Source organism: Martes martes (assembly GCF_963455335.1).
Source record: "Martes martes genome assembly, chromosome: 13".
Taxonomy (NCBI): domain Eukaryota; kingdom Metazoa; phylum Chordata; class Mammalia; order Carnivora; family Mustelidae; genus Martes; species Martes martes.
Genome location: NC_137901.1, coordinates 2511105 through 2652837, shown reverse-complemented (window position 1 = coordinate 2652837; position 141733 = coordinate 2511105). Strand labels below are relative to the sequence as shown.

Here is a 141733-nt window from a genome sequence, read left to right as displayed (position 1 = left end):
GTACTGCAGTGGACCAAGACGCACCGCCCACCCCATGTTAACGGTGGGCGGTTACCTCGGCCTCTGGGGGCTGCAGGATCCACTCACGCTCTCATTAGAGGTCTTGCTTGTGATGACGGCGATGATGAAACAACACGCACACGCACTGCCATGGCGACCCCGAGAAGCATGTGGCTCGGGGGCGTCACGTCCGCGCGGCCGCAGCCGTCACCGGCACCCATCTGCAGAGCTTTTTCATTACCCAAAACTGAAATTCTCGCTATCTCGTCGCATGAGTGATTTCTCGTCTTCGAGCGCACCCTGTGAAGCAGACGGCAGATCTCCTGAGAGCAGGACGGTGGGGGCCCGGGCCCCTGCACGTGTGTCATTTGCAGCGGGCGCTCCGGGGAACGCTGGTGACTGCGGTGCGCGTCTTCGTCCACGTCTGCTTAACCCTCGGCTCCCAGAGTCCCCGCGTGTTACACTCGGCCACCGCTCCCAGGATGCGGCTGACTGGGTCGGCCCTGGGCCCCTGACCAGCAAGGACCAGTCACGGTCGCTCTTCGAGGCCTTGATGTGGGACAGTCTGACTCGTTTCCGTGTGTGACGGGAAACGCGACGTTGCCCGGAGAAGCTGCGGAGTCCCTGAACCTGCAGGGAGAGGAGATCCGAGATGAGGCGGAAGAGAAAGCGTGTTCGTGTGAGAGAGTGTGTCGTGTGTGTGAGAATGTGAGAGTCTGTTTTCAAGTGTGTGTGAAATAAAGTGTGTGAGAGTGTGTAAAACAGAGTGCGTATGTGTAAGAGTGTGAGGGTGTGGGCATGTGTGAGACCTGTCTGTAAAATCGAACTGTGAGTGTGAGAGTAAGAAAACGCGTATGTGAGATAGTGTGTATCTGAGAGTACGTGTGGGCGGAAGTAAGAAAGTATCAGAAATGCATGTATGAGAGGGTGAGTGTGTGAGATAGTGTGGACTGTGCGTGTGACAGTGGTTGGGAGAATGTGTGAGAGAGTGTCTGTGAAACATCATCATGTGTTCACGGTGCGAGAATGAAAGTATGGACGTGGGAATGTTGTGAGAAGATGTGAGGTACCACCTGCGTGCGTGTGTGAGAATGAGTATGGAAGTGCCTGTGGTACTGTGTGAAATACGTTGTGCGTGTGTGCAGGGATCCATGAGAGCGCAGGAGAGAACTGTGAACAGCAGAGTGTGTGTGTGAGGGTGTGTGTGAGACTGGTTGTGAGAGTGTGCGTGCATTGTGAGTGTATGTTGGAAATATTTGGGAGGATGTGCGTGTGTGAAGGAGTGTGAGGATGTGTGAGAATGTTGTGTGCATGCAAGTGTGTGTGATTATGGAAGACAATGTGAAAGTGAAAATCTGTGAGAGCGTATTTGAGAGAGTGTTAGAGTGCATGTGAAAGTACAAGAATGTGTGTAAGAGCACGAGAGTGTGTGGGCAAGTGTGTGAGGGAGTGGTTGTAATTATGTGTGGGAGCAAGTGTGTGAGAGTTGTGAGAGAGGGCACGATAGTGTGTGTGAAAATACACGAGTGTGCAAGAGGATGCATGTGAAAGTTGTGTGTGAGGATGTGAAAGTCAGTGTGAGGGTGTGTTGAGAATGAGTGTGTGGGGGAGGGGGCTATGAGTGTGTGAGTGGCTGTGAGTGTGTTTGAATGTGAGATTGTGAGGGAGAACGCGTGTGAGTGAACATGTGTAGAATGTGTGTGAGTGTATATGAGAGTGAGTTCGGATGTGAACGAAGTGTGGCAATCGGCCATTTTTCGGCTACTTATCCCATTATTTCTTAATATCACCCCTTTCACAGTTACGTTTTGTTTTCCCCGCGGTTTTTGCTGCCACAGCGCACGTTCGGGAGACCTGCGGACACCAGGATGCTGGCGAGTCCGGACGCCTTGGCTCTGTCTCGCCCAACAGCCGTTGGCCTGGGAATCTAACTCCAGATGTGAGGGTTCCCCTCAGAGCTGGGACATTGGTCCATTTTTTGGCTTTGAGAAGTCCAGTGATTTCTGAACTTCGTAAGAGGGGCCTGTGTTCTTCCCTTTCTCTTTCCTCTGGGGAAGTCCCCGGGGCCGTCCTGAAGTCACGTGGTCAGGACCTGACACACGTGCACTCGTTGGGGGGGGATCTGCCGGGTTCTTCCGGTGTGGAACTTCATGTCCTTCATTTCGGGGCAGTTTCCTGGGGTTATCTTTTTTTTAGATGGTGCTTATTTCTTTGAGAGAGAGAAGCAATGAGAGAGCATGAGTGGGGGCAGGAGGAGAGGGACAAGCAGACTCCCCGCTGAGCAGGGAGCCCAACACTGGGCTCTGACCCAGGACCCTGGGATCGGGACCTGAGCTGAAGGCAGAGGCTTAACCCACTGAGCCACCCAGGCACCACTCCTGGGGTGGGTCTGTCCTTCTCTCTTTCTCTTTCTTTCTTTCTTTCTTTCTTTCTTTCTTTCTTTCTTTCTAAGATTTTATTTATTTGACACACAGACAGAGATCACAAGCAGGCAGAGAGGCAGGCAGAGAGAGAGGGGGAAACTGGCTCCCCGCTGAGCAGAGAGCCCGAAGCAGGGCTCGATCCCAGGACCCTGAGACTGTGACCTGAGCCAAAGGCAGAGGCTTAACGACTGAGCCCCCCAGGCGCCCCTCCAGGGGTTATTTCTTTTGTTATTTCCTCCTCCATGGTGTTGTGGCGTTTGTTTGTTCTTTAGCTTCTACTTATCAGCAGTGGGACACCTTGAATTTATCTTCTATCTTCTTTTTTTTTTTTTTATGTCTGTTTTCTCATCCTACTTTTTGGGAGATTTCTTCAGTTATATCCTTAATATTTCTATTGAGTTACGTTGTTTCTATTTTCTATTTTGATTTCGAAGAACTCTTATTCTCCCAAGTCCTGTTATGTAGCATCGTGCTCACCGGCGCGGATAAAATACCTTCTCCTACCTTTGTAAGGACATGAAGGACAGAAATATTTTTCAGGTTTTCTTTTGCTCCCTGCACTGTGCCATCCTCCCTTTTCTCTGGGTTCTTGCTCTGTTCTGTGTCCCCCGTGCCGGACTGTTTCCCAGATGGGTCGCAGCGGCTCGTGCGGTTGTGCCCGCGGACACGCGTTCGTCCGGGGCGGAGAGCGAGTTAAAGCCGCTGGAGACTCCGCGGGTGACTGGGTGCCGCTCGCTGGGGAGCAGCAGCCGGCCACGCTCTTCTGCAGAGGCGAAGGCCCCGGGGCCACAGAGCCTCTGCCGCCGCCGTCCCGGCTCTGCCGTGGCGCGGGGGCGCGGGAGAAGCCGCAGACAGCGCGAGAGCCGGAGGCGTCCGGCCGGGCCCCCGCGAAGCGTCGTGCACAGAAGCGAGCCGTGGCCGCGCTTGCCGGCTCCCGGCAGGGTGCCTCCCCCTTGTCCTCAGCTGTCCCCAGAGTCCTGGAGACCAGAGCCTCCCCGAGCCGGTGTCTCCAGTCCTCGGCGCGGGCGCGGGCGTGCGCGGCCGAGTCGTCGCCGGGACCCGAGCCGAGGGAGCAGCGTGTCCGCAGGTTCCCGGGCAGCCCTGCTCCCAGAGCCACGGCGCCTCCAGACCCGCGGGAAGCCAAGGCGGCCAAAGCCCCCTCCGGGCACGGAGTCGGGGCCCCAGCATCTGCCTCCACCTGCCCAGACGCGCCGCTGAGCGTCGGGCCTGTTCGCTCTCCTCTCGCGCGTGTCTAACTTTCTCCCCCTCTCGTGATTTTGCTTCGACCTCGGAGGAGGCCAGAATGCCGCGCGCGTCCACTGCCGTGTGTAAAGAACGTCCTCCTGGGCAGTCTCGACATGTTGGCAAAGGTCACGGGGAGAATGAGGTCGGGGAAGAAAAATCTAAAAAACAAAACGGGAAAGAGGATGAAGGCGGTAAGTCAAACCTTTGACTTGGGGTTTGTTTCCACGAACCACAGAGCAGTGAAACGTGAGGCCCCTCTTACTCGAGCCTTCGTTCTCTCGACGTCAAAAATAAGAACAATAATAGCCCAGAAGGAGTAGAATAATGAACATTAGGGAGAGGCCCATTTCACCTGAGAGACTAGAGCGGAAACAGAGACGGTTCTCCAAGTCCCCTTCTCCACGTTTGCGTTCAGAGGAAGCCAGAGAAATCGCACGAAACACGAACCAGGACTTCCAGGGACCATTACTCCCGACGACAGTGTTCTTTCTGACGACATTGCAGCCTTTTTTTCTTTCCGCAGGAAATTTCAAGGCAGGAGTCACACTGAGATCCCACGTAAAGTGATCATCGCTTCGGGACGACGTAGGTGTTGGGCTGTCGGTGCAGCCGTGTGGAGGGGCACGGGGCTGCTGTCTGAGAAGCTCCCGAATCGGGAGGTGATGTCACTGGGACTAATTTTATGCAGCTAATGTCCTGGGGCTCTCTCAGAATTAAATAATCGAGTCCTGAAGTGCTATTCTTTAGAGAAAGAGAGAAAAATAGTGATGTTCCCAAAACAAAAGCATCACATCACACCACACCACCTCCTTTCATCCATCACACGCACATGCAGGTATACACACACATGCATGCAGGCATACACACACAGTTATGCACACGCACATACATACACATAGGTGCACATATGCACACACACACACAGGTGCCCGCACACATGCATGCCAACACCCGCAGTTGCGCATGCACACACACACTTACACACGTGTGTACACACATGCACACGTGCACATGTGTACACATACACGCGCACAGGTGCACCCACCCACACACATGCATACACACACCCACAGGTGTGCGTGCACACACATACACATATACAGGGGCACACATGCACATTCATACACATAGGTGCACACATGCACACGCACATGCACACACACGCACACACAGGTGCATACACACATGCATGCACACAGCCACAGGTGTGCATGCACACACATGCACTTACACAGGGGCACGCAGGTGCACATGCATAGACATATACATACACACACAGGTGCACACACACGTACACATGCATACACAGGTGTACGCGCACATGTGCGCATGCATACATGTGCATGCACACCCGCAGATGCACATGCATACACGTACACACACACACATACAGACAGACAGACACCTGCAGGTGTACATGCACATACAGGCACACACACGCACACACAGACATGCATGCATACACACGCACATGCATGGACACGCACACACACGCAGGCATGCATGCATACACTTGCACACATGCATGCACACACAGACATAATCCTGCCTCGCTCCTGGCTGCAGAGTTTCCCCTGGTTTTCACAACGCCAGACCCTCTCTTCACTCACATGTCAGCTTCGCCATCTCCCTCCATTTCAGCTCGCCGGTGCTTTCCCCTGCGAAGCACACGTCTTGCTTACTTGTTGGTTGCTTGCTTCTGCTCCGTCTCCATCCACAGAATATGAGCTGCTCGTTGGTGGGGTCGTGGCTGCTTGTTTGCTAATTTCTCCTGGCATCTAGAGTCACGCTGGCACCGGCAGGTACTCAGCGATTGGCCGCGGGACAGCTGGCCAGGGAGCAGAGCTGAAATAGTGCCCTCTTCTGACTGGGCTGTCGTGCTCCCGACGCGTCGATGCTGCCGCGAGCCCTCTTCTCTTTCCGAGCTCTGAGCTTGGCAAACGTGGATTCACCTTCAAGCATGAAGTATCAGAAAATAGTGGAATTATTTTCATAGTTACGAATTCACGAAGGATACCACTTGTTTATTATGTTTATATTTCTTTACATTTTGTTCTAAATTGTGTGTTATCTGTCAACCAGTTGATGCTATTCTAACAGCCAAATAAAGTGAAATGTGTGTTTCGTCCTTCATCTCGTGTGTAATTCCTGTGGGATGATGAGCATCTCTATACCAGAGCATCTCTGCCCTCTATCCAAGGATGACACAGCACCAGCAGAGCCCCCTGCCCAGCAGGTCCCCCCTCCCCCCACACACGTTTCCACCCTCCTGGCAACCGCGTATCAAACAGCTACTCGCCAGTGGCACTGCTTTCGCCCTCAGACTCCCCACCAGCACAGTAAACGAGTCACGGAGGAGGAACATCATGCGGCTGCAGGCAACAACCACACAGGCCACCGGAGGGGCTGGGAGCGGGGACAGAGTGTGCCCGTGGTGGCCGAGACGGAAGGTTCCGGTGGGCGTGAACCTGGACCCGAATCTGCTAACACGAGGCAGAATATTCCAACAGCCCACGTGTTGGCACATGGTAGGGCCCAGATGCCCGGAGACCCACAGAAGCCAAAGCAGCGGGTGTTTATTCTGACCCCCAGAAGAGAAGCTGCGTCCAGGAGCCAGGGAGGGATCTTACAAATAAAGGAAGAGATGGGCAAGTGCCCGTGATCCCGCCGGGGAAGACGCAGCAGATCAGTGCCCATGAGGTCGGGAATGGCTGACTTCTGGTCCTCTCTGCTGCTGTTTAAACTCGCTTGGGAGAGAGGATGGAATATTGAAATACATCTGGAACCGGACAGATGCTGAAGCCCCCGGTGCCAGCCGCATCTGAGTTTTGGAGGGGCGGCAGACCGCCAAACCCCTCCGAGATGCCTGTAGTCAGTCGGAAAGGTCAGCGTGAGCCCTGATCAATCTGTTCAAGGGCAGGGCGTGACACACTGACTTTTGGGTCAAGTTCAGAGCCTCTTCCTTTCAGTGTGTTCCGGGGAGAGCATGTGGTCCGTGTGCCCCGGCCTGACTGTTCTCGTTTGTCGTACTTCTGGCGGGGTGGACTTGGAAGGTTCTGGAGAAGGGCTGCCCCTCGTTGTCTGCCACATACACCCCTGCCCTTGTCCTGCGTCCCGCACCGCAGAGCCCCTCCGGCGCCGCCGGCACCCGGGTGTCTGCCACGGAGACAGACTCTCACTCAGGGCTGGACCCGCATCGCTGCAGAAAACCGCTTTCTTTCCTCTTCTGTGCAGTGACTTGGTGGAAGTGAGAGGAGAGAGCGACTGGAGAGTGTGTCTGATGCGGTGGGGCGGGAGGGCCGGGCCCGGGGACGGCGGCAGGGCACACGGGCCCACCTCGCGCTTCCACACACAGCTTCGGTTTGGAATCTCTCCCCCCGGAAACACGCCCCGTTTCTACTTGAAAAACAACACGTTTTAACCAAATATCTCTTTAATAGGACATTATAAAGTGATTTGGAAAGAAATGAAAATTTCTGCCTCCCTCTTTTTAAAGGGATCACATGCTGGCCTCCGAAGAGGGGGAGATGTTTCTCACCGGCGGTTCCAAGCTTCCTTTCTCTCGTGTTCTGGCCTGTGCGTAATCTACCCGCCCCCTCCCGCGGTGGCTGGCGCCTGCCGCTGACTGTTAACGGAGACTGCAGGTCAGCCGCGTGGGGAAAGCCACCTTCGAGGTATCTCTCTGCACAAAGTCTGACTTCAGGAAGAAGAGTGACTCATCGATGCGGTTACTGTGCACAAACTGGTTTTCTCTGGACGCAACACTGGCACATTGTGCTCAGAGTCCAAGAGGAAATTGCTCGTGATATGGAATTGAAAATGCAGAACAGGCTTCCAAGCAGGACGTCGCAAAAGCTTGTGATGAATCTGAAACCGCACACAATAGAGCTCATTCACACTAGATGGCAACTGAAATGTCAAATAATCCGTAAAGCACAGTGTGTAGCTTGTTAATCCCTGCAGAAGTCCTTACGCTCTTTGTGCGGCGAAGACAGACTTGGCGCAGGGCGGGGTGAGAAGGGCACACTCGACCGGAGGCCCCAGCCTCCCGCGCGCGCCCCGGGCACCCAGAGCGAGCACTGGCCGCGCACTTCTGGAGCAGTGCCGAATGAGGGAAGGGGGGCCCAGCATCCCCACAGGTTAGAAATGCTCCAGCAAGTTCCCTGTCGGGATGACGGAGTTCGAATGGATTGCTGATTAATCGCTCAGCCACGTTCCTGGTGGTCAATCCGTAAAATACTCTCACAGACCAATAAGAAAAAGGCAGCTCAGTAACTCCACTCCGAAACAGAAACGTCACAGATCTGAACAAGTGTTCCCGAAAGCAGGTGCTGACAAGGCTGGCAAACAAATGGGAAATGCCCAGGCACAGGCGCCAAGGAAACGCAAAAACCAAAATACTGTAATACAGGCCCGTTTGGGCTCCGAAGATAGGAGGCTTTTCCTGCTGGGTGATAACGCCCAGGGACCTAGAAGGTCTGGGAGGCAGGCCGCCGTGGGGTGTGGGCGGGAGCAGGTGTGGGCCGCTGTCTGGAGTGGGTTCATGCTCGGGGCGCCGGTGCCCTGGGCTCCCACAGCATCGCGTCCGTGCTCGTGCTGCTTAACCCCCAGGAGGAGCGGCTGCAGCCCCATCACCCCGCTTTCCACAAGATGAGGACCGGGAGAGAACCCAAGTGTTGGGGCATCTGCCTTCTGCTCAGGTCATGATCAGGGGTCCTGGGATCGAATCCCACGGGCTCCCTGCTCAATGAGGAGGGTTTCTCCTCTACCCGCCACCCCCCGCCTGCTCCTGCTTACTCTCTCAAAAATAAATACAATCTTAAAAAAAAAAAAATAGAACCCAATTATTAGATGACAGGCTGGCCACGGAAGTGACTGGCCGTCCTCACTTCCCCCCTTCCTCCCAGGGTGATCGGACTTGGACATGTTTATTTGTTCTTACTGGATTCGTGTGCACCAAGTTGACATCACTGGAATCCGGGGTTCATGAAACATTGTTGCGGTCAGCCCCCGCGTGGGCGTTTTGATGGATTTGTGTGTCTGTAACCACACGATCCGCGCCTGTGAGCCCCGGCCAGCAGGAAAGCTAGAAGCTTGATAAGCCTCCGCTTATCACCTGGATAACCCCTCCGGAGGGGCCTGGCTTGTTCTCTCCGGTGTTTCTCTTGGCGTCACATCGTACCAGAGTACCTACGTGTGTGTATATTCCGGGAAGCGGGTTTCTAACCGGACGTCCACCTCGCGGGGACAGGCAGCGCGCTGCATGTCATCTGACACCTGTTTTGCATATTGGTGTCACTGCTCCATTTTGACCACCTCTGCTCTGTGACCATAATATGCTAATTCATGTTCCCATCTGTGATTGTGTGCAAAGTTTCCAGGTGTTCCCTCCTGAGAACAGGGCTGCCGTTCAAGAACGTGTGCGACAGTCCCATAGACGCCCACTGCTGTACGTTTGCGGTCTTCTCTGTGGTGTTGGTTTTCTGGGGCTGTCACAGTGCGGGGGGCGTCCAAACAGCAGGACCCGTTCTCTCAGCGTCCAGAGGCCAGAAGCCTGAAGTCAAGGCCGGGCTCTGCTCTCGGGGAGGGATCTTCCCTTGCCTCTCTCATTCTGGTGGTTCGTGGTGATCCGTGATCCCATTTATATTACGTTGGAGGTGAAAAAATTTTAGAAATGGGAAACAGATTAGTGGTTGTCAGGGTTAAAGCTGGAGGTCGGGAAGGTGGGTGGGCTCTAGCAGGGGTTGTCGACGTTCACAGCAGCAACGTCCACAAATAGCCAAACTGTGGAAAGAGCCCAGATATCCATCACCAGATGAATGGATAACGCAGATGTGATGGACACAACGGACTATTACTCAGCCGTCAAAAAGAACGAAATTTTGCCATTTGCAATGACGTGGCTGGAACTAGAGTGTATAATGCTAAGTGACACAAGTCAGCCAAAGAAGGACAAATATATTATTGCACTCATATGTGGAATTTAAAAAACAGATGCACACAGGGGAGGAAGGGGAAAATCGGAGAGGGGGACAAACCGTAAGAGACTCTCTAACTCTAGAGAACAAAGCAGGGAGGCAGGGGGCAGGGACATTAAGGAGGGCACTTGTGGTGAGCACCGCGTGTCATATGTAAGCAATAAGTCACTAAAGTCTACACCTGACGCCAAATTGACCATATATGTTAACTAACTAGAACTTAAATAAAAAACTGAAATTTAAAAAAGGCTGTCACGGAAGTCCCTTCAGTGTCCTGACTGTGGCTACACAAGCCATCAGGTGATGAAAGGGCAGAGAACTTAGCTCCCCGCCCCCCGAATGTAAGTGACACGGCGCACTGCATATTCCGGTTGTGGTAGGCCATCATTTTGCAAAGTGTCAGCATCTAGGATTAAAAAGTGAGTTTATTTACCCCGATGTTTGCGAGCATCTTTGTGGAAGAATTGTCTGCCCGAACCACTAAGCGAGCAGGGAAGGACGCCGTGCCGCAGCCACAGGGCAGTGCCGCCCAGACGTGCTCGTGAACAAGCAGCCGGAACAAATCTCGGTTCTCAGCCTGCGGAGCGTCTGCGGCCCTGACTCCTAACTGCGGGCTTGTTGTCACTGCCCCTGGCTTGTGCCTCTCTGCCCACAGCCCTTTAGCATGTGGCATTTCTCTCCGGAGGATCGGTGGCGTGTCTCTCAAATTTGGCTGCCCAGGACGACTGCTCGTGGAGATGATGACCCCCAGGGACCCCAAGTTCAACATGAGCCAAACACACTGGCCAGACTTGGCGACAACCTGTCTAAACACTGTTTTCCAATGCAGCATAAACAGACCTCAGCTTCCCCTTATTCACACAAATATTTGTGACGCGCCTCCACGTTACATCGGCATAGTGCTGCGGGGAGGTGCGAGGGGGTCTTCGGGCATGCCTGGTTCCCGCCCACTGGTGACTCAGGGACACGTGGGCTTCGAGCATGGTCTCGAACCGGGAGTGTGCCGGGCAGATGCTGCTCCGTGAGACGGAGCCCACGGTCTGCATCCTACGTGGCAGGCGCTATGAGCGCTCCCGTAGATGGTCCGAGACGCTCTCTTGACCGCACGGGTCCGCTATTAGCCCTCGGTCTCCAGCTGAAGAAGTAAAGTCTCTGAGTGGCCGTGCAGCTTGCCCACAATCACGCACAGCTAGTAAGCGGCTGAGCCCATGTACACGCACAAACCAGGTGTCCCGAACCCTGGGTCGGCGTTGGCAGCCTCTTCCCGGGGCTGCTTTCTGGAGCTCAGAGCAGCCTCAGCCCCAGAAGCATTGTGCTCCCCCTGGGAGGGTCCCCAGGGCTGCCCTTCCCGGCAGGCTTGTCTCCTCTCTCTGCAGTCGTGCTGTCGGGCCGCCTGTCCAGCTCCTTCTCTTTGGTGAGATCGCTGGGTGCGGGGAAGTAACGTCGCCCTGGGAGAGTGAGAAGCCTGGACGCTAGGCCGACGGCTGCCGGATGCCTGGGGCCCCGTTCTGTTGTTATTGGGGGACTTTATTTTTATTTCTGGGTTCGAAGTCGCGTTTCCGATGCCCGTCGTCAACAGAGGGAGAACATGCTGGGTCTATGTGAAGGCCAAGCTTTACTTGGTTTAAAAACCACCCGGAAATATTAGGGTGGGAATGGCTCCTTGGATTTTCTTTCCATCAGACGGGCGGGTGGTTTTGGGATGCATTTCATAATGCCCGTCAGAAGGTCCCCCGTCGGGGGCACGGTGGCCCCAACTGGGGAATACGTGTCCCTGGGCTTCCTTCCCGACTCGCGTCCTATACAGTCCCACCGCCAGACCTGGCACCCGCACAGAAGCCTGTGTTGCAGACTCTGCACTTGGCTGAACCAGGCTAAGACACCTGTCTCCCAAAACGCTCATTATACAGACGATGAGGGCGTGAGAGAAGGAATTCTTCTGTGGTTCGTGGACGGAGGGAAACAAATTCCGGCATTGTCTTTCCCAAGTCTTGTTTGGAGTTTCTACAACTATGAAACAGTGCGTCGCACCAGACTTTTTGGTGCTCTCCTTTTGCCTCCAGAGACACGGTCAGCGGCTGACGGGGCAGGTCGCGCGGAGAGTGGGGCAGGCGGCAGCCGGGAGCCCAGGGCTCCGGGACTCGGCGCGGCAGGTGACTCGGCGTTTCCACGGAGGGTCTGGAGGGCGTGACGATGGCCGCCTTGCCTGGAGGCTGTCATGCGGCCATAAATACTGTGTCCACCGCGGACAGCTCACGGCAGCCTCTGGGAAGACTCTCCTTGTTCCCCAGACAAGAGACGGGGCAGGGGTGAGTCTTCAGCCCTCGGCCTCCCCAGGGCCTGGAGCGGGCGGATCCGGCTCCCCAGGCTGGGCCTTTGGATGAAGCTTGGACTTGCGACGCTGACTGTCCCAGCATGACGGCCGCTGTCGCGTTTGAGACGGAAATTTCTACGGGAGGTTTTCCACTGGGTTTTGTGTGTCTTGTTTCCGTTGCTGAGTGTGGAGCTCAGCGCCACACGGTGTCCCGCAGGGAGTTGTCCCAGCGAGGTCAGTCGCGTCGGGGAGCTCCAGCCCCAACCTCGCTGCCCCTTTCAGGGCTCGACTGAGGCTGAGGTGAAGCTGTAGCTTCCTTCCTCCTGCCCCGCCCGCAGCCTCCCCTACGCAGCATTTCCTGTGTCTTCCAGGTAAGCGTCCAGAAGCCACGGAATCAAGAAAGTCTCAAGCTCGGGGCGCCTGGCTGGCTCAGTCGTGAAGCCTCTGCCTTCAGCTCAGGTCGTGATCGCTGGGTCCTGGGATCGAGTCCCGCATCGGGCTCCCTGCTCAGTGGGGAGCCTGCTTCCCCCTCTCCCTCTGCCTGCCCCTCTGCCTGCTTGTGCTCTCTCTCTCTCTCTGTTAAATAAATACATAAAATCTTAAGAAAAAAAAAGTGTCAGAGCTAGAGAGAACCTGAGCCGTTGCTTCCTTTAGATCTATCAGCTGAGCCTCAGGGAAGTTAAGAAACTTAACACGCAAGTAAATGATGAACGGCCATGAGAGCTCTGGCCTCCTGTCGGAAGGTTGCTTCTGTCTCCACGCTGTCCCCGTTCTGAGTATCTCCCGGAAAGGTCTGGTATACACAAGAAGTTCCATGGTGTTCGCTACTCATCAACTCAAGTTAAAACTCACCTGTGGCATAGGCGGCGCGGCTGACATGGCAGGAGCTACCGCTGAGAGCCGTGGTCACGGTTGGCTGCTGTTAGGGAGGGAAGGTTAGTGCTGTTCCCCCACCCCGGTTTATCTGTTGACCCCCCCAGCCCCGCCCAGGGTGATGGTAGTAGGAGCTGGGCCTTTGGGAGTGATTAGGTCATGAAGGTGGAGCCCTCAGGAGTGCTCCGAAAAGAGGCCCCTTTCACCAGTGAGGACTCGTGGTGAGAAGACAGCCGTCCGCAGCTCAGAGGGGTGCCCTCCCCAGAGCCTGACCACGCGGTCCCCTTGATCTTGGACGAACAGCCTCCAGACGGCGAGAGACCAGTTTCTGTTCTGTGTCAGGCACCCAGACTGGGGTCCTTTGTTACAGCAGCCTGAATAGGCTGAAACAGCTATCCAGAAATTTTTGAAATAAATAGAATGTAAATGTGCATGTGAGTGAGTTCCCAAGGCATATGGTGTTGGACCATATGTTGGTATGTGTCAAGCCTCAAGCATGGTGGGTCCCAGTAGCCCACCAGTTCTAAAATAGCGATGTCTAATCAAGTCTGTGAGAAGTGAGTTTCCACGACGCTCTTACAGTTACTTGCTTTAATTATATGAGCATGGAAGTGCGTCGCTCTTGTTGGTACTGGCTCTTTCCCCTCCATCCGAAGATTTAAGTAATATTTCCCAAAATGCTGGACGCATACCACAGACGGTGTAGGAGGTGATTTTAAGTGACATCCCAACAAGCATGTTTCTTTTACACATCTGTGCATTTATTTCATTTGTATTAAAATATATAGCAAAACACATAAAGCACTGGTACCCAAAATACACAAAGTTAAAACTCAACAACAAGCAAACAACTCAACTCAAAAATGGGCAAAGACCTGAACAAGCATCTCCCCACAGACACACAGATGGGAAACAAGCTGATGGGAAGATGCTCTCCACCATCTGTCAGCGGGGAGACGCGAACTAGAAACTGTGCTGAGACACCACTACAGACCCACCAGAAGGGCCAGACCTCTGCGGTTGTCCGCACGCTGAGGACACCACGCTCGGTGCCGGAGGAGGGGGGTGGCCCGCGGGAACTCACACTCCCTGCCCCAAGACAGCTCTCTGGGATTTTTACAAAAGCTAAACACTCACCGCACCATCCAGCAGTCCTACCGCTTGCTATTTACCCACAGGGTCTGAAGACGATGTCCACAAAAACACCCGCACACAGACCTTTACAGCAGGTTTCCGCATTATCGCCCAAGCCTGGAAGTGACCGAGCCGTCCTTCGCAGGTGATGGGTAAATAAACCGGGGTCCTTCCAGACCAGGGGATATTATTCAGTCCTAATAAGCAATGAGCCATCAAGCCGTGAGAATTCACGGAGGGACCCGGAGAGCGCATCGCGAAGTGAGAGCCGCCAGCCAGAAACGGCAGGAACCGTGTGAGTCCTGCTCTCTGACGTCCTGGGAGAAGCAGAGCCACGGAGACCTCGATCAGCCACTGCCCGGGGTTCAAGAGTGGGGGAGGGAGGAGGGGGATGGGCGACGCCCAGAGAAATCTGGGGGTTCCGCAGCTCTTCCCCGTGCCGGAGCGGTGGAGCGTGACCGGCGCGCGTCAAGACCCACAGGACCGGGAGTCAACCTCCTGCGTGCACACAAGGCACGCGATGTACTTACCACCAACGTGTCAGTATTGCTCACGCGTGAGGACCGGCTCGTCCTCGTGACAAACGGACCAACGGAAGCAAGACGCCATTAGCAGGAGAGACGGTACTGCACGAACCCTGCACCAGCCTTTCTTCCCGCTGTTACCGGAGCTGCCCCGTGACCGGCTCCTGGGGGCCTCGCCGCGGAGGACGTGGTGGCAGCACCTGCCACCAGATGGCGCGCCCGCCGCGCTCCCTCCTTCCTCCTCCTCCCTCGGTTTCTCCCCCTCTTCTTCATTTTCTCAATTCTGTTCCTGTCTCCCTTTCCCCATTTCTGTGTGTGAACTGTCGTCCCTGCATCTAGTGACAGGAAGGTGGAGCCCAGCCCTGCTCTTTTGGATGGGCAGCGGCCCCCGCCCGGGAGGGGGGCAGGGCACGCAGGAGGGGGACCGACTGGCATTAGCCCAGAGCAGCCCTTCTGCACCTTGTGGGGTCCTGGCACAGGGAGAGCCGCGGTGACTGCACAGCGTGCTCGGTGACCTTGTGAAGCCGCTCTGACTGGGGGCAGCTGGCCTGGGACCCACTCCCACAAAGTGAAGGGCGCACAGTCCCACCTGCGAGCTCTTAACTCCCCCGGGCCCCCTTCCCCACCAGCAGCCCCAGACCGCACCCCGCTGTCCGGTGGGTTTTCCCCGTCGCTCGCGGGGATGGATTCCCGTCCACACCCTGGCCCCTGGCTGTGGGACGAGCCAAGTGCGTCCCGACTCTCCCCCACGCTCCTCCCGAGGCCTGGTTTTGCTCTTGGCTTCCCAGCCCTGACGGGGCTTTCGCACCCTGACCGCCCACCCTTTCCCCCTCCCCGTGTGGCTCCTGAGTCTGAAGGGCCTGGTGCCTCCTACAGATCCCTCTGTCTGAACAAAGGGATTAAACTCCCAAAATCTGGTTGGGAAAAGCAGGCCCTCAGATCACCAAAGCGATGGTGGGGAGGAGTTTGGCTGCAGGACGGAGGACGCCTCACCCAGACCCGGTGGGGGGGGAAGCTGGGTCTGACGGAAGCACGGGCGGCCGTGAGCGTCACTGCTGTGTGGGACGCAGACGGCAGGGGACACGCAGCCTTGGGAAGCCAGGAAAGGCTCTTGAGGTGAATAAGAAAGGATCATGAACGTCATGATGGAAACATCTGAAATCTCCCTGGATTGGGGAAAAGGGCTGGTACATGAAATTACAACCAAATTAAAACTTGGATTTCGTGATTAAAATATTAGTATCTGTCTCATAAAATACCTGTATTTATCAATAAAATAATCTTATTCAGAATATACAAAGAGTTACAATAAATCGATGAAAATATATAAAACTGAATTTTTAAAATAGGCAAAAACAAAAACAAAAACAGACAAATCACTGAAGAGGAGAGGCAAACGAGAGGTTCAGCCTCACTGGAAATGAAGAAAACTCAAAACCTCACAGATCAGCAAAAAATGAGAAGCCTGGTAGTACTCCAAGGGACGGGGACAGAGAGCACCAGGGATTTTCAGACACTGCTGGTGAGAATGTAAATGCTTGAGCTCATGTTAGAAAATCACGTTAAACTGCAGCAACTCGACTCCTACAGCCCAGAACATTTATATCCACAGGGAGACATGTAGAGGGACGTTTGGAGCAATAATACTTGTAGTAGCAAAAAAAAAAAAAAAAAATTGAAAGTAGCCTAAATTTCATCAGCATAAGGGATTAAGAAAATTGCAACATAGTCATACAGTGGAACCGTTGTGGCCGTGAAGGTGAAGACAACGCGCGTATCATCATCGTACGGGACGAGGAAGCAAATGCCCAAGTGTATGGGGGTCGATGAGCTCCATGTCTGGGGGCGACTGCCCAGAGGGAGAGCCTGGGGGACAGGGAGCCCGTGCAGGGCTGCTCACACAGCTGGGAGGGTGCACGGCTCCACCCCTGGGCGTGTCCCCTGCAGTTGTGCCACATAGAGGCCCTGAGGACACAGGCCTCCTGCCTGGGATGCCTGGGCAGGTGCGGTGATGACTGTGCAGTGTTGGGAGCAGTATTTACACACTTCCGTGCGGTTTAGCATTGCATAATATATTCGAAAATCCAGAGTGCAGGGATTGGCAGCGCCTCAGAACAGTTTAGTTTAGGAGTAAAAAGGTCAGGTTTGAATTTCAGAATGCTCACCCGGCAGGCAGGTTGGGGGATGAAACTGAGAGGCGTGTTTGAAACGCAGGCTAACCGGGAGCCTAGCCTGAGCTCGGGACGATGCAGGGAAAGATGACGCGGGGGAAGCTCTGGCAGCCGGGCTGGGGACGGAGATGGGGCTGAGGTCAGCGGAACATGGTGCGGAGCTGCAAAGAATGCCCCAGACACCACTGCTGAGACAGCAGGGACGAGCACAGGAAAGCCAGCAAGCCACGTCCCGGGCGTCCAGATCCTTGACCGACACGCGAGCTTGGCGGGAGGAAGGCCGGTCCGGGTTGGGTGAGATGGCTTCAAAGCGATGCCGGCACGTGGCTGCGGGAAGACCAGGCAGGTGCTGGAGGGGCTCCACTCACAGGGAGGGACCGGCGGCACAGCCCGAGCAGCTCGAGAAGCGGAGTGTTGCAGACGGGTGCCGGCTGAGACACCAGCCGGACTGTGGGGAGCAGCCCAGGGCCAGGGGCAGCTGCGGGAGATGGGGGTGACTGAGCAGGTCACTGGCCGCCCAGCGACCAGGAGTCAGGGAGAACAGGGCAGCGGATGGAGAGAGCAGAGTCGTGGGGGCCTGACCTGGATGCTCTAAGGAGTTCTGGAGGACCAAAGGGAAGATGGGCTGAAAGTGGTTTGAGAAGGCCCCTCACAAGTTCTGCGGGGAAGGGAGCAGTAACGAGGAGCCGCGCTCCGCAAGTGTGAGCGGTGGGTGGGCGCTGAGGTCCTCGCGGAGACCAGGAGAGGGACAGGAAGGGTCAGCGGTGGCGGGGCTTTGGAACGTGCCCCTTTCCTCTATCACTCGGCCCCGGGGTCACCCTCCCGGGCAGTGGGCTGCCTGTGTTTAGGATTCTACAGGAATGGGGTAGGGTGTGGTCCCCTCTTTTGGTGTGGCTGCCTCTGTGCACTTGACCTCCCCAGAGACAGGTGCAGGCATCACGAGCTGCGGAAATGAAACTGGGGCTGCCGGTGACTTGTTGGCCCATATCTGTTCTTATTACAGCAAGCGTGACTCTCATCCCTGTGACCCACGGGCAGGCAGGGAGCCCTGCTGATGTACAAGTTCAGGACCGCCATCCACTGTCCCAACAGGCTCCTCCTAAAAAGAAATAGTATCCGAAGTTTTCAGGTTGAAGTGCAGAGCATGACGGGGCATTAAAACCACGAGAGCTGTGGGCTCAGCTTCTGCCACTTGAGACCTAGAAGGGGGACGTGGTCTTCCTGGGGTGGCACAGCCTGGCATCTGGAGCGAAAAGCTTACTGCCAGCAGCTGTGAGGACTCTGCAGGAGAAAACGTGCCGGATGTGTGGAGGCTTCGAAGAGCGCCGGCCACACAGTGTGGACCGTAGGCCGCTCCTGCGAGCTGAGTGTGTGCGAAGAGCCGGAGACCATGTGCACCTGCTCCACCTGCCGGGTAGGTGAGGCCGGGCTCGTGTGAGGGTCGTTGGCTGGGAGGAAGGTTCATGAGCCCGAGTGCCCGCTGGGGGACCACCTTCCTCCGGGGATCCACGGGCTGGTGGTCACTCGTGCGACACAGGTATTTCTGCAGGTGAGTGAAGGACAAACAATGACGTAAGGTGCCGAGGGCCACAGGGACGGGGCTGCGGTGGCGCAGATCGCAGGGACCGTGCTCGGCTGCTCTGCTGTTTCTCGCCATCAGCCCCAAGCGAGAGAGCTCCGTCAGCCCCGCGCCCCAGCTTCCTCGGGTGCCTCAAGCTGGACTACACGTATCAGGTGATAACACGGTCAAGTGGTTCACGAAAGGGCAAAAAGAAGTACCACCCGGGAAGACTGCGAGATCAGAACGCCCCCAGACTGAGTTTAAATGACCCATTCTCCCTACTATTTGGGCTATATGCAGATTTTCTTCAGAATTTTGATGTTTTGCCTATTCTTTCTGTAGCATTTCAGGACTGAATCTATGCATCCAGCTTTGGAGAGCAGACACGGTACCTCTGTAACAAGTCGTCTTTGGCGTAAAGAAACTAAAATCTGCATTCTCTTTCCAATGCCACTTTAACTTTCTGGTACACGAACCCCTTGCGTCCCCGTTTCTCCGCTCACTACTTTGGCAGATACAGGAGTGCAAGAGCTTGTCCTTCACATGTCCTTGAAGAGGGAGCCATGGCGCCCGGCGTGTAGCGAGCACCCAGCAGACGGCTGAGAAGGCAGATGACACATGTAAGGTAGGCACGTAAACCGAAGCCATCTCTTACGTGATCCCGTGCGGAACTTGTCGTCACTTACAGTTGTTCTGTCCGCTGGTGGTTTTTAGAGCCCGTCCCTGATGGCAGACTTGCTCTTCCCCATTCCACTCCATCACCGCTAGTGAGCATGTCCTGTGTCCTCATTAAGCCTCATTCTTTCCCTATTATTCAAGACATTCACACATCATTTGCTTTCTTATTTGAATGAACATCACTCCTTCTTTTCTATCAGCTGACCGTGCTTTCTAAAATGACGCTGGGGAGATCGTGCCCCCCCTTACCCCCCAGTCAGTTCTGCCAGTCCTCACACCCCCCTTCCATGCGGACTGTGCCCATTTTCTTGGGTTCCTGCATGCTTCTGAGAGAGTCACGAGTCGGAACCGTTTGGTATCACTACGAATTCCAGCTTGGACTCAGCTAATTCATCTATTCCTTGTATCTTAATATTATAGTGCTGTTGTTTCAATTATCATGTTATTTCCATTTTCTTTGGTGTCAAACTAAGTCAGTTTATTTCTGGAACTACTCCAGGCAGCTTCAACGGCAGGTGGACTTCAGAGTCTAGTTCAGTACACAACCTGTGCAGTGAGTGGCTGCAGAGGGAAGTTAAATTCGTACTCCCAGACCTTAGTTTCTCAGACTACGAGATGGACACTTCAATTTGCTCATCTGGTGTAGGAAAGAGGATACAGTTTCTGGAGACTTAGAGACGTGCTTTCCAATCTGAACTCCAGGACTGCCCATAACTGGGCAAGTTATTTAACCTCTTTTGATAAACTTGTAAAATGGGAGTATAATGCACTCTTCTAGTCCTGGGGTAACTAATAGAGATTAAACCTGTCAATGTGCCCGGCCGCAAATGATTAATGCCCAGCATTTTTGTTTTCTTCTTTATTACCCTTAACTTGAATCCTATTTCGGAAACTGAGAAACAGAACAAAACAGACTGGGGCGCCTGGGTGGCTCAGTTGGTTAAGTGTTGGCCTTTGGCTCAGGTCATGATCCCAGGGTCCTGGGACTGAGTCCTGCATTGGGTTCCCTGCTCAGCAGGGAGCCTGCTTCTCCCTCTGCCCCTCCCCCTGTTTGTGCGCGCGCGCGCTCTCTCTCTCTCACACACAATAAATAATAAAATCTTTAAAAAAACACAACCCATTAAAAAGGCCAAACATTGTTAAGACTTGGAAAGGACAGTGTGCTAATGCTAAACTCTTCCATCAAATTCAAGAGAAAGGAATGTCTCACAGTTCAATCTATGAGACTAGCAATGACCCAATACAAAGACCCGAAAAACACAGGAATAAGAAAACAACAAAAGAACTACAAACTGACATCCCTCATGAACATAGATGCAAACATCCGTAAGGAAACGTCAGCAAGTGTGATATTCATTCATGACAGAAACTCTCACTCTAGGAAAAGGAGGAAATGTCCTCAGTATGGTAAAGGGCAACCCCAGAAAACCTGTAGCTAATATCCCAGTTCATAGTGACAGTCGGATTCCCTTCCCTCTAGTACCAGGGAGGGAAAGACAGTTGCTGTTACTACGTCTGAGCATTAGTATTAGAACTAGTATCAGAAGTTATGGCCAATGCAAAGAAGCCAGAAAAAGGGAAAAAGCCAGTTCCGTATTAGAAACGAAGTGAAACAGTTTTTTCTCAGAAATCAGAATCATTTATTTAAAAAAACTTTTGGAATCCACAGAAAAAGCTACTATAACTTTTAAGTTTTTAGGATAAACAACCAATTTTTAAAAAGTAGAGCTATCAATTTGACACTAGATAAGCAATATCTTTAATATGACATAAAAAATATTAACTACCTTGGAAGGATATATTTGACAAAAGATGGGCAAGACCTGAGCACTGGAAACTACAAAACACAGAATGAGACACAAGAGAAGAGACTTGAGTGAACTGGGAGAGAGACCGTGGTCATAGACCAGGTAACTCCATACGGCGAAGGTGTGAATTTCTCCCAAATCAATTTATGGATTCGAAGCAATTCTTTTTTTTTTTTAATTAAATTTTTTATTTATTTTCAGCGTAACAGTATTCATTGTTTTTTCGCCACACCCAGTGCTCCATGCAATCTGTGTCCTCCCCAATACCCACCACCTGGTTCCCCCACCCTCCCACCCCCGCCCCTTCAAAACCCTCACGTTGTTTTTCAGAGTCCATAGTCTCTCATGGTTCACCTCCCCTTCCAATTTCCCTCAACTCCCTTCTCCTCTCCATCTACCCTTGTCCTCTATATTATTTGTTATGCTCCACAAATGAGTGAAACCATATACTTGACTCTCTCTGTTTGACTTATTTCACTCAGCATAATCTCTTCCAGTCCTGTCCATGTTGCTACAAAAGTTGGGTATTCGTCCTTTCTGATGGAGGCATCATACTCCATAGTGTATATGGACCACATCTTCCTTATCCATTCATCCGTCGAAGGGCATCTTGGTTCTTTCCACAGTTTGGCGACCGTGGCCATGGCTGCTATAAACATTGGGGTACAGATGGCCCTTCTTTTCACTACATCTGGATCTTTGGGGTAAATACCCAGCAGTGCAATTGCAGGGTCATAGGGAAGCTCTATTTTTAATTTCCTGAGGAATCTCCACACTGTTCTCCAAAGTGGCTGCACCAGTTTGCATTCCCACCAACAGTGTAAGAGGGTTCCCCTTTCTCCACATCCTCTCCAACACACGTTGTTTCCTGTCTTGCTAATTTTGGCCATTCTAACTGGTGTAAGGTGATATCTCAATGTGGTTTTGATTTGAATCTCCCTCTGCACAGCAAAAGAAACAGTCAACAAAACAAAGCGGCAACCCACGGAATGGGAGAAGATATTTACAAATGACAGTACAGACAAAAGGTTGATATCCAGGATCTATAAAGAACTCCTCAAACTCAACACACACAAAACAGATGATCATATTTAAAAATGGGCAGAAGATATGAACAGACGCTTCTCCAATGAAGACATACAAATGGCTACCAGACACATGAAAAAATGTTCATCATCACTAGCCATCAGGGAGATTCAAATCAAAACCACATTGAGATATCACCTTACACCAGTTAGAATGGCCAAATTTTTTTTTAAATTTGAACCAATTCTATTAAAAAATCTCAGCTGCCTTTAAAAAAAATTTTTTTTTTTTTTTTTTGGAGATTGACAAGCTGGTTTCAAAATTCGAGAAATGTGTGTGGCATTGGAGGTAAAAGAAACACAAAAGTAGAACAGAATAGACTCCAAAATAGGCCTGTGCATACATGATTAATTAATTTTAAACAATGTTGACCAGGCATTTCAACGGAGAAATAATCACCTTTTTATCAAGTCATGCTAGAGCTACTGGATATCGTGTTGAGAAAATGAAACTCAACCCTTACCTCAGACCAAATTTAAAATTAACCATAATGGAAAAAGACCAAAATCTAAGAGCTAAGACTTCCAAAAGTAAACACAGAAAATCTTAATGACTTTGGACTTGGAAAATTTCCTTGAAATGACACAAAAAGCGTGAAACAATTGATCATGTGAACTTTGATAAACCCCAAAACTCATGCCATTCAAAGGACAAAGTTATGAAACTGAAAACACCAGCCACCTACTAGGAGAAGTACTACAGAACCTATACCTGGCAAGAAACTGCATTTGAGGTATCAGATACCTCTGCATCTCACCGAGATGCCAAACAATCCAGTTACAAATGGGCAAAAGATTTGAACAGACACTACCTCAAGGACAATCCACAGATCGCAAATAAGCAGATGAAAAGACACTCAATTTCATTAGTTATTAGAGAAAGACAAATGCCACAGTGAGATATCATGACACATCTACTGGAAAGACTGAAATCCAAAAGGCTAACCACACCGAGTGCTGGAGGAAGCGGAGGGACCGGAATGCCCTACGTGGCTCGTATAAAGGTCAGACGGTCACAACTACTTTGGAAAGCAGTTTAGCAGCTTCTAAAAAAGTGAAAGGAGCAGCTACCCTTTGACCCCACCACTCCATCCTAGGTATTTACCCAGGAAAAACGAAGGCATGTGTCGTGTCCGTGTCCAGACTTGACGCACACGTTCCTAGCGGTGTCGTCTATGATCAGGGCCCGTGCGAGGGGAGGCACGTGCAACACATGTATGAACCTGAGAGTGAGCATGAGCTGCCTTGCTCTTTTGCCCTAGTCTGGGTCCTGTTTGAGAGAGCTGAAGACCGGAAACAACCCAAGGGTCCATCAGCAGGTGGGTGGGTAGAGAAACGGTGGTCTGTCCATAAAATGAAAGACCACTCAGTGCTTGCTTCGGCAGCACGTCTGATAAAATCAGAAGGATACAGAGAGAAGTAGCACACGTCCGTGCAAGCATGACACTCAAGTTGGTGAAGTATTCAGGTTTTTATAGAATAACTAAGTCCTGAAAAGGGAATGTGACCATAGTTAATAACACTGTACCGTGTATTTGAAAGCCGCAAAGAGAGTAGATCTTATCAACTTTCACCACAAGGAAAAAACTCGGTAACTCTGTGTGATGACTGATGTTAACTAGACTCATCAGGATTATCTTGCAATATATAGAGTTACATGTAATTGTGCTGCACACCTGAAACGAATGTTAAATGTACACTGTATCTCAGTAAAAAAAAAAGAAAATACTCCACAGTAAAATGGAATGAACTATTGATTACTACAACAACATGGGTAAATCTCAAAATAATTATTCACAGTGAAGGAAGTTAGGCAAAAAGGGTACGTATCATATGATTACATTTATATAAAGCTCTGGAAAATGCATTCTAATCTATAGCGACAAATAGATCAGGAGTTGCCTGGGAGTTGGGGATCAGGGAGAGGGGATGGGTGCACAGGGAAACAAGGAAGTGATTGGGTGACAGGGAATGTTCACGCCTTGATTCACACTTCACCCTTTAATATGTGCTTTGCTGTACATCAGTTATATTTCAGCAAAGCTGTTAAAAATAAAACGAGGCAGAGTAAGAATTGAAGACATGAGTCCTGGGGCGGTGGCTCAATCAGCAAAGCATCTGCCTTCGGCTCAGGTCATGATCCCAAGGTCCTGGGATCTAGTCCCGAATGGGGCTTCCTGCCCTGGGGGAGCCTGCTTCTCCCCCTCCCTCTGCTGCTCCCCCGCTTGTGCTCTCTCTCTCCCTCTCTCTCTGTCAAATAAATAAATAAAGTGTTGGGAAAAGAAGAGTCCTTTTTGGATCTTGATTGGTGAAATAAACTTGAGACAACTGGGAGTATTTTAATATAGACTAGATATTAAATATATTAGATTACTGGTATTTTTCTTAGCTACAGTAATATCATGGATATGTAAGGAAATACATATGCATGTATTCTTAAGAGAGCTATGCTGAAGTAGTTAGGGGTAATACGTTGTGATGTCTACAGCTCATTTCAAATAGCTTGGCAAAAACAGAATTACAAGAAAGGAAAACTGCACACACAGAAAAACAAAAGACAATAGAAAAATAAATAGATGGGGCGCCTGGGTGGCTCAGTGGGTCAAGCCTCTGCCTTCGGCTCAGGTCACGATCTCAGGGTCCTGGGATCGAGCCCCACATCGGGCTCTCTGCTCAGCGGGGAGCCTGCTTCCCCACCTCTCTCTGCCTGCCTCTCTGCCTACTTGTGATCTCTCTCTCTGTGTCAGATATGTGTCAGATAAATAAATAAAATCTTTTTTTTTTTTTTTTTTTTTTTTAAAGATTTTATTTATTTATTTGACAGACACAAGTAGGCAGAGAGGCAGGCAGAGAGAGAGAGGAGGAAGCAGGCTCCCTGCTGAGCAGAGAGCCCGATGCGGGGCTCGATCCCAGGACCCTGGGATCATGACCTGAGCCGAAGGCAGAGGCTTTAACCCACTGAGCCACCCAGGCGCCCCAATAAATAAAATCTTTTTAAGAAAGAAAAATAAATAGGTAAAGCAAATATGGCAAAGAATATTAAGCCTGTTGAATCTAAGTGTTCAGTATATAGGAGTTCATTATACTATTTTTTCAACTATTTTTATGCTTGATAATTTTGTCATTAAAAAGTTGGAAACGTTTACCATAGATTTGAAAAAGAATGAAATTATAAAAGATAAATAAAACATAATTGAATTATCAAACTCAATGGGTTGGTTTAACTTAGGTCATGGCAGAAGATAAAATTGGTGAACTGCAAAATAAATCTTTAAAAAATTATCCAAGATGCAGTACAGAGAAAATATGAAAGAAAAGTTAAGAAAAATGGAGTCTAAAATGAGCAGGTCTCTCATAAATCTGTCTGGAATTCCAAGAGAAAGAGAAAGAATGAGGCTAAAGCCGCCTTTGTAGCTACAACCCCTGAGAATCCTTACTGAACCCCTGAGCGTATAAATGGAAGAATCCACACCGGCACACCGTGACGGGTCTGCAAGTCACCGACGGCCAAGAGGTCCCAGAAGCTTCCAGTGAGGAAAAATGACCTGTGAAGGAAGAGACTGAGAACTGACTCGTCATCACTTGCAACAGAAACTAATCTAAAAGTGGAATATTTTCAGTGGATTGAAAGAAAACAAGTGTTAACCTAGAATTATTTAACCAGAAAAAGCATCTTTTAAGAATGAGGGCAAAATAAGGACATTTTCAGGTACACAAAAAATGACAGAATGTTTGCTGCTAGTCCTGTTCTCTCAGTGAAATTGTACAGAGTGTATGTGAGACAGAAAGAGAGATAGGAGGTGAAGTCTGAGGACATAAAGAGTGTAGAGGACAAGAAAAATCAGAATATAAGTATACTGGAATATATAAGTGTATTTACACAAATTAGACTAAATAAAGCAATAGTATCTTTGGCAGTTTAAAGTAGAATTAAAACACCAAACAATAGTTTATAAATTAGGAGAAGGGAAAAGATGTTAACCTTCGACTTTCCCAAGTATCATTTTGAAGTTTCTTCATTACCCTTCACGGAATGAGTACATCACTTTCAAACTAGCAAAGGGGAAAAAGGAGAATGGGGGTGGGGTGGGGGGAGTCAGTCCCAAAAAAGGGAAAGAAAGTGGAGAAAAGTAATCTTAGCTGACGTGGGACAAATTGAAAACAAAAAATAAGAAATATTTTTCATCCTGTATTTAAAAAAAAAAGAGCAATGAAAAAAGGCAAGAGCAACAAGCAGCACGTTCCTAAGAACAAACCAAAAAACCCCCAAAACAACTGGACATCCCAGAAGTCTGTCGACAATGGACCGGAGGCGCGTAGTCTCACCAGGAAATGCTCTACAACAGTAAAAATACACGGCCACGCGCACCAGCATCAGCGAGTATCACACACGCAGATGACGCAAAGAGGCAAGCCACGGAAGAACCCGGAAAACTCTGACAAAGCTGAAAACGGACCAAGACTTCACTTACTCAAAGACATCTAAAAAGCCTGCACAGCCGTAACAGCAAGGGGAGGACTGTCATGTCGTCAGAAGAGCAGATGCCTCGAGGAAGAGGAGGCCCTAAGGGAGACGCTCAAATGAGTCTTCGGGGGAGTTGGCCTGTCCCCTAGCTGTGCCTTGTGTGGTGGTTCTGGGGGGCCTATGTTTTCCCCCTTTTTATGTCTGCTTTAGGAATCAATTTAAAAAGGAGCTGGAAGGAAAGAGCAGCCCTCCATGGGGCCTCTAAGACACCCAGGAGCGTGAGTCCAGAAACGGATGTACCTGCAGGCTGCCGAGCCCGACTCATGAAGACAGAGAATTCGGACAGACCAACGAGGAAGGAGATTAAAACAGTAATAAAAAACCTCCCACCAAAGAAAAGACCAGTAGCAGGTGGTTTCGCCAGTAAGTTCTACTAAACTTTAAAGAATAACATGAATCCTTCTCAAACTCTTCTGAAAACCTGAGGAGGGGAAATCCTCTCGAAGTCATTCTATGAGGCCAGGAGTATCCTGATACCAAAGCCAGGTAAAGATACAAGAAAAACAAAAAAAACAAGACTACAGGTCAATATTCCTGATGAGTGAATATACGCAAACATTTTCAATAAAATACTAGCAAACCGGAGGCAACAGCACATTAAAATAATGTACACCATGATCAAGTGTAACTTATCCTTGGAAAGCAATGTACATCCATGTGGTACACCACATTAGTAGAACAAAAGATACATGTTCAATAGATGCAGAAAAAAACATTAGATAAAATTCAACATCCTTTCATGATAAAAGCTCCCAACAAATCGGGTACATAAAGAAGCCATCTTAACATAATAAAGGCCCCTATGATCAAAGCACAGTGAACATCATACTCAACGGTGAGGTGTTCAGAGCTTTCTAAGCTCAGGAAAGAGACAAGGGTGTCCGCCCTGACTGCTCCTCTTACTATTGTACTGGAAGTCCTAACCAGAGCAATTGGGCAGGAAACAGAAACAAAACGCATCCAAGTCATGACCGGAGAAGTAAAACCGTCTCTGTTTACAGATGATGTATGTATGGATAGTAAAAAAAAGAAACAATCTTACGAAACTACATAGGAATACAGCTGTTTTCTATGGACAAGTGAGAATCTTGTAACTAATCACATCGACTTCTACCCGGAATTTCCTGTTCACTTTTTCTTTTTCTAAACTACATAGGACTTCCTAGTTTAGGTACTTACTCCCTTGGATTTTCTAATTTCTTCCTTTATCCTGATTTCCTCATCTATGTTTTACTGATATAAATTACTTCAAATTATTTTCAGAACAGAATTGGGTACATTCATACGTATTATCATCCAAATTGACTTACAAAGGACCCAAGATTCTTACAATCTGAGTCCAATCTTTTTCTCAGCCTTATACCTATGCTAGACCTGATATGCATATGTAATAGTCATATTTTGTCTAAACGTATGTGTATTTGTTTTGATCCAACCGTGTACACGGATGAACAGGTAAGCACATATGGTTCGCACCCGGGACTTTCCTCGGGCTGTGCACCCTTCATCGAATTTAGCCCCTCTGAACCTCAGCACTACCCTCTGTAAAATGGCATCTTGTAGGATTATGTACAACACTGAAGTGTGAGTCGTTAAAAAGATGTTAGTATTTGCTATTCTTTGGCCGATGTCGGAGGTTTAGTGACCTCTCTGAGCTTATTTCTCTTCAAATAGGATTATCTGCCTGTTTTTTATTTTTTTGTTTATTTTTTTCAGGATTTGAACGAATACATGTAAACAAAAGTGAACCGATACAAAGCACCTGAGAAAATACCCTCCCTTACCCTGTTCCCTCTCCCGGGGAAGCCCTATTCTCACCATCTCTGTGCAGAATGCAGGCATTTACTACGTTTCAGTTAAGACTGTCCTATTTATTTTTCCAACCATAATTTACGTCGTCCTCAAATTTCTCCATCACATTTCTAGAATCTTTATCATTATTGGCTACTTTTGTCTTTCTTGTCCCATGGCTCCAAGATTTCCCCTTGTGGCGCCCGAAACGCCTGGCAGGCAGGGGGTCATCGCGGCGCGCGGCTTCCCTCTCCCGGGGGCCAGGACGGCCAGACTCCTCGGGCTCGCGGGGGCAGAGGATGGCTTCCCGCGCGGTCCCGCACCGGCTCGGCGTCCCCGAACTCGCGGTTCCGCAGAGGTCAGCGCGGGCACGGCGGAAAGCACAGACGCACACGTGCGAGTGGACACTGGAACGTGTTCCGTCAGACGACGGCTCGCCCTCCGCCCACGGCCCTGCCCAGAAGAGCGCGTGCGGCGGGGCCCGGGACGGCAGCGCCGCTGCCCGCTGCCCGCTGCCGTCACATGGACACCGTGAACACAGGCGGGCACACCCGAGGCCCGGGCACATCAGGGAGCCCGGCTCTGACCCTCCCCTCCCACCGGCAAGCTCCTCCTCACCACCTGTGCCGCTTGGAACGGCACCTCTTGCCTTCCTGACGGCTGTCCCAGCGGGTGACGTCGGCTGGACACACACTGGGACGGCTGCCCGGCTCAGCCCAGGGCCGAGGGGGACCGAAGGGGACCAGAGCACCCCCGCTCCCCACTCGTGCTGTCTGTCGGGACTAAGGGGTGACGTCGGGCCGCCCGCCCCACTCAGACCGGCCGTCGGGACCGAGGGGGACCCAGAGTGACCTCGGGCCGCCCGCCCTCTCGTGCCGGCCGTCGGCACTGAGGAGGGACCGCGAGGGACCTCGGCCGCCCACTCCCACAGGGACCGGGGGGGTCGCAGGGCGACCGCGGCCCTCCCGCCCCCCGCACGCCGGCCGTCGGGGACAGCGGCCGCCAGGTGACCGCGGCCCGCTCGCTCTCCGTCCACACCAGGCCCGAACGGCGGAACGCGCATGCGCACGGCGCCGCTCCCCGCCCCCACCCCGCGCCCGCGCCCGCGCCCAACGCCCCAACGCGGCCCGCCGGGCCATGGAACCCGCCGAAGTCGGCGCGGTTCTAGCTCTCCCGTTCGCTCGGCCGGGCGCCTTCCCCCCGTGAGGCCCGCGGGCGCTCAGACCCGGCTCAGCGGCCGCCCGCCCGGGCCGCTCCGCCCGCCTCCGCCGCTCGGCCGGGCGCGCGCCGCGCCCCCGCGGCCGGTCCCCGCGCGTGCGCGCTCCGCCGAGTGTATGTGTGTGAGTGTGTGTGCGGCCGAGGGGTGGTCCGCCGCCGCCGCCGACGATGCCGCGGGGCCGCCCCCCGAAGCCCAAGGAGAGCAAGGCGCGCGGCGACACCGGTAAGCGGCTCCGGCCCGGCCGGCCGCGCTGTGCCGCTCCGCGCGAATATAGTCCCCGGATGCGGCGCGGAGGGCGCCGGGAGCGGGCCGGGCCGGGGGCGGCGGGCCGGGGGCGGCCCGCGGGGCCCGGGCCGGGGCCGGGGTCGGGGCGGGGGCCGCCGCCGCCGCCGCCTCCGCCGCGCCCCGCCGCCGTCCCCGCCGCCGCCGCCCCCGCCGCCGCCGCCCGACTGGCGGCCGCAGGGCGCGGGCGGAATGATACCGGCGCGGCGCGGCGGCCCCTCCGCCGGGCTGGGCCTACTTTCCTGGGCCGGGCGGGCGGCGGCGGCGGGGCCGGGGGCGAGGTGCGCGCCGCCGCCGCCCTCCGCCCTCCGCCCTCCTCCCCGCCGCCCCCCTCCCTCGCCCTCCTCCGTCGGCCGCCCCCCTCCGTCCTGCGCCCGCCCGCCCGCGGGGAGCCGGCCTCCCTGGCCCGCCCGCCCGCCCGGCCCGGCCCGGCCCGGCCCGGCGCTCCCCGGCGGCCGGGGGCCTTCCTGAGGGAGGCGGCCTTCCTGAGAGAGGCGGCCTCCCCGGGGCGGGTCTCGGGCGGCCGGGCCGGGCCGGCGTCCCCGGGGCCCCGCGTGGCACGGGCGGGCGGGCGGGCGGGCGGCGGGGCCCTCCCCACAAGCGGGCCGCGGGAGAGGCGCCCGGCTCGGCCTGGTCGCCCCGGACTGCCGAGTGCGCGCTCGCGGCGCGGCCCCGCCGGGGAGGCCCGGGGAGGCCCGGGAAGGGTCCGGGGCGGGCCCGGGGCGCGCAGGCCGCCGGGGGCGGGGTCGGGGTCCCGGGGGCCGAGACCGGGGGGCGCGGCGGTGGCAGAAGCGGCTGCGTGGGGGCCGGGCCGGGGCGCGTGGACTCCCGGTCCTCGTCCCCTCGCCGGCCGGTTACGCAGCTCGGGGACCCCGGGCCCCCTTCCCGGGAGCGGTCAGTGGACTCACGGGCGCGGGCCTGCGGCCCCTGCGCGGCTCTTCGCGACGGAGAAGGGTCACTTGCGGGAGCGGCGGATCGGCGCGGGCGACGCCGCGTGCAGCAGGAGGGCGGCGCGGACGAGCGAGTGGCGTGGACTTGCCGGCGGACGGACCGGCCGGACCCCGTGCCCGCGGCCGTCGGAGTCGGCCGCGGAGCGGACACGCGGTCACGGAAGTGTCGGCATCTCACGGGAATTTCGGAGGACGCGGCGCCCTCGCCGGGCTGTGCGGGAGCCGGGGCGGCGGCGGGAGTGGTGCGGGCCCGCCGGGTCCTGCGGGACGGGAGCCCCGCGTCGGATGCGTGGCTGCGGCCCGCAGGCGGGTCCTGGGGGCCGCGCTCTGCTCTCGCTGGCCTCGTTCCGTTCAGTCCTTTATGGCCGAAAACAGCAGGTGCGGAGCGTCGCGGCGGCCCGCGGGGAAGGCGCCTCCACCCAAGGCCGGAGCACAGCCCCGTCCTTACCAGCTTCCCAAGAGGCCTCAGTGTCCACCTGGCTTTGTCCAGCCCTAAACGTACGAGTAGTCCCCGGCCTAGTTCTCCAGACCGTTCACAGCGACTTTGCAGCTTCTGCCTCGAAGCCGCGTTTCCTGAGGCCTCCCCTTTCGGGGTCTGCAGGTGGACTTGCGGGAGCCTCGCCCTGCCCTAGGCCATCAGCCTGGGGTGGGGTGGGGGGCTCTTTAAGGTGTAGATGAAATGGCCACACCCTGATTAAACCTCTTCAAAGGCTTTCTCATTCCTTAAGGTAAAATCCACATTCCTGCGGGATCCTAATTGATCCGGCCCAGGGTCCTGCTCTCGGGGCTCCCGGTGGAGGCCTGTGCCCTGACCTTCCCGAGAGTCCACCTGCCCTTGCTCGGCCTTAGGCCTGGTGCTCCAGCTCCCAGCAGAGGCCTCCCGCAGACCTGTCCGAGAGGAAGGTCGCACACCAGCCCTCCTTGTCCCAGAGGAAGGTCGCTCGCCAGCCGTCCTCGGCCATCGTGGTTCTCACGGGTGGTTCCTGGAGGCACTCGGAGGGCTGTGCCCGCCACACATTTTCAGAGCGATACTGTCCGGTTATTTCACTCGGTTAACATGTGCGCTGATGGTGCGTGCGAGAGCTGTTGGCTACAGTTGCTCACGCCTCTGCTCGAATGCAGGCCGCCGTGGCCCCGGACTGTGGGAAGCTGTGGTGTTTTCATGCATTTTACTCGAAAACAACATGCTGAATATATTCCAAGTAAAATTTGCAGGAAAATAAAACACAACATAGTGCAACAGAGGGAATGCAGAGGCAGACAGGAGGACTCCAGACATTAACAAGATTTGTAAAAGAGAAAACTCTTCTTAATCGCTTTTTTGGAATATTTTTTCATAAAAGTGTGTATATAATAGGGTTGTTTTTAAGTGAATAAATATTTTAAAAAGCGCTCAGTTTTAATTTTAATTTCCAATAGGGCAAATGACGATATAATGTGTATAAATTTAGGGTCTTTGGGGTCCTCAATAATATTTAAAAATGTACAAATAATCCTGAGATCAAAATGTTTGAGGACTCTTGCTCTGTCAATTAACTGTCTTAATAATGTTTCTCATTATCTGAAATGCTTTTGTTTTCTGTTCCCATTATGGATTTTATTCTTAAGAGAAACCTGGAAGGCTGGTGGGGCTTTTTCCAGATGGGGAACAGAGCTCAGAGAGGCTGAGTGGAGTGGAAGGTGCACTCAGCCAGTGTCAGAGTTGGGATTTGACCCTGAAGTGTGTGTTCCATTATTTTTCCTTGTTGAGTATAAGCCCTACACTGGGTCAATAAATTTCTTCAACAAATAATGCGAAAGCACTTCCTGTGATGGGCAGGCCCTGCTCGGGGCTGGGTGGCAGAGCTCAGCTCCTGAGAGCAGGGTCCCTGCCTCTGTTCTTGAGGGCCATGTGTGTCCTGTGATGGTGGGAGCACTGTTGGTGGCGGCAGAGAGCAGACACTCGAGGTCTAGAGTTCCCAGAGGGAAGGATGGCGGAATGGAAACCTCAAGAAGACGTTAGGAGTAGGCCCACTGAACATTTCTTGGAGTATTAATTAGCTTAGGGCATACGTGCAGTAGTCCCCCCATACCTGTGGTTTCCGTTCCCTGCGGTTAGAAGCAGCTGGTTCTCTTCTGACAGGTAACCAGAAGGTCGTGGTAGCCTAACGCTGTGTCAGGGTGCCTCGCTTGATGTCCCAAGAAGAAGGGTGAGTGCCCCCCGGTAAGAGATGTAGAGGGAGAGAGAGCACATTCACTCGGCTTTTACAGCAAACCGTTAGAGGAGCCTGTTTTGTTACTGTTTTTAATCTCTTACTGTGCCTGATTTCCGAGTTAGACTCAGTGAGAGGTACGTCTGCGTAGGAGAAAACGGTACAGCTAGGGTTCAGTACCCTGTGGTTTCAGGCACCTGCTGGGGGTCTGGCAGTATACATCACCCGTGGGGGGGTGGGGGGACGGTCCTGGAGGGAGGGAAGCCTCCTGTGGGAGTCAGTGAGGGTCGTGTTTATTGAATGAGCATTTGCTTGGTGCCCAGCACTGTCCTGGGGATATAAAGATGAGTGAGATTGGACTTTTCTCTTTATGGTACTTAGTTTAGTCTATGTTAAGTCATGGTGTGACCCTGACGGTCTTGTATGGCTTCCGTTTGTTTTTCCTATAGCAGCGCTACAACGTTTTCTCCCAAGTTTGCCTTTAGTTTGCCCTGCTCAGTTGTTGTTTTCTGTTGGAGGAATATTGGTAATGCTTCATTTCTAGAGAGCTGAGATACACACACCTTGCATCAAATGAATAAACAAGTCCTCTCATGCTCAGATGATCAGTTTGGGCCATTTTGGCTCTGGATGACTTCAGGAATTCTGCTTTTCTCGCCAAGGGGACTAGACGACTAGGATGAGCTAAGAGCAGTGGAATTCAGCACACACGCGGCAGCAGACGCCGTTGGGTTTAAAGGGGATTTGGCGTTCAGCAGGCAGAACTACCGGCAGGCCCAAGGCGAGGACAGTATCTGCTTAAAATAATGACTTCCTGACAGTATCGGGTATCCAGGGATGGAAAGACGTCTTCATAAAGGAGCACCCTTCATTCTCCATCGTTGAACTTTTTAGGTAGGCAGAGACTGAGACTTTGTAGTATTTTGAGGAAAGTGTGTTAGGTAATACATCAAATTTAAAGCTTTTATGATCCTGGAATCAAGTAGTGAGTTAACAGGAGTTCAAAATCTTGGTCTTTCCCACAATAAAGGAAAAATATTTCATTATAAGGATTTATTTTAAAAAATTGGTCTTTGACACAAGTACAGCCTGGGAAAACCATACGAAACCGTAATTCTTTGTGAGATGAAGTCAATTCAGCAGTTTCAAAAATAATACTTACCCTATATCAGGGTCTTTGTATTTTCTCTGTGTACAGACCATGTCTCTGTGCTCAAGCCATTAATGTTTTTCACATTACTTTTTAGCCTTAGACCTTATTACGGGAAATAACACGGCAAGGTCTCAAGTGGTGGTTTTCACTCTTGGCAAAACATGGAGTGACCTGGGGGAGCTTTTGGGGACCCCGACGAGCAGGCCTTGAGTCCAGTCATGCCTGAGCCCGTGAGGTAGGACCCCGGCGTCGCTGATCTGCAGGCCCCCCGGGGCCGCCGTGTGCTCAGGGCCCGACACCCGGGTCCACGGCAACGCAGGTGTGGTGGCAGGCGGGAGACGGAGGGGTTCGGAGGCAGGCGCCCCCCCCGTGCCTCCCCGCACATGTCAGCGGAGTTGGAAGCTCTGCTTTATGGGTTACAGTGAACCCTTGACGCCGTAAGCAGCGTGAGCGGATGGGGTGCTCTTGCCGCACAATGAAAACCCTCACGTTTGCGGGTCAGACGGCGCCCGCGGACGCGCGCGTCGGGGAGAGGCGGTAGGGACAGGTGGTGGCCGGGTCCGGACCCGGGAGAACCGCCGAGCTCTGCTTTGGTCCACAGGGGCGCGCCCCGGCTCGGCTCCCTCCCACCGCGGCCAGGGCTTCGGGGCTTTCGAGAGGCGCCAGGCGTGTGCGTTTCTGGAAGCCTGTATTATTGCATCTTGGTCATTAGGTTGACGCGCCACAGCATCGGCAGGGAAAGCGCCCAGACTTCAGTGCGCTTTGTGAGCGGCCGCACGCAGCCCGCGCCCGGGGCCCCGCGGCTCCGCACGTCCCTTCCGTCCCGCCCGGCGGCTGCCTCCCGCCCCGCGCCGCTGTGCGCCTCGGGCTCCGGGCGCCGGGCCTGCTCCGAGCTCCGAGCCGCGCGGACGTGGCGCGGCGACACCCGGCTCTGGGCCCTGCGCTCGCTGTGTGCGGCCGCGGGGCCGCCGCCGTCCTCGCTCGGCAGAGACCGGCCGGCGCCGGGGCCGCGTGTTGCTCCGTGATACGACGCGCTGTCGCTGGGTCCCTCGGCCGGCGGCCGCGCGCCTCGTGTCCGGCCGGGGCTGGGGCGCGGGGCTGGGGCGCGGGGCTGGGGCGCGCCGCTGCGCCTCTGCGCGTCCGGGCGCGGCGGACGGTCGGGGCTGTCCCGTGGCCAGCGGCGTCGGGCGCCTCGCTCTGGCCGTGGGCCGCCGCGCCTCCGGCCTGCGCCGTGGTCCTTCGGGTTGTCGCGCGCGGCTCTGTGCTCCTAAAGGCCCTGCTGTTCCCGGGCCGCTGGTTCTCGCGCGTGAGGCTGTCATTTAGGTCTTTTCCGACTTTCCCCCGGGTTGAGTTCATAGACTTTCCGGCCCGCAGCCGGGTTAAGCTCGCGCAGAATCGAGCAGGCGGCACCCGTCCCCACGCGTCCTGCGCGCGCCTCGTCCTCCCCCTCAGGCTGTGCCCTGGTATTAGCATCTGGTGTCAGTGTGACGCCCGTGTAACAAGTCGTGAACCAATTCTGACGCATCACTAGTGGATAAAGTCAGTAGTTCACACGAGGGGTCGTGGTCGCCGTGGCTCTCCTTGCTCACATGTCGCCCGGTTGGACTCATGGAGGACGCGGCCCCTGTAGACCGTGAGCTTTGAAGGTTCTTCACGTCTCCTCATGGCCCCCCGGCGGTTCTTTTAGAGCTGAACGATGCTCCGCTGTCTGGATGCTCCGGCGTTTGTTTGTTTACGTTTTGAAGGCTGTCTTGGTTGCTTCCAGTTCTGGGCAGTTATAACCTGTTGTACACATTTGTGTGCAGGTTTTCAGCTCCTTTGGGTCCATGTAGAGGACCATTGTGCTGGATGGTCCGGTGAGACTGTGTTTGGCTTTGCAGGAGGTTACCAGACTCCCCCAAAGTGCTTGGGCCATTTTGTATTCTGCATTTTGCATTCATTTTGCATTTTGCAAATGCATTGCATTTGCACCAGTAATGAATGAGAGGTCCCGTTGCTCCACATCCGTTTCTGCTTTTGGTATTATTTTTACTATTTTTTAATTTGAGTCTTTCTAACAGGCTTGTAGTGGTGTCTCATTGTGTGAGTTGCAGCTCCCTTATGAGATCGAATGCGAAGCCTCTGTTCGTATGCTTCCTTGTCATCTGTATATCTTCGGTGAGGAGCTCCGTCCTAGGAGTTCGTTATATATACTGTGTATGAGTTCTTTGTACTTTCCTGTTCACTCTTTTAAGGATATCTTTTCATGAAAGAAGTTCCTAATCTTAATATTGCCTAATTTATCAGTCCTTTCATGTTTAGTACTTTTGGGACCTATGTAAGGAATGTTTGACAATTGTAAGATTATGAAGACCTTTTCCTGTATTTTCACCCAGAAGCTTTATTGTTCTACTTCTCGCCTTTAGAGTGCTAATTCATCCTCTGCTGTCAAAGGGCATTTGCAATGCTGTTGTCAATGATGCTTCTGTGAGCATTTTTTTAAACATGTGTGTTTGGTCCATCTGTGCACACATTTCTGTGGGATGTTCCTAGGAGCGGAATTGCGGGGTTGGCAGGGTCTGTGTGTGTTCAGCTTTGGTCAGTGCTGCCAAATGGTTTTTGAGCACCTGTGACGATTTTCACTCTCTCTAGTGGGATGTGAGGTTTCCGGTTGCTCCACATCCTCATCTGTCCTTGTTTTTTCCTGTCTTTTAAATTTTAGGCCTCCTAGTAGATGTGCAGTTTACTTTTCTAAAAGAGTATTTTTTGTTTCCTGTTTATCATACCTTGGATTTCTCACAACAACCCCGTAAGTACACAGGATGGAGATCAGCCTCCCCTTTGGCTGAAGAACCGAGCTGAGCAGCAGATACCTGCTTTGCAGAGACCTTACCGAGCACTCAGCAGGACTGACATTCCTAACGCTTATGACTCCCAGCCGTGCTTCCATCACCATCTCCCTAATCTGTGACCAGTAACTCTATTTTAATCTATAGATACCCATTTTTTAAGATATGTACATTAAAAATAGTATGTACCGTGCATGCATACTTCATTGGAAATTAGGACAGAATCTTTGGACTGGGCTCTCCACAATTTTCTGTGGCGTCCTTTAGCTCTACTTGATTGTCGCAGTGCTAACATATGTGGTACGTTTGTGGCACTGAGAAGCAGCATAATGGCAGCAAATACATCCGTAAGTAGTTACTCTATTGTATACGGAAAATCAGTTTTTTGCATTGTCTAAGGGAAGCATTATTCTCAGCAGTACACTCCCAGATCATTCTCAAAAAGGCCCTGTGACTTTTAGACCTTGGTCCTTGAATTGTTTTAGCTAGATGGGGAGGCTATAGGCACTGGAGGTATTATTTTGTTGTAATCTGAACACACCATCGTTTTGCTAAGTTGGGATAATGCGTGTGGTGTCTAAGTGTACACCCACCAGAGTCTAAAGTCTTCTTTAGAAATAAAAATGTACAGGTACTAAAAGCAAATATTTGGAAGAGGATTGATACTCCTTTTAAAAATAGAGACAGTGTCATAATATGAGGCTTGAAAAGGAAAGTCCACACAGATACAAGAACTGACAAAGTGGGCATATGGAGGGCACATCTGGGTAAAGGGGAGCTTTGCTGTGGGAATGCGAGCGACCTGAGCCTGGCAGGGACCGTTTAGTGAGTCTCTGACCAGGTATTTCTCCTTAACTCTGTGTCAGGTAATATTTCATATCATTTATCATGAAGCCGGCATCAGTGTTTCAGACTCTAATTGTCTCACTGACACCACTCATGGTTTAGACAAGCAGGGTACTTCGACCTGACTCCCAGTTGTGACTGTATTTTATACTGAAAGACTAAACAGAGTTAGGCTTACAGTTGACATAAAATACTGTTGGTAAAACCCACGTTCACTTGCTGTTTTTACAGTAGGCACAAGGTTGAGATTGGGGTCTCGTCTCAGAAATCATGACTTTGAGAGGCATGGGAGCCTGCCTGATTAATAAGGAGAGAGTCTTAAGCCGTGAGTTCAAGATTATTTCCAGTTCTGCCCCGGCTAATTGTGTGATTTTGACCAAGTGGCTGAGTTTTTCTGGGGTCTTAGTTTCCTTAGCTCTGCAACCAGGGGACAGGGTGTAGACCTCACCTTTCCCCTCCAGTAAGTTTTCTTCCTTCTTAACCTAACCTCTTTTGAATAGGTAATACATTATAATGCTTCAGAATTTAAAAACCATGGAACACGTGCCAGGCTTTGTGCAAGGCTTTGGAGATACAGGGACCGAGGAGAAAGACGTCAGGGGCCCAAGCACTGCAGAGTTTTATCTGAAAAAGTCTAGTTGTTCTCAGACCTGAATGACCAGTATGGGACGAACAGGAGAAAACAGGAGGAAGGAGAAAAGAAAAAACTAGAAAAGACACACACACGCGTGCGCACACACACACACGCGTGCGCGCAGACGCACGCGTGCACGCACATACACGAAAGTAAGGAGGAGAAGGTGTGGTAGCTGAAGGGCGGCCCGACTGGAAGTAGGGGCGACAGGTGTCAGACTTCTCGGAGGCGTGCTTGTTGACCTCAGAAAGCATCCTGATGTCAGAATGAAAAGCTGAGAAAATGCCTCCATGGTTAACTGGGCTCTTGGGGACAAGATGTTGGAAGAGAGGGGCGCCTGGGTGGCTCAGTGGGTTAAGGTCAGCCTTCGGCTCAGGTCATGATCCCTGGGTCCTGGGGTCCAGTTCCTTATCAGGCTCCCTGCTCAGTGGGGAGTCTGCTTCTCCCTTTGCCCTTCCCCCTCCCCCTGCTCATGCTTATGGGCTCTCTTTCTCTCAAATTTAAATAAATAAATAAACTCTTTAGACGGGCCTGTTGAGAGAAGTAGAGATTTCAACTACTTTTTGGAAGATTTTTATTCAAAACAAAAATAAAAATAGATGCAAAGTTTGGGAGTTAGTTTATAAACTGAAACTGGTGTATCCCATTTTAATATTAAAAATGCCGCCGCAGGATTTACGGATGGGCGAGATCTTCAGTGCATAGTGCTTAAGGGTTTAAGTCGGGAGATGCAAATCGGGGTTAAATCAGTGGAATGCTGTAAATGCAGTTTGCTGAACCATCACGTTATCACGGAGAGGCATTTAGTGTAAGGGATCCACTGGGCAGGGCGCCTGGCTGGCCGTCCGTGGAGCAGGCGACTCTTGATCTTGGGGTTGTGAGTTCGAGCCCCACATCGGGTGTAGCGATCACTTAGAATCTTAAAAAAAAAAAAAAAAGATCAACTTAGCTCTTTGGATCGGAGAGAAGGACAGACCTTTGCCAGGAAGGTTTAGCTGACTGGGCTGAGTGCTGTGTCCGGTCTTGGGAGGAGACGGTTTGTGGACCTGTGCGGGCCGCATCCCGGGCCAGGCCCGGATGAGGCTGTGCGGGAGCGGGCCGTGGGGGGCCGGCGAGGCCCCGGGGGCGGGGGAGAGCCCGGAGCGGGCGGCCGCGCCCCCCAGCCGCTCGCGGGCTCCTGCGGCCCAAGCGCCCGGAGACGTTCTCGTGGTCACCCTGCGAACCCGGGCCGGCCTTGTTCCCGGCCGGCTGGTGAGTGGTTCTTCTGGGACACTGTGGAGAAGGTCCGCGCCCGAGCTGCGGGGTGTGGGAGCGGGTCGCCACGGGTTTCCAGCGAAGCGGCCGCCCGGACGGTGTGCGTTTTGCCGTCGGTGCGCGCTGACGTGTGGTTTGAGCTTGAGTCCTGGCTCGGAAGGGTGAGGGTGAGAGTGTGGTCGCGCGTGTGCGTGCGCGTGTGCGCGTGCCCGGCGGCTGTCGGCGTGCACCAGCGGGAATCCCCCGGGCGCCCCGCCCGCCTGAGACCCCCGGGGACCCGCGGGGGCGCAATCCTGTTCCCGGCGCGCGCTTGGATTTGAGCGCGCGGGATGCGCGTGGCTCGGCGCTTCTGTGGCGTGGGGGGCGCCGGCGGCCCTGCGCTCATTTGGGGGACACGAGGAACACGTGGGGCCCGAGTCCCACGGGAGGCGCGTCCGCCGGCGGCCTGCGGGGGGCTGGCCGCTCAGACGCTGCCCTTCGTGCGGCCGGGCCTTCCCGCCGTCCCTGGGCCCGCGGGCGTCCGGTGGCCTCTGCGGCTGCGGAGTTTTCACGCCGCCCCGGCCGCCCCCGCGGTGGGCGGACGCGTGGACGGACGCGTGCACGGGGAGTGTTTGCGTGAGGTTTTCACAGGGCTCGTGGGCCTCCCGAAGCGCGTCCTCGGGATGGTCAACTTCCTAGACCTCCTTCTGGAAGACGCGTAGTCTGCGGACCAGAAATTTGAATGAGCTTGAAGAGGTGATAGGCGGAGGGGTCAGGGCCTGGGGCACCACCCAGCGGGGCGGCGAAGTGTGCACGAGGGAGCCCGCCCCCCCGGAGAGAGCACGCGCTTCCCCCTGCGGGCCGCGGCGGGGGGCGGAGGGGGTTCCCGCTGTGCGGGTCCGGAGATGCCGTGGATTTTAGAGTTACGCTCAGTGTGGAAACTAAAGCTTGCTTTCCCTCCAGTTGTGCCTTAATTGGAATTAGCATTGTTTTGAGTGTGTCTTTGAACCAAATTAATATTGTATTATCGCTGGGGGAGGGGACTTGGTGAAAATGGGATTTTATTATGTTTTGAGCTTTGTTATAGAGGGAAATCTTGCTTCTTAAAATAAAAATTTTCCCTGGAAAAATCTTAATTCATAAAGCAAAACAATGTTGTTTTCGGTTTTAAATGTGTAGTTTCTTATCTCTTAGGGTTTTATCTACCAGTTGTAGTTAATTACATCCTTTCCCATTTCGTGGTAACTTTAAGCAGTTTCAACATAAGAGACTGTGAACATTGTTTCATTCTACTTCCTGAAATAGCCTTTTAATTTTGCTTTTTTTTTTTGTAAAGATTTTATTTACTTATTAGATCACAAGAAGGCAGAGATGTAGGCAGAGAGAGAGAGGGGGAAGCAGACTTCCCCCTGAGCAGAGAGCCCGATGTGGGGACTCTATCCCAGGACCCCAAGATCATGACCTGAGTCAGAGGCAGAGGCTTAACCCACTGAGCCACCCAGGTGCCCCTTAATTTTGCTTTCTTGTGAGGAGCTCTCTCCTGACTTCATTCAACCATTAAGTGGAAACACTCACTAGAGTTTTAAAACACAATTTTCAACACATATTTTACTTGAACATTCCCTACGTCTAAACTACTTCTTTCCATAGTATAAACTTTCCCAAAGGGAATAATATATCAATTGACGTGGTCCCAACAATCATTTTATTTGGGCCCAGAGAGTGTAAACCATTTTGTTACTAATTGAACTAAAGTAGAAATTTTGAACATAATGTGGATATGGTGATGAGTAAATACAACAGGAGTTCCGTGGTGGCCCAGTCTGTTTCTGGATGAAGTTGTTCCGTTGAATTATATTAGTGTTTCTCGAAACTGTAATCTGCTCATCTATAATCTGCTTTACTCAAGGGTCTGCTGGAAGAGTTTCTGAAGGTGTCGCCCGCCTTCTCCATGGCGCTCTCTACCCCCACCTCCTCTGTGGCCTCCGCCACCTCCCATCTGGAGGCTTCCTCAGTTCTTGTGCAGATGCCAGTGTAGGGGTGGGGACTTCTGGCCCAAGCTGGGCTGCAGGTGGTTTTCTCAAAGGAGGGACGTAAAGGTCTGTTGAGAATCGCCGGTGGCGGCCGCACGGGCTTTTGAGAAACAGGAGAGCCTGGAGCTTACTTCAGTCTTAAAGTCAACCCTGCTTTACTCCCAGATTTCCAGATTTAAATACTTTTGAGTCAGATTTGATACAAAGAATCGTATGTAATGCATTTCAAGTTTTTGTATCATTATTATGTGTTATATATATTTGTGCCTAAATTGTAAGACTTGGAGTATACTATTTTAAAGAATTGTAGAGGTTTAGGACATCTTTATTTTCTGAGATTCCTGAAAAATTTTTGTGAGCAGTACATATTTTTATTTGAAAATACTTTTGTGTTTATAGCTGTTGACCTGCGTGGGTCCGTAGAAGCACGTCATGAAGACTAGGGATTGTCCAAAGCGCTGTGGACAAAGGCGTTCCTAAACCCTAGCCATGTGGCAGAACAGAAGTTTTTCCTCTCTGACTTAATCTCGCTCTGCAGCAGTTTTCAGAGGTAGATTGAATTAGTGAATTAGCTTTTATGCTTCTACTCGAGTTTTGTTTGCTGAGCGACTGGAGATGATCAGTGTGGGCTACGGGTGGACTTAGAGACGGAAGGCCTCTGGGATTTCCAGCGACTTTGAAGCCGTTAAGCACGAAGGCAAGGATAAGAGACGTCATGGCTTTTGCGTGTCTTTGGGTGGATGTCAACTTAGCAGTTTAGTTTCAGGTTTCTAACGACCCTACCAGCAGAGGCTTACAATCCCGCTGTCCTGTGCCTTAGTCTTCCCAGCATTTCTTGCGTCTGCCCTAAAATCATGTCCTTTCGAAAAACCGAAGACACCATTAATTGCTTCAAAATTCTCCCGTAAATTTCTGACGTAGTTTGGTTTCTAAACAATGACCACGTAATTTAGTTTTATTTATGTGATGAGAATAACAACTGGTATTTATTGTCTATACTTATGCAATTTTATAGATGGAGTTTTAACATTGAACGCGGAGAACACTAATTATGCCTATCAAGTTCCAAACTTCCATAAGTGTGAAATCTGTCTGCTATCTTTTCCAAAAGAGTCCCAGTTTCAACGCCACATGAGGGATCACGAGCGAAATGACAAGGTATGTATTCTCAAGAGGGTTGTCAGAAATGTGAGCGTTGAAACTGGAGGTATTTTAACAATTGGAAGGCCAAACACAAATTTTTCTTGTAACTTAGATCCCTAAATTATGGGGCATTTTGTTTTAACGGACACCTACCTTGACGTTTCGTGCTTAGTTGTAGTTGTATTCCTAAGCCTTTACCTGGTTGGTGAGATGACGTGAGAGGTGGTCTAGCGAATCTGTGTGTCAGAGTTCTGAGTCCGTGGACAGAGAAGTCATCTCAAAGCAGGACTTGGAGTGGGTCCGTTCCCAAGTGACTGTGCAGAACCGGTGTATCTTGATGTGTTTTTCTCCAGCAGGGAGTGTTATCTCCAAGTGGGCTTGCCTTTACAGTGGTTTTCCTGGGATTTTCCATTGCATTTCCACAGGGAGTAACACTTAGGAGACTGGAATCCTTTTTTGCAGGGGCCCTTGTGGACTCGGTTAAGAGTATTCGTTTCTTAATGGAATGATGTGCCTGCCAGATAGAAAATGGCAGTTAAAATGACCATTAAAAAATAACCGTTGATTTCCCCTAGGTTTGGAGCACGTAGGTCAGGACAGTGCCAGGGACATCTTCTGTAGGGAACAGGACATGACTAACTGGCTTTGTTTTCAGTGTGACTGTGAACTAGAATATATGATAACACATAGTGTTGCTAGTACCGGTGTCAGCTGTATTACGCTCCTGAGTTGAAAACCTGAAACTACCGACTCTCTTATGCCTTGATAGTCAGAGAGCAATACCAGTGATTATCCTTCTACAAGGAAGTGGCGGAATGCCTTTCATTTGGGGAAAATTTTAGACTGTGATAAGCAACTGTCTTAAAATCTAGGAAAGGTTTTTATGATTACTGATTGTACTTGAAGTGACTCTATTTAGAGCAGTGGAGTTGGTCAGAAAAGAAGGGAAAAACCCAGCCCCGGGAGCGAAGTCCCTCACATTCACGTTCGTAGAGATCGTACCCGGTACATTTACATGCAGCGCGTTTTACTCAAGGTGTGTTCTGTTCCGCATGGATGAGTTGTTGTCCTTATAATCCTTTGAGAAACTCTGTAAGGAGCTTTGCTGTGTCCATTTTGGATTTACCGACTTAGGTGCGGGACAGACCAGAAGTTCTTAGATCGCCTGTAGATTGTGGTACTTGTTGATATTTGAATGGCTTTTATTGTGGAAAGATTGTATTTCAGTGGCTTCTTGACTTTTCTCTCCAAATAGCCACATCGATGTGACCAGTGCCCCCAAACATTTAATGTTGAATTCAACCTGACACTTCACAAATGCACCCACAATGGGGAAGAGCCTACCTGTCCTGTGTGTAACAAGAAATTCTCCAGAGTGGCTAGTCTCAAAGCGCATATTATGCTCCATGAAAAGGAAGAGGTAATTATTTTGGCCTATACTTTGTTCATGGATTTTTAAATGCATCTAATCCTTAGGGGGATGGTAGGTATCAACTGGTTTAAAAAGCGTTTCGTGTGGATTTCAAGGAGTTCGTTATCATTCAGCCTTGCCTGACTCTCGATGCCACTGACAGGACCGCTTGTTTTCTGGCCTGTCAGTCCCTTAGGGCAGACACCTCAGCGTGTCCTGTGTCTGGAAGTCCCAGACAGGCCCACGTAGGATTCCGCAGTGGTCCAGAGAACACGTTCTGTCTCTGAAGACGGAAGCATCTCCTTGCGTGGCTTCTGGATCCACTGACGTGTGGGGATTTGGGAAAAGAGGACATATTCATGATGACCCAGAGCCGTTTACACAGCTAAGTGAGCCCTTCTGAAAGGCCCACAGCCGCCGTTGTGAGATGACAGGGCTACGTGGCTGGTGCGTGAGTGGGGGCCTCCCGCTGCTGGGGTGGGCGGGCCTGACTTGGAGTACAAATGGCTGTTGCTTTCAAAATATTAAGCCCCCATGTCCCTGATTATCATTGTGTGAAATTAGGAAAATGCAAACAGTAAGAAGAAAGTAAGTTACCTTTATTTCTACTGTCCCGGGATGGGTTGTAGAAAACTGTTTGGTGTACTTTCCTCCTGAGACAGAAAAACAAATGTGGCACTTAAATTGCATATATAAAAATAAAGTTCATACTTTCTATATACGCTCATCTCTTCTTTTTGTACATCTTTACTTTCTAATATAAACTATTTTTATCTTTGTAAAAGTTATTGTATAAATGTGTGTTTATTTTGGAAAAAAATTAGAAACTAAAGATTAACAAGAGCAATGTTAGTAGAAGAACCAAGAATCACAAAATCGGGAGAGAATGCATGTGTGGTTTTTCAGACTTTTTTTTCTTTTTTGCTATATATGCTTTCCATAACTATTTAAGAATAGCTTTCTTTTTTTTTTTTTTAAGATTTTATTTATTTACTTGACAGAGAGAAACACAGAGAGAGGGAACACAAGCAGGAGGAGTGGGAGAGGGGGAAGCAGGACTCCCTCTAAGCAGGGAGCCCGATGCGGGGCTGGATCCCAGGACCCCAGGATCACGACCTGAGCTGAAGGCAGATGCTGAATGACTGAGCCACCCAGGCGCCCCTGAAGAATAGTTTTTTAATTCAAAAATGTTTATGCTGCTGCTTTTTAACCTGCCCTTTTTCCCTAATATATTTGCAGACGTGTCTCCCCCATTTTCACTGGCTGTAGGATGAAGGTTTCCCCATGTCAGTATTTTAAACTACTTTCTTAGTCTCTTGCGTCCGGATATATCACAATGATATGCAATCATTTCTTCTGTTATTTAACATTTATTTATACTTTTAAAATACTCTACATAGTGCATCTTCTTATGTATCTTTAATTATTTCATTAGGATAGATTCCTGTAGTTGGATTTCCTGGATTAATACTACTTTTTCACCTTCTTTGTAGAATGCCACATGATGTTCTAGAAAGCCTATGCTGCTCTGCACCTTCCCCTGCCGAGTGCAGCTATGCCTCGTCTCACTCATCGCTTCTTTGTTTTTGCTTTTGTTTTTTTTTGAAAAGCAGAGAGCGCCCACGTTAAATGGTGTATTAAAGTCCTCTGGACTGAGTTCTGCGTGCGCGTAGTGGGAGCCGTGAGTAGACCAGGGCGCCGAGCGTGACTTCCTGTTCTTCTGGAAGTAGCTTCCGTGTCCTTCCCCAGGCATCCTGGGCGCATGCGGATCTCCTCTGCAGCCCCGTTAACACGGGCCATCCATTCTGTGCCTTTTGTCTTCTGCGGACTGTGCCTCCGCTCTTGGGACACTTCTGTGCACGGGGGGGGGGGGGGGGAGCGTCTCGTTCTTTTCATCAGCACATGGCATTCCGTGTGGACACACATATCGTGACCAGCAGGTCGCCCCGGCAGACTCGTAGGTGGTTTTCAGCCTCGTGTCTGTACAAACAGGCGAGTGGTCTGTTCGTTTTCAGAATCTGGTTCTTGCACTTGCTTAGACGTACTTCCCAAATCTGAAATGATTTCCTAAAACCCCACCACATCTCACAGCGCTGGTGCACGTGGGGCACAGCGCACACGTGCCTTGTACAGCCCGGGGGTTCACACCGATCCTTCCACCTCCAGTCTCCCCTTCCAGGACTCCCACAAGCCTCCCTCCCGTCCTCCGCCGTGGGGACCCGGGCTCCAGCGCTGGCACACTCGTTCACGCCTTTGCTCTGTCCTGTCGTGGCCTCTGAAACAGTTTCGCAGTAGCCTGGCTCAGCCCCTGTCAGTCAACCCACGGAACGTCGTGTAGGATCTGAAGGACGTCCGGGGCTCGTGGGTTCAGTCTGTGTCGTGTTTGAGGCCCGTCCCTTCCCAAGTGCACTAACTGCCCTTGACGTGGGTGCAGTTGGTGTGACCACAAAGAGAGTCCAAAGCAGAGTAGGAGTTGAGGGTGGTGGTGGTGGGGCAGTTTCAATATCTGGAGAGTAACTTACTCTTACAAGTCAAAGTGGCAGGAACAAGGAGCATCAGAAGAACCGTGGCCTCCTGTACCCTCTGCCCGGTCCTCCCAGGGCTCCCGGGCACCACCACCGCCTTGTGTTTCAGCGTTGTCTTTGCTCTGTCTCAGTGTCATGATAAGCAAATGTTCGTGTGCCTCGTGTTTTCCTTTTCTGGTTTATTATTAATATGAACATTAGAATTTTGCCTCTTTTAAAAATCAGTTGGTATTTTCACTTTGAATTAAATTCTTAGATTGTTACAGGGGAAGTTGTGTATGTTTACAGTACGGAATCTTCATGGTTGAAACACCTCCATAGCCGTCCCCCCTTTCCCACATGATAGGTAGATGGCAAACACCTGACTGGATGACGGGCGCAGGGAGGGTTAATCAGATCGAACCCCAGACTTAGAAGCTCTCGTTGGCGATGCTCTCAGGTCCCTCCCTCCTCGGGAGCTTGTATCACTTTACTGTTGGTCAATAAACCTTGCTTTGCTGCCACCAAAAAACCCCCCCAAAACAAAAAAATCTTAGTACTGTTTTGTTCTTGTGGATTCTGTATGTTATTTAAGTTCTAAACGGTTCTAGGATTTTTATTGATGCCATTTCAGGGGCCTTTCTTTTTTTTTTTTTTTTTTTTTTTTTTTTTTTTTTTTCAGGGGCCTTTCTGTTGGGTGTTTGTCATTTGTCTACAGGAGAGGAGTGTTTTTATGTTAGATTTGTCGCCTGCCGTCCTGCCAGATTCTCTTTGGGCTTTCAGCTGTGTGGCCCTGTCTACAAGTAGTAATAAGAATTTTTGTTTTCGCTAGCATGTGTGTGGGGGAGTTCTAAAATAAAACAGCTGCTTTTCATTATAAGTCATCGCCGTATGTAGTGATGGCATATCCCCCTTCTTGTTTCGAGAAATTTTGCTCTTGAAAAGTCAGTGCAGTGAATACTCGGGAACGGTGAATCCTTTACCTGGATTGAGTTACAAACGTCGCCAGACACCACCCCTGCCGTCCCTGCCACACACCCTGCCGCGCACCCTCCCGTGCTCCGTGACCTTCGAACCCTCCCGATCACAGAGCCCTCTCAGACCCCAGAACGGCCCTCGCTGCGGTGGGTCGTGCTCAGAGGCCCGAGGGGCTCCCACTGGGCGGTGGCGGGTCCGCGCCGGGTCAGGAGCTTTCCTACTCCGGCCCAGCCTGAGGGTGGTTTTTGTTCGTGTTCAGACCTCTGGGCCCCGCAGCCCAGCAGGTCCTTGTCTGACTCACTTAGCAGCCCTGTGAGAAGCTGCCCCACGTGGATCGGGCCCGTACAGCCTCTACGCCCGGGGTGCCCCAGTGCATGTGGAGGGTCGCTACGCCCTGCCTTCCCCGTGGTGACCCCCAAACCCGCCCTCACAGAGGTTCTCAGGCTCACATCTCCCCTGAGGGGGCCGGCGCCCCCGGCTCCGCGGTGTGTCTGTCCTGCTGCGGCCTCGGCCGTCGCTGGGCAGTGGAGACGCTGGGTGAAGACAGCGGGCGCTGGAGCTGGGAGCGGCCGCCTGCGGGGGGACGGGAGCAGAATCTGATCGGAGCAGGGGACACGGGCCGCCAGCTCGGCGTGTGTGCAGCTCGTGTGATGGCGTGAGGAAGGCGTCAGGACAGTGGGGACGTGGGGTCTGCGCTGGGAGCACAACGAGGTGAACCCGGGGTGCGGGTGTGGGGCTGCTCTCTTGGGCCCCCTGGCGGGTGTGGTGGCTGTCCCCTCGTGGCACCCTGCCACTCACTGCGCTGCCACTTTGGAGCTGCCTTCTAAATCCGCCGTGACTGTCCACGTGGCGGGGCAGGGGAATAGCGGGAATTCATCATTTCCAGCAGTTCTTACTTTCTTGGACGTTCGTTTTAGAATCTTCCCTCCATTATATTTTCTCGTCCACACACTTCGCCCGTCTTCTTTCCCATGTTGATCCTCCAGCCGGAGCTCACCGTCCGTCCTTCCCTCTGATGATGGTCCTTTGCTGGTGTCCAGTTTCTGTGGTTTGAAGCTGTGCTATGACGTCATCTAGTGTCACCTGACCCTCAGTGTCATCGCTGACACCCCCGCTGTCTTTGCCTTTCACTGTCACGGGTGTGAGGACATCAATGTTCCATCCTGACTCTTTTTTTTCCTAAAAAGATCTTTGAGGAGCAGTATTTCCGGAGATGTAGACGTCGCGCTTCTATCAGTCTTGCTATCCTGTCTTCTCTTTCTTCTCTTTGAGTCTGAAAGACTCTGATCTCTCAGACCCTGGGTGATCATGGGACAGTAGGTGGCGAACAGAGGGCTTCAGTGGAGCCAGGGTCCGCAGCAGGTGGTGGGAGGAGTGTGGATGCCCTGTCTTGGCCACGGCATCTGCTGCCAGGAGAAGTTTCTGGAGGCTGGGGAGAGATACTCAGTCCCCTGATTCCATCACCCCACGCCGGGCAGGAGTTCCTGACAGGGGTTTTCCAGGGCCAGAAGCAAAATGGCTTTGCTCTTTCAGATGTGAAAATACATTGGCCTGGTGTGAAAATTAGAGCGCTCTTTTCTGAAAGGGTCGTGTTAGGGCCCAGGTTCAGAGTTTGCCTCTGTCTCCTGTGTGGCCTCGTTTAGTTCTTTGCTGGTAAGGCCGCTATGCCCTCTCAGGCTGCCCGGGACCCCACCTGCCCTCCTCTCTCTCTGAATCGCCCCTTTGTCCTGTGGCTCAATGAAAAGGAGGAGGGAGAGGCCACGCTTCTGCGAGGCCTGGTCCGCACGCGGGAGCACACAGTCCTCACACTGGGTGGTGGGCGGTAGTGTTTTGAGTCGGAGAGCTGTGTGCTCCACGAGGAGATGTGTTCCCGGGTAAGAAAAAAGTAGATATTGGAACACGATTATCAGTCTTCCCCACGTTTGTTAAAACAATACAGTTTTGGCTACCTTTCTCTGTTTGGCATGTTTTATTTCTCAGCGACTTGGTCTGAATATGGTGTTAGTAATACAGGAAGATCCCTGAGCTCCGGTCACATGCAGAACTGACCTGGAAGAGCCCAGCCGACACAGAGGCCCCCCCGCCCCGCCCCACTCCGCCGCCAGTGAGAGCATAACCCGCTGATGGAGGGCTGGGGGAGGCGGGAAGAGGGCCGGCCCAGGAGCGGTGCGGCCCTCGGTTAACTGGGGTTCTTTCCCTCGCGCACACCCGTTGCTGGAGAAACCTGTAGCCTTCTGCCAACAGGCACAGACGTAAAAATGCTTCGAGGAAAGCTGCTTCCCCTTAGCCAAAACTGGCCAAAGAGTGGTTTGCAACGGAAAATCCTTTTTTTTTTTTTAAATATTTTATTTATTTATTTGACAGAGATCACAAGTAGGCAGAGAGGCAGGTGGGGGTGGGGGTGAAGCAGGCTCCCTGCTGAGCAGAGAGCACGACGCGGGGCTCGATCCCAGGACCCCGAGATCATGACCTGAGCCGAAGGCAGAGGCTTAACCCACTGAGCCACCCAGGGGCCCCCAGAAAATCTTTTTGACAATGCCCACCCTCCCTCAGCCACATACCAGCTGGAAAACTGCTCAGCAGGGCTGCGAGTGACCCTCCGTCCCCTCCTGCCCCCAGTCCTCAGAAACGGATGGCCCTCTGATCCCGTGCCCGCGGGGTAAGTGCGGAGCTCGTCTTGCATCCGTCTCCGGGCAGAAGGAGGTGGCACCCAGGCTCCCCTGCCTGATGGTGTCAGCAGAGCGAGGTGGGAAGCTGCCCTCTCACGCTGTGTCCGGAAGCAGGCAGCGCTCGGACTCTGCCGGCCCCGGCGGGGAGCTGAGCCTCAGGGCACCTGACGGCAGGGAGAGTTAACTGGACGGCGCAGGACGGGCGGGTGCGCCCGGTGCGTTCTGCGCCAGGGCCGCGGGACCTGCAGTGGGCCTCCCCCCGACGAGGTCCCCGGCTGCATCTGGGCGGAGGGACTGCCGTCTGGTCTGGAGGCTCCCAGGGTAGCACTCCAAGCGCTCAGGGTCCGGCTGAAGATCACTCAGCAGACCGAGAACCACGGTAGTTCCAACGGCATCGAGAAAAGATGGCAGATTCCCACACTGAAGGGACCCCGATGTTGGAATTAGTTGGCAAAGATTTTAAAGCAGTCACCATAAAATTGCTCTGTGAATTGTTTTGAAACAAACAAAAAAATGAACCTGAAGCGAGAAGAACCAAATGGAAATTACAGTGGAAAAAGGTACTGAACTTAACTCAGTTGAGGGCTTGGCCGTGGCACGGGGAACCCAGAGGCTCCTGAGGAGGCCCGGAGGGGATGTTCGCTGCTACGTGTGGACGGTGCAGCTGAGGGTCTCAGAGATGGGGCCGCTGGGAAGGTCACGCGGTGGCCCCCGTGGGGAGCCAGAAGGACAGGTGTTACGGGGGGGCAGGCTCGCAGCCGTTAGTTTCTATTGTATTTTAAACTCTGACCTGTAGAAATGAGACCTTCAGCAAGATGGGGGCTGACCAGAATGCCGTGTATTCCCTTGACGAGTTCTGCTTGTCACTCGTCCGTGATGGAAATTATCCCACGGATCTGTTCTAGGGGAGGAGGCAGTCACTGCTTGTAGCCTTGAGGAGAGACGTCGCTCTGAGTATGGAGAACGCAGGACAGGGGCATGTCCTTTAGCTGTCGGCGAGGCAGCAAGGTGTGGGGCCCCTTGCTCGGCTCCCTCCAGGGTGGCCAGCTGCCGGAGCGGATGGGAGGCACGTCCGGGCTCCCGGGGCTCTCTGGGCGTGAAGCAGAGACAGAGACGACACTCTCCGCTCTCCACCACGAGCTGGTTTCCTTGTGTCCCCGGGGGCTTGCGCTTGCTTTTGCCAAGGGAGTGAGCTGTGCCCTGAGAAGGGACAAGTGTGGGTACCTCCTGAAATACTCTGATCCGATCATTGGGTAAAAAAGTAAGGAAAAAGGATGCACCAGGGCCAGAACAATAAAATAGTAAGGGGAGGACAGGACAGGTCGGGGGAACCAAGTTTTATTTTACAGTTACAAGAAGGGACACCCAGTGCAGTCCTGAGCAAAGATGAATATTTTACCATACAAATTTAGGAGTTCTTTTTTTTTTTAAAGAGAGGCAGCAAATTTTGTTAGGCATTTTTTTCTTTTTGACAGTTTCCTAAAAAGAATTTTCTTTGTTATCAACAAGATGCTGACAATTTAGTAGCTCATTATTTCCTTAAATTATTCTATAATAATACCAACAAAGTTATTTGCATTGAAATCATTGGATTGCTCAGAATACTCCCTTTAGCTCGTCTTTTTTTTTGCCAAGGATGCCTCTCATTATTGATGAATTACTCATTTTAATGGGGTTTACTAACATTTACAGGGCTGTTATGTGCAGGGATTGGAAGAAAGTCTGATGGAAGAAAAGCTCAATAACTTCAAATATGTGAATAATATTTTGGATATATTTTCCAAATAAAATATATTAACATAGAATTTATTTTATCTGTTTTGTTGTTATTTGGAAATGACAGTGTCTGCTCACTGACAGGTTACACTCATTTTTCCTCCGTTTGGACAGTCTGTCGGGGATGGTTTAAAAGCCCGTACGGCAGAGTCTGAGGCAGCCCCTGCAGTGCCGTCTTCCGCCAGCGGCTCCTCCCGCTGGGCCCTCTGTCCGGGCCCTGCTCTCTGTTGAGCGTCTTCCGTGTGCTGCTCTATGTGACTTTCTGGTGCCCTGTGGGGGCAGGTGCTGTGACTTCCCCATGGTGAGCACTCGGAGGCCGCAGCTCGTCCTGAACCGGCCCAACTCCAGGACACACGGACAGTTGTTACCTAATGGACAAAGGAGTCGTTGAAAATCTATAGTAGCCATATTAAGAAAGTAAAAAAAAAAAAAGATGAAATGAATTTTATTTTAATATATTTATTTTGAAACTGTATCGGAAATATTATTCACATATTAAAATTGAGCTGTTTTACGTTCTTTGCTTTTCGCAGTAAGTCTTTGCGGTCCCGTGTGTGTTCTGTGCTTTTTCCACGGCGCGTTTGGGCCGCGCCGGTGTCCAGCGCGGGGCAGACCGTGTCCGGGCGGGGGCCCTGGCCTCCCTGGGAGGCGTCTGTGAAACAGGCCGCGACCGTGATAGTGTTTCCGTTCAGAGGTTTATTGGCTGGGGTTTTATGTCACGGTAGTCTCCAGACTCGTCCTAATCTGAGCTCTGTCCGGACCCTTCTGTGGCGTCGTCCCTCTGCTTCTCGCACGTTCCGTCCGCACAGGTGCGCACCATGCCCGTGCGTGCCCCATGGCGGCCGGCTCTCGCAGCCGCTTGCTTCCCTGGGCTGCTCTCTCTTCCGGTCAGGATGGTTTTCCCAGAAGCATATTTGGACACGGTGACGCTTTCTTGGAGAGTGAGAGGAGCGCGTGTTCCAGAGGAGAGTGCCATCCGGGTACCGGCTGCTTGCGCACCTGTTCTTTGAGGACGTCCCCGTTTCGAAGCGTTCCCTCCGCTCAGGGCTGGGCTTGTCTTTTGCAGAGTCTCATCTGCTCTGAGTGCGGGGATGAGTTCGCCCTGCAGAGCCAGCTGGCCACGCACATGGAGGAGCACCGGCAGGAGCTGGCCGGCGGCCGGCCGCACGCCTGCAAGGCCTGCGGGAAGGACTTCGAGACGCCCTCCCAGCTGAAGGAGCACGCGAAGACTCACTACAAGATCAGGTGCGAGCCTCTGCTTGGGCTTGGGAAGAGAAGTCTGTGCCCTGTGTTAACGGCGGGTGCACTTGCCTGGGGTGGCTTCAGTATGCCATCTGCTCCAAAAATAGCGGCGCATGGGCACCTGGGTGGCTCAGTGGGTTAAACCCTCTGCCTTCGGCTCAGGTCATGATCTCAGGATCCTGGGATCGAGCCCCACGTCGGGCTCTCTGCTCAGCGGGGAGCCTGCTTCCCCCTCTCTCTGCCTGCCTCTCTGCCTACTTGTGACCTCTCTCTCTCTGTCAAATAAATAAATAATCTTTAAAAAAAAAGATAGGATAGAGTTACCATATGCCGCACATTAAAAAAATAAAAAAAGAAAGAAATAGCAGCGCAGCGGCGGCTGATCTGGCGTGGTGTTGGGACAGCTGTTCGGACGCGCCGGCCTGGGAGCGGACGAAGAGCGGCTCAGGCTTCGAAAGCATCAGGCTGCGGGGGTAGAACTCTCTAGCAGTCGCGCAGTGTTCAAGGTTGTAGGACAGGGTGCTGGCCGAACGTTTCCCCAGGTAGGTCTTGAGCTGTGAGAAGCAGGTCCACAGGGGCCGGGGCAGCCCGTTTAACAAACTGGTGTGTCTCCACTCCCTGTTCAGAAGCTCTGCGTTCCCGACGCTGCGCTTAGTGTGTCCGTGAATGTGTGTGAGGAAAATGTGGTCACTGCAGGCAGCGCTGTCAGACCAGGAGACTTTGTGTCCCCACTTTGTGGGTGGAAAGCTCTAGGTACAGGACCGAGTCACTTTCCCACAGTTTTACAGCTCGGAGGTTTCAAGCTTCAGGATTTAGACCCGAATTGCCTGGTTTTCGAGCTCATGATTTGAACAAGTGTGACCATATTTGAATACATACATGCACTTATTTCTAGTAGAACTTAACGTGTCTTCCTGAGTTTCGTATTTGGTTTATTCCTGATGATATATTTTTATCAAAACTTCATTTTCTTAGTGAAACAAAAGGCAAAGTGCCTTCTGGCCCCAGGTGCGCCCGTGAGCGGACAGTGTGTCTGCTGTCGCTCGTGGACGAGCCTGCGAGTCGTGCGCTCCCGAGCAGCGGCCACAAGCACGGCAGCAGTTTCCACACCAGCTAATGCCACGCACAGACCCGGGAAGGCTCTGTAGGATTCATTTACCCTGTTAGGCGCTTGTGAGCGGCGTGGACTGCGCCCCCCGCGGGGCCAGCCTGCCTCCCCACCCCCCCACTTTGCCCACCCTCGGCTAGCGGTGCCCAGACCACGCTGCGAGTGCTCCCGCACACTGGGTTCCTACCTGGGTGGAGTTTGAGCACAGCAGGTTGGGTGTGTGTCCGAGGGTTTTGGAGAGATGATGAATGGCATCCAGGTGGTCAGCATGCAGCCGGCCCCGCTGGCTTATGGCCCTTCTGGGCCGGAGGGATGGGCCAGACACATAGCCTCGTCCTCATGTCCTGCTGGTTTCTCAGAGAGATAAGTCAGTGGGAAGGTTTCAGGGAGTGCTCGTGCGGAGAGGGACGCAGAACTGGATTGCCCTGGGGCAGTGCCAGGAGGGCGGGCAGGCTGGTGAGCGGGCTGTGTTAGGCGCTGAGGGGGGTGTCCGAAAGGAGGAGGGCCCTGCGGGAGGAAGGGGGTTGCGGCAGAGGCAGAGGCCTTGGCACAGCCCCCTGCCGTGCGTTTTCTCTGCGTTTGAAAGCAGAAAGGAGGCTGGCGCTGGGGAGCCCGCTGCGGGGGAGCCGGCGCCGCGTGTGAAGAAGGCAGGGCCCCGGGGCTGAGGGCTGATCCCAAGGCTAGTGGGAAGCCTGTCCCAGCTTCCCCTGTGGCGTGGCTGCTGGGGGGCGGCACTGGGGCAGGGAGGCCCGTGAACCATCACAGCAGGCGGGGCCAGTCTGAAGATTGGAGAGCGGGAGAGGCCGGAGTGTCTCCGGCGGTATTTTGAGTGGAATCAGTAACTTTTGAAGATGGACTTGACGCCAGGGGTGAGAGAGAGAGAGAATCTGGGCGACTCCTGAGGTTTAAGCCCGACTGGGGGTGCTGTTTTCCGCTCCGGGAGGGCAGCAGGTCGGGGGAGAACAGAGCCCTATTCGGTTCCCATGAGCTCGCAGCCCCCAGGGAGCAGAGTGCAGAGCCGTCAGGCCGGGGGGGGGGGGTGTTGCGGCGAGGGGGGGATGCGTAGGGCTGGTGTCAGGGTTGCCAGAGGGAGGACTTTGAGATCGTCAGCCTGCAGGTGGTGTTGAGAGCAGGGAGGCCGGAGGAGGACGCGGGGCGCGGCAGGTGGGCTCGCACGCACACACGTCTTTACGTCCGAGGACCACAGGTGGAGCTGTGTCCAGAAGGGACGGTCTCACCTCTCCCCTGCAAGAAAACAAAGTTTCTCGCCCCGTAGTTGGGGAAACATGAATTTTATGGTACCGAACACACAGAGCAGCTGCACGTCTGTGTCTGCGGAGACGCACGCTCCTGTGGGGCGGATGTCTCCTAGCCTGTGTTCTCACCGCCAATCAGCCGCACGTGCTGACTGCATTTTAATTCTGAGCGTGTGACACAGAGGAGACACCTTCATGAACGTTTTCCTCCCGTGTCACACCAGGGTATCGAGTACACGGTCTTACAATCGGAACGTGGACAGGAGTGGATTCACGTATTCATGCCCACACTGTGGAAAGACGTTTCAAAAGCCCAGTCAGTTAACTCGGCACGTTAGGATACACACAGGTATGAAGCACGCTCGCTCGGGGGCCGTGTACGATATGGCTCAGAGGAGAGAACATGTGCCTCTGAGCTGGCGAGACCTGGGAGGCCATACTCTGTCCTTTGCTTGGTGACGCTGGAGTGGGCAGTCGCATGCGGGAGTCTGAGCCTGGGTGGCGCTCTGTCTGGACAGGTGGGTTTGGGGTCTTGGGTTTGGGGGAGATCTATGTCTCTTTTAATCCGTCAGGTGTTCACACATGTGGAAATATATTTTGATGGTGTCTCTCCCTCTCCAGGTGAAAGGCCGTTTAAATGTAGCGAATGTGGGAAGGCTTTTAACCAGAAGGGGGCCCTGCAGACGCACATGATCAAGCATACAGGTGAAAAACCCCACGCCTGTGCCTTCTGTCCTGCTGCCTTTTCTCAGAAAGGGAATCTCCAGTCCCACGTGCAGAGAGTCCACTCTGAGGTAAACATCGCTCTCGGGTCTGTGGTGCTCCCGGGTGCGGTAGACGGCTCCGGGGTACATGCGGGAGCCCGAGGTTTTGAAATGCAGATTGACGGTTTGTGTCAAACAAGAAGCAGACACGTATCTCTCTCTAGACACCTTTTTGGTTTACCAGGGGGAGAACTACATGTTATCTCTTCATGGTCTTACGGATGCTGTTACGGCTTTGACAAATAAAGGTTTAGAAACGATCACGCTGCCCTTGTCATTTACCAGCCATCGGTCTGGTAACACCTCATCCCTTTAGCAGACTTGGAACACAGACACTATCAGGTCTGAGAAACTGAGACCAGAAATGAATTGAGGGAAAAAAAGTGTTTTTCCTCTTCCTGTTACTACTGCTAAACTCACCGATGGCCTCATATACGTCTTTTATCAGCCAGAGCGCCGCTCCGCGTACTTCCCTCGGCGCGAGCTACCGTGGTGAGACCGATGTTTGCCGTTCCTTGTTGTCTGCAGAACGTACTGATTTTTAGAACGTCTGCAAGTATTTCTCTTAGGCAGGTTAACTTTTGTTCTTTCCTGGTTTGGTGTTTTATTTATATTCTAATTGCAGGTTATACATTAACGTTGAAGCGACACAGACACTTTTATCACAGATCGTTTCATTTTATGTAACTGTTTTGCAGAATGAAGACTCATATTCTTAAAAGTAAATGCGTATCTTTTTATTTTTCCCTTAATGCCCTCAGTATCACTGAAATAAAAGAAACCCTGCACCCTTCACGCAGTTTGTAAACGTATTCAGCCTTCCGTACGCAGTGGGTTACTTTTCGTTTTATATTCTAAGAGCCAGACCCATGGGGAGACAGTGACAGTGTGGAGCACGGCTTCCTCTTGAGCTCAGGAGAGTAGACGTGGCCTCTGCCCGTTACTCTGGGGGAGCTGCCTCTGTGCGCAGACGATGGCTTCGGGATGGCCGTTTACTTGGGCGGCACCCAGAGAGACCTCCCTGGGCCCCCCGAGCCGCCCTGTGAGATGCCCGCCCGTGCTCCTGAGGCCAGGACACCCCTCCAGGAGGGGAGTGCTCGCCTGGCTCCCGGCCTGAGAGCCCCTGGGACCTGTAGTGGGTCAGACGGCCATGTTCCAGCAGTGACCTCTAAGGACTGGTTTGTAAATGTTGTCCAGTCCTGTGATGAACCTCAAGCCTTAAATTTGGTTCCTGACAAGGTGCTGGGAAAGGAACAGAACATCCCTGTTTGGAGAAGTCCGGTGTGTCATCGAGCCGGCCCGCGTCATTATAAGAACAACTAGCGCTGGCCGGAATCACCGCGGAGTCGTTCAGACGTTTTCTGTGTGCCTGGAGGCACCGCTTCATTTCCGTCCTCTCTAGGGTCCCTATTGGCTTCACCGTGGTTGTACAGCGCAGTTGCTGGTGCGGAGCACTGGAACCGCTGTGAGCGCTCACACGGCGGGCGGCCTGGCGCGGCTCGTAGCGCAGAGACTTAGACGGCTGCTCACCCCGGGTCACGCGGGCGCACCGCTGAGGAACTGGGAACCTGAGTTAGGCATCTTATCGTCACCAAATTACGACAGCTGGAAGCTGTGTCTTCTTACTTCCGAACCCGCTCTAATTTACAGAAAAGACTGAAATTTCCATTGATTTCACACTGGCAAGGCGCGTGAGGACTTGGGTCATGATTTTGGAGGCGTCCGGTTTGAAAGAAGAAGTAATGTTACATGGTTACATTGTTTCTGCTGCTTATAATGGACAGTAACTGAGGATTGGCTCTAATTTAAATATTTTTATCTAAAGGTTAATTGTAAAACATGGTTTTTTTCTCTTTTGTTCTTTAAGGTCAAGAATGGCCCCACGTATAACTGTACAGAGTGCAGTTGTGTGTTTAAAAGCCTCGGGAGCTTGAACACCCACATCAGCAAGATGCACATGGGCGGAGCGCAGAACCCCGCGGGCCCTGCGGAGACGGCTCACGTGCTAACGGTGCGTCCGGCGAGCGCCGCACGGGGCACCTGCAGCCACATCGGTCATCTTGGTCGTGACCTTACAGGGGGAAGATTCCTTAGAATATGTAGTACCACAGAGGTGCTGCGAGCATTCTCTTTAGGGTGAAAGGAAGAAGTAAGGGAGTTTCTTACTTTTTCAATGAGTGAAGGAGAATTGATCTTTTTAAACTGCAGAGTCGTATCAGCTGGTCCTGATGCTGGTCCTGATGCATGGGCTGTCATCGAGCCAGTGAAAATCACCCAAAACGCAGTGATTAATTTAGGAGACTATGATTCCTGCGGTGCTGTTGTTGATTCCTGTTGGATCATCGTCATCCCTATGGGATGACTTAAGAATCAGTTATCCTTTTAAAATAATATTTCTTAAAAAAATAATATTTTTCCATGTCTGAGGGAACAGTAGGAATGTTTTCCTGAGGCTGTGCCCTTTTGGGAAACTACACTGTGTAAAATTATGCGACACACACCGCCACGCTTGCGTTTGGGCTCTGGTGGGAGTCTCAAGCGCGGCCTCGTCTGTTCGCGCTCGGCCCCTCGCAGCTGGTGGGGAGGCCCGCGTCCTGGCGCGGAGAGTGGACCGCGCGTTAGCCCGCGCCTGTGAGCTGGCTGGCGGGTGGCTGGTGTCGTCGGCACTTGCTCCCGCCGCCGCGGAAGCTCGTGTTTAGTCTCAAGCATCACGTTCACGTTTACGGCTCGTGTTCTCCCTTCTCTTGACAGTGGCAGCTTCAGGTGGCTCCTCACCTTACTCCGGAGCAGGAGTCCCCGTGCCGTAGATCCGCCCCCGGGGGGTGGGTCCTGTGTCTACCTGCACGCGTCACACCGTGCCAGCTCTGACTTCCACCATCTTTCCGTGTGGCGCTTCAGACCCGGAGTGTCTGGGTGGTCAGAGCGCGTCTCTCCTTGGATGCTCTTGGCTGTGGCTTTCCCGAGCATTTATGCTTCCAGGGTCTCTTTTTTCCAAGTTTCCTGAATTATGTTGGCCACAGTGGTTTCTCTCTTATTTTGTGACCCTTTTGTTTCTGTGTTTTACGGGACAGGTGGGAAGGTGAGGCCTGTGAGCTCACACCCCCACGTTGAGCGGATCATCTCTCTTATCACTCAGGAAAGCTTTGAGACGTGTAGTGGGACAGTTCATTCAATACGTTCCTTTAAGAACCCATATTGTGGGGCGCCTGGGGGGCTCAGTGGGTTAAGCCTCTGCCTTCGGCTCAGGTCATGGTCTCAGGGTCTGGGATCGAGCCCCACATCGGGCTCTCTGCTCAGCGGGGAGCCTGCTTCCCCCTCTCTGCCTGCCTCTCTGCCTACTTGTGATCTCTGTCAAATAAATAAAATCTTGTTAAGAACCCATATTGTGCTTTGTGTAAAAATCAGTGTGGCGTTTTATTTAAAATCTGTGTTTGGGATATTGTTGGGTTTTAATGCTCCTGAGGAAGATGAGCCTACTCCTTTCTTTCTGTTTTTGTTCTTTTAAATTGAAGTACAAATTAACGTACTTCTTACATTTTCAATGACCGTGTCGCTGCGTTTCAGGCCACGCTGTTTCAGACGTTACCTCTCCAGCAGACGGAAGTCCACGTGACGTCTGCGTCGAGCCAGCAGAACTCCCAGGCCGTGACCGACGTCATCCAGCAGCTGCTGGAGCTCTCAGAGCCGGGGCCCGCGGAGTCCAGCCAGCCCCCGCAGCCCGGCCAGCAGCTCAGCATCACCGTAGGCATCAACCAGGACATCCTGCAGGTGAGGCGCACCTTCCCGCTCTCGGTCCGTGCCCGAGCCTGGGTTTCGTTCCTGGAAAACGAATAGGCGGGGCTTGTCCAAGGAAGGGAATCATCCGTAAATACATGTCCCAGTCGAAAACGTTCTTTTCGAACAAAATATGCTCCTGGGCAGTGCAGAATTCTGAACAGTTAATCTATAAATTTAAAAAACAGTTTAAAACTTAATTTTCTCTCCAAGTGATTTAGTTGAAAAGAACAGGCCTTTCAGAACTCCCTTGTATCTCCTGTGTCCGCCTCTCTGAGCAGCGTGCGAACGGGCCGCATCCATGTGGGAGAGGAGGGGAAGGAGACGGGGCAGAGCGTGCTTTTCTGAGTTTGCTCTGCTGGCCCAGCTTTAGCCTCAGCTCTTTCGTTTGCAAGCAGAGCTGGTGTGCCTTCTCCTCCCTATTTAGTGACCAATTGTAAAAACTAACTGTCGCCTCCCTGTGCCTTTGGGGTAACAGGTTGGTGTAAGGAGTCTCGGGGTGCCTGAGAGCCGAGGACGTAAGGGTAGTTGAAGCCACTGTAATTTAACACGGTGATTCCAGATCAGTTTAGAGAGGTCTAAGGTCAGATTTCTAAATGTCAAATTAATTAATTCCAATGCCTTTTAGTTACCATACTGTATTTTGGGTGGAAGTGAGCTGTCAGTTTCCAGAAGGGACGTTTTGGCTTCAGAGAGTCGAAAGTCTAGCTTGTAAATGGTGGTTGGCCCGGCAGAGTTGTACAGCTCGTAGGGCGGAGTCAGAACCCCGGGCAGAGCCGTGTTGCGTCTTTGTAATTGATTTTGGCAGGCCGCACTGGGCCTCCCACCTGCTAACCTGTTAGTTCTGTTCTGTCTTAGCAAGCCTTAGAAAACAGTGGGCTGTCTTCAATTCCAGCTGCCGCGCACGCTCACGACCCCAGCCACGCCAGGACGCCCTCCACGCAGGTGCCAAGTCTGGACGCTCCTCACCCTCCGAGCGAGCAGACCCACCCCACAGATGCAGAGCAGGAAAAAGAACAAGAAAGCCCAGAGAAGTTGGATAAGAAAGAAAAGAAAATCATAAAGAAGAAATCACCGTTTCTACCTGGTAATGTGAATGTGCTTTAAGGGTTAGACATTAGGTGGGGGGTGTGTTGCTTATTTTTTCTTTCGAAGGTGATACGTTTGTTGACTGTTCTGATAGTATCGACATACTTGTTAGATATTTGAAAACCTCGGCAGTTGTAAACTTTGGGCTGCCTTTTTCCCCTGTGAGCGGCATCTCTTCCTGACAGTTCCCCAGGCTTATTACTGGGTCATCTTGGCCGCTCCTTCCCGCGGCTGCCTTCTGGCCACTTTTGTCCCCTGCTTCGCCACCGCACTGCCATCTCCTGACTTGTAAGCACGGCTCCTGGGCCGGACCCTCGGCCGTTTCCCCTCAACGCTCCCCTCTGGCTCTGTGGTGCCTGTGAGCTCTCGGTACCCTAGCCCGGGTACACGGCCAGGCCTGCCCTGGACTTCGGGGTGCAAGCTGACGTCACAGTGTGGCCGGGCTCCCGCGCTGTCCGGACAGGCGCACGCCTCCAGGGCCATCCTTCCCACAGGCTTTCTGTGCCGGGAGTGTCTTCCTCTCCTTCCTCCGGCTGTCTCGGAGAGCTCTGGTGGCCACTGAGGGCAACACTTAGAGGACACTCGGGCCTGCCCTTTCTCCTCTCAGCGCGCGCAGCACTCGCAGTGTTTCTGACCCTGCAGTCCCCTGCCTGGACCGCTGTCTGCCTGGATACATTCTCTTCGTCTCTGGCTCCCCCGTGGGCTGACGTGTGCGGCTCTCACACGAGGCCGGGCCTCACTACATCTTCCCTGAATGCGATCGGTTTCTTCTTTTGGGCAACAGTGTCCTCTGGAAGTGTTTTCTCAGCGACTCTGACCGTTCTGCTTCTCCCAGGTCTTGGGGAGCGAGTGCCGTCTCGCTGCGAGGCCTGGAATGACCAACGCTGTCATCGCCGCGGACACTCCTGAGCGTGTCTCCTCTCAGTGTTGACGTGGTTGTGAGACCCTTGTTTCCACCCATAGGCCATGCCGGTTCTGCTCCCCTTTCCCTCGATCTGCCCCTCGTCCCAGGGCAAGCACGGGGTGATGGGATTGAAGCGGTTTACCCTCTGGTTGTTCCTGGTGTCCAGGGAGGAAGGAGGAGGACGGGCGCCCCTCCCACATGTGTCTGTTCACTCTCTGAAGCCTTCTGGCCGAGAACGTACCTCGCGATGGTTTTGAATACCTGCTTCACGTGCGCCCGGGAAGTGGGTGGGAGTTCCCAGCCGGGGGAGCGCTGGCCGCGTCCCTAGTCACTGGGCTGGAACCCTCGAAGGTGCTCCAAAGGGGCTGTCGGCGGCTCAGGCTTCTCCAGGCGGGAGGGAGGCCGGCCCTGACTTCCGTGGAATCCCTAGCAGCAGTGGCTCCCGCATGGAGGACGGCGCGCTCCGTCCTGAGCGTTAGGTGTGGGGTTCAGAGTGGGGTTACCGTCCACGGATGCGGGGTTTGCCTGGGGCGCGCTCTGCCTGCAGAGTGTGTAGAGGTCACGGCCATTCGTTTCGGAGCCGCCTGAGTCCGTGAAACACACGCACGCGCCACTGAGCTCGTTTATGCAGCTCTGCCGGATTCCAGATCCGGTGCGGTCTCCAGGATGAGTTCGGAGCCAGCATTTTCTCTCCGGGATCCCTCATGTGAGAGTTCCTGGGGCCGCATTTCTATAGAAAGAGGTTTCTTCTGATGAAAACTTCTCAGGGAGTTGGACACATTTATGTAGGGACCGTTTCTAGAACTCACGGTGCAAGGGGGGCTGAGGGCTGTCGGGTACCCCGAGGAGACCGTGAGCACAGCCTCTTCGGAGCGGCTTCTGATTCCCCTTGATTGCGTGTCCCCACTTGTGCACCCCGTGCCGCTGGCGCCGTCACTACTTGGGTGACGTAGTTCAGTGAAAGGGAGGTTTTTTAGTAGAATTTGGTTTCTTATTTCAAGAGGTATTTTCTGTATGCATTCAAAATTTAACAAATGCTTTTATATTTTCCATATAACTTAGGACATATAGATCATCTTTAAAACTAAACAAAGTTCAAAATTTATTATGGTAAAATATCGGCTCTTTGAAATCACAGAGGAAGGTGTTTCGGAAAGCTGGTGACTCCTCCTTTAAGGATGACGATGGTATAGCTGTTCTGTGTGGAAATCTTTCTTCAGACCACAGAGATTTTACCTTCTTAGACCAGACTGTGATCGGGAAAACGTAGCCCAAACATGGCTCCCGTCCTGCCGTGAGGGGCCGGCATCCTCGCGGCCTGCTGCGGCGCGTGGGCCTTCCGGTCGGTGGCCTTGGAAGCGGTGCTCACTGCTCCTGAGTGTTGGCTCCAGGTCCCTGTACCTGCCCTGCTCCTGCTTCCTGACTTCGCTGTGGGTGACCTGGACGTTTCTGGGGCTCTGGTCAGTCATGACCTTAATCACTGCCAGAGAATTAAGTATAAAGTCATTCTTGGTAAAACCTTAGCAAACATTGTACTTTTTCTAAAACTAACACGCATGAACATGCTGGGATTTTTAGGTCTACTTTGGATAATTCAGGAGACTGATACTTTCTTTTCAGTCCTGCTTTCTTCCTCTTTGGAGGATCTGTGTTATGAATAAAGAGTTTCTGTATTCATAGTTCAGCTGAATTACTTGTTATTTTGTATTATGCTTTTGTATAATACAGTATAGAAAACTTTAAAAAGATTCATTCATTTGAGTGTAGTTGGATTAAGTTTGAAAATTCCATTATTTATCTCATTTGTGTATAATTCTTTGATAGTAAAATATTCAGAGCTTATGAGATTCTCTTTAGGTTTTGTTTTGAATTATTTGTCATTTATAATTAAATATACATATTATTTTTACTTAAGACCTTTAATTTTTTTTAATGGTAATGTGGCTTGGAGCTGAGTCCCCATTCGTACCAAATACAACGCAGTGCGGGTATCAAGTGCTAGGAAGACAGCCAGCTCTGAGGTGCTGGTGGTCCGCACCCGGGCAAGGTGCAGCAGAGACAGCAGTGACCGGACACAGAGGCCTATTGTTAGTTGAAGATGAGCCCTGAGTTTCGAGGTAGGAGAGATCCATGGTTCACAGTGAGAAAGTAAGAGCTCTGCTGAGTTGGAAGGGGGAGAGCCTGGTACTCCTGGAAATGGAGAGAAGCACACGAGTGTTCAGTGAGAGACGCGCGGCGGAGAGTGTTCCGCTCCAAGGACTGTTGTGACAGTTTCATTTTGTGTGTTTTTCTGTATTAACAATTGTTTTACACACTCCTAGTATTAAATACGGTTGATATATATCTAACATTTTCTGCAAATGGAACGATAAGGGTGCATTTGGTTGTAGTCACACACATACAGAACTCCACTGCGCAGGGCCTGAGAGCACAACCGAGGGGCTCCTGTCACCTGTCTGAGCCTTTAGGAGGGTCCTGGAGAGTCATGTACTGTCTCCACAGAGATCCTGTCTTTTCTTGACTGATGGGCCGAACTTCTGTATACAGTCTGGATCTTCTTTGTTAATTTATGTGTTTCAAATACCTTTTCCAGAAGTAGCTTCTCTTTTCACTCTCGTTAAAGATGTCTTTTGAAGGTTAGACGAATAGAGATTTTTACTTCAATGCAGTTGTCTTGATGGTATAACTGTTTTGTGTGAAAATCTTTCTAAAGGTCAGGAGGATTTTATCTTCTTAGACTAGAGCATGATCTTTGTAACTTAGCCTTTTCTTGGTGATTCGGAATCATAATTTCATGATTGTGCAGTGCTCTGGCTGCCCTTCTGTCCTCCTCCTTCAGTCCCTCTCCTTATAGTTCGTGTGTTCTGTGTTTCGTGGAAGAAATTTTTCCTTTACCCACATTGAATTCTCCCCTATTTGTTTTTTTTAAGTAAGTGATGGAACTTGAACTCACGGCCCTGAGATCAAGAGTCAGATGCTTAAGCGACTGAGCCCCCCTGGTGCTCCTGAATTCTCTCTGAATTCTCTTTTACCTTATCTTTTTGTCTCTGTAAACTCCTTGTATGTTGCAGGTTTTGTTTGCTGTAGGTATATAGGAAGATAATTGGCTTCATAGATTGATCATGAATCCAGCAACCAATGAATTTCTGTTGTTAATTGTAGCCGTCTGTCTGGAGATTACATTGGCTTTTCCACGTACGTACTAGATTGTGTATGAATAATGACATTTTTCTCTTCTTGGCACATTGGTGTGGACCTCGCCTGTACTGTGGAGAGTGGTCCGCTGCCGTCCCGACTCTGGGGACGGTTCTAAAGTTTCACAGTGGAAACACGTTGCTCTTGGCTTTTCACAGAAGCTCTCGGATTTGGGAGGCTGCCTTCCGTTGCTGGTTTACTTAGGCTTTTGGTTTTCTTCCTCTTGTTGAATATTATCAAATGCCTTTTCTTTCTCTTTTGCTACGATCATTTGTTTTTGTCTTTTAACCTCTGAGGGGATAAATCACGGTGATTGAAGGATTAGTGGCGAGCACACCGCGTCTTCCGTCCGGGTCTCCACGCTGCTCTGCTTTTCTCTCTTCCCCTTCCCTCTCCTCTCTTTTTCCCTTTATTTCTTCTTTATGACACATTTTTTTAATTTGCTTGGCCGATATTCTTTTTTCAATTTCACTTAATAAAATACACCTTTTTATTGAAAAATGAATAATACCAGTACTTACTTTTAAATCAGTTAAATTATAAAACCGTTCTCTTTTATACAATGTGCACAGGTGTTAAAACGTGAAATGCTATCTAGAAAACATTACTTTTGGTTACTGTACTCCCCTCACATTTGTATAGCATTGTTCTGTGTAATGATTTGAATTGGCGTGTAAGCGACTTCTCTTGCTGTCACTATATTTAGGGAGAAACACACCTGTTTTACAGAAAAGTCATCCTGCATATCCTGCAGGAAGCTCAAAGCAGTGTTAAAAAGCTGGGTGTGAATGGCACAGAAAAATTCCTTGTTTATCAGTCATTAACTGAGCTCCTTGGGCACGGAGAGAGCAGCCGGGACGGCTTAGCTCTCTGGAGGGACACCTTTGAGTCATTTTTAAGAACTTCAGCGTCAGGCTTCTGGAGTGCTCTCCAGCTACCTGGGAGGTGTTCTTGTTGAAGACCCAACACGTTGGGCTCCCTTCCAGGCTGGCTGCACCCGCGGGTGAAGCCCGCACGGCGTGCGTCTGTCCGGTCAGAGGCGCGTTCTGCAGGTGCTGGGAGCCACGCGGACCCACATCAGCGGACCCCACCGGTCCATCTTCGCCTCGCGGGAGCTGTACCGGCTTCCACAGGGTGAGAGAGCGTGTCCTCTGCGCAGCAGGGTCTGGATACTGGACCGTTCCTTGGTAACGTGTTCTGCGCCTTGCTTGCTCCGACGGGGCTTCTTCCACCGCTGCGGGAAGGCGGAGTGACTCCTCCCCGAAGCCGCAGACGGGCCGTGTCTTCCCAGAGCAGCGCTTCCGGAATCGCATGAAGCAGAGGCGTGAGCGCACGTGGTGTAAACAAGGAGTCCTGTGTCTGTCTTTGCCCGTAATCTGTGGATGGGTAAAAGGCATGATCTCCTGGAAGTCCTCCGCGTTGGTCTTGGAGCGAGTGCTCGGAAGTGTTTGCGGCCCAAAGAACGTCTTCCTCCAGGCAAGTGATCACGGGATGGAGGAAGGTGGGAGCTCCCCTCTGCGTCCCTTCGGAGGGACAGCGAGAACCGACACGAGTGTCCGCGAGCAGCCCGGGTAGCCTTCGGAACCGGCGCGTTGTTCTCACCCTGCTGTGGGAAGCTCTGCGGGCCCCACCGGCCCATCCGGGAGCCCGCCTCCCGCCTGCCGGAGACGCGCGCCTTCTTCCTCTCGCGCCATCGCGGGTTTTCCGAGGAATTTGAAGCTTCTCCGTGAGCCGCAGTTAGGCGATGGCGCCCCGAAGGCTGGCTGGCTTTCTGCTGGGTGAGCCCCGGCAGCAGCGGCGTTCCGGCTCTCTCCCAAGCACGGGAGCGGTTGTAGCTGCTTCGTGGGGACCGGTCCCCGCGCTCGGGTGCTCAGCGCTCTGATGAATCCCGTATTCCATTCAGAATATCCTCAGGGAGAAGGTTCCTCTGTTTGTCGGGAGGTTCGACGAGTCTAGGAAGCAGGTAAGCGGTTCTGCTTGTACGTTTGCACCGGAGGCCCCCGACGCCGGTGACGCAGCTCAGCTGTCGGCACGCGAGGGTGTGCCGGGCTCCACAGTGAAGCCTCCGTATCTAGCCACGGTTTCGAAGAACTCGGTCTTGGCCGAGCGGCCCTAACCCGCCCCTACCGAGCGCCCGTCCTGAGCGCAGAGCGCGGGCTGGGGAAGCGCCGATGCCGGGAGAGGTCTGGCCGCCGGAGGAGAGGTTTATGCCGCCCGACTTCCGCCCCTGTCCCCGCTTTCGGCTCAGCCGCAGACCGCGCGGGCGCTGGGGAGGCCGACCGTGCCCGGCACTGGCGCCGGCTGTCGCCCCCAGACGTGGCTTCATCTCCAGCCTCGTCTCCAGGCTCCGTGTTCTGCGTCGCAGTCGGCGCTGTGGCCTCTGTGTCAGCGTCTGCCACCCTGAGCGCCGTGGGCAGCTTCAGCATGTGAAGAGACCCTAGGAAACTCGGTTGGGTTGGAGGAGATGCCGTCGGTGTCATGAGTCGGAGCCTCGGCCTGGTACCAGCCCCCTCTCCCCACGCCTCATGGAGTCCAGCCTGTCCCGGCCACCCCCTCCCGGGTCCGGCCAAAAGTCTAGCCGGGGGGTCAGTGGCAGCCCCCGATCGGTGCTGAGAGGCCAGGCGACTGTCCAGTCGGTGCTGAGAGGCCCGGCGACTGTGGGAGCGACTGTCCACGAGGCTCATTTTGTCCACAGTCTTCTTGTTTGTGAGCCATGTCAAGGACGTGGCCGCACGGCTCTTCCTGGGCCCGTCTGCTGGCCAGTGGCCCACGAAGTCTGTCGCTGGCCACGCGAGGGACCTTCGCCCGCCCACCCGAGGGCGCTGACATGTCACTGCTGAGCGCGCCCTGACGCGTTTGTAAGACACGGCGGCTCAACGCCACCAGTGCGCGGGGTCCCACGGCGAGCCGGTTCGAGCATTCCGCGGCCTCCCCTGCGTGTGCGTCGGGACCCAGCCGCTGAGGACTCGGCCACGTCGTGGAGTACTCGGTGACTAGGAGTGAGGAGTGAGGGAGATGTGGTTGCTTCACTGCACTCACAGGCGGGCTCGGGAGCTCCGGCGTCTGCACCTGCCCCCAGGATGCGCGCGTCCCCCCGGTGGCTGCCGCTGAACAGCAGTTCGGTCTGAGGACGGGCATCTAACTTGGTGTTTCGCTGCTTGAAAGCAGAGCGACGTTCTGGGCCTGTCGTCTGTCCCAGGGCGGGAGCTTCCGCACGCACCTGCGGCTCCTGGGGCAATCCAGTTGCTGGGGAGCAGCCGGGACCCTGTGTCTGGTGTCTGAGCCAGCACGTGACGCGGTCCCAGGAGAGCCCGTCCGTCCATCCCCACCGCTGACCTCGGAGTTCTCTGGGTGCGGGGGTGCCCTCTGGTCCCACGGACCCCTCAGCAGGCATCTTCCTGTCACTCAGTCCCGCCTCCCGCCTGTAAGGCGGGCTCCCTCTCCCCTCGTCCACCTCGTTTTCCACCACGGCCACCGCGGACGCCAAAGACGGAACCGGCTGCGTTCCCAGGAGCTGCGCTTGCGCGGAGTTCACTGAAGACTGAGGAGGACGCGCCCCGGGTCCTCCTCGAACTTCATTATTTCTATCACTCACGTGCTTGGCAACAAAGGGAAAAAAATCTGTGCGTATTTGAAGAGTTGTGGTCAGTATCTTCGTTCTCCTCTGGTGGCACAAGCTCTCATGGCACGAAGGTTCTCCGGCGTCTCACCCCATCTGTCTCCAGCCCCGGCTCGTGCCAGTCCCCACCTGCCGTCTCACACTCTGGCCACCGTGAACTTGAAGTTCCCGGAACGTCATACCTGGCTTTTGCTTCTTTGCCTGGTAAAAGTACTTCCATCCAGGTCCTGCTGTCTTTCCAGTGCAGACTGTTTTTGGGTTAAGATTTATTTATTTATGTACTTTTTATGTAATCTTTTGACCTGCCGTGGCGCTCAGACCCAGCCCTAAGAGGAGGAGGCGCACGCTCTTCCCACCCAGCTAGGCAGGCGCCCCTCGAAGGCAGGCGTTCTCGCGTGTTCCTACCCCCTGGGACGCATCTGCATGGTCTCTGCCCTGTCCACGAGCGCAGGTCCTGGCCCCTGCACAGGTGGAGCTCTGTGTCCTCAGTCTCTGCAGGGGCAGGAGCAGGCCCGCAGTGGCACCTGGTGCGCAGTGCGTGCTCTCTTTGGAGTGGGGCCGGAGGGCAGGGTTTCTGAGAAAACAGTTCTCAGACTCTGGAACTGGAGACTTCCGTATGTGTCTTGACTTTTCCACTGACTGGCACCTGACCTTGGGCAAGTCAGCTGACCTTGACAATGTCAGCTTTGGGGGCACTTGGTGGGCTCAGGCAGTGAAACCTGTGACTCTTGACCTTGGGATTATGAGTTTGAGCCCCACTTTGGGTATAGAGAGGACTTAAAAAAAATACTTTAACAAAATAAAATGTCAGCTTTGTCGTCTTTAAAATGGAGCAATGACCGGATAAGTGGGAGAGAACCGAGTGGGAGAAGCCGTGTAGACCAGCTCCTGACGCGTGGTAACCCACTGCTTGAAGGAAGACAGACACCTTAAAATTACTGTTTTCAATGGATGAGACTGGCTCATGTCACATAATTCAAAAGATCTTAAACTGTACAGTGAGCGACCCCCTGTTTGTCCTCGTCCTCCACGTGCCCCTCTCCAGGGCCTGGGTGGCCACGGGGCCGTCTGTGTTTGTTAAACGAGCGAGGGCAATTATATTATGTATTACATTGGGTTTTAGCAGGGTGGGGGCATACTCTGTATGTATATCTTTTTTGCAGTTTACTTTTTTTTTCCACGTGACACCTTATTTTACTAAATGTCTATGGATTGTTCCCTTTCATGGATAAGTAATTATTTAGGTTGTTTGCAGGCTTTGCTAATACAAATGATAATAAACTGATATAAACCCTTCGACTCTACGAACTTCAGTATGCCACGCTGTCCGGTGCTCACGGGACAGTCACCAACAGGACGGCGATAAAACCGATCCAGCCCACGGGACTTATTCGGACTTCATTGTTTGTGTCACTCAAGTGCCTGATAACAAAGGAAAAGAAATCTGTGCGTATTTGAAAAATTGTGGTCGATATTGCTGATTTTCCTTCAGCGCAACTGTGTCTGTTTGTTTTCCGGACAACAGTAGGGCAGGGGGAGGGTACCTCTTTGCTCGTAGCCTTTTGAACGGGTTGTTACCCAGACCTGGAGGTCCTGTCTCCGCGTCGGTAGGTTCAGGGTGGCTTCTTACTGTGGTTTTAATTCCATTTCTCCTCTGAGGAGTCAAAGCTTGAGCGGCTTTTCACGTTAATAGTCCCCTGCGCTTTCTGCTAGCCGGCCGACTCCAGGCTTTGATTTGCTGTAACGTATTAGGGACGCCAGGGTTTTGAGAGCATACATTCTCTTCGTATTTGTCGTTTTGAGTTAAAAGGGAGAAATGTTTTATTTTTCCATAGCCAAATTTGTCATGGATTTTGGACTCGTGTAATAGAGTTTGATGCTGATGTCATGGGAAATAACCTCTTTTATCCAGCACTTTCCTACCTTCGTATTTTAAACTAAATCTTTGACTCAGTTTTATTTTTTGTTCCCAGGCAGACACCTGCTGTCCACACACCATGACACCATGCTGTTCTCTACACCCGTAGCCCTGTGCGCGTCTTGTCTGCGCTGTGTTCTGGGCACAGATCTGTCTGTATGCACGTGTTCTGGTACCTCTGTAGTGTGCCCTCGTAGCTAGCACGCCTCGTCGTCCCCAGTTACGCCGTTTTCAAAGTGTAGTTTTGACGATTTTCACATGCTTACTTTTTCATGCGTACTTTAGAATTGCCTTCCAAAGTTCCAGAACTCTAGTTTTTAAAAAAATTCCTATTGGTATTTGTATATGTGATTTAACCAGTGAAAATTGATGTCTATAACTTTTCATCTTTGTACCAAAGAATGGACTGTGTATTTCCATTTATTCAGTTCTTTTCTTTGTATTTTTTTCATATTTTAGTAGTAATTTAAAATTTTCTTTTGGATTTTGTTGGCTAGGAATGATGTTGATTTCCGAGTATTAAAATGTGGGCCTATTTCTTAGTTTCAGGTTTTTTAAGGCATATAATTGTATCATTTGTAAACAATGATTTTACCTTTTTCTTATAGTTTATACTGCATATTTCCATATTTTACCTAATTTCATTGGCGTGTATCACTAGAACACAATAAATTCATGGCAGGGAAAGTGGACTTTTTTGGGCTATAACAGAGTTCACTTTCCTGTTTTCCTACTAAGTCAGATGTACTGAGAAACGTTTATTTAGCTCCTCCTGTTTGTAGACAGTTTTTTAAAAGTTAAGTCCAGATGTTAAATTTTAGGGGCGCCTGGGTGGCTCCGTGGGTTAAGCCTCTGCCTTCGGCTCAGGTCATGATCTCAGGGTCCTGGGATCGAGCCCCGCATCGGGCTCTCTGCTCGGAGGGGAGCCTGCTTCCTCCTCTCTCTTTGCCTGCCTCTCTGCCTACTTGTGATCTCTCTTAAATAAATAAATAAAATCTTTAAAAAATTTTTAGCAATTGCCTTTTCATCTTGAAGATGATTTTAATATATGTTTTTCCTTTTAAATTCACTAATATGTTGGAAGAGGAAGGCAGTTGCCCAACACCAGAGAAAGTTGTCTTGCGGGAATGCAGATCTGGTTTTCCAGATCTTTCAATTTGTCAAAGGGTCGACTAGGATTTAATTTTTTTTTCCTAATAGTGTGTGGGCCAAACAAAGCATATGCGGGCCACATTTGGAGACATCTGCAGAGCTGCTAGTCTGTAATTTCTGTTCCAGTCCATTCCCAAAAATAATTAGAACCCAGTGGCATTTTTATGTTATGTCATTGTAGGTAATTAAAGACAAAGTTTTCATTTTTGTCCAGAGAAAACCTGATGGGGTGGGGATTTCCCAAGTTTGGCTGATACTGTAGTTCTCCCACCTTTTTATACCTTGCTTTTCTGATTTGTCATAAGACCATGAGATAATTATTGTACTTTTATGACTTATGATTTAATACCAATAGATAAAATTTATTAAGTTTCAGACTTCTGTAATATAAACAATATCACCATAAAATACTGTCTTTGTCTCCTTCTTAGAGCCACTTTCCTTATTTCTTACCCTTTTCCCTGTGATTTGTCCTGGTTTCCATTGTGTCACTATTTTTATGCTCTTTCTTATTCTTTTACCTAACCTATGTTAGGCTTGAAAAGAGCATTATATTCCAGAAAATACATTTTCTTTCCTTATAGATTCACTTAACATAAGGAGAATTCCTTGCATTTACTACTAACAAAGAGAACCAAACAAGAGATTTCCCCCCCTAATAAAGCTCTGTCTGTACAGACATAGTTAAAAAGACAGTTAATATTTTCTGATGAATTTCATTACCTTGGCCAAAATCTGTGTAATTTCAGGTGGCTTCTTTACCTCATTGTAGATGTCTGTTTAACTTCAGATGAGATGAGTAAATCTAATAAAAAATTATGAAAGATAAAAAGTGATCCTGCTGAATTTTGTTTTAAAAATTTTTATAATTTAGAAATCATTTATTATGTTTCCTTAAGTTCTGCTTGTGATTTTTCTTCTGCTAGGGATAGTTTTACTTTTTATTTGTATTTGTTTTTTTTTTTTTTTTGCTAGGAATAGTTTTAAACCTGATTGAAAGTTGAATAATAATACTTAAAGTTAGGGGCGCCTGGGTGGCTCAGTGGGTCAAGCATCTGCCTTCGGCTCAGGTCATGATCTCAGGGTCCTCGGATCGAGCCCCGCATCGGGCTCTCTGCTTGGCAGGGAGCCTGCTTCTCTTCCTCTCTCTCTGCCTGTCTCTCTGCCTACTTGTGATCTCTCTCTGTCAAATAAATAATAAATAAAATCTTAAAAAGAATAATACTTAAAGTTACAAGAGTCTTTTATATTTGATCATGAACTCATATGTGTCGTACATACTGTTTCTTTGTCATACCTAGTTGCAGGTACCTTTTTGCACCATGAAAATTCCCCATCTCCTATTTCTTTCTTTCTTTATTTGACAGACAGAGATGACATCTAGGCAGAGAGAGAGAGGGTGGGGGAGAAGCAGGCTCCCCGCTGAGCAGAGAGCCCGATGCGGGGCTCGATCCCAGGACTCTGGGATCATGACTGGAGCCAAAAGCAGAGGATTAACGCACCGAGCCACCCAGGCGCCCCACCATCTCCTAATTACTCGCATGTGTGTTGCATTTTGCTCAGGACACCGGATCTGTTGCGACAATGCTTACTCCGGCTTCTCCCTTCGCTCCGTGCTCTTGGGGCTGGTCGCGGAGTCCTCTGCTCGCGTCTGCTTTTCCTCCCGTCCCCGGCGGGCGGCGTTGGTGCCGCGGCTGGTTTCTGTTCCCGTGCGGTTAGCGCTCTGACCTCTCACAGGCTGTGATTAGTGTTCTCATGGAGCTGGTCAGATTTTCTGAAGATTAAATCACAGTCTTCAGTAATCCCAGTGATCGTGGAAGTTTCAAGCTTTGTCATAACTGATCATCCATCCTCTGCGGTGGCCAGAAGCCTGTCGCCCCTCATAGGGACGATGTGTCGTCCGACCCTAACCCTGCAGGGACATTCGGGTGCCTTCGTGTCTGGTATCAGCGCTGGGCTGTGTGTGATTTTCCCTTGGCTGCAGGTTCCATCCGCGAGGAGAATGGCGTTCGGTGGCACGTGTGTCCCTACTGTACCAAGGAGTTCCGGAAGCCGAGCGACCTGGTGCGCCACATCCGCATTCACACCCACGAGAAGCCCTTCAAGTGTCCCCAGTGTTTCCGGGCCTTCGCCGTGAAGAGCACCCTCACTGCTCACATCAAAACGCACACGGGCATCAAGGCGTTCAAGTGCCAGTACTGCATGAAGAGCTTCTCCACATCGGGGAGCCTCAAAGTGCACATCCGTCTGCACACAGGTGTGGGGCGGTCGGGGGTGCGGGCTCACGGGGTCTGTGGACCGTGGCGGTGGCTGCGAGGGCTCGTGGTCCCGCGTGCGGGTTTGCCCTTCCCTTCCGGAGGCCGGGCTCGCCGCGTGTCCCGCACGGGGAGCCAGGAGCAGCACCACGCGGGGAGGAGCGTGCGGGCCAGGAGAGGGCTGGCTGCTTGGGGAGCTTGTGGGCCACCTCGGTGCACGTGCAGGAGCTGGGCGTCTCTGTGGAAGGGACGCCGCGGGAGGCGCTGGTGCGGAGGCCTTGGGCGCCGAGGGAAAACCTGATACCTGCTCTACCGTTCGGATATTTTGTCATTGGTATTGAGGTCTGAAAACGTTCATATTTAGGCGGTAATTTTGTAATAGTTTTATTGAGGTGTAATTCGCAAATCACAAACTTTACTCTTCAAGTCAATTCAGAATTCACTTTACTCAGAAATGGCGCGACCCACCCAGCACCCAGCCGTCTGTTTTCAATCTTTTTATCCCCCTTCCCTCCTGCAAGGAGCCCCAGGCCCACCAGCAGTCACTTCCCCTTACGGCCCGGGGTTCCTGGGCCGAGCTGACCTTGGGGTAAAGATTTGAATGTTTTGTTTCGTTTGAGTTTTGTCCTGTGCCCTTCTTAGGAATCTCCAGTTTCATTTACCAGTGAAACTGTAAGGGAAGGAGAGAGCACTGATAATGGAGCCTTGTTCAGAGGAGCCCATTTCTGTCGTTGTCAGCGGCGGCAGCTTTATTCCCGATGAGCAACAACCTGCCGTTGGCCGCTCGTCTGCTGAGCGCTCAGAGCTGCTAGTGCTGTCCAGACCCGGGTGTGTTGGACCCCGGCGGCCTGTCTGGCGCGGACGCTGTCGTTCCAGTTTACAGACGACGGCTTGAGAGAGCGCCGTCGCACACACTCCAGTATTCTTAGGGACCGAATATTTGAGTATCTTAAGGTTTAAATATTTTACGATGGAAAGTTAAAATGTTTTTATGACATCTAAGTATGCAAACAAGGGAAGGTAACTCTCATGGATAACGTCCCTGAAATTATAAGCGTGAAATGATGAATATTCAAATCAGTATCAAAATACTAGATTTTTATGTTGGCATTAATTGTTAAGATGTGTTTTCTTTAAATAATTCTGTGGTGTACTTTCATATTTATTAGGGGTCAGACCTTTTGCTTGTCCTCACTGTGACAAAAAGTTTCGAACCTCAGGCCATAGGAAGACTCACATCGCTTCTCACTTCAAACACACGGAGTTAAGAAAGATGAGACACCAGCGTAAACCTGCAAAGGTTCGAGTCGGCAAGGCCAGCGTTCCAGTCCCCGACATTCCTTTGCAAGAGCCGATTCTCATAACTGACGTAGGTAAGATTCTCTCCCCCATCATACCATGCAAGGATCATATAAATATTACGGTCTACATAGTTTTAAGCACGGTGTTAATGAAGTTTTTGTTCGGCATTTTTGCTTTATGGCATAGTATGTTCCACGATCAAAATGAAAATCTTAGTTCTGTCTGAAGTTGCTCAAATCGTGTGCTTGGTTAAGGAAGAAATGATGGGTACAAGTGAAGGTATTAGCATGTCAGTTCTCATTGAAGAAAAATTCTGCTTCAGTAGAACTATCAGCGTGGACAAGTGCTCTTTATGTGAAATACATGGTGCCTTCTGTTATTTTTATATTAAAATCCCTACGTAGTATGGAACCGATTATTATTGTATGGCTGCTTTAATCTTTGAACTGAAAAGAAAAAATTTCCAGCTTTTAAAGCTTTTTTAGTCTCAGTTATTATAATCAAGGTAAAGTACAATTTTGTTAACTGAAAAAGAAAATACTTGTTTCTAAAAAGAAAACACTGCTTATGAGAATCTTCTGAAAAATGATTTTTGTAAGTGCTAAACAAAATTAAAGAAATTTCATTGAATTCTGTGCTAAAACTTTCCTTTTTGTGAAGTTCCTGTATTTCATTATGTCCCAGGCAAGATAGTTCATAGTCTATGAACAAAATTAACATCAAAGTATAACTGAATATAAAGGCTAAATGGTATAAAGGGAGATATTTTATTTTATTTTATTTTATTTTTTTTTTTCTGGAAAGGGAGATATTTTAGATGAATATAAATTATAATCTGCTAATAAGATGATCAACAATCATGATCTTTATTTAGGAGCATAACATCAAGTATATAAACTGAGAAAAATTAGAAGAAAAGAGAAATATTCAAATTCTAAAGTATCGTGAAAGATCCTCTGATCAATTAATGGAACAGTGAGACTAGAGAGACTTTGAAGTTCACATATGAAAAGGGTTATTTTATAGCTTTTACTTTATAATACATACTCTTTTAAATATACGTGAAATAGAAAGTTGATCAAATATTAGGATAGAAAAAATTAAAATTTTCAAAAGTAGATATTGTACAGGACACAATCTTTGATTACAGTTCAGGGAAAGCATACTGGGACATACTAGATGTAGTGGCTGTAGTTCAGTTAGCTAACACATTTGAAGATTTAGATGAAGTGGACCTTTTCTAGAATAATGTACTTAAAATTGACTGTAGAAGAAGTGGAACACTCCAAAACAGATAACAAGTTGAAGGTCATCCTCCCCAAAGTATTATTTTCTGATGATTTTATGTCTGAGGTCCTCTCAGCTTCTGAGGAAATGTGATTCTTAGCATATTAGTTATTCAAACCCTAGAAGCTGATTAAAGCTCCCACGGGAGGTTAGAATACTTTGATGTCCTTGTCCACTTTTGGTAGTTCGCAAAGCAAAGCAACAGACACATTTTACTTAATGTGTATTTAATCTTTACTCTAATCTGTAGGTTCTCACTGGTTTGTGCTATACCTGAAATGTGGAAAAATCTCTGAAAGTCAGAACAAATTCAATGTTTATTTAGCGGCCCGAGAATTAGCCTTCGTGTTTGAGGGTTACCTTCAAGTTACCAGTTTTTTTCAGATTTCCATTTATCAAATCAAACACCTATGGGTTTCTTGACTTGAAGTCTGTAAACCCTTGTTGAGTTAAACTGCAGTCCTAATACCTCAGATGTTTTCCACGGGTAAAATGGAGTACATTTCACTTGTTGGACTCACAGATGCTTGTGAATCAAAACTTGGACCTAATTAGTGGAAGCAGAATTCTCCTTTAGTCTAGACTGAATGAGATACATGAGGGAAATGATTCATAGGGTGGCTTCACATTGTGAAGTGTAAAATATTGTAAGCATTTATTTTCATGCTTAACTTCATTATTATTTGTATTTGTGTCTGTCTCTTCTTTCAGACTCTGAGCTTCTTGGGGCTCTATAGAAAGGTCATGATTTTAATAACCTTTGGGGGGCAGATTTTGATAAAACTGTGACTAGTGGGTTTTAGCATAGATAGTTAACAATTATTTGACTTCATTGGGAGATGAACTGTTCTAGTTCAGCCTAGTTACTTAAAACACATCATGTCATTTAGAATAAGACTGCCACTTAGGAAAGTATTAGAATGCATTAAAACAATAGTACCAAGTCATTTAGTCTGCATATTAAGGGAACACTGTTGGTGGTGTAGTACCATATGGCCATAAAAACTTCCAGAGCTGTATAGGAATGTAAAAATAGTCATTCCAAAACCTCTCTGTGTTCCTCATTTGTACAGATGTAAAAACTAATTATAATATTGTTTTTAGTTTATATAACTAGTTTGTACTCAAGGTAGAACAACAATCTGGACCTTCTGACTTCTAGACCAGAGTTGTGTTCAGTAAAATTCACTTCCTCTGCACACCCATTACCACTGCACGACCAGGCACAGACGTGTGGAAGAGCACACCATGACTTTCAAGTAGCCATTGTGTCTTGGTACCAAGCACCAGTAATTATTTTCCTCAAGCACCAGTAATTTTTACTGAATATGCATAATGTGAAATTTATTGTATGTTATGAATTGTATTTCACTAGACATGCTGTCTTATACTCTAAATGTTTTTTCTTCTAACTCAAGAGCTAAATTTTAAATACAGTTATGTGCAGACTGGGGAGGTATTGGAGTCAAGGTGATCATAATATTCAGAGGGAGTTCATTATTACCATCATAAAAAGCTGAGAGAGTTCATTACCACCAGATCTTTTTACAAGAAACACTAAATGGATTTCTTCAAGTGGAAGTAAAAGAATAATAATTAACACCATAAAAACAGAGAAAGTAGCATAAATCTCATCGGTAGTGGCAAATATGCAATCATAGTTAGATTCTGCAATATGGTAATAGTGGTGCACTTTACTTACAACTCTCATTTAAAAGTTTAAAAAAAGAGAAGATAGTAAAAATAACCATACGTAATCTGTTATTACATAATACAAAAAACATAAATTATAACAGCAATAACCTAAAATGTGAGGGGGAGAAGTAAAAACGTAAAATTTATGAATTCTATTGAAGTTATTATCCATTTAAAATAGGATGTTATAAGTTTAAGGTAATCTGTGTAAGCCTCATGGTTACCGTAAGGGGAAATCATATAATAATTACACAAAAGAGCATGATAAAGAAATTAAAACATACTGATACCAAAAGGCATCAAAGCACAAAAAAGACAACAGAATAAGAAACAAGGAACATTGGATCCAGAAAACAATTCACAAAATGACATTAGTAAGGTCTTACCTGTCAATAATTACTTTAAATGTAAATGGATTAAATCCTCAAATTAAAGGACACAGAGTGGTTGAGAGGATAGCAAAACAAGACCTAGTGATATGCTGCCTACAAGAGGCTCATTTTAGCTTTGAAAAGATGCACATAGTCTGAGAGTGAAGGGATAGAAAAAGGCATTTCAAGCAGATGGTAACAAAAAAAGGGGAAGCTATACTTGCATCAGACAAAATAGACTTTATTTATTTATTTATTTATTTACTTATTTATTGTTTATTTTTTTTAGACAGAATAGATCTTGAAGTAGAAAACGTGAAAAAAAAAAAAAGACAAAGGAGGTCATTATATAATGATAATGGGGTCAGTATATCAGGAAGATATAGCGGTTGTAAATATCTGTGCATCCATCATGGGAGTCCCTAAATATGTAAAGCAGAAACTATGAGCCAAAAGGAGAAATAAAGAGTAACACAGTAGTCATTGAGGACTCGGATACTCTATTGTCAACAATGAACAGACCATTCAGGTGGAGAATCAATAAGAAACAGCAGATTTGAACAGCACTGTTAACCAAACGGATCCAGCAGGCATATACAGAACATTCTAACTAAAAACAGCAGAATACACATTCTTCTCAAGCATACATCAGACATTTTCTTGATTAGACCATATGTTAGCCCACAAAACAAAGTCTTAGCAAATTCATAATAATCAAAAGTCTCCCAACATAGAAAAGCCCAGGACCAGATGTGTTCACTAGTGAATTTTACCAAACATTAAAGAAGAATTAACATAAACTTTCTCAAACGCTTCCAAGAAAATTCAAGGAGGAAGGAACATTCCCAAACTCATTTTACTAGACCAGCATTATCATCATACCAAAACCAGAAAAGGACACTACTAGAAAAGAAAACTATAGGTCAATATCCCTGATGAGCATAAATGTAAAAATTCTCTATAAAAAACTGCTAAACCAAATTCAGCAGCACATGAAAAGGATCATTCACCATGATTAGGTGGGATTTGTCACAGGGATGCAAGGATGGTTCAACATACGCAAATCAATCAATGTGATATGTTACATTAACAGAATAATGGAAAAAAAAACATATGATCCCAATAGATGCAGAGAAAACATCTGACAAATTTCTACATCTATTCATGATAAAAAATGTTAACAAATTAGGCAAAGAAGGAAATATCTCAACATAATAAAGGCCGTGTATGACAAGACTACTGCTGACAATATACTTGATGGTGAAAGGGTAAAGGCTTTTCTTCTAAGATCAAAACAAGACAAGGGTGCCCATTCTCACCACTCCTATTCAACATAGTGCTGGAAGTCCTTTTTTTTTTTTTTTAAGATTTTATTTATTTATTTGACAGAGAGAGAGATCACAAGTAGGCAGAGAGGCAGGCAGAGAGAGAGTGGGAAGCAGGCTCCCTGCTGAGCAGAGAGCCCGATGTGGGGCTCAATCCCAGGACCCTGGGATCATGACCTGAGCCGAAGGCAGAGGCTTTAACCCACTGAGTCTCCCAGGCACTCCAGTGCTAGAAGTCTTAATTAGAGCAATAGTATCAAAAACAGTAAAATACTTAGGAATAAAGTTACCAAGGAGGTAAAAAATCTGTACCTGAAAACTAAAAGACACTGATGAAAGAAGTTGAAGAAGACACAAGTAAGTGGAAAAGTAGCCCATGTTCATGGACTGGAAGAATTAACATTGTCACAATGTCAATACTGTCAAAGCCATCCTATCGAGATTCCATTGTTTTTTTTACAGAAGTAGAACAATCACTCCTAAAATTGATATGGAACCATAAAGAACCTGAATAGCCATGGAAATTAGGAGAAAGAAGAACAAAGCAGGAGACGTTATGTTTCTTGATTTCAAGCTATACCGTAAAGCTGTCTTCATTGATAGTCTGTGTTACTGGCATAAAAACAAACTGGAATACATTTGAAAGCCCAGGCATAAACCAGGCATATATGGTTAACTAGTCTTTGAGAAGGGAGCCAAGAACTCTCAGTGGCGAGAAGACAGTCTCTTCAGCAGATAGTGCTGATTATTCACACACAGAAGAATGGAACTAGACCCTTGCCTTACATGACTTACAAAGAGTAACTCAAAATGGATTAAAGACTTAAATGTAAGACTTGAAACCATAAAAGTTGTAGAAGAAAACATAGGAACAAAGCTCCTTGACCTGGGTCTTGTTAATGATGTTTTTGATAGGACACCTGAAGCACAAGCAACAAAATAAAAAACAAGCGGGACTACGTCAGACTAAAAAGTTGGCACACAGTAACACAAACCATCAGTAAAGTGGGAAGACAGCCTGCGGAGTGGGAATCATTTGCAGTCAAGGTACCTGACAAAGTGTTAATATCCAAAGTACATGAATGACTCATACAACTCAATGGCAAAAAAGAAAAAATAAATAAATACATTAATTTAAAAAAATTAAAAAGTGGATTAACTACCTGAATAGACTTTTCTCCAGAGAAGATTGTCAAAAGGCTGACAGGTACATGAAAAGATGCTTAACACCTCTGGTCTGTAGGGAATGCAAATTAGAACCACAGTGAGGTGTCACCTCACAGCTTTTCTCATCAAAAAGATGAGAGATGACACATGTTGTTGTACATGTGGAGAGAAAGCAGACCTTGTGCACTGTTGGTGGGATTGTTAATAGGCGTAGCTGCAATGGGAAACATGTAGAGGTTGCTCAGAAAATTAAAACTTGAACTACCGTGTGATCCACTTGTGCAACTATATCCAAAGGAAACGAAAACGCTGACTCCGAAAGGTAACCACACCGCTGTGTTCATAGCAGAATTATTTATAGTAGCCAAGAGATAAAAACAACCTAAGTGTCTATCGGTGGTTGAATAGGTAAAGAAATTTTGGAATATTATTTGCCCATTAAAAAAAAAAACCAAAACGAAATCCTATCATTTGCAGCAACATGGATGGACCTTGACGGCGTTACTGCTGGTGCAGCAAGTCAGGCAGAAAGACAGATACTGTATGATCTCCCTTCTATCCGGCATCTCAAAAGAAGAAACAAAAAGAAATTCCTAGAACCAGAAGTCAAATTTGTGGTTGCCAGAAGGGGGGGGAGGAGGGGGATTTGGAGGGGGGTCAGCCGGGGCTGGGGGTGCGCCGTGCTGAGCTGTGTGACGCACGTGAGGGTTGAGAAGAGACTGAATCCTGAGGCTTCCCATCACAAGGAGAATGTGTTCTTCTTTCTTCTTTCTTTTCCTGTAATTGTGTCCTTCTGGGAGGACGGGTATTAGCTGAGTCCACTGTGGGAACCGCGCCGGCGGACGTAAGCCGGAGCTCGCTGCTGCCCGCCTTCAGCTTCCGCAGCGCTGCTGCCGCCGGTGCCTCAGGAGAACTGGGGGGGCCAGACCTGAGGGAAAGAGATTCTGATACGGAGTCGCTCCTCAGTTTCCAAGTCACAGACTGACACGGATCTATTCTTAGAAGTCGCTGTTTGCCCCCGTAGATGACTGTGTGTGTGTGTGTGTGTGTGTGGTGTCCCTGTTTTTTCATTTTGTGAAGCACAGATATTTGAAATACCTTTTCTCTGAAAGTGAGCCAGAAACCAAGGAAGTGTTATTTTAAACCTCAGGGGTGTCACGATTGATCTTCCGAGTTTATATTCATGTTTTAATTATATTGATATTAGAGCATTTATCTTGCTTTTTTAAAGCACATTTGTCTAACCTCATTATTTATTTTACATGTTATACGTGATATAGAATGTGTTGTTTGTCATCATTTTCTTATTTTGTTCTATTTGCATTTTCTTACTATTGATAAATATGAAAGCTCTTCTAAGATTTAAATATATTTTCCCCAAATGATGTAACAAGATAAAGCTTTTTCCTCTCTCATAGGAGGAATTTAGAAAGATTCTTTTTTTTATGATTTTATGTATGTCTGTATGTACGTGTGTATTTAGAGAGCAGGGGGCGGAGAGGCAGAGGGGAAGAGAGAGAATCTCAAGCAGATTTCATGCTGAGCGCAGAGCCTGACGCAGGGCTTGATCTCCACCCCGAGATCATGGACCTGAGCCAAAACCGGGAGTCAGAATTGACCAACTGAGCTACCCAGGTGTCCCGGAATTTTAGGAAGTTTTAAGGACATTTCCAGTTTGTTTTTGAAACACAAGATTAATCAACTGGAATTTATTCGTGCCTTTCTTTGAGAGTAGTAGTTTCCTTATATATATAGACTGATGGTCTAGTAAGAATGACATGTTACTACTGAGACTGTAGGACATTTATTCATGTTTAGTTCACCCTTTGTTTTTTTTTTTTTTTCTTCAATGGTTGAGACCTGGTAATTAGTCTAACTGTGTAACAGAACTTTATATTTGTAAAATCACTGGAAGTGACAAAGCATCTGAAAAATGAGGTCTGTCATTTCACTGCCCTACTAGCTCCAAGTAGGGGACCCCCACCCCGCTTGTGAAGGGCTCAGGACCGTTTAGGGTCCTGTTTCTAAATATATCTGCCCGGACAGCGCCCTAGAGCTAGTGTCCCCTGGCTCAGGGGATCACCAAGGTAAGCAGCTGCGTAGACCCGCTGTGTACCGCAGCGCGGTGGCGGAGCACAGCTCCGCATAGTGAGCTGGACACACCGGTCCAGGGGAGCTCCTTGCAGAGGTCGGAAGGATGATGAACATGGGGTCCCGTGTACTGACTGGGGAGGGCCGTAGACGTGTATCCGCACACGGTCTGGCCAGAACAGTGTGTGTGCTCGATTGCACCTGTGTTTGTCCAGAACAAGCTCTTTTGTTCGCATGCACGCAACTGGTAGTGGCGATCACCTCCGAGAGCAGCTTCTCCGGGGTTTCTTCTTATGCCTCCTAAGTGTTTGAGACGGCGCCGGAGCGCTCACGGGCTGCGTGCGAGTGGGCCCCGGGGCCCCGGCTGCTGTTGCTGCGGGCGGGATTGGGAAGGAAGTGACGGCAGATCGGGAGACCCAAGCCGGGCTCGGGCGCAAGGCTGGGACTGCTCACCTCCGAGCAGAACAGTTGCCGGAAGGGAGAGTTCCAGGGACTCGGTGTTGACCTGGACTCCCTGATACGGAAAAGAAACGATGAACTAGACATTCTGTGAAGCGGTTTATGATGGGGACGTGGGCTCCAGAAGGCACAGGAGGAGGAGTTGTGTGCTCGGGAGGTTGCCGCAGAGGGAGGCGGCTGGGGGGGCCCCTGTGCGGAGCAGACGTGTCCCGCAGACGGGCCTCCGGGGGGCCGGGGCGGACAGCCGGCGTGAGGGCCTGCGGTCAGACTCCGGCGTCCGGCTGCTCAGCAAAGGCCGATGTTGTGGGCCGGCGGTGCGGGGCCGTCTGTCCGGTGCAGCGGGATCGGGGCCAGGCCTGACGGCTCCCGTGAAACCGCAGGCTTGCCGGCAAGTGGGCTTCGTATCCGCCGTGCGGGGCTCTGGAGGACGTCCGCCTCGAGCCCCGGCTTCGTGAGCTGATTTCGGGTCTGACTCGCTGGCAAGCTTGGGAGCAGCCTCTCCGGGCCCCTGCTTGTGAGGCCTGGTCTTTTTTGGTGGGCAAAATGGCAAAAGCACTAGTTTGTTTTCCTACTTGTGAAGTGTCTTTTTCCCAATAAAATAGACACACGACAACCACCGGAGAACCTTGACTTTTTCAAAATTACTTTGAATTTCGTTTACTTGACCTGTTTCTAGAAATTTAATGGCATTTATAGAACTAGTTGCTTAAAATTATTTCACTTTCCTTTATTTTTCTCTCTCATTGCTTTTTAATGTATGTATTATCTAAAAAAGTACAGGAAATTAGTTTCTCAAATTTGTATATTTGTACAGTTCATTTTAGTTGTGGGCTGAGTTTAAAAAAATTTTTTATTGGTTTTTTTCATAGGAACCACTCACTTCAGGGGCGCCTGGGTGGCTTGGTTGGTTGAGCATCTGGTCTGGAGGTCAGGGTCTTGAGGCCTGGGTGGCTTGGTTGGTTGAGCATCTGGTCTGGAGGTCAGGGTCTGGAGGTCAGGGCCCTGGGGTCGAGCCCCAGAGTGGACTCCACACTCTGTGCAGTCTGCTTGGGAAAAAAATCTTTAAAAAAGAAAACGAAGCCATTCTCTTGAGTTCAACAAGGAGCGAAAACATGGATTATCAGCTACTGTTGGTTTGGAGTTTATGATTGTAATTAAGTGGTGCTTAGATGCTAATAGTTACTGAACCTGTTTGCATGAGATCCCAAATCACTGGGCCTGCGGGTCGCTGTTGAGCTTTTCCCAAGGGACCTCCTGTGTGAGCGTCTGAGCGTCGCGGCTTCCCCAGCGGACCCAGACCTGACACGTCCCTCTTCTCGGTTGCCCTTTGGGAGAATATTCACGTGACCTTTCCGTTCTCTTCGCTGAATTTCCTGGGTCGTTTTACCTGTCCTCCTCGACAGGTGTCATTGGCTCAAGGCTGTGTCCCTGGGACAGGTCCCGTGCTCACACCACAGCCAGGGGAGTGGGGAAAGGAGTTGGGAGAAGGAGCAGTGACAAGTGCTGGGTCTGCTCAGAAGACAGCAAGAGTGTAGGGCCGAGAGGGACGCATGAAGGGTGGTGGGCGGACGCGGAGGGCGAGTCGGCGCTGGAGTGCCGGGCTCAGCAGTCTTGGGCATGAAGTACTTGGTAGGAAGCCGTTGAAGGCATGTGAGCCCGTTGCTTCCTTCAGCGACAGGGGAAGATTGAGCAGAACAGAGATTTGGAGGCTTGCCTTGTGGGGTTTGTCCCCGTAGATTCAGTATGTGGTCCTGGGAAAGGCGAGCGGGAGCCGACCGGCCAGGAAACAGCCGGGAGCACAGAACGGCGTTGGAGCTGCTGGAGAGAGCGTCTCCGAATGGCCCCGATTCGGCTCCATGGGTCCGGGACACTTGAGAAGCGGGAAAGGTCGTGGCAGCTTAAGGGCTCGTGCTGTGGGGGTTGAGCACAGATCACAAGGGAGGGTTCTGAGTTCTCCTTGAAAACTGGATGGGCTTCAGACGCAAGCATGAGGACGGAAGTCTGGCTGAGGAGTGATGGGGCTTAGCTGAGCCGCTGAGTTCTCTCCGGCTTTGGTATTTTTTTCTGCATGGTTTGAGATTCGGGGCAGTGGAATAGAAATGGAGAAACGGGTTTACAAGGCATTGGAGAAGTAGGATCCCCAGGACTGACCGGTGACTTAACCAGACAGGGAAGGGAGTTCTCAGAAATTCTGAAATACCTGACCCGTATGACCAGGGGGAGGGGTGCCTCTCATGTACAAGGAGTTGGGCAGGTGTCTGCCGAGAAGCCTCGCACGGAGTTACCAGCACAGTGCAGGGAGCAGGGAGTTGGGGGCCGGGCCCAGGTCCTGGCGGGCAGCTGTGCCATCCTGGGGGAAGGAGGAGCAGCCCAGGGGTAGCTGACCGTGAAAGTCCTCCTCTTCATGTTCCAGGGCATGCGAGGTGATCCCGAGGGCTCAGGTGTGTGTTTGTCCGGAATTGCATGTTTAACTCGAGCTTGATGAAGACGCGTTATTACGTGGCCAACCCGAAGGGTTCTTCCTTTACTGAAAGTATGTCAAGCCTGAAATACTTAAGTTAGCAGTTTTGCTATCCACAGATAACCCTTTAATAACATTTCTATGAAAATGCTGACTTGTTTTTAGAACAAAAGATCATGTTAGAGTCGTGTGTTTTGAGTTTGCTGCAGTAGTTAGGGTGCAGTCTCCACGCTGAACAACAAGGGCTTGAGTGTCCCGATTAACCTACATTTGGGACATACTTTTTTAGGTTCCATGCCAACAGATGTAGGAATCCATTAAGAATTGGTTCTAGAGCCAAAGGAAATAACTGTGATGCACAGATCGTCCTTATGTTGGAAAATATTTGTCTTCCATTAACCTTGTGTTTCCCAATGGGCTTTTTCCTAACACAGTTAAGATAGCTTTTAGTGGCAACGCTGGACTTTATACTTGAACTCCTCAAAATTTTCGTCTTCTGGGGAAAGCAGATGCTTTTTGACGTTTAACTCTTTTAGTGGCATTAACAGTGAATTATTCCTGATTTTCTTTTGGTTTGTAGGTCTTATCCAGCCCATTCCAAGAAACCAGTTTTTTCAAAGTTATTTTAATAATAATTTTGTAAACGAAGCAGATAGACCGTACAAGTGTTTTTACTGTCATCGTGCATATAAAAAATCTTGCCACCTTAAACAACACATCAGGTAAGGTAACAGATTCGGAAATGGAAATGTAGAGGAAATGCAGTGATGTCGGGACCCGGTGATGCGGAGAGGTAGTGAGGAGGGTAGTGTCAGCTTTGGGTATTTAAATGTCGCACTTGACCCCAAAATATTTATCGGTGACGGATATCTTCATTTTTAGTGCCTCAGCTAAAGTATGTGGCCCCGAAATTGTCTCTGAGTTTTATTGGCACTCCTTTACATTTCAGCGTTTGCAACGTCTAGGACATGCCGGACAGTACTTGGTCTGTCATGTTACAGTGACATACTCGAGCAGATTTTCACGTGTGTTGATCCGTGTTTAGACTAATGCTTGGTGCTAGCCACAGCGAAGCGAGGAGGGACGGACGAGGGACGGGGAAATGTCATGCCGATGTGTAGCGCTTAGGGGCCTCCGCTCTGTGCCTGCCGTGTGGCCTCGGGCAAGTCACCCGAGCTCTCTGGATTTCGGGTTTCTCAGTGCTTAGCTTTAAAAAGTGGTGCTCAAGGGAAAGAATGTACGCGTGCTCTCTAGAGTGTAAAACGTTATAAAGTTGTAAGAAGCTTATTCATGAAAATTTTTATTCTTTTTAGATCGCATACAGGTGAAAAGCCTTTTAAATGTTCCCAGTGCGGAAGAGGCTTTGTCTCCGCAGGAGTGCTCAGAGCCCACGTCCGAACGCACACTGGACTAAAATCTTTCAAGTGTCTGATATGTAACGGAGCTTTCACTACTGGTGGGAGCTTACGGCGACATATGGGTATCCATAATGACCTTCGTCCCTATATGTGTCCCTATTGCCAGAAAACATTTAAGACCTCACTAAATTGCAAAAAGCACATGAAAACCCATAGGTAGGTATAATTCTGATGATCACTTTTTAGTAATCTCTAACTCCCAGATAGTGGTGGAGGGTGTATTTAAGAAATAATTGTCTTTGATTCCTGTAGTATTATGTGGAGCTTCAGGTGTACGGGCTGAAGAAACCTTTATCGTTGTCTGAGGCTCTGTGAAGAGCCACGACTGAAACATTAATGCTTTTATTTTTAATGGGATATTGCGATACTCTGTGTTGGGCCAAATGCTGTTTGTAAGCTCTCTTAAAACAGGCAGTAGTAGCTGCAACGCTCCCTAGACTGTGGCCGATGCTGTAATCCAATCCGGTCGTGAGGACGGCCGAGGGGAGAATTGTAGTCAGCCAGCCCTGTGACCGCTGGGCATGTTGTCCGTGGGTCTGCACGGTCACAGTTCTGTGTTGTTGACCTAAAAGGAACAAATGTTTTCGTTACCACATAAATGCATCATTTGTGCTTGGCTAAAGGGCTGTCCCATCTCCAAATGGAGGTGAGCCGAGAGGACCTCGCAGGAACGCCTTTCCGGCTGTGTCTGGAGCTCCCTCCTGGGTGTTTCTGGGACGCCACGGGGGTCTGTGTGGTAGTGGAAGCCTGGATAAGGCCACCACATCCCGGGAGACTTTGAAAGGAAGAGTCACTAGGTCCACCATCAAAGAATATTAACCTTCTGCTCCAGAACACTGACTTTCAGGCACTCCTGTAACCCAGGTATCTCTGCCTGGTGTTACCGACAAAACCAAACCCCAGATTGGTAGAATAAGCTACCATTTGGCAGGTGTTTGGTGTTATCCCTCTGGGTGCCCAAGCACACAGATGCCTAAGTACTTAGGACAAAGAATTGTCTTCTTTCATTTTAGCACAGCTGATTACTTAGCTGAGAAGTTTAACTGCTGGAATATGATGGTGCTGGTGTCGGTGTGGGGGACTCTCGCCAATTTTACATCCAGCTTATGCTTTCCTGCATCTTATGGAGGGAATGATGGGCTTCACGTGCATTTGAGCTGGGGAGTTCGTGGTGCCTAGATGTTCAGGGCCCTGTGCTCATTGCTCGCTGTACCAGGTGCCCAAGAGCCATATGTGCTGGGAGGGGTAGAGCTTGGACAGGACCTGGCCCGATGGCACACGAAGAAGACTCTTTCTCTGTCTGAAATTCAGGCCTTTTTAAGTCCGTGCACCCGCCGAGGTGGTGTGGAGTGCCCCACAGGCCTTGTGGATGGACTTGACCGCCAGGAGGAGAACTTCCGGCAAGTGCGCCAGCTGGTTTGGGCTGGGCCGCCTGTTAGGCGGAGTGTTCCACCGGCCGCTGCCATCACGGCGTATGCTGAGGGACACGTGGCACAGTTACTCTAGGAGACAAGTGTGTGACTTGAGGTGACAGCGTAAACACTGGTGGGTCTGGCGTGCTGCAGAGCTGGTGGTCTCCTCCTCCAGAGCGGATGGACTGTGGTCCCATCTGCGGGCAGCAGGGAGCACCCCTGTTCTGTCCCTCCTTTGGAAGGGCTGGGAATCCCTAAAATACCACACGTACTTATATTACAAATAAGCATAAAAGGTGAAAGTATAGAAAGTGGTGAAAGTATAGAAGGCAGTAGTGCAGAGAAGTTACCGTGCAAGGCGCCCTTGCTGCCCTGTCGGGGGTCGTGGGGAAGCCCAGGGTGAAGGGCCGACACTGCTGACTCCAGGGGGCACCGTGTACGTTTTCATACCTGGTGTTTCTACTACATTTGTCCCCCTTATTCAGTAAAAGTAGCTGAGAGGTGACTGTTTCGGATACTAGAAAATGAAGACGAAAGCTTTTGTTTGGAACTAAGAATGGCGTTCTAGGTGGGCAGATTTGTAAGGTTCTGGAATCTGGCGAGTGGTGGAATGTGTTTGCGTCTGACCCTGGTGCCGTAGAGCGGCACTGGTCCCTCCCGAGCAGCATGTTCGTCAGGTAATTGTGGGAGCTGCTTTGTTTAAGTTCTTTGACTCATTCGCTGAATTCACTGTTTATTTTTCTCTTTGAAATATGAATTGTCGACCTTGATGGAAATGTCCTGGATGCATTTGCTGTATGCAACAGCGGTACTGACACGGACATGGTTTCGCAGAAAATAGGAGGAGCCACGTACATGCCTCCTGGTCTGTGTTCTGTCACCCAGTAGAGCGTGGCTCGTTGAGGGGTCTGTGGCCCCAGACCGTGAGGGACAGCAGGTCGCAGGACTCTGTCCCGGTCTGCGCTCCACATTTGTTTATGATACTGAAATCGGTCCGTAGAGGCCCTGTCTTATTTTGCTCAGTTCTTTTTCACTTTAACTCATTGCAGAATGAGTTTTAATTTTAATTCTGACCTGGGGCAGTTTTACTTTGAGACATACGGTGTCTTTTTAATTTTCTTTTTACATCTTAAATATTCTGGAGTGTGCTGTCCTCCCCCTCCCTTTGCTGCTTTCGTGCCCCTACCGTCGGTGAAAGCACTCAGAGTCCAGGGAACTTGATTTTTCTTCAGAATTGTTAATAGCATTTCATTTCAACTGGATTGCCGCCCCGGCTCCAAAATGAAATGCTTTTCTGGAATGTTGTCTCATGATGGGCGGCTGGCACAGCAGTTCTTCATGGATGTGGGTTTTGACAGCACCTAACCGTGCGGATTGTCGTTGATGTTTTGAAGATACGAGCTCGCCCAGCAGCTCCAGCAGCACCAGCAAGCCGCCTCGCTGGACGATGGCGCCGGGGACCAGCCGAGCGTGCACGTCTCGACGCACATGCAGGTGGGGATGGAGAGCGAGCAGCTGCGGGAGGCAGCCGGCCCCGCCCACCCCGAGGCCATGCTGGACCTGGAGCCGCAGCAGGTGGTGCGCACGGAAGACGCAGGCCTGGGTCAGCCGCTGGCGCACCAGCCCCTGGGAGCTGATGAAGGCAAATATCTCTCCGGTCGTAGCGCTAGGACGGTCCGCATGGCCGTGCAGCCGGTTACGCTCACGCGGTCTGTCTGGGTGTCTCTCGTCTCTGACTGTCTGAGTCCCCATTGGTTGTGTGTCCACCTGAGAGGGAGTTTGCTGGGGTGGGGAGTTACAGACACAGGACCTCCTGCACGTCCTGTGTCGAGAATAGCTTCCCTTCCAGCCAGCCTCCGTCTGTCCGTAGCTGCGCCGTGTGGGGCTACGCGCCGGTGTGCCCGGCCCGCAGCCATCCAGCCGCTGCTGTCCTCGTCGGCGGAGTCTGGCTGCAGAGGTGCCCGTCCCACTGTAGACAGTGAGCGTGGGGACACGGCCGAGGCGCATCCCCGCAGGCCGCCTGTGGCCCCGAGCAGGCCCGCTCACAGACCGTGGGCCGGCCGGCTGCGTCTGCTGGTACGGAAGGCCCACGTGTGCTTAGGCCTGAGCGGGGTTGGGTGGTTTCTGTCTGCTGCGTTGCCTGGAGCGGCGCCCACCCCAGATCGTACTGGATAGTCCTTGAGTGTCCTCGGACTCAGGGCATCTCCCTGGAGAGCATGTCTGAGTTTGAGGCTGAACCGTGAAGTGGGGTGTTCTGGAAGTACAAACATCATGCCTCCACTCTACCCCGTCTGTAAACTGTGTGTTCATAAATTAGATGCACTGTACGTACTACTTACCTATATATAAAGTTACATATTTAGACAAACATACACAAATACATATTGTAGATGTAAATACGTAAGTGCTTATATGTTTATGAACATATAACTTATGGAATATATAGTTAATAATTTATAAATATGATACACTCATGCATATATATATTGTACTATATATATATGTCCCCCTACTCTCTTCCGAGTAAGGAGGCTAACTCTTAGAAACTCACGAGAGTCCCCGTGTGGGTGGACTGAGTGGGTAGCCTGAAGTTCCTCGGAAGTGTGTGAATCCCTGTCCGTCCTTGTTTCTGTCTCAGACAGGTTCGTGGCTCCGCCGCCCGCCCTCCCGGCACACATGGACCAGTTTGAAGAGCCAGCCCCTCCACAGCAGTCCTTCGAGCCAGCCGGCCTGTCGCAGGGTCAGTGGCGGGTCCCGCGCAGGCGTCTCGGGGCTGTCCCCGGGTCGGGGGCCTTCTACGGCAGGCCCCTCTGCAGTGTTTGGTCTCCAGCCCCATAACCTTCCGCACGGGCTGCGTGTGTGTGTGTGTGTGCACATGGGCTGTGTGGGGTCCGCTCAGGGTGTCTGGAAAGCCCCTTCGATGACCATTCAGCACGTAGTTTGTGGCTGAGAAACGGTGACCGGGTGGAGGTCAGGACGGTGGGGTCGCCGTGTGGACGGCACGTCTGTGAGCCTGTGGCCGGCTGGGGTGAGTGCTGGGCGCGGGCTCCTGCCCGCGAGCAGACGTTCTTAGAGCCTGCTGGCGAGGGCTAACCCCCCGCAGAAGGTAGCAGTCTTTATTTGTAAAAGCAGCTTTTTGGGTGTTTTCTTGGCTTGACTAGAGTGTTTCTTGCCGAGCCCGTGTTTTTTCTGATTTGTTCCAGGCTTCACCGTGACGGACACGTACGGCCAGCAGCCCCCGTTCGCCCCGGTCCAGCAGCTGCAGGACTCCAGCACGCTGGAATCTCAGGCCCTCTCCGGCGGCCTCCACCAGCAGAGCCTGCTGCCGGTCTCCGGCTCTGACGCGGTGAATGTCGTGAGTGTCCACGGAAGGGGCGCGTGGCAGTGGTGGGCCTGATCTTTTCTCGCCGGCTCTGTCCTCCGCAGGCCTGGCACACTTCGGAGGGCCTGTTCACGTCTCGTGGCCACATGACTGCGTCCGCTGGGAGGCTGAGATGCTCACGTACACGACTTTTCCCATCAGACATTACGTTTTACTTAGAGATTTCAGTCCCATGAGGAGGGATCTGACCTTTGGGTTAGAAGTCAGGAAAGTCAGGAAAGTGCTGTGTAGTCACGTGTGGAGGGTATCATGTGGCTTTAGTGACACGACCTGAGTGTTTTTATGGGTGGAATCTGAAATCTTAGAATGGAAATACAAGGGGTGCTGGCATACGAAAAATGAATAAACACGTCATTTAAAATTTCTACTCACTCTAGTTGGAGACATTTAAGTTTGGTTTTGGTTTTGATTTTCCCATTTTGGGAGAGTTTTCATGAGTAGTGAAATGATTGGCCCGTCACTTGTTTTCTTTCTTTACAAGCCGCCATTGGGACAGAACAGCGTCAGTGCTGGAGCTTCTCTGAGGGGCAGGCCTGAACCTCAGTGAACATCCTAGCGCACTTCTCTTAGCGTAAAAGCCACATAATTCCGGTGCTGAAGGCGGTGGAGTCTCGGCAGTGGGCAGCATGCCGTTTCGTGGTGGCTGCCCTGCGCCCCAGAGCCCCCTGAGGCCGCTGCCCGCCCAGTGCTTGGAGTAGAGTGGAGCCCTCCGCTTCACTCACGATGTCAGGGGAGCAGACGTGCACCTGGGTGGGCTCTCCGCTGTTCGGTCCTGGGCATGTTGTGCATGCCCTAAAGGTCCGCTTCCCTCTGTCCAGTGAGCATCCGTGTCCTCTCCCGCTGTGGTCACCGGCTCGCCGCACCTGCGTCGGGAAGGCGTGGTACTGACGGGCCCTTGCTCCCGGTGGGGACAACATGCTTTGTCTCCCCGTGGTTGTGTGACAAGCGACGCAGTAGGCCTGTGTTCACTCTCAGTAGGAGGAGAGCAGCCGAGGGGTCACTTACTCAGATCTATAAAAAATACGGAGAGTTCCGGTTCATGCTTGGCCAAAGTTTGTATTCAAGCAAATTGACGGAAAGTAAACAAGTATTTAATGACATTGCTATGAATGACTTTTACTGTCTGTCTAGTCAGATGCTTACAGTGAGCTGCTTGGAGTTTCTCCTTTGAACCTGCGCTTGTAAATGGCTTACTCTTAGCTGTTTGTTGTTCTGCCTCTATCTGTAGACATTCAGGTCGTCTGCTTTCTACTTCTGCTAAATTTTAGACCACGCGACTGATCCAAGAGCCGTCGCAGGAGGAGCTGGAGCTGCAGACCCAGCGTCCCCAATTCCTGGAGGACAGGGAGGACCAGAGCCGGCGCTCCTACAGGTAGCCGTTTGCACAGACAGCTTGACGCCGCGGGGCGTTGCTAGCCCGGCTGTGCAGGGTGCGTGCGCTCCCTTCCAGGCCTGTGGGATCGGCCTCTCTCAGAAACTGTGAACGGGGCCCCCGTTGTCCCCATTTCATTGTGATGAAAGGATCGGAGACCAAAGAGGTTCCCTTGCTAAGATTTCTGCAGCCATTTAGGGACAGGACAAGGCTGGGAGGCTGCGGCCTGGACATTGAGCGTGCTGTGTCGTGGCTTCCCGTCGCCACGTTCTCAGAAGTAACTGACACTCACTGTGCGCCTGTTTTTCAAGGTTCCTTGTCGGCTTGAGGCACACGGGGTTGCAGAGACGGTTTTTAAGTCCACCTGCTTGTCCTCCGTGCACCTGCTCCGTCAGCGGCACAAACCTCTCGCCCTCTGCTGCCTGTGTGTCCCGGGGCATGTGGAGCGCGCTGCACACGGCGACAGGCTCCTGCCCCTGCTCGCTCCGGGACGTGCATGTCCACAGTGAATAAGATCCCCTTAGTCTTACAAAACTGAATACCGCTGTATGCCTCCTATGAGAAACGAAATGAGTACTTTCTTGAGATAGTCCTGGCTTCATAATAGTTTAATAATTTTATTTGCTTAAAATACTTTTGAAAATCTAATAATTTTTTCCAAAGCCATTTAACAAAAAGTACTTCACAGTTACTCCTAAAAAATGGGGAGCTCTCTTACATCAAACAAGCAGTCCTAACTGAGGCTTTTAAAACTGGCTGACTTTGCTAACGCCATTAAGTGTCTGGTGTCTGAGAGGCGGGGTGACTCCACCGGACTTGTTCCTTGGGCGAGATCTCTAGCACGTTGAACTGGTGTTCTCGTACCGCAGCTTTTCTGCCTTTGGAAGTGTATTTTCCTGAGATTGTCATGAGCTTGCAGGTACAAAACTGTGTCAGTGCAGGGGTTCCTACTTTGGGGGGAGTCCATGGAGTCTGAGGGAGATATGCACAGATGGGCTCCTGGGTTTCTGAGACTGCCCTCGTGTTTTATTCCCACGTTTGTCCGCCCAGCAAGGACGTGCTTGCTATCGCTCAGCTGGGATGCAGTTTTGGTATTTTCAGGTGGGATGGATCTAATGTTTTCTCATGATTCCTTTGTGACCCTTGCCTGGGTGTCGGTGGACTTACAGGCTTGCGTCCTTCATGCGTTTATTTAGTAATAGTTAAGAACCCGTGATATGCCGACCACTAAGGCTCTGTTAGTGAGCGAAGCAGAAGGAAACCCTCGGTCCTCGGAAGTCTGCGTTTTAGTGGGAAGACGGGAGCAAAATGAGTAAGTGAGGTGCATGGCAGACGGGGGCCTGCTGTGGGCCGTGGGGCCAGAGAGAGCAGGGGGGGTGCCTGGTGTTGTGTGGCAGCTGACAGAGGCAGGTGCTGCCGTCCTGGGGAGTGGCCAAACGGTGGGACCCACCGTCTGGGCCTTTCTAACAGGTGTCTCTGTGAGAGGAGGTGACCCGAGCAACGGGAAGGAAGAAATTGCTGCCCCAGGAAGGGGGAGACTCTCGGGGGAGCAGGCTTTGGCGCTAAGGCCGACCAGACTTGGTTTTGTATCGTCAGAGTTGATATTGGAGAACAGGTGTCATTTTGGCTTGTCTGCCAGGCTGGGATTAAGGGGAGAGGTCCAGCTGGAATTACGCGCTCGGGAGCTATCCGTATACCGGCTTCTGTTTAAGGCCGTGGGGATGCGTGTCCATCAGAAAAGGAAGGCGCTCCGAGGTCGCACCGTGGCCACTTAGTGGCAGGTGAGGTGGGAGTGGACCGGCCTCGAGGGAGGGTTGCGTGTGTGTTGTTTGAGGAGACGGTGGGTCACTTTCTTAGGATTCTCAAAGAGATCAGGGGTCCTCCCCAAGACATGAACCGGCAGCCTATAATTTCACTATACTTGGACCGTTTGCCTCACCATTATGACAAAAGTAGAGAATAGCGAAGCTCCCTGAGCTGTGCTTCCTGGACACTGGGCTCCGAGGGGCTCTGTTGTGGACCCTGCCCTTGGCGGCCGGGGGCGTCCCCTCATCTCCCTGGGCATCCCCTGCACTGCGACGGAGCAGCTAAAGGCCATATGTCCTCCCGACGTGGCGGCTCCCAGGGAGAGCGTGTCCTCAGGGTTGCATTCCGTGATCTGGGTTGTCCTTGGACACTTTGGGACAAGAGCTGTGTGGTCAGCAGAGCGGGTGGGGGCGACCATGAGGAGAGGGGAAGTAGCATTTCGGAGGCAGAGAAGGGCCCCATCTCCGTGGGCAGAGCCTGGTCCTGTGGTGGGATCCCGGCTGGGGGCAGGTGGGGACGGTCTTGCTTTGGACTGTCCTCCGAGGGTGGCCGTCTCTCCATGGGACTGCTGGCCGTTGTCCTGGCGCTGCTGGCCGGTTTGAACTCGTAGACATGAGCCTCAGAGGGTGTTTCTCAGCAAACATCACACAGTTTAGTTTGACGCGCTCCGTTCTGCAGACAGGTGATTTTCTCCTGCTGCCGTGTGGACCAGAACCGGTCCCAGCTTCGTCTGCGGCATTCTCTCTCTTAGGTCAGCCCGTGAGTGCTGTCGGCTGCTCTTCTGGTTCTGGGGGTGCCCTCACGAGACCAGGCATGTGTCACAGAGTGAGATTTCGAAATGTATTTCCCGTTTGTCAGTTTCTGGTTCGGCGTGGACGTTAGCCGGCGCGGGCTGCCCTGTGCAGATAGCTGGTCCCAGAGACGGTGGTTTGGGACGTGACTAACGTCCTCCTACAGCTTCGAACTGGGAAATGGAAAAGATTTCTGAATCTTGTTTTTAGTTTTTAATAATATGTGAATAAGAAATTTGAAATACTTTGTAATTATTTCATCCGTGGAGTGATGTTAAAATATTCTGTAACTTAGGGGAAGAGGACACTGTACATTTACATGTTATTCAAAAATAGCTGTAGGAAGCCTAGATGTCCATCAACAGATGAATGGATAAAGAAGAGGTGGTATATATACACAATGGAATACTATGCAGCCATCAAAAGACATGAAATCTTGCCATTTGCGACGACGTGGATGGAACTAGAGGGTATCATGCTTAGCGAAATAAGTCAATCGGAGAAAGACAACTATCATATGATCTCTTTGATATGAGGAAGTGGAGATGCAATGCGGGGAGGTTGGGGGGAGGTAGGAAAAGAAAAAATGAAAAGATGGGATTGGGAGGGAGACAAACCATAAAAGACTCAATCTCAAGAAACAGACTGAGGGTTGCGGGGGGAGGGGGGACGGGAGAGGGTGGTGGGGAAATGGACATTGGGGAGGGTATGGCCTATGATGTGTGCTGTGAAATGTGTAAACCTGACGATTCACAGACCTGTACCCCTGGGGATAAAAATACATTATATGTTTATTAAAATAAAAAAATTAAAAAAAAATAAAAAAAATAGCTCTAGGAAAATCTGTTTTGTCAAGTGTTTTATAAACCTAAAGAGGATATGAATTGGCATTTCCACGTGTCTGGACTCAGGAGTGATTCTGACCCCGAGGCAGTGGAAGGTTTTCACAGTCGTAAGTCATACGACTTAAAGAAGATAGTGTGTACTAAAGTTTTTTCTTGTTAGTTTCTGATTAGTCAGATAGTAATGCCTCCTGGGATTGGTGTAGGATTTACTGATAATGAAATAGTAAAGTAGGGTTCAGGCTTCAGATGCCCTGAGCAGAACTTGATCTAACAAATTATTATTGCTGTCATGTCATTTCTTAAATGCTGGAGAGCACACCTTGCCTCTGTGACAGTCACGCCTGGTGGTTCAGTGATCCCGGTGGAGACCTTCTCGCCGCGCCTCCCGTGTCCCGCCTGCGCCTGTGCTGCGGACTGACGCGTGTGCTCTCTGTGCTGTCTCTAGGTGTGAGTACTGCAGCAAAGGCTTCAAGAAGTCCAGCCACCTGAAACAGCACGTGCGGTCCCACACGGGGGAGAAGCCCTACAAGTGCAAGCTCTGTGGGCGCGGCTTCGTCTCCTCCGGGGTCCTCAAGTCGCACGAGAAGACACACACAGGTCACTGCCTCGCGCCGGGGTGTGTGTGGGTTGCAGTGTGGCGGTGGTGGGCTGCGGCTGTCACCCCCGCCTCATTCTAGCACGTGCCGGTCCCAGCCAGAAGCAGGTCTGGACCTGCGAGCACTCACTCCCCGTGTCCCCTCCAGGCCCCGCCCTGGGCAGCCAGGGGGCTGCTGCCGTCTCCGGAAGCGCATGTTTCCGACATTCCGTCCACGTGCAAACGTGCGGATCCGGCTTCCTTTACGGAGCATGTGTCCAGGGCTCCTCGCCCTGGAGGCGGCTCGCCGCCCCTTGGTGGAGCAGGGCGGTGTTCCGTGGTGTGGATGGACCCCCTTCCCTTCCTCCCTCGTCCGCCGTGGGGCATTGGAGTGGTTCCCATCTCTGGGCGCACGGGGTCCTCCTGCTGTGAACACGTGTGTGCCGCTTGCCGGACGTGCTCCCGTTTTCTCTTTGCGACTAGAGCGGCTTGGGTGACTGTTCAAACCTTTGAGTTGATCAGACTCTTCTCCTAAGTGGCTGCCGTGTTTACATGTCCGCCAGCGATGGGTGGGGGCTCCCGCTTCACGCTCTGGTCAGCTCTTGGCCTTGTCGGTCCCTTCTACCATGACCCTCCCTGGGAGAGAGCGCCGGTGTCCGCTCGTGGGCTTCACGTGCCTTTCTCTAGTGGCTGAGGACACGGGGCCTCCTTTTACGTGCGTGTGGAGAAGCACCTCCTCTAATCCTGTGTCATTTCTAAATAAGATTGTTTGCAATCTTGTTGTTGAGTTGTTTAAAGAGTTTTTAATATATTCTTTATCAGAAATATGACTTGCAGTTAAATATGTTTTTAATATGTTACTTTTATCTGTTTAATAAATTCAGAGTGTTTATTCCCTGTATTAATGTATGTAAGATCCGTGTGTCTGTGTAAGGCTATATTTAAAAATAAAAACATACCACAGAGCAAGGGCAGGCTCTGCAGGGTTAGTTGCAGCTGGTGGTCACAGGCCCTGGGAGGCCAGGCAGAAGGCAGGTCCGACGAGGGCCGGTTGGAAGCCCTTCTAGGGAGTCCTCGCTCCCCGTGGCAGAGGAGCCCGTGCGACTTGGACAGGGAGCCATGGCCGGTCAGCGAGGTGCTTAGACAGTCAGGGTGTCCTCTGTGCCTTCAGTCTGGAGCAGAGACGGCCTTCTCGGATGGTGGATTGGGAAGTGCAGCCGCACCGGTGTTGGCGGTGGTTCCCATGTCAGCGGCCATGGGAACGGTGAGCGGATTTCAGAAAACCTTCTAGGACATAATGCACAACGTGTCACCCGCTGGACTGTCAAAGACAGGGGGCAGAGAGGGGCAGAGAGAACTTGGGGTTTGTTTAGAGCAGTGGCTTTAATTCCACGAGCGAATTAGTCGTAAGACATGCTGCATCCACTTCCCAGAATAAGCCCAGGGCAGATAAATGGTGTCTGGTCTCGTGGCTTACCGAACGTGTCCTTGTTTGCTTCCGACGACTTACGATGTTGCGGCAATGAGATGCGGTTACTGACGGTGTTTCCGTGTCACAGGAGTCAAGGCGTTCAGCTGCAGCGTGTGCAACGCGTCGTTCACCACCAACGGCAGCCTCACCCGGCACATGGCCACGCACATGAGCATGAAGCCCTACAAGTGCCCGTTCTGCGAGCAGGGCTTCCGCACCGCGGCGCACTGGAAGAAGCACATGAAGAGGCACCAGGCCGTCCCTTCTGCTGTGGCGGCCGCGGGGGATGCGGACGGAGGAGGTACGGCCCGCCTCGGTTTGACGCTCTGAAACATTGTAGCAGGTCATGGTGAAAAGTAGCTGCTTTCCCGACCGTGACTGCAGGCCGTGCTCTCTGGAAAGGGAGCAGCGGGGACAGAGCAGGAATCCGTCTCGCCGGTCGCCACACCCCCGGCCGGCCGCCGCAGCCGTGCAGACGTGCCTGGAGGCCGACACGATAATTTGTTGACAAGCAGGGACTCGGGCTGCCCGGCTGCCCGTGCTGGTGGCGGTCCCCTCAGTTTTCCCTCCGCTGGTGTCTGTCGTGGACGTGGGCTCCAGGGGCTCCGGGGAAGCCCATCGTACTCCGTTTCGTCATTCCCACTGGGTGGACGTGGGCCTTCTGTCTAGCCTGTCCCAGAGCCGGCGAGGGCCAGCCGTTAGGGAAGGCTGCGCCCCTGCACCGGCCCGGGGGTGCATGGCAGTATCTCGGCCGGCTCGGTCAGACGCTCTGAGAGCGCCCCCTCCCCCTGGTAAGGGCAGTCCTCCCTGAGGCAGAGGGACCTCTCTCTAGCACATCCCACGGGTGAGATGCCAGGATTAGGAACGTGCCGTTGTCTGTGTGGACCACGCAGCATTTGAGTCCTGTCCCCCAACTGGTGTCCCATCCTGCCGGAGGTCTGTCCCCAGTGTGAGGCCTGACTGTGTGCACACAGTTGGTGCGTGATGTTTGTGGACTGAGTGGGATGAGGCAAGGGTGTGAGCGTCGGGCTGGCGCGCTCGCAGCCGTCGGAAGGCTGGCGGCTGGTTGGCTTCTGTCCTGGGCTGTTCACCCCCGTGTGCTCTTTGCTCACCCCGGCCTCAAGGTCACAGCTGTCTCCTGGGGTGCTCGGCGATGTGAGAGCCCTTTAGCTTGTTCTTACATTTTGGGGAAAATGTGTTTAAAACGTGCCTGACCTGCCCGCAGATGGGGACAGCTCGGGCTTCCCTGCAGAGCGGCGGCTCTCGTGGACTCCCCGTAGGTGTTTCTGACCTCTTGGGCTTTGTCAGGACAGAGCGCCGCCTCTTCAGCCTCATCCTTCCTCGTGAAGCCTTTATTTCCCCTTTTGTCATGGGGTGAGTGAAGTCCGGGAGGAGACGGCAGCTGCCCTCGCAGTGACTCAGAACGTAGGACGCAGCTGCCGATCCCGGAGCCCCGTGGTGCCGGGCGCCTTCACAAGATGCCGCGGCCTCCGGCGCGAGGGCCGCGTCCTTCCCGTCGGCTGAGGGCCCCTCACGTCGTCGCAGCTCTGCCGGCGGGTCGGCTGGGGGCTCCCGTGGCGGCCTTGCCCTGGGCTGCGCGGGTGGTAGCCCCCGTAATCTGTTGTGGTGTTTTCCCCTCTGGGGTCACTGAGGAAGAGCCGCCGCAGCCCTAGCGTCACGTCGTAGGGTTGACGTCCGTCACGTGTGTGAGGGTGGTGAGCCCGTGTGGTCCGACACCATGGGGTTCTGTCCCTGCATATTGTCCTCCATTTTACGGCCCTTTGCCCTCCCATGGCCCCACCGCATGGATTGGGTTCTCAGACTTTCTCCCCACATTTCATTATCTGTGTCGGTGGGGCCGTGCGCCCCACGGCCCCAAATCTTCCCAGATGTTATTCTCTCCTCTGCAGCCCACCTTCCCTCTCCACACCGGCCCCTCTCTTTCCTTCTTTCCCTCCCTCCTGTCGCTCTCCCTTTATCCTAGCAGAGACATCCCAGTAGCTCTCGTCCCAAGTGTGCTGCTGGCCACTGTCCATTGGCCGCTTAGTGCTTCTGTTGAGTTTTCTCTTTGCTTTCTTGCCGTCTGTGCCGCTCTGCCATCCCGTGCCCAGCCGGCTGCTTTCCCTTCTGTCGGATCCAACAGCACCTTCTCCTTGTCCCTAACCAGTGTAAGTGCATCTGTACGTCCCACTGAGCGGATACCTAAGTGTCTGTGTTTTAAGGGTTTTCTTGGTAACTAAATAGGCTTTTTTGTGAATTTACTGCTTCTGTCTTCTGTCTCAGGCTGTTGGTTTCCTTTATGTGATGATTCAGTTTTTGCCCATAGTGGTCAGCGAGTGTCTGTGTTTATGGATGCTGGGGACCGGTGATTTCGGGGCTCTCTGCCGGGCCACTCCTCAGTCTGGCACTGTTGTGACAAGGCGGCCGAGGTGTACTGCTCCCTTCTGGGGTCTCTGCTCGGTTTCCCCGTGGACTAGTGGAGGGAAGGAGACTCTTCCGTCCTGAGTAGAGCGTCACTGAGTAACCTACTTGAAACCCTACAGACTTGTTTGGTTGCATTTTACTTGTTTTGTGAAACTTCATTTTTCATTAGGATTGGATCCTTTTCCTGTATTTTGTGTAGATGTGTGTCTGGAGGAGGAGGAGGATAACTCTGACAGAAGTGCCTCTCGCAAGGCTCGTCCCGAGGTCATCACGTTCACGGAGGAGGAGACGGCGCAGTTGGCCAAGATCCGGCCACAGGAAAGTGCCACCGTCTCGGAGCAGGTCCTGGTACAGTCGGCGGCCGAGAAGGACCGCATCAGCGAGATGAAGGACCGGCAGGCCGAGCTGGAGGCCGAGCCCAAGTTCGCCAACTGCTGCTCCTACTGCCCCAAGAGCTTCAAGAAGCCCAGCGACCTGGTGAGGTGAGGCGGCCGCGCTGTTCTCGGCGTCCGCAGACGGCGTCCATGGGCGCCTCCGTCACCTCCGCGAGGCTGGGGAGGTCCGCGTCTGAAGCAGGTGCCTCCCGGGAGGCCGCGCGGTTCCTGGAGCGCTGGTGCTAGTGCGGCATTGATTCGGGGGCGTCTGTTCAGGCTCCTTGGGCACATGGGTGAGAATGCGGTGCTCTGTGTGTGGCTCGTGGGCGCGTCTGAACGTGCAGCATCATAGTCGAACTCTTAACTGTGTCTACTTTAGAAATTCAACCTTTAAGTACACGTGCGTGCAGGACAAACAGCATACGTGGGGTTTGGTATGTCTGCGCTCAGGCATCCCCTGGGGGTCTCGGATCATTCTTGCGGATGGGGGGGCTACTGTAGGTAAAAGAGAAAGAAAATGACTTATTTTTTGAGGACGACACGGTGCTAAGCTGTGTAGGCTTGCAGACCCCATCAGGGACCCGCTGCCCCTCGAGTGCTGGTCCACGTGGGGAGTGGGGGCACAGACACACTCCGGGTGAACAGCGACGGTGCCATGAGGCAGCCTGTGATCAGGGCCAGTCAGCCCGATAGCAGCAACTAGGGTGAGGTCAAGCCCAGCAGGACCGTGAGGAGCAGGAGCCCAGGACCCTGAGCCGTGGGGAGACACAGCCTGGGGTGAAGATGTGGGCCGTAGTGCATCACCCAGCAGCGCCACATGGGGCTCGGAGCGTTTGCCTAGGAGGGAGCTGATGGATGAAGGTGTAGGGCAGTCCAGCGCAGGGAGGGGCACTTGGGATTTCGAGGTGGGTGATGGAGCAGGCTGCTCTCAGGACCTTCCACGCGGTGGGGTGGGGGTGGGGGGGCGGAAACAGAGGCTGGTGGCAGAGTGGCGCCTGGGTTGGCAGTGCGTGTCCAGTGAGCATAGAAGGTGACGGCTAGCCTGCCTTCTGCTTTCCACGTGGGGTGGGAGGTGTGCCAGTGAGGGTGATGGAGAGGTGGGTGAGGGGGGATTAGGGTGAGTCCACAGGGAGCTGGCAGTGTCCCTTCTGGGCTCCCCCAGATGTGAGGAGTGCCATTGAGGCTGGGGAGTTAGCAAAGCGTACAGCGAGGAGAGCGCCAGGCGCCGTTGTGAAGGAGTTGGAGTGCTTTGTAGGTAGGAGTGCAGCCTGGTAGGAGGGGCGCCAGGAGGGGAGTGCACAGGGCAGCTGGTGCGGAGAGCCGGTTACCATGAGGGACTGGTGGGAATCCCAGATGAGAATGTCCTGAGGGCCAGGGCCGCCTGTGTGGAGATGGTGGGGACAAAGCTGTGGGGATCCACGCACCTTGGACCCCTGCCAGGAGAGAGGCCTGTGGGTGGTGCCCAGGGTAGCCCGCTGGGACGCAGGGTCAAGGTGAGAAACCGCTCCGTCGTCACACATGCGAATGTGTCTGCGTCACGACACGGAGTGCAGGACGGCCTCACGGCTGACTGAGCCTCTTGTTCTGTCCTGCATCTGAAAGTTGTGGGGAGCTCAGCCTGTCCCGTTAGCTGCCGGGCCGAGAGCGTAGCAGAGCAAAACAACAGAAGCAGAGCACGGGCCGTCAGGTGAGAAACAGCCCTTCCTGTTCCCCACACACAGCCCGGCAGCAGGTTCCTAGTGGTTTGGGAAATGTCCACATATTATGTCAACATCAAGTTCTGTGATTTTATTTTTTGACTAATTTTTACCTATCATTGGGTCTTAGACGTCTTTGTCAGTACTTGCACTCCCATTACTTTCCTGTTAATGGTGATGTAGTGTAATGTTTTAGGGGAATACCAAAATTTATCCCATGACACCCTAGTATGAGCATTTAGCTCCCCCGCGTTCGATTACTACATGAGCATTGTGCAAGTACTGTGTGAGCACTGCATGAATACTGCACGAGTACTGCATGAGCACTATATAAGTACCACACGAATTCTGTGTAAGACTACACAAGTACCGCATGACTACTGCAGAGCACTGTATGAGCACTGCATGAGTATCACATGAGCACCGCAGAGTACTATACAAGCACCGTGTGAACACTATACGAGCACCACATGAGTGTCACAGAGCACCCTGCGAGTACTGCAGAGTCCTGTACGAGCACCGCACGAGCACTATATGAGTACTGCAGAGTACTATACAAGCACTGCACAAGTACCACAGAGCACTGTACGAGTACTGCAGAGTCCTATACAAGTACTGCACCAGCACTATACCAGTACAGCAGAGTACTGTACAAGTACTGCATGAACACTGTGTGAGCTCTACAGAGTACCATATGAGTACTGCCCAAGTACCACAGAGCACTGTATGAGTACTGCAGAGTCCTATACAAGTACTGCACGAGCACTATACCAGTACAGCAGAGTACTGTACAAGTACTGCATGAACACTGTGTGAGCTCTACAGAGTACCATATGAGCACTGCCCAAGTACCACAGAGCACTGTACGAGTACTGCAGAGTCCTATACAAGCACTGCACGAGCACCATACAAGTACAGCAGAGTACTATTTAAGTACTGTGTAAACACTGTGTGAGCACTGCAGGGTACTATATGAGCACTGCCCAAGTACCACAGAGCGCTATATGAGTACAGCAGAGTACTATATAAGTACTGCACGAGCACTATACGAGTACAGCAGAGTAATATACAAGTACTGCACAAGCACCATATGAGCACTGCAGGTTACCATACGAGCACCGCACGAGTATCACAGAACACTTTACTAGTACTGCAGAGTCCTATACAAGCGCCTCGTGAGCACCATATGAGTACTCCAGAGTACTATATGAGTACTTCAGAGTAATATACAAATATGGCATGAGCACTGCAGGGTACTATACGAGCACTGCGTGAACACTATGAGCACTGCAGAATACTATACGAGTACCACATGAGCACTATGTGAGTACTGCAGAGTACCATACAGGTACTGCACAAACACTGCGTGAGCACCACAGAGTACTATGTGAGTGCCGCATTAGCACTATATGAGTACTGCAGAGTTCTATACAAGTACTGCATGAACATTATACGAGTACAGCAGAGTATTCTACAAGTACTGCATGAGTACCACGTGAGCACTGCAGGGCTCTATATGAGTACCACCTGAGTACCGCAGAGCACTATATGAGTACTGCAGAGTACTATATAGTACTGCATGAGCACCGCATGAGCACCAGAAGGTACTATACAAGCACTGCCCGAGCACCGCACGAGCAGTGTACAAGTACTGCAGTGTCCTATATAAGTACTGCATGAGCACCACAGGGTACTATACAAGTACTGCCTGAGTACCGCGTGAGCACCACAGAGCACCATGTGAGCACCGCACCAGCACCTTGCCGAGTGTGCATCCCTGTGCACTTGTGTGTGTGGGGGGGCGGTGCTGACAGACGCCAGCTGGCGTCTGGACAGGTCGTGCCTCTTACGCAGATCGGTCTTGAATGCTCCCTGACCAGGCCCTCAGTGCACAGATGGGGGAAATGGTACCATTTTAATTTGCTCTTTTAAATGCTGAGTGTGGGCCAAACCCTTCCGCGGGGTTTTCTGCCACGTGTGTTTCTTCTGTAAGCTGCGCGCTGCCTGTTCTTCCACTGTGATCTTTCTCGTCTTCTTACCAACTGAGAAGCACTGTTTGGTTTTTTAAAAAGCCCTGTTTTCATCGGTCTTGCAGGGTTTTTTTTGTTGTTGTTGTTTTCTTCTGGATTCGTTTGTGGTGTTTTTGTGTAGAGTGAAGATTAAAGGTTTTATTTGGCCAAATTTATTCAGCCTGTACTAACACATAATTTTCATTTTATGGGTAGTTATGAGGTTGTGTGTAACTGGATGTAAAATTAAAATGAAAAATGCTTCATTATAAATGCTTTCTAATGGCAAGTGCTTTCTGGCTAGGCACGTTCGGATCCACACTGGAGAGAAGCCATACAAGTGTGACGAATGCGGGAAGAGCTTTACTGTGAAGTCGACTCTGGACTGCCACGTGAAGACCCACACAGGTAAGGACAGCGCCTGGGTCACACGTAGGGGCCTTACGGTGGCGTTTTCGATTTGTTCCTAGGTATCTTGCCCACAGAAGTACTTTTGGGATCATAGAATACTTAAAAATCCTGAACCACGAAGAAATAGAGTACGAGGACTTTTGATTCCTGACTTGGGGAGTATGACCCAGGTGACACAGGGGAGAGGGAGCTCGGTCTCAGATGCCAGCTTGTGCGCTGTCTTGTACTTTAGTCAGACTCAAACCCCTTGTTAAGAAAATTGCTTCTTAGTCTCATTTAGGCCAAAGAGATTTGGCTTGTTGAGGTTTTACAAGATCTGGGGATTTAGCAAATGCAAATCTCATTACAGTTCACAGGTAATTTTTTTTTTACGTGGGCAGAAATGTCATAAAGGGAAAACATTGCCGTCCGGTTTTCAATGGCCGTTTTTTTCCCTTCGTTTCATTTGAGGAGCTAAAGGTGAATTAATTGTCCTAATGAAAGCCTGTCGAGGCTTTGCTTCTTGTGCACAGGGCATCCCTGTGGTTGGGGGGCAGGCTCCGCACCTTGGGGGTTGGAGCTCTGTGTCCCCTCCCGAGCCGCTCCTCTGAGCCTCAAGTTATCGCCTAGGAAGTGGCACGTGGTGAACTCGGGACATGGTAGAGGATTGTGGCTCTCAAACTAAATTACATTCTTAATTTTTGGTTACCCATAGAATTGACCAAAAATGTTCATAAGAAATTCCACACATTTACGTAAAGCCCCGTGATTCTTTTCTGATAGGTCACTATTTGGAATTAAGTAGACACGTGAACATAGCGTGTCCCTTCTGCAGGCAGTGTTTCTGTCACTTAGTTGGGCGCTGAGAGTCTGTCTCTCTTGAGTGATGCTGAGTTGCCGAGGACCAGTTGGGGTCTGCTCAGCATCCCAGGTCTGGTGGGGGGACAGTCGCTCGCACGGCCTGTGCCAGCAGTGTTCAGGATGACTCACACACACGGGATTCAGGGTTGGCTGCCACGCATAAGCCACAGGAAGGAAAGTCTCCGTGAGGAACGCCTTTCAGGCCTTCCCCTCCACGCTGGGCTCCTTGGGTGACCTTTGGGGCCTGTGAGCAAGGTTAGGACAGCAGGCCCCCCTCCGGGGTGAGTCCCGGTGTGCCCGCCCTGGTCAGTGAAAATTAGTATTGGTTTCCGGGAGCCATACAGGGAAGCAGAGAACCAGGATGCTCTCGTCCTCTCAGAGCCTCTCTGAGGCAGAGTAGGTGGGGGACAGGGCACGCAGGTCCACGTCCATGGCCTTTGTCACATCCCGGGCGCAGGAAGAGCGTGTGAGTCTCGGGGGCTGAGCGTGTGTGCCGGCCCGTGGCTCCAGGCCTCTGTCCACCGGTGTGGGCGTGAGGGGTGCTGAGACACGGCCGTGCCCATTGTGCACCGAGGGGCGGGTGACAACGTGGTGGGGCTGGCTGCCGCCGAGGCTCTGGGTGGGTGGTGGCACCCCCGTGCTGCGGGCGTCCAAGCACCGTGACAGCGCAAGGCTCGCAGTGTGGGCCGCGGGCTCACTTCGGCATCTCTGCAGAGCTCTCTGTCCCTCGCAGGGCGTCCTGTGGGAGCACGGGGCTCGCCCTCAACCCGCGGGCCCCTGGGGTTGGCACTCCGGGTGCCTGCGGGTGCGGCGTCGCCAGCCCCCCGAGCCCTGCGGGTGCGGCGTCGCCAGCCCCCCGAGCCCTGGCCGGCCTTCCCGCAGGTCAGAAGCTCTTCAGCTGCCACGTGTGCAGCAACGCCTTCTCGACGAAGGGGAGCCTGAAGGTGCACATGCGCCTGCACACGGGGGCCAAGCCTTTCAAGTGTCCGCACTGCGAGCTGCGGTTCCGCACGTCGGGCCGGAGGAAGACGCACATGCAGTTCCATTACAAGCCCGACCCGAAGAAAGCCCGCAAGCCGGCGGCCCGGAGCTCGTCCGAAGGCCTGCAGCCCGTGAACCTGCTCAGTCCCACGTCCGCCGACCCGAACGTGTTCATCATGAACAACTCGGTTCTCGCGGGGCAGTTCGAGCAGAGCGTGCTGCAGCCGGGGCTGGTGGGCCAGGCCGTCCTTCCCGCCTCCGTGTCAGGTGAGCCCGGGGTGAGGGGACCCCGCTGGGGGCAGGGCGATGTGCCTCCTCCTCGAAAGCTCCCGGTATGGGCAGTCGGGAAGCCTGCGGCGTCGTCCTTCCGACGAGTGACCCTTCCGTTTCCGCCGCTTCCTTTCATGGCATTGGCTTTGGAGCGCCTTGGCGGTGGTTCTAGCTTTTTCTTGCTGGGTTTAAATGTGTGTTTTTGTCATCATCCTCCCAGACGTCACAGTGAGATGCCACCGATACCCCTCTAGAGCAGTGTACGTAACACAGGACACTTCTCTTACTGATCTTGGGTCACCTCGTGCTCGGAAAGTGGGACATTGTAGCCATTTAGGGATTTACATAGAGTGGATTTACATAGAGTGACTGTTTCTAGCTATCAGACCTGCCTTGGGGCTCTCTTTCCCTGTAGGTGACCTGGGGAGTGACTAAAGCCTGAAAAAACATATTAGTTACTGTTATAAATCCTGGGCTAATTAGTCTGTAATGTCTTTGAGCCTTGTTTCTGGGTGTATAAGGTGGCTAATACTGTTGTCAGTTCAGAGGGTATGTTTTGTGTTGAATTAGCCGAGGTGCGTGTGTGGTGTGGAGGAAATAGCGGTGCTCGTAGACCGGGTCATGGTAACGGGTAGGTAGGACTTAGGTGTATAAAAAGCCCCAAATGCAGGTGAGCTGCTTTCCTGTCAGGAGCTCATCCTCGTGGTGTCCCTGCAGCCGGCGGCGACTGGACGGTGTCCCTGACGGACGGGAGCCTGACCACCTTGGAGGGCGTGCAGTTACAACTGGCCGCCAACTTGGTCGGCCCCAATGTGCAGATCTCGGGCATCGATGCCTCCAGCATAAATAACATCACGCTCCAGGTAGGGCGCATGCCGTGGTGTCTGGGGCTTCGAGGGGTCAGAGCCCCACGTGAGTGTGAACGTGCCGTGACGAGGATCTCGGTTGCTTTGCAGATCGACCCGAGTATTTTGCAGCAAACACTACAGCAGGGCAGCCTGCTCACCCAGCAGCTGCCTGGGGAGCCCGGCCTGGCCTCCCAGAACGGCTCTCTTCAGACCCAGGATAGCACGGTCCCCGCTAGCGTCGTCATCCAGCCCATCCCCGGCCTGTCCTTACAGCCCACCGTGACGTCGGCCAGTCTGACCATCGGCCCGTTGTCAGAGCAGGACCCCGTGATGACCACCAGCAGCGGTGGTAAGTGAGCGCCATGGGCAGTTACGACACCGCCGCCCCTCCCGTCTCTGGAAGGCTCGGCGCACATCTGACGTCCCAAGCTTACGTAAGCTTCCCTGGCGACACGCAGTGTGTGTCCCCCCTGCGTGCGTAGATCACCGCCTGCACCTGCTCCCGTGGTCCTGCTGGTTTCCGGTTTCCCCGTAAGCTTCTCTTACCTCTCTCTGCACGAGGGAATCAGAGATGACTGATGTTTTCTTTTGAATCTTCTTTTGAAATAACAATTTCACTAATTATTTTTAATATAAAGAAGGAGAAAATTACTCTATTTTAAAGTCAAGCCTTATTTTGTTTTGTAATGATGACCAGGGACTCAAGACCTCTCTCAGGTGATGACATCGCAAGGCCTGGTGTCCAGCTCCAGCGGCCCCCACGAGATCACCCTGACCATTAACAACTCCAGTCTGAGCCAGGTCTTGGCGCAGGCTGCCGGTCCCACCGCTGCGTCGTCCTCGGGGTCTCCCCAGGAGATCACCCTGACCATCTCTGGTTAGTCCCTTCACATTTTAAACCTCCTCTTCCCTGCGATTTGAGCATACCTTGTTCTTATGTGTGTGTGTGTGTATGTATGTGCACCTACACATACGTACGTATATGTATAGATTTCTCGTTTGCAAAATTGAGTTTAGCATAAAGCCAGTGCTCGGTAAGTTTTTGTAATAAATGTGGGAAAGACATTCAGGTTTAGTGAGAGAGTGTCACAGTTCAAACCTAACACCAGAAACTAACAACGAGAGCCCCTCACGTCCTTCCGGCTCGAGTCTGTTGTCCCGTCGCACATGATTTGGTCCACAGACGGCAGACGGCGCAGCTTCTTGGGACTGGGATGATGGGTGTGCGGGCACATTCTAGGTGCTTACCCTCCTCGGAATTCTGCAGGATTGTGTGGGACAGTGCTAAGTGTGCTGAGAAGTGTGTAAACAGGTAGGAAATACCGTCCAGGAGAGCTTGAACTTGGCAAACCAGTCCTGTGTGTCAGCTACCAAGTGAAGGCGTCCTGGTGCCAGGGCAGTCGCGATCGCATTGTGCTCGGCATCATGACCTCCCTCCGCACGTTCTCGTCTGGCTCAGCCCGCAGTGAATTTTGTCCGTGTGCTTCGCCCTGTGGCCCTTAGCTCTTTGGTGAAGTTAGCAACAATCTGTGTGACCCTTCTGCGTGCCAGGCACTACTCTAGTGCTTGTACAAATATTAAGGCGTTTAATACTAATTTCTTGAAGCCTTCTAGCAATCTTTTATGAGGTTGTCATTAAAGATAAGGACATTTTGCTAAGAGGCAAAACGCCGTCCCTGGAGAAGAGGGCATGATGGCGGACGTGGGAGCATTTTACCATAAAACACGAGGAGTAACGGTGGGCAGACGCCGGGCCGACCTGGCCAGGGGAGCAGGCCAGGCCAACAGACTCATTTTCAGGGAGATTTCTGCGAAACGTGTGAGTGCGATGGAAAGTGGAGTTACTCAGAAGGAAACCAAAAGCTTTCTCTTTTAGGGAGTGTCTTTATTTCTTTTACTGTATCTGACAAACTCAAACCTGTTCTTGGATGGAGTTTGGTTTTGAGTGGCACAGAGTGATTTTGGATGCCGTCAGGCGGCAGACATTAACTTTCAGTTTTGTGTAGTTCGGTCACCTTCCTGCTTTCGTTGTATGTATCTGAACTTTAATATATTTTTTTTATTTTTAAGGAAGCTATTTTGAGCAAACTAATGTTTCTTGTGTGCTGTCGGTGTGTGGGCGCCGCGCTCGTCCCGTGCAGAAGGCCCAGAGCGCAGGCTTCTCGCTGACGGCTCACGCTGTGCGCTGCGGCTTCTGGACGGTGCGGCTCTTTCTCCCACGCGTTCCTGTCACTGATCGTGTAGTTATTTTATTGCTTATTAGTATTTTCAAAACAGTAAGGAGATGAATTTAACTAATTAAAAAAAAATTGCTGTGAAGGCTTATCCTGAGGGAAATCTTTAGATCAGTTGATGGCCTGAGCTTCGCGCAGACCTCGGGCTTGAGACTTCTTGTCCTCCGCCGTCGTTATTGAGCTCGTGAGAGCCGGTGACTCACACGTCAGTGCCTCCGTCCCTCGTGCTGAAAAGGCTGTGGGGAAACGTCGAGCTTGTGGTCACCTGTCGAGAGTGTCTAGGTAGGATTTTTAGTGACTTTGTAAGAGGTCGTCTCCTCCGCTGGCGTGCGCAATCACACGGGCTTGTCTGTGCCACGAAGGGGTTATCACTTCAGCCGAGCTCTGTGGCTTTCAGTAGTTCAGAGGTTGTACGAGAAAGAAGTTGAACCTCGGGTCAAAGGCACGACTAGGCCTCAGGCTCCTCTGTCTGTACCAAAGCCCTCTTTGGCACCTCAGGCACTTTTCCGCAGAGAATCAGAAAAGCGATAAAGCGATACCCACGTCCTCTGACCCTGCGGCCAGGCCTCCGGAAGATGCTCTGCTGCTGGTCAGAGTCGTGTGTTCTCCAGCTCGCCCAGGCCCGCACGCCCGGCTTCTTTCTCACTTCGTTTCTGCAGAGCGGGCTGAGGACGCCGCGGACGGCACAGCCGAGTGCGGCGCCCCTCGTCTTCTGATGCGTTTCCCTCCAGTCTCGCAGAGTCGTCTTGCTTATGCCTAACTTGACGGCAGGTTTTTTTTTTAAAGTAACTCGTTTGTGTCCCGTCTTCCCAGAGCACCGCGTGTGGGTTTCACGGACACGTCCGCGGGTCGTCCAGCTCTCCTGGGCGTGCGCCGTAGGCTGGTCCCAGCGTTTGAGTGCTCAGGCTGCGGGAGCCGGCGTGCGCAGGCTTAGAAGCCAAGGCCAGTGCCCCTGGTGGGCGTGCACCCCAGGCACGCGTGAGCCCTGAGGGCCATGGTGCACAGAACCCTCACCCAGGAGCTGCGGCATTGCTGCCTCCCCGAGCCCCTGTGGTGGGAGGTTAGGGGGCTTCTGGTATCGTTTCTTGACGTCCCTTCGATCCACGTCACCCACACGTTTGCCACACCGGCTCTGTCTCCCGCGTGTGGAAGTATTTTCAACTCAGTGTAAGTTCTGGTCAACAAAGTATGTAATTTGAAGTTCCTGAGTCCCGAGTTAACATAGAACTCTCCGGGGGCACCTCGGAGTCGTTACAGCTTAGGGGCGGGCACAGAGCCTGTCGTTCCAGGGAACTGTTTCATGGTCTTCTCGTTCTCTTCTGTAAATATTACTGTGAATGAAGCAGGTCGCATTTTACCAGGATGTTCCTGTATGTTTAACCCGCTTGCCAGGATGTGGATTAACGAATTACTCTGCAGTATCCCAGTATTGATTCCGTCTAAGTCAACGTCTTACTCAGCACAGCGCTGGCGGAAGCAATGAAGGAGGAGCACAGGGCTGTGCGCTCGGCAGCCAGCGGCCCGTCTGCAGGGGCCTCCCCAGCCCGAGGCAGCGGCCAGCCGCGCGCATAGGGCACCACACCGAACTGCTCAGGTGGGCAGCCGGGCGGCAGCACCAGGGACGGGCCCTGGCCGCTCTCACGACTGCTGTGTCGCCGCGTTCCGCCGCCAGGGACGTGCGCTCGTCTGTCTGTCTGGGACACAGATTTCTCTAGAGCCCTCCACCAGCGAGTCCTGCTGACGAGGGGACGAGGCACCGTGTGGTGACGCGCGAGGGCGTTTGGGGGGCCCCCAAGTCCAAGCTGCCTCCTGCCACCTGCGTGGGGACCTGCCGAGCTCGTGGCCCTGTGCCCTGCAGCGAGAATCGCCTGGCGCCAGCCCACAGGACGAGTTCAAAAGGCATCTTACTAAGGTTTTGAAGTTAGACTTCGACAAATAAAAGCAAAAGAGTTCCGGAAGAGTAAGTTACAGATTCACAGGGACTCATCAGCGGTTACGATGACAGGTCTGTCTCCTTGTCTTTATCTTGTAGGGATTTTATTCATTTCTTAGTCCTCTTATTTTCCAGCTCTGTCATTTTTTGAGAAAAATTTCATTTTTAGATATATTTGTAGCTACAGGAAAGCCTGTTTTTCCCATGCTTATTTGAAATGCTTTCTTAAGCCGTAATTCATTTCTTCCGCAAAAGACTGTAAGTGTGTTGTGTGGTAAGAATTGTACTCAATCTGCGGGTGTGACGCTGAGCAGGACAGACACGGTCCCTTTGCATTTTGAACCCTAGAAACTGACAGAGCAGAGACATTACTGAAGAACGTGTAAAGCATCGTGAAATGTGGCAGTAACGACAGATAGAGGACAGCAGGTCGTAGGTCACAGGGCACCGACCTGGTGGGGACGGCTTCTGTGAGAGTGGGAGCGTCTGTCCCGAGTGGCGGTGCCATGCCGACCAGAGGCCCGTGAGCTGAGGCGGGCTGGCATGTCCAAGGAGGGCACTGGCACGTGGAGGAGCTTCCTGTCCACCCCTCTCGTCTACTGATGTGTGCCCGGGCGCCTGCGTGGTTAAGGACTTTGTCAGAATCCTGTGTTGGCAGAGCCTGGCCTGGATTCCTGGCCTGTGATGTTTCCGTTGCATCTGTGGTCTCTGTGATTCGTGGCCAGCGTGGGTGGTGGTCGTGGGCTCCATCCAGCTGTCCCGGCCCACTTCCCTGGAGACCGTACCGGCCGGCCGTGCTGCAATCCCGCGTCTTCTGGAAGCTCAGCTTGACCTCTTTAAGGAGCCCTTGGCAAATGGATGGGAAGACAGTGGAGTTTCAAGTGTTTTAGCTTAAATGGAGTGGTTTTCTTCTGTTACTTTGGTGGTCCTGGCTGTTTGCTGGTGCAGCAGCTGACGTCGCTCAGAGCGGGAGGTGTTCTGATCAGGGTGCAGAGCGCACGCGCTCCGAGGGCTCTGCCGTCCTCTGGGCAGCTGGACGCGGGGTGTGGGACCTCGTGCGTCGCTGCCACATGTAGCGATGAAGTCTCCCGTCATAGTTGGGGATGGGGTCTCTCCACATAGCGGGAGCTCCAAGTAGCAGCCCTAAGGCCGCTGTGGACCACACGCTGACGTTTCTGTAAACACCACAAACATCCCCTTTTCTCCTGATCGAATTGTCTCTCCTTCAGACCCGCTGTCTCCGAGCCAGTGGAAGATACTTCTTTCCTTTAGCTTGATTTGCTGCTTTATTTAAAATGTTTTTCCAAGGAATTCAGTGAAATGAAAGTTGAGCTCATAATTTAAAATGTTTAATGATGTAATAAGGGCTGTTATAAATGGAGGGTTAATTTTCTATGATGCAGGTCCGTTGTATTCTGGCCCCTTGGCATCTCTGAGTAAACCTGGCTATGGGGACAGAGTCTTCATACGTTGAACTCTGGCTCCGTGATGGTGGGCAGGTGTTTTTAGAGGCGTGTGCATTCCACGGGTACTGGTTTCAATACCAGAGCTGACCCCGCGGGTGGAATGTTGGTCAAGAGATCGCAGCTTAGCAGGGCGATGTTTTCCTGAGCGTCAGAGTCCCTCCCAGGCCGGGCTACAAGCCACAGCACATGGGAAGTGAAATGGAAACGACTTAGCGATTAGACATATGTCTTTTTTTTTTTTTTTAAGATTTTTTATTTATTTATTTGACAGAGATCACAAGTAGGCAGAGAGGCAGGCAGAGAGAGAGGAGGAAGCAGGTTCCCTGCTGAGCAGAGAGCCTGATGTGGGACTCGATCCCAGGACCCTGGGATCATGACCTGAGCCGAAGGCAGAGGCTTTAACCCACTGAGCCACCCAGGCGCCCCAGACATGTGTCTTCTAAGAGAGACAGTCGAGCAGTAACTCTTGGTGCGGGAAAGTTAGATCAGAGCCAAGCGAAGGTGCCCGTGGCTGGTGTCATCTGGAGTTCTTTCCGGGCACGAGATGTGGTTGAGGCTTTCTGCTTCTGGGACAGCTCTGGCCCTCCACATCCACGACAGGATGGGACACACGTGGTTTTCCTAGGATGTGGTCACACTCGATGTGAGTGCACTTCTAGAGGCAGAAGGCATTACCAACAGAGGCTGGTTTAGTACAGCTTTTTAAGAGATTTATCTCAAGTGGGTATTATCTTTTTGCTCTTACTTTTGTCCACTATTAATACAGCTTTGATGAATAAGTTGAGTTATGCTCTCAGTGAAGCAAAGCCACAATTCCTTTTTTCCTTCCTTTGTAAGTTTATTTTAGCCTTTGTTTCTTCTAGATTTAAGTGTGATCAGTTACTTACTTCCCAGCAGCTCAGAAGTCTTAACATTTCCCATTTGGGGGTACGTTTTATAATTAAGGAGGACATTCTCCCCACTTTGTCCTTGGGGATGAATGGCCAGACGAGGTGTCTCCTGTCCCGCAGCCCCTCCACAGCAATCACACACGCCTTTCTTACCACGTTTTTATCTCAAGAAGAAACTGATCTCACATCCTTTAAACTACTTATGAAACTTTCCAAAATTATCACTAAGATTTCCTCAGAAGCTACGAAAACTTGTCCCGACAAAGATTTAAGACGGTGTTGGGTTTGATGACTGTGAGGCATTTACTGATCCTAGAGATGACTTTGTTTGAGGGAGAACCATGAACTGAAGGGAGACTTGGATTTCTGTGATGTGCCCTGGAGGCCTCGTGCTTTCACAGCGGCTGGATGAGGCCTGAAGGAGAGAGTCTGCGGTCTGTGCCCCTGTTCACACCAGTTTCCAGGCCGAGAGGATTTAGTTAGAATGAAAACTGGTTTGTGGAGCTTTGAATAAATCTTTTCTATATAATTAAGAGCTATATATTGAAGAAATGTAATTATAGCTTTGAGTTAGTTACTCCATTGCATGCTTAAGAAAAGTTTATTTTTTCCTGCTCATATCACCTGGTTTTGGACCATTTCGGGGATAAAAGTTCTGCTTGAACTGACCCCATCCTCTTGGTGGAAAATGTCTTGATTGCGGAACCGAGCTGAACACTCATTCACACAGCGTTGGTGTAGAGCTGCGAACCCCAGCACTGGCTGAGGCTCGTGTCCCCACGGACCTCTGTGTCGGGACTCACTTCCGCTCAACGACACGCAGGCTTCTGTCTTCTCTTCAGGTTTCCTGTGCCGCACAGTCCTGGACGCCCCCCCCCCCCCCCCCGCCTCCCCCCGCCGTACATTAACGATCATCAGGGTCCGGGGCTGCTGCTGGGAGCGGAGAGCAGGCATTCCTCTATTTCGGGGGCTCGGGTAAGGTGTGAAGTCTCAGCCGTGTGAGTCACCGCGAGCCCTGTTAGCGTTTGGTTTCGCTCTTTGTGGCTACACTGCCCGTGAGCCTTTCACCACGTGCTTCCCTCGACCGGGCGCTCGGACGGCCCAACCCCAGGCTTCACCCTAGTGATCATGAGTGAACCCCAGTTCACGTCGCCGGCCACCACCGTGTTCTCGGGGCCTGCTTTTCACTGTCCATCTGGTGGCGTCGCAGCCGCAGGCACGTGCCAGACTGCAGGGAGAGCCTGTGGCTAAGCCAGCGCTGGTAACCGCAGTGCTTAGAACACGCACCTCCACAAATCCACACTCCACAGCCCGGGTGTGTCCCCGAGGTCCGCGCCGCGCAGGTGCTCAGCGGCGGGGTCTGTTGAGCCGGGGTCCGGAGCCCTGAGGGCGACTGCAGGACAGAGGCTCAGCCTCCTGACGGTTGCACGGCTTTTGAAGGTTCCAGACCTGTGCAGCACAGTGTGGGACCCCCAGAGTGTGGGTCTGTGGAGGCCTCGTGTTTGGAGGATCCAGTTACGAGTAAGTCACCTGGCTCCCCGCGGGCCCCTGACCGCTCGGGACTGGCGCGACCCGCGGCCCAGCAGAGGAGTCCAGGCATCTCTTCCTGTTCTGTTTTTGAACCCGATTAGGACACAGTGTTTCCACCTTTTCTTAGTCACTGCCTCGGTGTCTGCGGCCCCTGGCCCAGGGGCTGGCGCGGTGGGAGCTGAAGGTCACATGTGGTAGATGAAGGCAGGGGCGGCTGGTGAGAAGTGTGCGCGTGCATGCGTGTGTACATGCATGTGCACGTGTGTCACACTGACAAGTGAAAACTCCAGAACTCGTTTTCCGTTGGCGCCCGCCGCAGGCCCTCAAGAGTCGCTCAGCCCATCTCATCGGCCAGCCGAGTGCATGAGTTTCTGTTCTGTACAAGAAAAGGCCTTCCTTTGCCCGAGTCTGTCCCGGATAGCTTCCTTTCTCTTATCATTGGCTACAAGGGGAGAATTAAAAAATCTTGTCTTTTCCAACGGAATGAAGACGTCGTGTGGGGCGAATTGTCATTTAAAGGGGTACATGCGGCATGTCTCAGCCCAAGCCGACGCACAGGAGGGTGAAGGGGGCTCCGCAGGTGTGGTCGCACCGGCAGCCGTGCTGCTGGTCGATGCTCAATGGGTCCCACACGGTCCTCTCTTCAGGCTCCTCTCTGGGCCAAGGCGGGGACAGTGTCCCGGAAATCCTTGGCAGTTTCCTTCTTCTGCCTTAGCAGCAGGGACTCGGACCGTAGGGTTGTATTTTTGCTCTTTTCTGTGTTTTCCTTGATGTTATACTTAAGCAGAGTATATTTACGCATAAAAATGTTTAGAAACCGGAGAAGTCTGGCCATAAAATTGCAGTGAGAGATTCTAGGACTGTCTCGGTGTCATTTCAGAAGCTTAGGTAATGTACCTGCTGCTTCTGACAGATGAGTTCCTCACTCCCGTGACGGTCAGACTTGGCCAGCTGCGCCGCTGACGTGCTCGCTCCTCTTTCGTAGAGCTGAACACTACCCCTGGGAGCCTGCCTTCGACAACACCCATGTCTCCATCGGCCATGTCTGCTCAGAACCTGGTCATGGCGTCGTCAGGAGTGGGAGGAGATGCCAGCGTCACGCTGACCCTGGCCGACACTCAGGGCCTGCTCTCCGGAGGGCTGGACACGGTCACGCTCAACATCGCTTCTCAGGTAGGGGCTGCCCTTCCCTTTGTGGGAGGCCAGGGCATCCTTTAATTTCTTCTTTCCTAACTGTAAATGCTGAACATCGTTTCCCAAATTGAAGTGTTTTTTTTTTTTTCCTGATTAAAATACAACGAATGTGTTAGATGCAGTAAGGAGAGAACAGGAAAACTCAGATAAAACAGAAGAGACTATTTTAAAATCCCACTACCCAGATGGAACTATGACTGACCTTTTAGTGTCTCTCTATCCTTGTGAACCTTTACATGCAGACACATGACACGCGTGTGAACGTTTCTCTGGGAGTGAGCTCGTGTGTGTCAGGCGCTGTGAACTTCCCTCTTACACTGTGACTGCCTTCCCTATCAGTGATATTTTAATTCTTTTTACTTTTTAAGATTTGTATCAATTTTTTTAGAGAGATAGAGCAAGCACACGAACGGGGTGGTGGGGGGATAAGCAGAGGGAGAAGGGCATGTGGGGCCATACCCATGACCCCAAGATCGTGACCTGAGCCGAAGTCAAGAGCCGGATGCGTCACCGCCTGAGTCCCCCGGTGCCCCCACCTCAGTGGTCAGCAGTGGCCGTGTTTTCTAGTGGTGGTGCCGCATTGAGTTTTATGAGTTTGTTGAGGGCCGTTTTGAGTGCTCGGGGTCTTGCTAAGTAGTGTAGGAATTCCCACACTCGCGGTGACTTACGGTCTCAGGCCACTGCCTGCGACGTGCGGGGTCGAAGGCTGTGCATGTTGGATACTGCACTGAGCTGAGACACCGGACGCCTTTCAGAGTCTAATTAGGAGAACCGTGATAGATTATAATGAAGATGGATTACAGGACCCTGCCTGCTCGTCCCCTTTCTACGCACCTCTCCCTCTGTGAGCACAGCGGGATGTGCCGGGGTCGGGGCGGGGTTTGCTCGTGTGCACTTGGGCTTGCCGCACCCGACGAGGACTGAAGGCTGTGCGGTCCTGGGTGGGAGAGCTTGACCCGTCACAGCCAGCCACACGGGACTGTTTGGACTCTGGGTTTGGTTCTGCCGCTTGTGAGAAAGGGATGTGTGCTCGCCCAGCCCATGCGGAGCCAGTCCCCGGCGGTTTGTACCACTGCTCAGCTGTCCTGTTCCATTGGTAGAAGCCCCCCAGGGCCCCTGGCGGGAGTCAGATCCTGTGGGAGCACGTGCCGGGCTGCGGGGTGCTGGAGGCCGGGGCCTGCTGCGGTATCCTCCCCTGCGTCTCTTCTGCCGCTGAAGGAAGGATCTCACTGAGTTCTTCCCAGTTTCACGTTTCCTTCCCCTCCTGCGTTACTCAACACCCGTTCGTCAGGTCATCATCACCCTTCTAGGTTATGAAAATTAGTATTACATTTTGAAGTGACAGTTGGAACCGGAGAAGCCATCCTGATGTCAGTGGTGTATTTTCCTTCTGGACGCAGGAGGCAGGGAGCCTGATTGGTGTTTGGTGGGTGCTATGTCCTTACGTCCCAGCTGGGACTCTCGTGGTGACGACTGTAGACAAAAGTTCATAGCCCAGCCCTGGGGCCACCTCACCGCTGACCAGCACTGGCAGGGTGCGGTCGTCTATGGGGTGTGGCTGCTGTCCTGTGGCCTGTGTCCATCCGTTCTCAGGCTCTGGTGGCTTCTCACTGGACGTTTGTAACTATAGTAAAGAAGTACTCATAACATAAAAATTCTTTAAGACACAAATTTTAGTGAAACTTAAAGCCTTTGAATAACTTTTGCAGGAGTGCGGGGTGGGGGGGGGGGTAAGGTTTGGTCAGAAAAAGCCAGAGAGGCATTTATTTCTATGATTATGGATTTGTTTTCTGTTTGTTAAATCGTATCACTTTGAGAGTTAACGACCGTTGCCGCTGCAGTGAGGGCTCAAGCGGGAGTTCTCAGTATTTGCCAGGTTCCATTTTTAAAGTCAGTGAACATTGGCTAGGGGTGTCTGTCCTCGGCACAGGGTAGCTGCTGGGCCCCGGTCCTGCCCCCGTGCTGGCTTGTGGACGCCCCCCAAGTAGGTGCAGGGATTGGGGCCAAGGAGAACGCTGCTGCCCCGAGGGGGTTCTCGGAGGGCGTCGGAACCAAGTGTTGCCCATGACAGGGTCAGCGCTGTGAGGAAGGCCCATGTGCAGGGTGAGCGCAGTGGCAGGCACGGCTTCTGGTCCCACTGGGGCTCCATCAGCCGGCCCCCTGGTAATTCTGCTTGCAGTTTCCAAAAGGGACGTGTGTATGTGCTGCTCTTGTGGTGAAAACCCTTCCGTGGTCCCTTGCTGCCTTCAGCACCAAGTCCACGTTTCTTCACGTGGCCAGAAAGAGTCTCTGCTGTCCGCTCACCGCGCCCCTCCTTCCTCCATGGTCACACCCAGCGCAGATAGCAGACCCCTCCCCCCGATCTGTGGGCCAGGGCCGTGGCAGGCCACGGCAGACCACACCATGCCTCGGCAGGGAGTCCTCCGCGTCTGTGGTCCTCTCTGTCTTCTGCCCCAGCGCGGACGTCCAGGCTGGCCGGGCTTGAGAGCCGTGGGAGGGGCGGCACTGAGGTTGGTCCAGTCAGACGGCAGCTCCCTCCTGTGTGCCTGTGGCTTACCTCACTTACCTGTAGTCTCTGGCTTACTTTTCCAAAATTACCAAGTCAAAAATTTAAACCCAAATTGATTCATTAGCATACATGGTATAACAGTAGTATTAAAATCACCAATAGGAATCCTGTAGTTTTATTGGAATCTTTTCTGTTAGCTGCCAGACTTTAATGGGGCTCACAATGATCTAATACTTTGAAAATTTGAAAAAACCAGGTCAAACCTGTCTTAGCTTTATGAATGCGATTTTCCTAAATACAGTGAATTATTACACAAATAAAACCCATCATCTTATTGTCGAAAGGTTGATGGACGTATATGGAAATGCTTGTAAATATGTAAATTATTAGAATTGTTTATGACCATAAAAATTTGAGCTCGAAATCAAAGGTGCTTGTGAGAAATTAACCATTCTATAAATAATTGTTCAGTACAGGTGAGAGTCAGTCACCAAGAGGCCCAAATACCGAAGGGTTTAATAATTAATCCCTTCACGTGGTTCACAACCCGTGCCCCTTGCATTCCACGAGGAGGTGACGTGAGAGCGGCCAGAGGGGGCCACGGGCAAAGGCAGCCGGTGAGCCCCCATGTCCGTGCGGAAACTCGCTCCACGCTTGGACAACCAGGGCTTCCCGAAAGCCCTTGAAGGGACCCAGGAGTGTGAGCCCATGGATTATAAATGTTAAAAAGACGTGAAAATAACATACATCGATTGTGTACCATTTTTCCTTTCTTCTTTTTTAAGATTTTATTTATTTATTGGAGAGAGAGCGAGAGTGCACTGAGCAGGGAGGAGAGGGAGAAGCAAGTTCCGTTTGAGCAGGGAGCCCGGCGTGGGGCTCGACCCCAGGACTTGGGGACCATGACCCGAGCCGCAGGCCGACGCTTCACTGATGGAGCCCCGCAGGCCCCCTGTTGTGTACCCTTTCTCTGTGTTTTTGTTTCCTTACAAAGTCCGCGGGAGAAAGTGGCGTAAGAGCACGGAGGGGTGTGGTCTCGGTGGTCACTCCCGTGGCCGTGTCAGTGGCTTACACCCAAGGGGCCTGGTCAGGTCTGTGACCGCACAGTGTTTGGGAGGAAAACATTTATGTGTGTCTGCAAGTAATCGTCATTTTAAACTTGCAAAGAGCCCAACTAGAGCGGAGTATTATGTGGGGTAAGTGATCATTCTGATGCACGGAAAACTAGTTTACTTAGAAATATAACCTGTTGAAGTAGAAGATAAAATTCCGTGATGGACGGGGACCTGCGTCGAGCAGTAGCTTTGTACTTGCTTTACTAGGGGAGTTATTGAAAGAAAAATTGGTGAGTCCTAAGGATTTCTTCTTCAACTAAGAACTTAACATGAGTTTTTCTTTCCAAATTTTGAACTGTTGGTGGTAGGTGTGGGGATCAGGCCATTAAATCTGACAGTTTTATAAGGAAATGCATGCATTCACTTAAAAATCTATTCAAGGGGACCCTGGGTGGCCCAGTCGGTGAAGCAGGTCATGATGCCACGTCCTGGCATTGAGCCCACATCAGGCTCCCTGCTCAGTGGGGAGCCTGCGTCTCCCTCTGCCTCGGCGGTTCTCCCTGCTTGTGCTCGGTCACACTCTACCAAATAAGTAAAATCTTTTTTTTTTTAAGTATTATTTATTTATTTATTTGACAGACAAAGATCACAAGTAGGCAGAGAGGCAGGCAGAGAGAGGAGGAAGCAGGCTCCCCGCTGAGCAGAGAGCCCGATGCGGGGCTTGATCCCAGGACTCTGGGATTGTGACCTGAGCCGAAGGCAGAGGCTTTAACCCACTGAGCCACTCAGGCGCCCCCAAATAAATAAGTAAAATCTTAAGATGAAAAAACAAAAACAACTATTCAAGAAAGCAAAGTGATTTTTCAGTTCTTGTTCTGAAAACAAAAGTAAGTAGGTGGTTCCTGCTTGAAGTGCATTCTGTTTTATATGAATTCTTGTAGGTTTGGTGGGTTTTCTGTTTGTTTTTTACTGTACGAGCAGTAACACCATTATCTGGGTGTCTGAGCACCCAGATAATGGACCTGGTACAAAGCATTTAAACCCTGTTTAGACACGGAAACGTGCCAAGAAGTCCGAATGTGACCTGAGCCGCATGGGAAGTTGGCAGGCGCGACAAAGCAGGGGGCTCTGCACGAGCAGTCGTGTGCTCTAGGGACTGGAGGGGCCCCAGGCTGGGCTGCCAAAGGCTTCCTGCTTCCTTCCTGTCAGCGCCGCGGGCGCGCTGGACCGTCTCGCTGAGCGCCGTGTTGCTGGAGTTCCGGCGCAGCTGTGCAGGGCATGGGAGTGATGGCTGCCGAGAGCACGTCCCTGGCCAGATGATAGAACAGGGAGATGCCGAATGAGGCTGCCTTCCAGGGACGGGGCAGGGAGGCAGGTTGGCTGTCACACCGACTCTCGCCCGTCAGGGTGGCAAGCCTGGGTGATGTTTGAGCGGCTTTTCCCAAACTTGGTTGCGCATCAGGATCTCCAGGCTCACGCTGCGAGGGTGAGTCAGCAGCTGCGGGTGGGCCTGGGGTCTGCTGGTGATGGCCCAGGGCCCTGCTCCCCTCCGCCACGTGCACTTGGGGGTGAGAAGTCCTGTAACTTCCACCTCCGTGTAAACCAGAATACAGCCGAGACATAGACACAGTGCCGGTGAGCCCACAAGCCGGTGAAGGAGGGTGTGGAGACGGCGTCATTTCAGCAGATTCAAGTCACCATTTCCTTGGGTGTGGCTAATTGTTGAGCATGTATTTTACTAGACACCTGAATTTTAAATCAGTTGTATGCATCGAGAGTACTTAATATTAGCAATTGAAACACCAGTAATAAGCTAGTAAATTACATCGTATTAGGAGTTTTTAAATTAAACTTTTTATTTTGAGTTACTTGTTCGTTCATAGTCCGTTTTCAGAAATGATACAGACAGATCTCACGTACCCCTTTACCCAGCTTCCCCAGGTCGCGGCGTCGTGCAGAACTGTAGGTAGGATATCACAACCAGGTATGGTCGTCGTTACAGTCAAGACCCAGAACCTTCCATCCCACGTGCTGCCCCTTCCCCTGGCATTGCTAGTCTAGTTCTCACTTCTGTAAGGTCGTCGTTTCCCTTCGATAGATCCGTGTAAGCGCAGCGCCTCAAAGGCCTTAGCTCTCCTTCTGAGAAGAGGTGAATTTATTGAGCCAACAGTGGTTCTTATGTGTATCAGAATTTCTGGCTAGCAGTAGTATTTGTCTTGATTTGTAGAATTAGGAAATGTGAATTTATTAATTTTGACTGACGCCATTTTCCAAATTTGGGTGTTCTGGTAAGAGCGTTGGCAGAGCCGGCGGCGGCCGAGGACCAGGAGTCCCAAGTGACAGGTTCTGGAACGCAGTGATACTCGGCTGACCTCCCACGTAAGGGGGATGGCGAGTGTGAAGCTTTAGTGGTACGGCTAGGAACTTGCCAAAATACGCCACGTTCGTGTAAAAGACTTAGATAAAGGGAGAGACCCAAAATGTCATTTCACTTTTCCTAAACGTGCGTGTGGAAACCAGAGAATCCAAATCAATTTAAGAAGCTCTTTTTCTCTAGAATCCACGATGCTCTCCTTGTGCACTTATCCCCTGCTCCATGCTCTACCCTTGGCTCCGGGTCCCCGTGTGCCGGAGGAGGGGCCTTTCCCAGGAGAAGTGGCCCTGACCATCCTTCGACGCCGTCTCAGTCCGTTTCTGACCGTCTGCACCCGCTCCAGCCTTTTCTGCCCCGCAGGAGCCGGGCTTGTCCGGGAGATGTGAGGACGCCCCCGACTGCGGCCGAGGGCCCTTCCTGACCCCGTGCCCCTCTGCGCGCTCGCGCTGGCCCTTGTATCCTTGTGTTCCACGTGCGTGTGCGAGAGTCACTGCTGATTTGGCAGGTGCACGAATTTGTGTGGCTTCCCAGTTGGAGCCTGGGGTCGGGCCAGACGCCCCTCCGTGCGTGCCCCGTCCCAGCCCCGCCCTCCATTCTTTCTGTCCCAGGGCCACAGTCAGACTGGAGTGGGACTAGGACTCAAAGGCAAAGTTGTCCCTTTGTAAACAAGTACGCGTTCTCCGTATTTGCCGCTTTGTGGAGACACGCCGCATATACCGTAGCGTTCGCCCGTGTGTTTCAAGTGTGGAATTTAATGGTCTTCGGCGTACTTACAGAGTTGAGCACCCCGACCACATCTAGTTTTGGAACATCTCATCACCGCAAAAAGAAACGTGGCACCGCTAGCAGCTAGCAGCCACTCCCCATGTCCCCGACGACCAGCAGTCCCCGCTGCGTCTGTAGACGCACCTGCTCTGAGCGCCTGACCTTGTAGAAGCCCAGTGTGGAGGGCCTGCCTGGGCCACGCACTCCCATGCTTCTTCCGGCTGAATCGTTTCCCACTGTACAGATGCGCCTCATTTGGGCCGTCTGCTCCCCGGCTGCTGGCTATTGGGCCGTGCTCCCTTTCTGCGGCCGCTGCGGGCATTTGTGCGTGAGCGCTCCGGGCCGCGCGCGTTTCATTTCTCTGGCGCACACGCGTGGGCGTGGGGTGCTGCGTCCTGTGCCGGTGCCGTGGTGCGCTTTTCTGGGGACGTGCCCCCGTGTAGTCCCCAGGAGCTGCACCATAAGGCATCGTGTATGTTCCCCCTGGGTTTGATAACGTCACGACTTCTCAACTAGTCTGTCCTTGCCAGGGCCAGCAGTTCCCAGCCTTACTCACGGACTCCTCGCTGTCAGGCCAAGGGGGAGCAGGGTCACCGCAGGTCATCCTCGTGAGCCACACCCCACAGCCCTCCGCCACTGCGTGTGAGGAAATCGCCTACCAGGTACGCCACACACCTGCGTTCCCACCCGGTCGCGGGTTGTCAGGGACGTGGATTGGGAGGGGCTGGTCCCACAGGGTTCAGGGCTGGGGGCCGCTCCTGGGGGGCCTTCTCAGGCCAAATGGGGGTGAAGAGTGGGGGCTGCGCCGCACAGGGCCTGGGGGACAGCCTGTGTTGAACGGTGGGGACGGACTCCTTTGTTCCTCGATGTGCGGTTGGCCGGAGCCGGGGTTTCGTGCTGCAGAATAAGGTGCAGAAACAGTCGTGGTGAGGCTGGTTTTACATGGGGAACTCTCCTGTGCGGCAGACCGCAGCGGCCACTCCGTTCCTTCCAGGGATTTTCTGGTAAAACCTCTGCTGACTCTTTGGGTCTGGTTGTGCTTTTTTCCTCTACACACACATGTGTGCATGTGGCCCATTTGTTATTTGACTAGTTTTTCCCTTAAAATGTATATTCTGAGGGTCTAAGACATTTAGGAAATGACAGTTCTGAATACAGGACAGTCTAATGATCGCTCTCTCCTTACTGCTTCTCCGAGTTAGAGGGAAAGCGCAGGAGGTGAATAGCCATGGGGTCTGGGCAGCGTCCTGTCCCGTGCAGCTTGAGCAGGTGTGTTTCAGGACAGTCACTGGTCTTTCAGTGCACGAGGACCCCTTTTGTATAAAGGCAGTAGAGCCGGTCAGCCCGGGCGTTTCCCCAACCTGGGCTCATCCGGCGGAGGGTGAGTTTGTGTCTGGGGGCTTGGTGCCCCGTGGCGGCTCAGTGACGCTGGAAAGGTCTACCGGCCTTGGGGTGCGCTGCTGGGCACGTGTCCGCTAGCGCAGCCCTTGGGGAGGCCCGTGGGTGCGCACGGGGGTCCTCGGGGTGCCGCTGGCTCTCAGCTGCCGCTGGGTCAGCACGCTCGGTGGCGTGTGGCTTGGAGCCCTCGTGTCTCCTCCACTCCGGGGCTGTTCAGACGTTCTTTGACTCAGAAGAAATAGGCTTTTTGCACTGACCTGAACACCCAGTCTGTTTCCATTGTTTCTTCACTTCACACACACAGATGCTCACGTTAGACACACACACACCTGACAGAGGTCACGGGACGATACTTCCTTTGTGGCGGGTGACAAGACCGCATCCGAGCGCCTCTGATCTCTTGTTTTACTCCTGTTTTCCTTCTGTTGTTTGTTTTATTATAGTGTAGACGGGTGACTTTAGCGCACCTTGCAGACATTTTTTGTTGTTAAGTCGTCTTCTTTAAATTTTATCCATTTCTGTGTATTAGATTTTATGAAAAAGTACTTGATAAACTAGATAAAAATGTTGACAAATCCCATCAATTTTTATTATAATTACTTAAAATTTTATTTCACTAAATTGTCATGGACAAGTTTTTACCTACAAAACTGAACTCTTATTTATAGAAGCTGAGCAACACTCGCCTGCTCTTTTTGGTTTCGGGGTGTTAGTGGCACCCCATTAAAATGATTTGGGAACCTGGCTGGTTCTGATTCCCAGTTTCGGGCAGCGCCGTACTGCAAGCAAGAGAGGACTCGCCTCCCGCTAAGCACTACTGGCACTGTAGGCTGCTGAGAGCTCTCGCCCGAGCAGGAGCATCTGGGGGCCGTGTCCTCTGTACTTGTGTCAGCCGTCACTACCGCCACCAGGAGCGTGTACAGAGTGCCTGCTGCATGCCGGCATCGCTCTGAGCGCTGTGTGCGGTTCCCCAGTTTGGTTTATCAGTGAGGACACGGCGGGGGGCGGCAGCCAGCACAGCCGGCCCTGGAAGGTCACACACAGGGCGCCGTTCTGTTCGCTCCGCACTGCTTGGAGGGCAAGAGTGGGCTGGTCTGATCCGTTTGCCACCCGTGACGGCGAGCTGAGGGCCGGGCGTCCGCTGTCGGCGTGTGTCGTCGTCTTGTCCGTCGTCTTGTCATCTGTGCATTTGCTCACTCCGGCTACCGAGTGAGTTCCGGGGTTTCTGACCCGCTGCAGGTAGCTGACGTGTCGGCCGGCCTGGTGCAGGGCGGGCAGCCGGAGAAGGAGGGCCGGGCGCACCAGTGCCTGGAGTGCGGCCGTAGCTTCGCCTCGGCCTCCGCTCTGCTGCACCACAGCCGGGAGACGCACGGCCGGGAGCGCATCCACGTGTGTCCCGTGTGCAGGAAGGCCTTCAAGCGTGCCACGCACCTCAAGGTATGTGCCTCCGTCCGCATGGGTTAGAGACGCTCGGTGCGGTCCGGGTCGGTGGACGTCATGACTCTTGTTCGCAGCAAGGAAAGAGTTAACAGATTTCCCCTTTTTGGAGGAAAAGGTCAGTGGGAATTTAGTGTTAGCAGATCTGCTGGTTACGTGTTCGTGTGCAGTTCCGAGTCCGGGTCTAATAGGACTTAAGATGACAAAGATGACACAGATACCATGTCTCACCGAGCAGAGCGGAAGGTAGTAAGTCTGCCAGCACCTACTGGCCAGGCTGGGGGAAGCAGGAACTCCCCTCTTCACGGGGGACCCGCACTTGACACATCTTTCGGCAGGCGAAGGGGGACCCTCGGTAGCTGGCTGTGTGTCCACCTTGAGAATGGGGTCCGCGTGCCAGGAGAAGGGCTGGGTGAACTCTGGGACACGCGCACAGTCGGGGAGAGGAGGAGGAACGGCTCTGGGACAAGATGTCCAGGGCCGCACTCAGGTGCCATGCTGTGGTGGGGGGCGCGTAGCCCGTCCGGCGACTGCTGGCCAGCGCTCCTTCTTACCAGAAGTGGCCGCATCTGACCACTGGTTAGCCCGCCAGGGATCCCAGCCTTCTGTTGCACAGTGAACCCAGATACCTGCCCTCCAGACCCACAGCTCGTCCGTGCGCCTTGTCTCTTCCTCTGCCGCGTTTTCTGGCAACTGTCCTCGACCTCCCTCACCCACCCCGTAGCCCCCGTCTAGTCATGAGAAGCGCTGCAGACAGTTCTCAGGCGAGGAACATCGTACCAAATAGCGGACCATGTTCCCACTCACCGTCAAGGTCATTGGCAACAAGGAAGGGCAGAGGCCCTGCGGAGCCGCGCAGCCGGTACCCTGGGCCATCCGGGGGGCCACCCCCCACCCCTACTGCATCAGGGGTGTCGGGGGCCTCGGGTTGTCCCTGCTGCTCCGATGGGTCCCCGCGGCCGTGGCGCAGGTCTGTCGAGAGCCGCTGTGATCTCAGGTTAACTCTCCGTGTGTGGTCTGCGGCAGGAGCACATGCAGACGCATCAGGCCGGCCCTTCGCTGAGCTCCCAGAAGCCGCGAGTGTTCAAGTGTGACACCTGTGAGAAGGCGTTCGCCAAGCCAAGCCAGCTGGAGCGGCACAGCCGCATCCACACAGGTAACCGCGGGCCGAGGGCTTCCCGGTCGGGGTTCCGGAGGCCGGTGGGAAAATGGGACTCGGCATAACGTGCGATTGGTGAAGCCAGGTCCGCGGTCTGTCGTCGCCCTCGTTTGTCGTCAGTTCTTCGTGCTGACTTCTTGAGAAGAACCCTGCGGTTTCCCTGGCGACCACGGGAAATAGAACCGCTAAGGGCTGCCGTGGCCTCTTTGGACCTGCCTGCGCCAGCCCCCCCCCCCCCCCCGGCCTCCTGCTGCTGCGGGGACGCCATTGTCGCTCCTCCTCTCACGGCTTCAGGTGTTCTTTGCTGACTTCCTGTCACCGCCTACACCTGCCCAGGTCTGTTGTCCCAGGGGGAAGACCAGCGGCACCGACACACGAGTTCCCATCTCTCGGCCTCTTGGCCCATTTCCCTGACAGCTCACTTGCGTCCTCCGCCTCTGCCGGCCCACGAGGCGCCTGTGGCCTGTGGCTCACGCGGAAACCCCACCATCCCAGGGCCCTGTCTGCTGTGGCCTGTCCTCTCGGGACGGACGGCAGGACCTGTGTCCTGCTCTGGTGGGCAGCCCCGCGTTTGCACAGAGCCAGACAGAAACCCTGGGTGTCTGGCAGACACACCCCTCTCGTTCCCCTCTGAGCTCCTACAGGTGGGATCCCGGTGTCCCGTGAGCCATCCCGCCCACTGCTGCACACCCTCTGACTGCGGCACCCGGCCATGGGAAGCCTCGGGGTCCCACACTCACCTTGCCATCTGGAGTCCCGACTCTGCTCCCTGAGCGTCCCCTCTGCTGGTCCCTCTGCCCAGCCCCTGTCTCCCTTGGCTGGGTCATCTCCAATTGGCCTGCAGGTGTCAGCTTGGACACCCCTCCCCGGAGGCCTCTGTGCCCCCCGTGTCCCTGGCGGGCCCACAGACCTCCTTGGATATCCGGCAGGTTCTCCCGTCAGCGTCCTTCCCCGATGTTCCCAGTGACGTCCCTGCTGGTCCGCACCGACCTGCATAGACCAGGTGTTCAGCAAAACAGAATTTTGAGTGAAAGACAATGCCGCTGCCCTTCTAACGTATCTACTCAAAAGGACGGTTTTAAGGGGTAGGGATTGCCGTTGCCCTGCTAGCACGAGCTGGGTGCTTCCGAAGGTTGGAGAGACCTGCCGAGGGTGTGTTGCCGTGGGGCCTGCTTCTGGGGCCGGGTACTCCCACACCCCCCAGCGCGCCCGCCGCCTTCACGCCCGCCACGGCCCTGGGCAGCCTCGGGTCCCTGCAGCTCCCTCCTGCCTCTGGCCACAGAACCCTCTGCTTTGAGGGCGCGGGCCTGGCCCCCGCCACAGTACTCGCCCTGTGACTCAGCCCAGGTCACCTGACTCGAGGCGTAGCCACCTCTGTGACCTCCTCATCCTTCGGGCATGTGCCCCCCTCCCATGCCCAGTCCTGGGGATTAGGGCCCGAAAGCTTCGGGCTGCTTTAGGTCTCTGGCTGGCATGGGGAGCAGGGTGGGAAGCCCTTCTGTGTCTTGGCCACTGGGGGAGAGGGACAGACTTGGAGCGACGGAGGGTGACACCTGGGGACCGGAGCAACCATGTGGGCCTTCATGCCAACACGGGGTCCAGGGAGGCCATGCAGGGAAAGGGGACAGATGCCTGGCCACAAGGTAGCCATGCCGATGGGACAGAACCTTCTAGGCCTAGGGGAAGGGCTTGTGGCCCTGGGGGCAGGCATTGGATGAGTGTGTGGGCGGAGTCAGGGACAGCGAGGGGGTGGGACTGCGGGCCGGGGAGTGCGCGGCAGGTGCAGAGCGGGATGGCACAGGATTCGGGCTTCTTCCCGGAGTCGATGTGCCCATGTCCCTTCCACCTTTCCGTTTCTGTATTAACGTCGAAGCAATTAGAATGACATTTTTAAAATGCTGGATCAGTTATACGTTCCGTGAAGTGGATGTGACAGTCTCCTGTACTTCGTGTGCTGTGCCTTGCCGCCCCCACTGTTCAGAACACTTTGTTTAAACCATTTGTGTCTGCTTCTACGTCTGGATGCTTCTAGGAGTCGGAGGAGCTTTTGACTGACGTGTTGTCCCATGCCTCACCGCGGGGCAGAGTTGCTAGAAGCCGTGCGCTCGTCCGAGGGGCGGGAGGTCTGGGGACCCCAGGTCCGCGCTCAGAGCGTCCCGCCCCGTACGGTGCCCGCGGGAGATGCCGACGGCCCGTGTTTCCCCAGGAGAGCGGCCGTTCCGCTGCAGCCTGTGCGAGAAGGCCTTCAACCAGAAGAGCGCGTTGCAGGTGCACATGAAGAAGCACACGGGCGAGAGGCCCTACAAGTGCGACTACTGCGTCATGGGCTTCACGCAGAAGAGCAACATGAAGCTGCACATGAAACGGGCGCACAGCTACACGGGTGAGGCGGCGGCCGGGCCTCCCAGCGTGGGACGCCCCACGGGGCTCCGAGCCTGGAGGGTGGGCGGCAGTCAGGGTGCACGCGGCAGGGGGTGCCTGGGTGCTTTGCTGGGGGGTCGGCATGTGCACAGTGGGGGTCCGAGTGCATGTGGCAGGTGGGGTGGGGTCCGCGTGTGCACAGCGGGGGATCAGGGTGCACGCGGTGGGGGATCTGGGCACGCTTGGCGGGCATGCAGTCCGGGTGCAGTTAGCGGAGGTTCTGGGTGCGGACGGTGGGGGGTTCGGGTGCACGCGGCGGGGGGATGGGGTCCTGGTGCGCTTGGCGGGGTGTCCGGGTGCGCGCGGGCCCTCAGCGGGCATGCGGGGCGAGTGTGTCCACTGGGTGCCCACTCCGATGCCAGTGCCACCCGAGGGGGCGGACCAGGCCGCAAGGCCCTGGAGCATCTCCCTGCCATTCCTCTGGGTCCCACCCAGACGGGCTGCGGTGCGGGGCTGGGGCGCGCTGGCTGCGGTGTGGTGGGGCCCGGGCCGGTTCGGTGTCTGGAGTTGGCGTGGTATTCAGGGCAGTGGGATCCACGAGTGAGACAGGGCGGCCGGGGAGGGCTCGGACGCTGCGTGCCCCGCGGACCTCTGCTCTCACGTCTACGTCCCAGTGCGTCTTGCTTTTCTTCCTGTTTGGAGTTCGTGCCTGTTGTACCGCTGTCATTCATGACTGACCGCTTGGCACTGACCCCGTGGTACGTAGCCGTGACCGTGCGAGCTGCCTAGCAAGGGCTGTTTCTGCACGTTCAGGAACAGGAGTCGCCCCTGACGTGGTTCATCCGCAGCTCGAGTTCTTCCTCCTGTGGGGTGGATCGCAAATCAGTTTAGAAATCTCTCGTCTCGGTTTAAGTTGTCTTTATTCCATCGTGAGTCCCTGCACGCTGCCGTGTGTCTGAGACTCTGCCTGCTGTCTGTCCGTCTGTGCCGCAGGAAACCTGCAGGAGCCCATCGTCCCGCAGGAGCACGGTGCCGAGGAGCTGGGCCGGACCCTCCATCTGGAGGAGGTGGTCCAGGAGTCCGCGAGCGAGTGGCAGGCCCTGGCCAACGTGTTCTGACCCGGCCCACCCCTGCCACCGAGGCCGTTTCTGAAGTTAAATGTTGCGGAGAACGGAGCACTTGGAATTTCTTCTTGGAAGCTTCAGGTGTTAAGAAATGTTACCATGCTAGTTTTTTAGCTATAAAATTATCTCAAGAATCATTGTCTTCAGAGACTGATAGGAACAACTGAGAGTGGTGTCAGCACGTTATTGTCGTTTGTCTACAAATCACTGAACTCAGGTACGACCCTAGGCAGTTCTACCTTCCCGTCGCGGCCAGTGCCTCCAGTTACAAAGAGTGAACTGGGTCTCACTGTCCCGTGCCGTGGCCTCTTTGTGTTAGCGAAGACGAACGTTAACATGGAACACGTAAGATAGATTTTCCTTCGTGCTTTCTGTTGTAAGAAGCGTAGCTTATGAAACAAATGTAAAATCGGTGCATGAGGTTCAGAGAAACGTTAGAACACGCAGGGAAGTGTTTTCCATTTTCTTTCTCTGTGCATTTTGAAATTAGAAACGGACTCTTTTTAGTCTACCGTAAGTTACTAGAATACTGGAGAGATGGCTGGTCCGTTCTCTCTGTGTGACAAATCTCGGACTGTCAGCTACAAGGATGCAGCGTCGGGGCACAGATGGTGGAGGGGGCACAAACGAGGATGAACGTGTCCTCGCGGGATGGGGCGGGGCCGCACGTGCTGCCCGAGTCCACCTTCAGGGCCGCGGGTTAGGTGACCACAGAAAGCACAAGCCATATGTCGCATGCAGGCGAGGGCAGAACCGTGTCCTCGGAGTAGAGTGAGCCTGGTCCCGTCCCCCGCGGCGCGAGGCGGTGTGTCGGTGGGTTAGAGCTGCTGTGCTCCTCTCCTCACGCGTGGGCAGGTGTGTCGTCTAATTCAGGGAACTCTCACTGTCATCAATGGTGCCACACTGAACACGTCCCAAACCAAATCCCACCCCGAGCCGGGGCAGAGTGCGCGTTGCTCCCCCAGCATTCCAAAGACGGAAAGCTCTTTACTTCATGTGAATTTCTCCTTCAGATTTATTTATATGTTCTATATATAAATACACATGTACATAGACAGATGTATGGGCCTCTGTGTGGCTGGACAGTATATTTTGTAAATAGTAGCGCTCGTCCCGACGGCAGAGAGAGCGTATCAGAGTTCCGACTCCCCACGAGCACGTCAGGCCAGTGCTGTGCTCATCAGAGTCATAAATGGGTACCTTGTTCACTGTAACATGAAGGTGGGCTTGTTTTGCTTTTGTTTTTCTCTTGAAAAATGATTGCCTTTATTTTGTCTCATGGCCTCCCTGGTTTCAGAAGAGAGCAGTTTTATTATAAATATTGTATGGACTTTGTATATTAAGAGAGGAGCTCATTTCGGATTCCTGAAGAAAGAGACATTTTCACTGTTATTTTTCAAAGGGCATCTTTTGATTTTTCGTTGTTGTTCACTTTTTGGCATATGTACATAAGTCATATTGATGATGATATAAAAACTTTTGTTATGTGAAAATATTTAAGTCAGAAAACTGTTAAATAATATTACTTTTTTTTTCAAACTGCTTTGTGTATTGTATATTTTTTTAAGGAAAAAAAAAAGCCTTATTTGACTTATTCTTGTGATACTGGACTTACTATATATCCCGAGGTTTTCCTTGATGTCAGTGTGTAGCTGGCTGTAGTCTGTATATTCCAAATAATTGTAATTGTGCCAGAGTTTTAAAGATTCTGCTTTTAATGCACTTTTCTTTTATAATTTTGTATTAAAATATTTTAGAAATGTTGATTAATTTTGGTGAACAGATATCTCCAAAGTTGAAATTATTGGAATTTAAAACATTTTGTTCTTGCTAGGTTATTTATTTTGGTTGTAGCATTAAATGTCATCTCTCAGGACAAGTCTCTAAAAGGGGTGTATTTAATTCCTAATTGTACAGAAAGCGTAGTTCAGCGAACTGTATTGGCCAGCTGCCTGTTTAAGTAAGGCCTTACCAGGTGAATCTAAATCTACTTTTATTTTCATCAAAGAAAAAAAAAGATCTATCAATGATATCATTCTGTGAGTTTTCTCAATTATCATTAGCAGGCAAACACAAGACCTTAATATATTATTTTTATTTACTTCCTAATTAAAAAAGCTGCTTCTTTGCAAAACATCCCTTGAGATACAAGGTTTTGTGAAGACATAGTTTCACTTGAACCTCTGGCGGCGTACAGGTCGGTCTCTGCATTTTACTGGTCGGTAAATGTCTTCTGACCAGATTTCTAGCCTCCTGCATAACCAGGGTTTTGAGAATAGATAACTGTATTTTTAGAAATATCTCATCATAGCATATCTGCTTTGGAATAACAATAAATAAAAAATGAAGTTAGGAAGTGTGATTAATTTTTTTTCTTTTAAAATATTTACTATATGATAGCTTGGCACATCGATTAATTTCGAGTTCAGATAATGTTTTAACAGAGCAGAACTTCCGTGCTATTTTCCCTTGCCTCCGTGAAGTCTAGACAGTGAAAACTTGCAAGGTGTAGCTGAAGAGCTTCAAAGTTAAAAAGTCAGGATACGGGTCAGCGACAGGCACGCCGTCCCTGTGAGCTGCCGGCGTCATTCCTTTTCTCGGTCACCTGCGTGACTGGCCCTGGCGAGCGAGGCCTCTCCAAAGTTCACGAGTGTCTTTAAGCTTGTGGTCAGCTGCCCGTGAAGCATTCCCGTGGGCGGAGGGGCAGAGCTTCCTTTGCCCACACACTCAGCTTAAAACCCGGGCAGAGTTCTCAGGATGTGGCGGTGGCGGGGGACTGGGACGGGCCGGGTCCAGTCCACTGGAGGACACAGAGCGGTCCTGTTTTCCCAGAGCGGTGGTCGATGCACACAAACACGCCTCTTCAACAGTGTAGTGTGAGGTGCCTCGACCCTGAGCTCTCCCGTAGCTCCGCTGACCCTTCGGTGCGTGGCCGGGGGTGGACAGGGCAGACCCCTCGAGGAATGGAGGCACCTGCTTGCCGGGCAGAGCCGCGTGGGCCCGTCAGGCCGCTCGTTACCCTCTGACGAGGTGGGGCCGATGCGCCGTGAGCCTCTGTCCCTGTGAGCGATTCCCTCCATCCCATCGGGTTCGTCTTCCGTCCGAGCGCAGCACTGCCCTGGGCATCGCGTCCCCCACTCCGTGTCTCGCGCGCCCCCGCCCGCTGTCGCTCGTAAGCAAACATGAGTCCGAGCCTCGCGGATAGGCCTCGGTTCTCTGGCCTCTTGGAAGGGCTTGTGGAACATCTGCGTGCTAGAGCCACACGCGCCGGTATGGGTGCCAGAGGTTTTTACGAGTTCTTCCTGGGGCTTTCCTCTCTGCCGAGAAATACACGTAACTCACCAAGATACACGTTTTTAACATCAAGTGATCACGCAGATTTATGTCAGTAACAATCTTTTTAAGAAAATATATGTAAGACATATAGGACCGCGTTCTGGGTATTATTTTTAGAGACCTCATCTGCTTGCTTTTTGCCTTTTTTTTTTCCCCCAGAAGTTTATTTCAGAGTCAATATTGTGCCCCCCCCACCACCAAAAAAATGAATCCAAGGGTCGATCATTACTAATCTGTTCTTTGTCTCAGGTTTGCCATGTGACGTGAGGCGGAGGTGGAGTGCGGAAGTGGCACTGTGCACTTGTCTAGACTAATTCTCTTTTTGCCATTTAGTCTCTATTCATACAATGTTAGTGTTTTGGTTTTTTAGACTAGAATTTCAGAAGTGTTACATTTGCATTTGGGGACTCGACATCTTTACCTTATTCTAAGGAAATCAGCATTTAAAAACCTAGTTGCATCTTTACTGATTAAAAGGTGGGGGCAGGCAGAAATTTTGTTAAGATTCAAAGTCCCATGTTTGTCTTCTTTACGTCGGGAAGGTTCGTAAGCCTAGCGTCCTGCGTTTATCACCGTCGACCCAGTGTGAGCAGGCCCCTCCCTCGGGCGCACGCACGCGTAGAGGAGCACACGCTGCCCGTCTCAGCCGTCGGCCCTGCACGGACAGGCGCTCGGTAAAGTATTTAGAGCACTAAAGATCAAGATTAAGTGGCAGGAGCAGTAGGCAGTAACCATAAAAGATTTTGCTATTTAATCTTTTTTATGTGTAATGCTTTACAGCCTGAAGACTTCGGTCTTAAATCAGGATTTGTAACCTGACAGGTTCTACAGTGATGTAGTGATTCCTTCCCGATTCACCACGAAAGAGAACTTTGAAAATCAGCTTTTTTTTCTATTTACAAAAGAATTCTTTTTTTATCCTCGAAATTGTTTCATGGTCTATTTATACAATGGATGCTATTTCTTTAGTCCAATTTTGTGTTAGAAATGGGTAGTTATGCTAAAAGCCAGTGTGCTGGCTTTAAAAATAATAAAAGTAGTTTTTACATTATTTTAAAACTCCTGTATATTTACTTCTTTGGGTTTGGGGTGAGTTAGAACTGTTTTCTGTAGGTAACATTTTCAGCAAGGGTTAACTCAACACGGTGGTGCTGAATTCGCAATAAATTGGGATCCATCGGGTTTGGAGAGCATGAGAAGTCTTGTTTTCTGTACTTGGGGATAATTGTCCATTTCCTGTCACTTACAAGGTATTTGAGAGTGACTTGCAGTGAAAGTCGATCCCAGTGTCAGTGTGTCCGCTCATGGGATGTGGGATCTTGGACTTCCCCAGAAATGCCAGTGGAATTAGGTCACGTTATAGCATCTAATCCTCCTTACAGACATATTTCCGAACTTTTAGAAGTTTGAAATTTATGGAGCCGTGTCCTGTCGAATTAACACATGAAGGGTATCTTCTGTCATTTGTCTACTTCCTTCCACAAAAGCAGGGACTCCATACATTTTTGGACTGAACTACCTAAAATGATTTGGGTTTTTTTTTTCCCTTGCACTTTGCTCAGAGGGAATGGTGAGAAATTGTTCGCGATGTCTGTTGCTTGTTTGTAGGAGGAATATTGCTTTAAGAAAGTTTTAAAATTGGTGGGTGGGTGGGTTTTTCAGAACAAATGATCAGATTATGGAAACATTTTTTCTTTAAAGTGGATCACCGCAACCTTTACAGAGCTTCTCCAGATGAGACTTTCTGGCATGCTTGACTCTGGTGATGTAAGCGCGTTTGCAAATAAGCGCGAAGGCATGAGTTTGCGAAGCGTGGGGGATAGGCTGACTCGGGACCTCGACTCAGAACAGCCCTGGCGCTGATGACTGGCTGTCGGGGGCCACTCAGTTAACTTCTCTGGGCCTGTCCCCTTGTCTGTAAAATGAGTTGACTAAATCCCTTCCTTCCACTCATAATCTCAGTCACGAGCAGGAACGTTGGGAGGCATCCCTCCACGTGTCTCGGGTCCGCACGGCTTAGAGCAGAGCGCTGTCTGCCTCCCATCCCAGATCTCCTCGAGGCCGTTGGTCCAGGACAGGCCCTTGGGAGACGGAGCTCCTCCCTCCAGAGTGGAGCGATGCCTGTCCCCCGGGCCAGTGTAATCACGACCCGTCTCCCTCTGAGGGAAGGTCAGCTCACTGCCTTTTGTAAAAGCCTCAGAGTCCCTGTGCTCCGGCTCCTGTCCTGCACGCGGCCCCGTGCCTTGGGCGGCGATCTCCCGGGGCGCCCCATGGGACTCGGGCTCGGGAATATCCCCATGCGGGACTGCCCGTCCCTGTTGTCTCTGACCCGGGACCCTGTGCCAGCGCCCAGATCTGGACTTCCCGGGGGCCTCAGGTCGGGGTGAAGCTTGGGCTCCGCGGCTGCTGGCGACACGGCGTCTGCGCCCTCTGGAGGCCGTCGCTCGGCCTGCTGTGCCAGCGGGGACTTGTGTGGCGGGTACCAGTGGCGAACGGACCGCACACGGGCCGCAGCGCTGTCCCCACGCTGACGAGCTTCGACGGTCACGCAGACCTTTAGGGACTCTAACGCTTTTTAGTCCCTGAGGAAAAAGGGAGAAATGAGAAATGTGTGCAGCCACATGCTCGCACACACACACACACACACATGCACACGCTCACATGCACTCACACGCACACGCACACACACACACGTGCGCATGCACACACACGCTTCACACTCTCCACCGATGAGCGGCTGTCTCCGCGATGCCGTGACTCCGGGGCCTCCTGCACTGCTTCGGTGTCAGTGCATTCGTTGTCAGTAGCCCTGGTAACCGAGCTGTGTGGGAGGAAATCCCTATAATTAGCACAAAGCCGCTCATCTTGCTCTGATGTCGCCAATTCCGTCCTCGTTCTGGGTGAAGAGGGGCGAGCGCCCGCCGGCTGCGCCGAGACGCTCCACTCTGCACTTTTCCTGATTCTTTCGGAATTATCTTCCTCACGTTGAATAACCCCAAGTCCTCGTCCTCTCCATGTAACCCTGTATTTCTTTTCTTTTTTTTTTTTTTTAAAGATTTTATTTATTTATTTGACAGACAGAGATCACAAGTTGGCATAGAGGCAGACAGAGAGAGAGGAAAGGAAGCAGGCTCCCCGCTGAGCAGAGAGCCCGATGGGGGGCTCGATCGCAGGACCCTGGGATCATGACCTGAGCCGAAGGCAGAGGCTTTAACCCACTGAGCCACCCAGGCGCCCCTAACCCTGTATTTCTGAAGGAGCTCCGAGTGCACATACAGGTCTCAAGAAGAGTACACAAGAGGCCTTTTGTGCTCTGCACCAGGGACCCCGTTCAGGCATGGCCCCAAGCGTGGACAGTAATGTCTTTGTTCAGGCGGACTCTGTCCTGGGTGGGGGCAGCATTGGCTCTCAGGCTGGAGGCACCCATTCCGGAACGTTCCTGAAAGCCATGCGCCAGTCCTCCAGTGGGCAGTCCCCCAGCTCTCCCTCCAGGGTTTGTGGGTGCGCTGATGTCAGCTTTCCCCAGTGTAGGCATTTCCCCTCGAGGCAGTAGGCATTTGTGTGAGACTGGGAAGCCTGCGGCTACCTGTCCGGCCGCTTGCCCCTGGGGGCTTACCTGCCGTGGTTCCGCGGTGAGGAAGGGCTTCCTGCCTGCCCTCCTTCACTTGCCCCGTGCTCCTGTCGGTACAGACTCATGGGTTCCTGCTGGACTTCCCAGGCTGCCGTCGGTTAGGGTCGCTCTTGATGCCCCAGTATCCCCAGATCTGACCAGGAGAGGCCCCTGAGTCAGGGCCTGAGCCCTTTGGCCATGGCCCTGTGGTTCCTGGAGTGCATTCTCGCACTGGTGCAGTAGACTGTGCTCTTCCTGCCTTTTCGCCCGGGACCAGCCCTTTTCCCAAGGAGCCCGGTTCCCTTCTGAGGACAGCAGCGTCTGGAAGCTAAGACCCACGCGGCAGGTGTGCAGCTGCCCCGCAAGAGGACAGAGCGGGGACCCAAGGGGGCAGGGCACACTCGAGGTGGCTGGTCGGGGCCCTCGCCGCTGCCCCGGCCGCTCCGGCCCCACCTGGGGGTTGCCCTCCTCAATGTGGGCCCTGGACACCCCCGCCTTCTGGGGGGAGCAAAGGACAGAGATGCCCATGACCACAGCCACAGTCACTGACGAGCCTTCCGGGCCCCTGCTTTGTGCGCTGCCCTAGCCAGGACTCGCTCCCCTCCCTGCGGTCTGCTCGCCAAGTCCCGTCCTCAGGGAGACAAGGGTGCTCCGTGTCAGCTCTGTGGCCGGGGCGCTCGTCATCTGAGCCGCTCCTGCCACATTCACGGTAAGGCCGGCGTGCAGGTGGCTCCCCTCTGGAGGCTGGGGCAGGTCCTCAAGGTGCAGACCCCCCGGGTGCCTTTTCAGAAGGCAGATTCAGATCCAGGAGGGGTGGGCGGAGGCACCCTTATCCCCCCAGCAGCCCGGTGTCTCTATTCCCTTGGCAGCCGCGGGCACCCACTGCCAGCTGCGTCCTGTCCCCGCGTCTATGCTCTACTCTGGATCTGCCCTCATGGACGTAGGTCAGAAGCTGGCCTCAGACTGGGGATGGGAGCCCCCGGCCAGCACAGGACTTGGCCGCAGGACGCACCGGCTTCCGAGCGCTCTCCGGTGCTGACCCAGCCGTTAGCATCGGGAGCCGACCTCACGCAGCCCCACAGGCCGGGGAGCGGGGCTGAGAAGCCCCCTGTGCCGCCGCCAGGATGAGAGTGGCCTCGTCTGGCCGGCGAAGGGCCTGCTGAGCGAACCCCGCAGAAGCAGAGCGTGGACGACCTCCTGTGGTTCTACGGCCACTTTGAGGGAAGTGGTTCCGTGTCTGAGGTGGACGCTGACGGCTCACGAGCGACACGGCCTTCACGGACTCCGCGTGGCCGACTCTGCCTCCGTGTCCCATTGCTGGGAACCGCGGTGACGACTTAGGGCAGAGAAATCCTTGTAGGACATGTGCTGGCACCTCTCTGGGGAAGAGGAAGGGGTGTGTTCCTGCCCGGTCCTGGGGTGATTCCAGCATCGGGGCGGGGGGGTGGGGGTAGCCTGGGGAGGTAGGGCTGCTGTGTGAGGCTGTGCACAGCCGCGGTCCTGCAAGCCCCGTGCCTGGCGCCCCCGTGCCCCCCAAGCCCTCTGAGCCCCTGCGTGTCCGGTGCCCCCCCACGCCCCTGTGCCCCCTCACCCTCCGAGCCCCCTGGGCCCCCCTGCGCCCTCCAAGCGCCTGTGCGCCCGGTGCCCCTCTGTGCCTCGGAACCCTCACACCCCCGTGCCCCTCATGGCCCCCTGCACCCCTGCGCCGAGGCCCTTGGTCCTCGCTGCACTGAGTTCCGAGGCAGGACTCTGGGGAGCAATTCCGCTCCACGGGAGGCTATGGGGTGAGGCCCTCGCGGGAGGAGATGCCCGGCGTGTGGCACACAGAGGAAAGGGCGTGTGAAGACACAGGAGCAGTGGAGGAAACGCGCCCAGGCCTCGGACCGGCTCCAGCCCAGCGGGGAGCTGTGTGTCCAGACTCAGAACCCCTCGCCCCCTGCGTAGCCTTCCAGGCCCCAGACACCCACCTCCCCAAGTCACCCTGAACTCCTGTCCTTCATCCCACTGGAGAGCTGTCCCCACACTCCCTGCGCTGTCT

The 141733-nt window shown here is 52.2% G+C and overlaps 1 protein-coding gene across 1 annotated transcript; it reads left to right on the top strand.

Annotated features, from left to right (window-relative positions):
* Positions 1-29424: 29424 nt before the first annotated feature.
* On the top strand, positions 29425-134285 carry ZNF236 (zinc finger protein 236). Its single transcript, XM_080821676.1, has 31 exons — positions 29425-29551; positions 42496-42638; positions 43879-44043; positions 53028-53206; positions 55792-55916; positions 56189-56361; positions 58199-58342; positions 59896-60099; positions 60964-61192; positions 73967-74239; positions 75407-75610; positions 86976-87117; positions 87709-87969; positions 90620-90867; positions 91864-91965; positions 92429-92580; positions 93876-93979; positions 97867-98018; positions 99555-99767; positions 102090-102372; positions 106275-106378; positions 108104-108469; positions 109190-109335; positions 109429-109669; positions 110018-110197; positions 118359-118546; positions 125801-125932; positions 127908-128105; positions 129132-129261; positions 131471-131647; positions 132619-134285. The coding sequence occupies exons 1-31, from the start codon at positions 29497-29499 to the stop codon at positions 132741-132743; spliced, it is 5538 nt and encodes a 1845-aa protein (XP_080677802.1). The 5' UTR covers positions 29425-29496; the 3' UTR covers positions 132744-134285.
* The last annotated feature ends 7448 nt before the right edge of the window (positions 134286-141733 follow it).

Coding starts and splice junctions, on each gene's coding strand:
- ZNF236 (XM_080821676.1), top strand. CDS start 29,497: ATGCCGCGGGGCCGCCCCCCGAAGCCCAAGGAGAGCAAGGCGCGCGGC. Junction 106,379..108,103: donor CCACGTGAAGACCCACACAG/GTAAGGACAGCG, acceptor GCCTTCCCGCAG/GTCAGAAGCTCTTCAGCTGC. Junction 108,470..109,189: donor CCTTCCCGCCTCCGTGTCAG/GTGAGCCCGGGG, acceptor GTGTCCCTGCAG/CCGGCGGCGACTGGACGGTG.